The sequence below is a fragment of the Cetorhinus maximus genome, chromosome 9 (assembly GCF_964194155.1).
Source record: "Cetorhinus maximus chromosome 9, sCetMax3.hap1.1, whole genome shotgun sequence".
Lineage (NCBI taxonomy): Eukaryota > Metazoa > Chordata > Chondrichthyes > Lamniformes > Cetorhinidae > Cetorhinus > Cetorhinus maximus.
The window spans coordinates 37,336,224-37,458,119 of NC_135887.1; the positions used below are offsets into that span (position 1 = coordinate 37,336,224).

Here is a 121,896-nt window from a genome sequence, read left to right on the forward strand (position 1 = left end):
AAGATTTGGCAGTAAACTTTCTGAATTGTGACAGTAATTGCAGAGTAATTGTTATTTTAAATCATTGCTTTCTTTTTATCCAATTTTTTCATCACATATTCTGAATTCAATAAGTTGAACTTCTACTGGGCATTCTCCAATATTTGCACCAAATGATATTCTTGAACTTTGAGGGTTGTGAAGAGGTAGTCACAGGCTGTACTATCATGGAGGGCATCACTTGGGTTTTGACACTTGGGCCGGAATTTTCCAGCCCCTCATGTCGGAGAGACCTTCTGGTCCTTCCGATGTAAGTGGAGACTTCAATGTCTCGCTGGCCCCTCCGTGGGGGAGCCCGCTGCGGGGTTGCTGGAGAATTCCGACCTTAATGTTTACATATGTCCATTTTCCAAGAAGAGCCATTGAATACTGATCAGTTGAGAGAATCTGGGGTGATTTTTCCACACAGAAACATTGAGGATAATTCTAGTGTTTCAATTGCCATGCCCAGTAAAAGGCATGTCATATTTACAACTTTAAACGTGACTGTGCTTATGTGGAAGCTTCTGGAACTGCCTTTATTTATTTAAAAACGAACACTGGTGAACTGTTAAAATAGCTGCCCAGGAGGAGTCAGGTGATCTCTACAGCTTCAACACAGATGATCAAGCTTCTAGAAAGCTCTGAATTGAATCAGAATGGGTGGGGGTCTCCCCTTTGAATGGACGTGCATAGACAGCACTCCTTTGGGGAATTCACGCCTGCCAATGTCCAAAGCTTACTCCAAAACACTGGGCTCCTAGGCTCTATGGGCAGAATTTTCCTGTGCCCCATGACGGCTTTAATGGAGGCTGGGGGCAGGCCAGGGGTGGGGGGGATCATGCGGCGGGAGCTCCAAAAATCAGTTTCATGCTGGTGTAAAATGATGGCAAGATCTTCCACTCCCGGCTGCTATGGCTGGCATGAAAGTGATTTGCCTCCCACTAATGGGATGCGGCTGAAGGCCTGACCAGAATCGTGCCCCCAGGCCCAATCGTCTGTGACAGCAGCGGGAATTCACCCCGGTCCAGGACACATTTCGGACCTTTAACCGGCAACTTCTCCCAGGATTCGGACCTTCAACCGGCAACTTCTCCCAGGATTCGGACCTTCAACCGGCAACTTCTCCCAGGATTCGGACCTTCAACCGGCAACTTCTCCCAGGATTCGGACCTTCAACCGGCAACTTCTCCCAGGGTTCGGACCTTCAACCGGCAACTTCTCCCAGGGTTCGGACCTTCAACCGGCAACTTCTCCCAGGGTTCGGACCTTCAACCGGCAACTTCTCCCAGGGTTCGGACCTTCAACCGGCAACTTCTCCCAGGGTTCGGACCTTCAACCGGCAACTTCTCCCAGGGTTCGGACCTTCAACCGGCAACTTCTCCCAGGGTTCGGACCTTCAACCGGCAACTTCTCCCAGGGTTCGGACCTTCAACCGGCAACTTCTCCCAGGGTTCGGACCTTCAACTGGCAACTTCTCCCAGGGTTCGGACCTTCAACCGGCAACTTCTCCCAGGGTTCGGACCTTCCAGAAGCAGATGGAAGTCTGCAGGGAGTACTGTTGGACAGCAAGGGTCCGCATGGACCAGTGGGAGCAAAGATGGGGAGGAGAGGTGAGCGTGTGAACTTTATTTAAAACAGAGAGTGGGTGAGCGTGTGGACTTCATTTGAAACAAAGAACAAGGAGATTTCATTTAAAAAGAGCACAGACAGCAGCTGATTGGTGAGTTGGATTGGTGAGTATTTCTAGTCTTTAGATTAAAATTAAGGTCTAAAGTTAGTGTTTAGATCTCTAGTCTTTATTTTCTCTTTTGTAAAAATAGCTTGTTAAGTATAAGATTGATACTGATGTAAATAATTAATTTCAATAAACTGTAAAGTGCAGGGATATTAGAGTAATTAATTAATTAAATAAAGTAAGATAGCAATGGCAGGACGGGTGATGTGTTGCTGCTGCAGCATGTGGGTGCTGCTGGACACCAAGGTGATCCAGAGCAAACACATCTGTAGTAAGTGTTTGCAGCTCAAGGAATTTTGGATCTGAGTTAAGGAGCTGGAATCTGAGCTGCAGACATTTTCCCTCTCCCTGATGTAGCACAGTTACCTGAACACTTTACTCCAAGAGGCAGTCACACCCCACAGGTTCGATAAATCGAATTTGGCCTGAGTTCAGGGACAGGAAGGTGTGACTGCAGGTTAGACAGATATGGGACCCAGGGGGTAGCGTTCAAGGAGCCTCAGCCCCTGCAATTGTCCAATAGTTATGATGTTCTTGCAAGCTGTGTGGGCAAGAGCAGGGACTGCAGGGAGGATGAGCAAACTGACCACGGCACCGTGCTACAGGGAGCCATTCAAGTGGGGGGAGGAAATAGGACTGTGACAGTGGTAGGGGACTGTATAATTAAGGGGGTAGATACTGTTCTCTGCAGCTGTGAGCATGAGTCCCAAAGGTTGTGTTGCCTGCCTGGTGCCAGGGTTAAGGACATCTCCTCAGGGCTGGAGAGGAACTTGGAGTGGGAGGGGAGGGATCCACTTGTTGTCATCCACGTTGGTACCAACGACATTGATAGGACTAGAAAGGAGGTTCTGCTGAAAGAATTTGAACAGTTAGGAGCTAAATTAAAAAGCAGAACCTCCAAGGTATAGTCTTGGGATTACTACCTGAACCACAGGCAAACTGGCATAGGGTAAATAAAGTTAAGGAGCTAAATGCATGGCTGAAAGATTGGTGTGGGAAGAATGGGTTTCAGTTCATGGGGTACTAGCATCAGTACTGGGGTAGAAGGGAGCTGTTCCAGTGGGATGGGATTGACTTGCGCCATGCTGGGACCAATGCGAATTGAATAACTAGGGCTGTAGAGAGGGCTTTAAAATAAATGGAGGGTGGGGGGTGGGGGGTGGGGGGAGGGGGGGTGGAGGATTCTGGAGAGGGGATAAGTAGGCTTACAAAGCAAAAGGAAATGGCAGCCTTGCAGGGCAGCTACTTAGGTAATGATTCCCAGAGTGTGACAGGATGGGACAGAGTGTACAAACATTAAAAAAACAGCAGCAAATATGGTCAAAGGGGGGGAAAATGGTAAAAAGGCAAAATTGATGGCTCTTTACTTAAATGCACATAGTATTCAGAACAAAATAAATGAATTAACGGCACAAACAGAGGTTACTGGGTATGATCTTATAGCCATTACAGAGACATGGTTGCAAGGAGATCAAAGCTGGGAACTAAATATTCAGGGGTCTGTGACTTTTTGAAAGGACAGGGAGGAAGGAAAGGGTGGTGGGGTAGCTTTATTAGTACGAGATGGAATAAGTACGATAGCAAGAAATGATCTTGGATTAGAAGATGTGGAATCCATATGGGTGGAGGTAAGAAATAACATAGGGAAGAAGACACTGGTGGGAGTAGCCTATAGGCCCCCGAACAGTAGCTATGCTGTAGGACAGAGAATAAATCAGGAGATAATGAGGGCATGTAAAAAAAAGGCAGTATATTAATCATGGGTGACTTTAATCTTCATGTAGATTTGGAAAATGAAATTGGCAGAGGTAGCCATGAGCAAGAATTCATAGAGTGTATTTGGGATTGTTTCCTAGAACAATATATTGTGCGTCCAACAAGGGATCCGGCTATTTTGGATCTGTTATTGTGTAATGAGGCAGGTTTAATAAATGACCTCAGAGTAAAAGATCCCCTGGGAAACAGTGACCATAACATGGTGGAATTTAGCATTCAGCTAGAGAGTTAGAAACTTAGTTCGGAAACAACTGTGCTAAACTTAAATAAGGGTAATTACAAAGGAATGAGGGCAGAGTTGGCTGGAGTGGACTGGGAAAGGAGTTTAGCAGGTAAGACAGTTGATGAACAATGGCAGATGCTTAAGAAAATTATTCATGACTCGCAACAAAGATATATCCCAGTGAGGAAGAAGGATTGTAGGAAAGGGATAGACCAACCATGATTAACCAAGGAAGTTAAGGATAGTATCAAAGTGAAAGAAAAAATATACAATGTGGCAAAGATTAGTGATAACCCAGAGGATTGGAAAAGTTTTGAAAACCAACAGAAGATGGCCAAAAAAAAATAAAGAGGGAGAAAATAAATTTTGAGGGTAAACTAGTAAGTAATATAAAAATGGAAAGTAAGAGCTTCTTTAAATATATAAAAAGGAAGAGAGAGGCCAAAGTCAATATTAATCATGGGTGACTTTAATCTTCATGTAGATTTGGAAAATGAAATTGGCAAAGGTAGTCGTGAGCAAGAATTCATAGAGTTTATTTGGGATTAGAGAATGAGGTTGGGGAAATAATATTGGGGAACCAGGAAATGGAAGAGGAGTTGAATAAATACTTTGCATCAGTCTTCATGGTAGAAGACACTAATAGCATACCAAAAATACTAAATAATCATGGGGCAAAAGCGGTGCAGGAAATAAATACAATAACTATCACTAGAGAAAAAGTACTAGGGAAACTAATAGGGCTAAAGGCCAATAAGTCACCTGGACCTGATGATTTGCATCCTGGGATATTAAAGGAAATAGCTGCAGAGATAGTGGATGCACTGGTAGTAATCTTCCAAGGGCAGGATCTTCTGGTCGGCGAGGGAGACACAAAACAGGTAACTATAGGCCAGTTAGCTTAACATCTGCCATTGGGAAAATGTTGGAGTCTATTATAAAGGATGTAATAGCAGAGCATTTGGAAATGCATAATATAATCAAGCAGAATTAGCTCGGCTTCATGAAGGGGAAATAATGCCTGACAAATTTATTTGCATTCTTTAAGAGGGTAACAAGCAGGATAGATAAAGGGGAACCAGTAGATGTAATATGTTTGAACTTCCAAAAGGCGTTCGATAAGATACCACGCATAAGGCTACTTAATAAGATAAGAGCCCATGGTGTTGGGGGTAGTATATTAGCATGGATAGAGGACTAGCTAACTAATAGAAGACAGAGAGTTGGGATATGGCGGGCATTTTCAGGATGGCAACCTGTAACTTGTGGAGTGCACAGGGGTCAGTGCTGGGGCCACAATTATTTACGATATATATTAATGACTTTGATGAGGGAAACGAATGTACTATCGCTAAGTTTGCGGGTGACACAAAAATAGATGGGTAGGCAAGTGATGAGGATGACACAAAGAGTCTATAGAGGGATATAGACAGGTTAAGTGAGCAGGCAAAAACTTCGCAGACGAAATATGATGTGGGTAAGTGTGAGGTTTTGCAATTTGGCAGGAAGAATAAAGGAGCTGAATATTACTTAAATAAAGAAAGACTGAATAAAGCTGCAACACAGAAAGATTTGGGGGTCCTCATGCATGAATTACAAAAAGCTAGCATACAAGTTCAGCAGGTAATAGGTAAGGCAAATGGAATGTTGGCCTTTATTTCAAAGGGAATGGAGTATAAAAATAGGGAAGTCTTGCTAAAATTATAACGGCACTAGTTAGACCACACCTAGTATACTGTGAACAGTCTTGGTCCCCTTATCTAAGGAAAAATATACTGGCATTGGAGGTAGTCCAGAGAAGGTTCACTAGGTTGATTTCGGGAATGGAGGGATGTTCTTATGAGGAGAGGTTGAGTAGGTTGGGCCTGTACTCATTGGAGTTTAGAAGAATAAGAGGTGACCTTATTGAAACATATAAGATTCCTAAGGGGCTTGGCAGGGTAGATGCTGAGAGGTTGTTTCTCTTTGTGGGAAAACTAGGACCAGAGGGCATAATCTCAGCATAAGGGGACCCCGTTTAAAACAGAGATGAGGAGGAATTTCTCCTCTCGGAGGGTAGTCAATCTATGGAATTCTTTACTGCAGAGGCTGGATAGTTAAGTATATTCAAGGCTGAGATAGTCAGATTTTTAATCAGTAAGGGAATCAAGGGTTATGGGGAAAAGGCAGGAAAACGGAGTTGAGGATTATCAGATCAGCCATGATCTCATTGAATGGCAGAGCAGACTTGATAGGCTGAATGGCCCACTTCTGTTCCTCCATCTTATGATCTTATGGAGAGGAATGAAGAAGTGGGGTGTCTCCCCTTTTTATTCAACCCCCTTGGTCACAACAAAGGTTTGTTTATAATTCTTCCCCTGTGGATACCTTTTCCCAATCCAAATGTATTTACGTTTTATAAGGGGCCAATTTAACCAGGTTTCCTTGAATCAAAGAAAGAGTAAGTTTTTTAGTTACTAAAACCAGAGGAAAAATAAAAAAGTCTCCATACACCCATCCACACATGCACACGTACACACGTGCACACGCGCACACGCGCACACCAGAACTGAGAAAGTTAAGAGTTCAAATAAAAGATTAAAGGAATATACAAATCAGTCCTTGGCTTGTCTATGAGGCATAGGTGGTGGTACTTTGTGGTTATTAAGTTGGGTGATTTTGGTAGAGCTGACTTTGGCAATTTTGCAGTCTGTTGGAGACACTTGCTGGTTTGTTCCCAGCGGGAGAGGTGACGTGGTTGTCTCTGCAGGAGTAACTGAAGAGGCTGTCATGTTTCTTTCTGCTTGCTGCCTGCTAGACAACTTGCACCCAGCAAGAGAGAGGGAGGAAGGTTGCCTGCTTGTCTCTGCAGGGGTGACTAATTGGCGTTGCTTCTTGCTTCCTTGTTCCTCTACTCTCCCACTTGCTGGTCTTCAGCCAATTTTAACCCATTTTCTGTGTGTATTCTGCAAGGGGAAAATAGGCATGTCTTGCATCTACAAGCCGCTTTATTTTCATCTCATAACCTTTTTACGCATTCTCACATATAAATCAACAAGATGGGTTTTTGGATTTCTGATGAGATGTAGGAATTTGTCCATTGTCTAATCCAACATGGAGATTAAAGCCCAGCCTCTTACATTTTTCATACTTCTCTTTCAAGTGTCCCCGTTTGAAGTAGGCCTTGACACCTCTTCAGATGAGACATTCCATGTCCTCAGGCCAAGTCTGTCATTATAATCCACATCGTAATTTTACATGTCAGCCATCTTTTGATCAGTGTCTTTACGTATATTTCTTTAAAAAACAGATCGTCCTTAAAAGGTTCAATGTGCCCGTATATAGTTGGTGAAGCTGTAGCCAATTTTCATGACAGACAGAATCAGAGGGGGTCTTTCAATGGATCAGCTGATATGGAACGGTTGGGTGGGAAGGGCCCTGGTTGCGATGCCGCAGGCGGGTAAGGGGGGCTTGTGCAGGTGTGAAGGGGAACGGGGCGTGTAAAGTGTGAAGGGGCTTGTGGGGGGGATGTAGAGGTGTGAAGGGGTTCACAGGGAGGGGCCATGGAGTCACTGGTGGATTCCAGGGGGGTGGGGGGACAAACTGAATGTAATCATGTTAGAAGGGGGTGGTGAAATTTAAAGGGGGCAGTGGGATTGCGACAACATCGTGTGAAGGCGCATTGAGGACTGTTGGTGGGGATGTGGAAAGTGACTCAAATTCGGAGGGTAAGAAGGATGAGGGCGGGCAAGTCTGTAGCTACAGCTGTTGGATTCTCGGGAAGGAAGGGCACCGCTACATTAAGCTGGACGGATCGGAAGGTGATGGGGGAGGGTTGAAGGGTGACAGTGGGGAGGTCGAATGTCATTCCAGGGGAGTTCATGGTCATGGGGGAGAGGATGTGGGTTACTAGGGGAAGGGAAAAGATGTTAGATCGCAGATGGGAAGTTACTACCATCTTGGCTGGTTGCCACCATGCAGAGCCTCATGGTGGAGATCTCAAGATGCTGCATGGGAGTTGGGTCATCGGGGAGTGGGCGGAGATGCAGGTCATCTCAACTGGATAACTGAAGGAGAACCTCACTCAGCATGTAGTTTTCACAATGCTAGTGCCCTGGGACAGATGAGAGTGTGAAGGGCAAAGCCTCAATGTGCGCGGGAGTCTTCCTGCACATGGCTCACAAGGGCCCTGGCAAATACTTTTGCCTTCCTGCAGATGCCTCATTCCGGGGGACGGGGTATACCCAGGGACATGAGTGGGTGAGGGGTGCACAAAGGCTTAAGGACTATTGCAAACAAACTGCATTAGACATGATTAAAGTGAACAATATGTACAAAAGTTTAATATCTGTGACATTCAATAGTGCACCCATGCAACCGCTTGTGAATTCAGAACTTCTTGACTTTTCTTTCCCTATCACTTCTAAGTGCTGCCCCGACATGCGCAGCAGGGGTGAGGCAGCCTGCTGACCAATTGGCCCTGTCGCCTTGGATGACTTTGGCGGCCAGTCTCTGGGGACCTGTGGTGATAGCGGACGAGATTGAAGGAGTCACAGGCAACTTCAGAGAGTCCTGAACGTCAGTCCCAGAAGTGTCCAGCTGCCGCTCCTCCACCCTTTGGATGCGCAAAGGCCCCTGTCTGACTCCTTGAGGGGAAGGGGTGCCTGGAGGGAGGTCAAGGTGCCCCATTTCCCTTTCATGCTGCTGCTACAGAAGATCCCCCATGGCTACCGCATGGAGTGCAGGTCTGCGCGCATCTCCAGCAGAATCTGCTGGACTGGGCTTTCCATGGAGTCCGCCATCCTCCCCATGGAGACCTCCATGCATGCATTGGTCAGCACCACTTCATCAGCCAGCAGGTGGACAGCCTCCACCGCCTCGCGTGTCACCCTGTTGAGGGCCTCCAACAACTCTGCCTGATGTTCCCCCATGTCTTGCTGCCTCTCCAGCATTGTTTGGATGGCCAATTCCGGAGGCCTGTCAAACTATTTGCAGATGCCTCTTGCCCAGCACTCCTCCAAGTGCCACTGAGCTCAGCTTACCCTGCCTCCTCCTGCTGTGGACACGTATCCCTGCAGTGACCACCAGAATGTGAGATCCTTCCTACACTAGGACTAATACCCACCAAGATGTATGTCTCTGGGCTGGAGGAGGATGCAGGTGTCTGCTGTGATGCCTCCACAGGTGCACTTTGGTCAGCTGTGATGTCCTCACTCCTCTCCTGACTTGTGTTGGAGCTGGGCACGGCTTCCTGAGGCTCAGGCCTTGCCCTCTTCCTGGTGGCACCTGTAATTGAGAGAGGAGAGAGAGCGAATGATTGCATGAGCTGCCTCAGACATGGAGGTGCCCTTGTCCTTGAGGTTTCTATAATATGCATGGATCCTTATCGGATGGAGGCTGAAAGCCAATCTCTCCGTCTCCGATGACCTTGTCCCAGTCCATCCCTGCCAGCTGGGCTGCCCGCTCCTAGAAGTCACTGAATTCCTTCAAATGTGGTCGACCCCCTCCCATCTTCTCCCTCTTTCGGCGATTATGGATTAACTTCTCCAGCCCAATTGTATTTAGCATCTAATCATATACAGCAATTTCACATATCTTTCTAATGCTTCCAGTCCTACAAATAACCCACTGGATTGTGTGGCATGTCATTAGTGCGCTGCAGGTTGTCCAGAAGGGTTCAGGGATAGCACGCTCCCAACAATCAAACCGTGGTTTCCTTCCTTTGGAGATCCTGGAGTGACTTGAAATGCAGCGAGCCCTTGCAGATATAAGGATCAGGCTCAGAAAGGCATGTCATTTGCAGAGCTTGCTGGTGCCATGCACGCCTGAGCCCCTTCCCTCCACTTCCAGACAGAATGTGAGCTCTCTGTGTGGACGGGTGAGGGAGCCACAGAGGCCTCGCCACCTGCAGAGTGGATTACTGCGGTGGGGCTATGAGGCATCACCTTATCATGCTGCCACTGAGGCCCATGTCCCCTGTACCATTCATTGAGGTGAGTGTGAGCAGGGTTCACTTAGCTTGGTGGCACGGATGAGGTCATTCATCCTCTTGCAGCACTGCAGGACAGTCCTCTGCTGGAGGCCTTGGCCACTAACTATCCTGGAGACTTGCTCCCATGCTGGGCTCATCTCCCTGCTCGGACTCCTCCTCCCACCCGCTGGAAAGATGACATCCCTCTTAGCCTCCACATGGTTGAGGAGGACACCCAGAGAGGCATCATTGAACTTGGGCACAGGAGGTCTCTGGCCATCTCAATCTTTTAAATATGGTGCCCGTATATGATGGCAGGGAGCGTGTCATCCAGCCCACCCCGCTGCACAATACATCGAGAAACCTCCGACTGCATAATTAATCAGGTCAGGGTTGCGCGACACAGTGTGAATTCTTGGCAGCCTCTGCGGCGTGAAGTGTCATTAACCAGGGGCATAGATTTAAGGTAAGGGGCAGGAGGTTTAGAGGGGATTTGAGGAAAAATGTTTTCACCCAGAGGGTGGTTGGAATCCAGAACACACTGCCTGAGGGGGTGGTAGAGGCAGGGACCCTCACAACATTTAAGAAGTATTTAGATGAGCACTTGAAACGCCAGAGCATACAGGGCTATGGGGCAAGTGCTGGAAAATGGGATTAGAATAAATAGGTGCTTGGTGGCCGGCACGGACATGATGGGCCGAAGGGCCTGTTTCTGTGCTGTAAAACTCTATGTCTCAATCCTGGAAGGGAAAATTCCATCCTGTGCCTCCAGGTTTGCATTGTAACAAAGGAAAACTGTGAGACTAGTTATCCACAAGTTAAGTGTGAAAAACCACCATCTACCTTCTGTTGTAGATCAGTGGCTGTTAACCATGTGGCTGAAACAGGTTCACTGATACTGAAATCCTCTTACCCCAAAGCTCAGAAGAGGCCAGGGGGGCAATCTGCACTGACCATACAACAGCTACAGAGAAAGACTGTGCTGCCTTTGTCTTTTAAGAATGGAGAGGTTTAAAAGCCAAAGTCTTTGAAAAAGCCTCCCAGCCTGATTCCAAAGTTCCGAGTTCACCTGTAAAGAAATTGGACCTCCTGACACAACATCTGTGGGTACCTGAGTTCATAACCTGCTGAGCATTCTTTTCTTTGAAGCAATCCTGATACCCAACCCCCAGCCATCTGAACTTACCTGAACTGCAATGAAAGGGTGGGAAAATCTTCCTTCTTCACTGGACTCACAAAGACATGTGAACTGTTAACTATTCTTTTATTTTGTAATTGTAGAAGTGCGTTATCTTCTTTAATTATATCTTTGTTGAATGTGTAGCGTGTGACTGATGTAGCTTCCGGGGCAAGTGTGTGATTAAATAATCCTCTTTGTTTAAACACATGAAAGTCTGCTGCTGGTACTTTAGATTGACCACACACGAACAAAGGTTTAGAAACACACATCTACCTTTCCAAAAAAAAACCACACTAATTACGGGTAGAAGGGAAAGGAATTTTGGGTTTCAGTTCATCTCTCTTCCCCTGTCCGTAACATAATGCTTACATAAAAAAGATCAACTAAGCGTGGGCCAAGAGTCAAACTGAGGATTTTTCCTTTCCGTATAGCTCAGTTACTCACTACATAAGCTCTGTGAGCAATCGGCACATTAAAATTAACAGTGATTCATCTAGTCGTGGTTATTCACCCAGTCCTATATTAATGCTGTAATACAACTATTATTTATGAATTCTTATCATATTATTGTAATGTAACAGTGTTCTTACAGTTCTGGTGAAGGGTCCACACTGGAAACATTAACTTATCTGCCCTGTTCACAGATACTGACTGTGTTTCCAGTATTTTCTATATTTGTTTCACATTTCCAGCATCAGCAGTTTATTGATTTTAGTTATATATCCAGCCCTGATCATTTGCCCAAACTTGTAGTATACTGTATTACTCTAATGAAACAGATATTTACCCAGTCCTGTAGAATTACTAGATAGCTATTTATCCGGTCCTATAACATTACTGTAATGTAACAGATGTTTACTCAATCCAGTATTACTGTAAGGAAACAGATATTTATCAAGTCCAATGTATTATTGTGACATAAACAATTATTTAAACAGTCCAGAGTTATAATTGTATTGTGACATATATTTAACCAGTCCAGTACACTACTGTAACAGGTTGTTTTTTTCCAGCCCAGTAGTAGCATAACTGTAGCGTAACAATTATATATCTTGATGGATTAGGAGAACTAGGAGTAACCGGTGTGAAATATAGAAAGCTAGAAGGGGAATTTCCTCAGGGCTTCTTCCATTTCACCACTGAAAATTTGAGGAAAGCCCCACCTGCACACACAAATTAAATTTCCAAGGAGCTTCTGCAGGACTTTTAATTCACTTCCAAAGCTGGGTTAGGAACAAATAACCAAATGCAATAAGCATGGTTTACTGCAGTTCTTCAACACTTTGCTGAATGAGTTTCAAAGAGACAACAATAGATCAAGTTACACAAGGTAGCAAGGGATAGAGGTAATTATTGATATGAGTCACTGTAGCCTCCCAGAACTGGTTTGACCACATTCGGAGGTTAAAAAGGACTTTTGCAGAATTATTTTCCCAAAGTTGTCCAATGATTTTTCACTTGTCCCGGGTGTGACTGAGGGTGTGTAGAGGGGTTGATGGTTTTTGAATGCAGCACTGCATCTGAATGGCACAGGCTTGATGGAGTAATTGGTCTTTTCCTTCTGTTTTTCATACATTTTCACATTCTTTATTGTACAGATATTTATCCAATTCTGCAACCATTGAAGTCCATATATTTCAAGAATATAACAATTATTTGCCTAGTCCTGTATCATTATTATAATGATTTATCCAATTATTTATCCAATTTTATAGTCCTCTTCCTCATTAACAGTGTTGGTGAGTTGAAGGGTGGATCTTTTGTCAGAACACAGTCATCAGAAACACTGTGCAATGATCCTGGGTGCAATATTGGAAAAAGTAGTCCCTCTTTGCCCTCCATCTACACCATCTTACCATAGCTTCCTCTGATATAGTTTCCATGAATACCCCTTTCCAACAACACCTTCTTTAGTAACTTTCTGTAATGTGGCTGCCCCGACTTCTAATTCCATGTGTCTACCTCTGTGATGATTTTTACGCATTCACACAATCTTTCCATGTCCTGTACCTATATACTATTGTTTCTTTCGTCACAGTATCTGAGGATACCAAGCTGAGACATGGGTATTAGTATACATCCTGCTAACAAGTCCAATTACTTAATGCATTCTATTAGTTTTACATAGGAAGACTGTGCAGAACAAGAGGGAGAGAATCCATAGGGTTGCAGCCTCCCCAAGAATGTGTCTTATTTCAGCATTTGAGGAGGTACAATAGGTCTAGAGAAGAAATATTGAGCAGAATTTATTTGAGCCCGCCAGAGCCGGCATGTTGATGAGGAGACCGGGTGAATCAGACGGGAGTACTCAGATCAGCTTCCCTGCATTGGAAAAATTGTACATTGTGGGAAGTGCCCAATGCAGGAATCTCACCAGCTGGCAGGATGTCAATTAGGCTCATTAAATGAGCCATTTGACACCAATTATGCCTGAACCTACTAGAATTTAGTGGTACCTCAGGGGTTTAATGGGAGTCACAGAACTCTCCCGTGCCTGCCAAAGGCTGCAAAACCTGTTGGGTGCAGTCTCAGAGGAGAGGTCCCTCGTTGTCAGGCACGCAGTGCCCAGTCGAGGGACTGGCATCAGGAAGGAATTGATTCTGACAGCGGCGACTCCCTCCCACACGACACCAACCCCCCCCCCCCCCACCCCCTCCACCCCCCCCCCCCCCCCCCCCCCCGCTGCATCGCTTGCTGCCCTACCCCCTCCAGCGGTCACCTTCCCACGACCTCCATCCTGTCCCACTCACCTGTATCTAGGGATCCAGCGATGGTCCCTGGTGAAGGCTTCGGCAGAGCCAACACTACCGGTGGTACTGCTGGCAGTGTAGACTGATCTCTGATTGGCCGACAGCTCTCGGTAGGCAGGATTTCTGCTCTTCGGAGCTAAATCCTCTAGGAGTCCCGACATTGGCCAGCTAAGTGCCTGACAGACATTTAAAATGTCAGGCCACTCCCACAGAACTGATGCAGGGTTACCACCGGTTTTGCAACCGATGGGGGATCTCCTGTCACAGCAACAAATTCCAATCATTGTAGTGGAAGCAAAATTTGGAGAGGTTGGATGCTAATTTATCCTTTGTTTTCTTGATCCTAATCAGTCACTTATTCACTACCACAAAAGCTTTCATTAATGTACAAGTTCATCCCATTCATTTAGCGGAATGCTACATCTCAACAAGTTGTCATGAACTTGGATGTTGAGATGAGGCAACTCAGATCCCTGCTCACAAAATTCGCTAGCCACTTCAGTGACAAAGATCATTCATAACCTGCTACTACTACCACTAGAAGGACAATGGGCGCATATGTGAATATCATAAGGGAATATCATCACATCCATTTTCCCCTTCAAGTCACATAACATCCTGATTTGGACATTTATCACTGTTGTTTCAAAGTCACTAGGTTAAAATCCTGGAACTCCATGCCTAACAGCACTGTTGGAGTACCTTCACCACACAGATTGCAGCAGTTCACCTTTTCAAAGGCAATTAAGGATAGGCAAAAATGCCAGCTTTGCCAGCAATGCCCATATCTCACGAACGTGTAAATAAATTTTTTAAAAACACACAGCAGCCAGACCTGCCTCAGAAACTGGGGAACATATAGAAGCACATAACTCGGTAACAGAGCATATCAATCACACATTTACTGAGGGTAAGCAAAGGTTGTCTTTACATTGGGAAGGTTGAAGCCACCACAACCTCCATTCCCTAGGCAATGATTACATCCACCTTCTTGGCAACTGTGTGAGACTGAAGCAGACCGTTCCCAACCTTGGTGTGCACTTGACTCTCGGATGAACTTCCAAGCACATATCCACAGCATCATTAAGACTGCCTACATCAATATCCGTAATATCCCCTGAATCTGCTCCTATCAACTTGTCTGACTTATCCATTTCTTTGTTTCCTCTAGGCTTAACTATTCTACTAGTTTTCTAACCTGCCTTCTATCTCCCACCAACCATAAACTCGTGTTCATCCAAAACTCTGCTGCCCGTGTCCTAACTTGCACCAAATCCCATTCACTATCATCCCTGTGCTCGCTATTCTGCATTATTGGCTCCCCATCTGGCTGTGCCTCAATTTAAAAATTCTGATCCTTGTTTTCAAATCCACATTGCCATCAAAAACTAGAAGTCACTGGTGGTAATTTTGCCCGTAAGTAATTGTCAGTGTTGCAATTCTGTGAGACGCTTGTTTAACATATCCCACACTTAAAAATAATCTACTGCAAAAATGTAAAACTGCTTCCAGTCTACGTGTTAAGTCTTTTTGAGTCCCAATCTCACTTCTTACATTGCATCAGGTTAAACCTGGTGGATCCTGACACAACCAGACCTTGTGTTGACTCTGCACCACACCTTGTTGTTGGAACACAAATATATTGCCCTCTGCTGATGGATTGAGCATGGCAACTTGTTTTACTGCAGCTCCCCCATTCTTTTTGATGGATTGAACTTGCTTTCTGACAGTGTGAATGCTCATGTGTGAGCTCAGCCAATGCAATTCTTTCAGCCTCGCTCTTTCAAATATAAACCAGGGTGCTGATTGGACAATGTTGAAAGAAGGGTTGTGATGTGGTGACCTTCATTTATCTGGGAGGATGCTAAACCTCCCTTAGAAGGGCAGGGCAGTTTGAACGGACTGGTTTGTTAAGAAAATATATATCAGGCAGATATCTGTGGGAAAACTTGAAGCAAGAGAAACAAAGCATTAACAAGCCAGCTAATGTTGCAGTTTTAGTTTCTTTGCTCTGCAGCCACACAGGTAGCTATGGAAAAAAAAATTGATTTTGCCCATGTGACAGGTTGCTCCACTCCACCACATTACTCAGTATCGGTATTGTGTTTCTCCTGGGTCCTAAAGGTCAAGCATATTTTTTAATGAAGAAACGTTCACTGTGTTCTGAGGAATTAGGATTTGTTTGTCTATTACAATTATTGGGTATCCATCACATACTACACTCCCACACACAAGACTATAGCCTCTATTTTAATTCTCGTGGGATTCGGGGCTGGGGGGCTAGTGTCAAACCAGGCAGTGAATGAACTGCCCAACACCGCGCTGGAGCATGAGGCCTAGGAGATTTTACCTGAGATCGACTCCAGCCCGAAGCCAGAGGGTTGGCTCCATTGGCTGGAGGAGTCAACATTTGTAGGGGTGGTCAGTCAGAATGTCAATGGGCACTCACAGTCATGGCTGGTGCCAATAAGGTAAGTAAGGATTTGGTGGTTGTAAAGTCTGTAATCAGTGGAGGGGGCAAGCCTGGGTAGACGAGGCCTAAGGTATCCTTGTGGGCGCCCCTGCTCTCCTTGGCCCACAAGAAACCTTTAAAAAGAAAAACCTGGCATGGGTCTCCTGTGACCAGGATCTTTGCTGCCTCCTGGTTTCACTGGGCCAGTCTTAGCCTTAGTTGGGACCACAGTTAAAAATGACAAGCACACCCCAGTGATATCATTGAAACACTACTTTAGGCCCCTGCTCTTCTGGGACAGACAAATTTCCAGTTCTGGAATTCAGGTAATTTAAAATATTGGAGGGAGGGGGGAGTGGGGTGTTGGGGGGATATGGGAGTTGGGGCAGAAATGCAAAAATTCATGAAGCGTTTGGTTGAAAGTTGAAGTTGTGCTGGGATGTGACGTATTTGTGACTGTAATGCTTCAGCTCTCCGTGCAGGAACCATAACTTTTTAATGATTTACCTTCAGTAACTCATGGGGAGAAATTTAACTTGCAAAAGAACAAGCAACAAGTGGGCTTAGCAGCTGATAGGCACAAGCCAGATTGCTGCATATGATTCATTTGATTATAATTTGCTCACTGCCAGTGTTACTCATGCTGGGTTTTGGCAACTCGTCACTTGGGGATGCAGAAAATTGAGTGGTTGAGATGCTATTTAATGACAGTCTGTTCTTCCTAAAGGGAACATGCACTTTGGCTTTTTAAAAACTCATATTTGCTGTATAGTGAAGATGACGGATAAGCGAAACACTAGCAGTATTAAATATATACTAGAAATATGAAATACTTGAGCATGCTTCCCAAATCTGTGCCCATCTTTCTGGGAATTGCATGTTTGAATCCTTCCATCATGTTTCCAGTCCTGCCACAATACCAAAATGCTACCTATGGCAGCAAGAAATTGACTTAAAGCCCAAAAGCAGTCTAAAATGACTAACCAGAGACTTACAGCTGAGGATCGCTTCAAATAACATTGGCAGACTTCTTTGTGACTGTTCCAAGTTTGTGGGTAGGTTTTAGAATGAAGGGATACAAAGTTCAATTTGGCTGCACATCCTTAATCAGGAGCAAGATACTAATTTACATTTATTTACTATTCCCCCTGTTGTTTCCAGGCAGGTGTTCTAACATTTGTCCAAGTCAATATGGCTTCCCACATAATCCCATGTAGTTTGAGCACAGCTGATTACAATGCAAAATTTGGAGGCTTTGCACCATTTTACACTGGAAAACCAGGTGTGTTGGATTTTCTCCCCATCAGTGAAAAATGATCAAATTTGCAGATGACACCAAACTAGGAGGGGCAATAGAATCAAGGGAGGCTGCTCAATAATTATAGATGAGTTGGATAAAATATGTTTGCGGGCAGAATAATGGCAACTGAAATTTAATGAAGGCAAGTGTAAATTACTGCAATTGAAGGAAGAATGTGTTACACACCCACCACGACTGGTGTTGAAATAGCTAAGGCTGAAGTGGAAAGGAATGTAGGAGTCTTAATGGACTCAACATTTGGAAGAGGAGCAAAGCCAATGAATGTTAAATTGCATAGCCAAAACATTAAGATATTAATCAGAGAAAGCCCGACTGTATAGTTTAATCAGACCACCTTTTTGTTACTGTGTCCAGTTCCAATCACTCAAACACTGGAGGCAGTGCAGAGAAGGGAAATAATTAAAACTCTTTTGTCAAGGAGCAGAGTTATGAGGAAAGACTGGAGAAAATTGAGTTTCTAAACCTGGAAGACAATGGAAAATGTAAATCTAGTGCAGAACTTAATGTCTCTCCCCCGCTGACCCCTCAGGGTGAGTTCAGAGGCAGGGTGCCATTTGATCACATGGGTTGGCGATCCACTGCCTTCCCAACTCATTCCAATCAAGCTCAGGTGAGAAGAGAGCCCTTCTGTCCAGAAGCCAATTGAGGCCCCTAAGCAGGAATTTAAGGGTCTGATCAGGCCGCCACTTCAACCAGTGGCAGGCAGGGTTCTTGCCATCTGGGGAGGCCACCCAGCAAACCCTGATGGATTTGCCAGCAGCCTTCTGGGAAGGTCAGAAGGAGTGGAGGCGGGTTGTTGGGTGGAATGGTTGGTTGGAGGGATGGTTCAGGATGGGTACCTTGTTCTCAAGCACAGTCCGTTCTCAGGCAATCTGTGCCCAATCGAGAGACCTGCCATCAGGAAAGGCAGAGGGTGGGGGTTTGGGCACAGGTAGCCAGCCCCTGTCTTTCCTGTTGACCCCCTTTACCATCCTTGGCCAGACGCCCCCTCCACGCAACCACCATTCCACTCACACTCACCTCTGTCTGGGGATCCATGGCCGATCTCTCCTGCAGGCTTGAGCGTAATACCAGCAGCAGTGGCCACTGCTCCTGATGGCACTGCCTGTACTGGAGAGCTGCTGGCCTCTGATTGGTCAGCAGCTCTCATGGGTAGGATTTCCGACCCACTGGGGCCTTAATCAAGTGGGGGGCACAACACTTCCCAAGCAAATGCCTGATCATCTGATAATTGCATCAGGCCTCCCGGAGAGAAGGTGGGCAAGACCCCTGTTACACTCATTAAATTCTGTCCACAGAATAATCATTTAAATGAAGAGTAGGACAAGGGGAATAACTATTCAAATTAATAAAATATAATTTTAAGATGGGTGTCAGCTATTCTTTGCACAAAGAGCAACTCGCACCACGAATGGGCTTTCAAATCGAGCAATGAAGTGAAACCCTGGACTCATTTGTAACAATTGAATCACAAAAGCAAAATTCTGCACATGCTCTGCATTTGAAAGAAAAAACAGAAAATGCTGGCAATACCTAGCAGTTCAGGTTGTATCTGTGGAGAGAAAAACAGAGTTAACTTTCCAGGTCCTGGAATTTCATTTCATTTGAGCTGAGAAAAGTTAAAAATGTTTTGAGCAACTTAAAGAGTGGGGGGAGTGGTTCGGGGGGTGGGGTGGTGGGGTGGGGGGTGGGTGGTGGGAGGAAGAACAAAAGGGAAGGATGCTAGGCGGATAGCAGGAGAGATTAAACGACAAAAGGTGCAAGGTCAAAGGGAGTGATATTGGACAAGTAAAGAAATATAAGATGTCTCTGGAGGAGGAGTGAGTGGCAGGATAGCAGTTGTTTGAATCCAAAGTAATTCAGAAAGAAACAAAAGAAAAAAAAACAAAAAAGCTTGAAACAAAATGGGGCCAGAGGTTACACAAAAGATGGATGTTGCACAGAAGAGACCTGTCAGTTCTTTTTGGATGGATGTGTAAGATTATTAGGTTACTAACCAGAATACTAACTGTTAAAATCTAACATCTAACTTTATTAGAAACTTGTCTTGGCAGTATGGTGGAGTGGGAAATCTTAGAAATAGGGCACCGTATAGAATGATGCCAAGGTAGAGGGATTCTGGGAGTTTAAAAACTTGCTGAAGGCTGCTTGTGCAGGCTAACAGCAGAAATGTCCCTCGCTATAAGAGACCACAGGATGTAAAAGCCTTAAGATACAGCGGTAATTACGAAGGGCATTAGGCAATTATGTTACATTATTAACACCCATATGAACTATGCTCCACCACAGGGCTGAAGATGATTGGGGAAAGGGAAGAGTTAATTGGATAAGAGCTGGGATAAAAGATGGCCTCCCAATCAAATTAGCATGGCAGAGAAATCTAGAAACAAGAAAACAAGACAAGAGACAAGGGAGAGGGAGGGAGGGAGAAAGAAGTATAAAGACCAGAGACCAAAAGCTGCATGAAGAGAAGCAACATGCACTCCCCTCCCAGTCATAATACGGGAAGTATTTAGCCCGCATTAGACTGAAAAACACTGCCGGGGTTTATTGCTATAGTTTACCTTCATAAACTTGTTCTGACTTTATCTCATTAAAGCAGTCTCACAACTGAACCTTTTGACAGTCCATTCCCACAACAATTAGAGGCTGAAATCCCTAAAAACCAACAATGAATAATGGTGGGCCAAATGGCTTTGCTCACCTTTATTGTCATGTGCTTACAATGATCAGGTATGTATATATTGCAGTGATAATGATTTTATATATATACAATTAGGAATGTAAATTTTGCAATGACGACTGTCCCACATTGTATTGGGCTTTTAATGCCTTAAGGCAACTCGGGATTGTAGTAAATGCTACCTCACCCATATCCCAAGAACAAATTAAATTAAATATATCTGTCTTTCAGATTAGCTGTTTCTCAGGTGGACATTACCATGACCCTATTCAAATAAGAGCAGGGGAATTATGCCAGTGTCCTGGTTAATATTTATCCATCAATCAACATCACGAAAAAAATACATTAGCTGGTCATTTACCTGATCGCTTCTTGTGGGAAATTGTTGTGTGAGAATTGGCTGCTGCTAATCCTTACACTGCGACAGTGACAACACCTCAGAAAGCTAGTTTATTGGCTACGAAATGCTTTGTAACATCCTATGCTCAATAACTGCAAAGTACTTTCTTCACTCTTCTAGTGCATTAATTAGCTATCCAAGCATTGCAGTTATGTTTCTATCAATTGCAATTATTAGAATATTGATATATCACCAGGTGTAGTTGGTTTCTCTTTGTTTCAAGGATGATTGGATTGTAAGAAGTTTCTCGGCTCTACTTGTATTTGATATGCCGATGTGAGAACTGAAATCTTGTACTGGTCTCAGCGTAGGCTGGGCTGGTGGGAGTCAGTTAAGGGTTGCAGCTGGTGTGTGATTTTGCAATCTTCTCATTTTCTGCTTGATCCGCACAAATCTTTTTGATTAAGAAATTACAGTCTGAGGCACAAGGCCAGTGTGTTGGGCCCATCTAGTTTGGAGTGTGACTCAAAAGAGAGAAAAATGCACAGGCTGAATGACCTCGTCACTACACCCAAGCCAAAAATGCTCAAGAGGGGCTGTACTTCAAAATGGGCAACAAGCAGCTCACAATGAAGTTTAAGGCCCTGACTCATAGCTGGCATACCTGATGTCTGCTTCAGGTGGTACCATCTGTGGGTCAGTTACTCACACAGTGACAGGTTTTGCATGATCTGAGGGTTAATCAGTCATGTCGTAATAGAGCTGGACCATTATAAGGTTAGTTAGTCGTACAGTGAGAAAGCTGCACCCAGATGAGTATTCATCCTGTGTGAGAGTAAACAGAGTGTAAGTATGCTATTCAATGAGGGAAGGCATTCCTGACACTCCTCCACTCCAGACACCTCCATGCACATTTCCACCAGAGGTCAGTGGATAGAGATCAACAACAGCTCCTCAGGTTTAATGAGCTCAAAATCAATTATGGCCGTACTTGGGGGAGCAAATAAGCAGAACTTTTATGTCCTATCCTGAACTTACCATGGGCAGTAAATTGTCATCATGGAGAGCAGCCTATGACAAGCCATGCCTACAGGACATCAGTAACCAGTCAGTACTTTCTTATTCAAAAGCAAAACACTGCAGTTGCTGAAAATCTGAAATAAAAACAGAAAGCGCTGGAAATACTGAACAGGTCTGGCAGCATCTGAGAAACAGAGTTAACCTTTCAGGTCAATGATTCTTCAATATATCTGGGAAAAGTTAGAAATGTAATAGGTTTTAAGGAGGTGCAATGGGGGAGGGTGTAAAAAAAACAAAAGGGAAGGTCTGTGATAGGGCAGAAGACCAGTGTCAAAAGAGTTGGTGGAAATAACCAAAGGGAGTGGTAATGGGACAATTAAGGAAACCAAAGATGGACCAAGAGGAGGTGTAAATGGCGGAATAATGAACAGCTGACGTCCAAAAACAAAAACGAGAAAAAAAGTTGAGACTGAAAGCTGCAAAGAAAATGACACAAAATGGGGTTGGCAGTGATGGGTGCTGGTGGGGCATAAAGATTACAGTCTGAAATCATTGAACTCAATGTTGAATCGAGAAGGCTGTAATGTGCCCGATCGAAAGTTGAGGTGTTGATCCTCGAGCTTGTGTTGAGCTTCACTGCAACACTGCAGTAGGCCGTGGACAGACATGTCAGTGTGAGAGCAAGCTGGGGAATTAAATTGACAAGCCACTGGAAGCTCGGGGTTAGGTTTGCAGAATGAATGGACTTGTTCTACAGAGAAGTCACCCAATCTGTAATTGGAGTCCCCAATGTGGAGGATTTACTGATTGTGCCCCAGTGCCTGCAATCCTCACCCAAGGTAGGCTCATCACTATGGTACCTTCTGCTCTCTTTTACAGGTGATGGAGCAGGAAGCAGTGGTCTGGTTAGGAACCAGAGCAAGTATGCCTGCATGAGCAGCCAGCCTCTTACACTTGTACTAAGCTCCAGATCATCAATTAGCATGCCAGGATTTACAAAGATTTGTCAGTTGGAAGCTTTGTTTGTATCACCGGATAGGCGTGAAGAAGGGGTCAGAGATGCAGAAGGACAGGAGAAGTGGTAGGGGAGAGCCAGCAGGTGAAGCACTTGTGCGATCTATTATCCTGGCTGTCCCTGCTCAGACTTATCTGGCAGGATTGCCTAATCTGCCTGCATTCCAGCATGGAGATCCATAACTCCCTCAGATAATGGGAAGCCTGGAAGGAATAACAACTGACTGTTATGGAGTCTGCTTTAGGTGAGGCGCCAGGTGGCCCCACCTCTACCATTAACACCAACTATCTGCCTAAAATTAAGATGAATTGAAATTTCCTCCAACATAATGTTGGCAAAACCAAGGCATCCTTCTTTGACTTGCACAATCATTTACTTACAGGTGTGGCTCAGTGGTAGCACTCTCAACCGAGCCAGAAGATTGTGTGTTCAAGTTCCACACCAGAGATTTGAACACTTAGTCTAGGCTGACACATCAATGCAGTATTGAGGGTACCAAGTCCCTTTCTGCCCTCTCAGGTAGATGTAAAAGATTTTATGGCATTATTCAAATAAGAGCATGAAAGTTCTCCCCACTGTTATGGCCAATACCTGTCTCTTAACCAACATCACTAAAACAGATGATTACATTGCTGTTTGTGGTAGCTTGCTGCGTGTAAGTTGATTGCTGCAATTTCTACTTTATAATAGTGACTACACTTCAAAAAGTAATTCATTAGTTATAAGGTGCTTTGGGACATGGTCAGTTTGTGAAAGGCACTATATAAATATAAGATTTTATTTTTATTGGCCCTGACTCCATCAACATCCTTGCCTCTCTGTGCACTTGATGTACATGGTACATCTCTCCCACTGCCACCAAAATTTAATTCTTTATCATTCGCTGATGTCCTACCCAGCTTCAAAAATTACAGATCTTTTAGAATCCAACATCTTCACCCAGGCAAGGTCACACATTTGCATTCTCACCACACTCCACCTGTGGCTCAGCAAACTGGCTTCTACCATCTCATTTTTGCCTTCAAATCATTCTCCTCCAGTTCTGAATGTCACCACATGCGTCTTCCAGTTTATATCACCAGCAGGCCTACCTAATCTCCTCACTACTATCAAGTTCCCCTCAAGCCTTGAAAGGGTTTTAACAGCATGATGCAGTCTCATTATCCCATCCTCAAGTTCATATAGACTTCTGCTACCAAGTGTTACTACCATAAGGTTTTTTGGTGATATCACAAGATGACAGGTTATCAGGGTCATTGTGTTTCTAAAAGTGTTATCTTAAAAGTGCATGTGTTAAAACCTAAATAGATGTTTTGCCAACAGGAAAGGAGAACTCATTAAAATACAAGATCACCCTGTGTGCTCTGCAGGGACTTACTTTGGACTGGATGGTAACATGCCGCTATTGTTGAATGGAGGGAGAGGTGAAGGTGTTTATTTTTCATTTTTCATTTGACTCATGCTCTGCATTCTACACTTCCTATATGTTGGCCTTCCAGCTTCAAAGCAAACCTAGATCCCTTGGCACTATGGACAAAAAGCAAAATACGGGTCCTCCTGGAAATTTGAAATAAGTCTTGACAAGGGTTTGCTCACTCAAAATATCAAGCTATCTGTTCTCTTCCCACGTGTTTCGCCTCCTGGATGAACACCCCGCCAGAGTGGCAGTAGAATGGGCACCACCAGATGGAAAAGGAAGACTGGGCCAGTTAAATAAGACCAGGCGAAGTACATTTAAGAAGGACATTCCAGAGCGGGACCATCTGGGCTGCAGCAAAAGAAATTGCGAATGATCGGAGGCGGTAGCGGAGTCATGCTGCCCATTGTCCCTCATGAGACTGGAGGAACTAATTCTAAGTAAGTTCTCTTTCCAGGTGTTGCCTGATGTGCTGAACATTTTCTGTTTTAGCTCCAGGGACACTATGGGTCAAAGTTTGGGCTACTTCCATAGTACACAGTCAGTACATCAGGCACGTAGGCCTGAGAAAATCAATGATTCACAATTCATATCACCCAGTATTAGGGCTTGTCAATACTCAGTCTGTATCTTTGAAACAGACAACACGGACACTAGCGATGATCCTGTTGAAAGTAGTGCCATCTGGTGGCCATATGCATTGAGCATTTCTGTCTCAGGCAAATCAAAACAACAACTTGTAAAAGCAAAAAACTACAGGTGCTGGAAATCCAAAACAAAAACAAAAATACCTGGAAAAACTCAGCAGGTCTGGCAGCATCTGCGGAGAGGAGCACAGTTAACGTTTCGAGTCCGAATGACCCTTCAACAGAACTAAGTAAAAATAGAAAAGAGGTGAAATATCAGCTGGTTTAAGGGGAGGGTGGGACAAGTAGAGCTGGATAGAGGGCCAGTGATAGGTGGAGATAGCCAAAAGATGTCATAGACAAAAGGACAAAGAGGTGTTGAAGGTGGTGATATTATCTAAGGAATGTGCTAATTAAGGGTAGAAAGCAGGACAAGCAAGGTACAGATAGCCCGAGTGGGGGTGTGGTGGGGTGAAGAAATCGAAAAAGACTAAAAGGTAGAGATAAAACAATGGATGGAAATACATTTAAAAATAATGGAAATAGGTGGGAAAAGAAAAATCTATATAAATTATTGGAAAAAAAAGGGGGGGATCGGAAAGGGGGTGGGGATGGAGGAGAGAGTTCATGATCTAAAATTGTTGAACTTAATATTCAGTCTGGAAGGCTGTAAAGTGCCTAGTCGGAAGATGAGGTGCTGTTCCTCCAGTTTGCGTTGAGCTTCACTGGAACAATGCAGCAGGCCAAGGACGGACACGTGGGCATGAGAGCAGGGTGGAGTGTTGAAATGGCCAGTGACAGGGAGGTCTGGGTCATGCTTGCGGACAGACCGAAGGTGTTCTGCAAAGCGGTCACCCAGTCTGCGTTTGGTCTCTTCAATGTAGAGGAAACCGCATTGGGAGCAACGAATGCAGTAGGCTAAATTGAGGGAAGTGCAAGTGAAATGCTGCTTCACTTGAAAGGAGTGTTTGGGCCCTTGGACGGTGAAGAGAGGGGAAGTAAAGGGACAGGTGTTGCACCTTCTACGGTTGCATGGGAAGGTGCCGTGGGAGGGGGTTGAGGTGTAGGGGGTGATGGAGGAGTGGACCAGGGTGTCCCGGAGGGAACGGTCCCTGCGTAACGCCGCCAGCGGGGGTGAAGGGAAGATGTGTTTGGTGGTGGCATCATGCTGGAGTTGGCGGAAATGGCGGAGGATGATCCTTTGAATGCGGAGGCTGGTGGGGTGATAAGTGAGGACAAGGGGGACCCTATCATGTTTCTGGGAGGGAGAAGAAGGTGTGAGAGCGGATGTGCGGGAGATGGGCCGGACACGGTTGAGGGCCCTGTCAACCACCGTGGGTGGAAAACCTCGGTTAAGGAAGAAGGAGGACATGTCAGAGGAACTGTTTTTGAAAGTGGCATCATCAGAACAGATGCGATGGAGGCGAAGGAACTGAGAGAATGGGATGGAGTCCTTACAGGAGGCGGGGTGTGAGGAGCTGTAGTCGAGGTAGCTGTGGGAGTTGGTAGGTTTGTAATGGATATTGGTGGACAGTCTATCACCAGAAATTGAGACAGAGAGGTCAAGGAAGAGAAGGGAAGTGTCAGAGATGGACCATGTGAAAATGATGGAGGGGTGGAAATTGGAAGCAAAATTAATAAATTTTCCAGGTCCAGACGAGAGCATGAAGCAGCACCGAAGTAATCATCGATGTACCGGAGAAAGAGTTGTGGGAGGGGGCTGGAGTAGGCCTGGAACAAGGAATGTTCCACATACCCCATAAAGAGACAGGCATAGCTGGGGCCCATGCGGGTACCCATAGCCACACCTTTTATTTGGAGGAAGTGAGAGGAGTTTAAGGAGAAATTGTTCAGTGTGAGAACGTGTTCAGCCAGATGGAGGAGAGTAGTGGTGGATGGGGATTGTTCGGGCCTCTGTTTGAGGAAGAAGTGGAGAGCCATCAGACCATCCCGATGGGGGCTGGAGGTGTAGAGGGATTGGACGTCCATGGTGAAGAGGAGGCGGTTGGGGCCTGGGAACTGGAAATTGTGGATATGATGTAGGGTGTCAGAGGAATCACGGATGTAGGGGGAAGGGACTGGACAAGGGGAGAGAGAATGGAGTCAAGATAGCAAGAAATGAGTTCCGTGGGGCAGGAACAGCCTGACACGATCGGTCTGCCGGGACAGTCCTGTTTGTGGATTTTGGGTAGGAGGTAGAAGCGGGCCGTCCGAGGTTGGGAGATGAGACTATCAGGTTGAAAGCTGTGGGAGGAAGATCTCCAGAGGAGATGAGGTCAGTGACAGTCCTGGAAACAATGGCTTGATGTTCAGTGGTGGGGTCATGGTCCAGGGGGAGGTAGGAGGAAATATCTGCGAGTTGACGCTCAGCCTCTGCGAGGTAGAGGTCAGTGCGCCAGACAACAACAGTACCACCCTTGTCAGCGGATTTGATGACAATGTCAGGGTTGGACCTGAGAGAACGGAGTGCAGCAAGTTCAGAGAGAGACAGGCTAGAGAGGGTGAGAGGAGCAGAGAAATTGAGACGACTAATGTCACGCCGACAGTTCTCAATGAAAAGATCAAGAGAAGATAAGAATCCAGAGGGAGGGGTCCAGGTGGTGGGAGAATATTGGAGGTGGGTAAAAGGATCCATTGAACGGGGAGAGGACTCCTGCCCAAAGAAGTGAGCACGGAGACAAAGGCGGTGGAAGAAGAGTTCAGCATCGTGCCGAGCCCGAAATTCATTGAGATGAGGGCATTAGGGTATGAAACTAAGTCCTTTGCTGAGCAATGAGCATTCAGCGTTGGGAGGGGAAGGTCCGGGGGTATGGTGAATACACGGCCGGGGCTGGGATTGGAAGACGGGATGGGGACAGAGGGACAGGCAGGGGTGGAGGGTCCTAGATGGGTGTTGGTGTCGATGAGTTGTTGGAGCTTATGTTCCTTTGCACCTGAAAGAAAGAGACAAAGTTTCCTGTTGAGGCGTCGGATGAGACGAAGAATAAAATTAAACTGGGGGCACGTGCAGCTTTGAAAAAGGGTGCAGCGGTGCTGCTGGAGGGAGAGGTCGAGTGTGTTCATATGGCGGCGCATGGCACTGAGTGTGGATCTCAGAATGCGACGAGAACAGCAGTCCGAGAAGCATTGTATGTCCCGGAGATACCTGTAATCCTGGGTGGGTTCGAAACATGAGGGATGGAACTTCAGTTGAAATCGACGTGGGGTAAGTCAGAGATGGAGACAGTCACTGAGGAAGGAAATATGGCTTTGAAAGCGGGTTTTAGTAAACACCTTGTCAAACACCAGGAGAGAAATGGAAAGCAATGAAGGTGAACAACAACTTGTATTTATATGGTGCTGTTAACATTATAAAATGCACCGAGGCACATTACAGGCACTTTAGAAAATAAGACACCAGGCTACATAAGTAAATATTAAGGCAGATGACCAAAAGCTTGGTAATAGAGGTAGGTTTTAAGGAGTGTCTTAAAGGAGAAAAGCTGGGTAGAGAGGCAGACATGTGCAGGGAGGGGTGTCCGGAGCTTAGGGCCTAGGCAACCGAAGGCACAACCACCAATGGTGGGGAGCGATTACAATCGGGAATGCTAAAGACGCCAGAATTAATGGAGCGCAGATATATCTGAGAGTTTTGGGGCTGGAGGAGATTACAGAGATAATGAGGGACAAGACCATGGAAGGATTTGAAAACAAAGGTGAGAATTTTTAAATCGAGGCATTTCTTAATCAGGAGCCAATGTACGCCAGTGAGCACAGTGGCAATGGGTGAAGGGGATTTGATGTGAGTTAAGACATAGAGAGCAGAATTTTGAATGTTTACCGAAAGTAGGATGTGGGAGACTAGCCAGAAGTGCATTGGAATAGTCAAACCTAGAAGCAATGAAGGCATGGATGACAGTTTCAGCAGCAAATGAGCTGAGGCAGCATTAGGTCGGACAATGTTGTGGAGGTGGAAATAGGCGGTCTCAATGGTAACGCTGAAACGTGGTTGGAAAATCATCTTGGGGTCAAATATGGCACCGTAATTGCAAACAATCTGGTTCACCCTCAGTTGCTAGGGAGAAGGATGGAGTTGGTGACTAACAATGGAGTTTGTGGTGGGGACTGAAAGCAATGGTTTTGGTCTTCCCAATATTTAATTGGAGGAAATTTTTGCTCATCCAGTCCTGGATGTCAGATAAGAAGTCCGACAATTTAAAGAGGTTGGGAGAAATCGAGAGGTGGTAGTGAGGTGAATCTGGCCATCCTCAGCATACATGTGAAAACTGACATTGTGTTTTCGCCGAGGGGCAGCATGTCAATGAGAAATAGGAGGGGGCCAAGGATAGATCCTTGCAGAACATCAGAGGTAACTATGTGAGTATAGAAGAGAAAGCATTTCAAGTTATTCTCTGCTATGATTTGATAGATAAGAATGGAACCAAGTGAGTGCAATCCCAACCAGTGGGACGCAGTGGAGAGCGGTTGGAAGAGCATGGTGTGATCAACTTATCAAAAGCTACAGACAGGTCGAGAAGGATGAGGAGCGATAGTTTACCTTTGTCACAGTCACATAGGATGTCATTTGTGAGTTTGATACATTTTAGTATTGTGGCAGGGCAGTAACCTAATTGGACGGATTCAAACATGGAGTTTTGGAAAAGGTAGGCAAGGATTTGGGAAGTGACAATACGTTTGAAGGGCTTTGGAAACACTGCATCCATGTGTATTCTATTGTTTCACTAAAGAAGCACATCATAATTGTATCTAGATTGCATTTTTTTGTTGCAGTTAAACAATCAAAAAATTGGGAATTTGAGTTTGGGTTGGACTTGGTCCTGGAGGTGTCTCCAACGTCCTCTCCCATCATTTATTGTGGTGATTGGCTGATGCAGGCTAATCGGGAAGCAAATAGTTTCTTCCTCAGCCTCTTCCCCTAGACTGAGTCAAACAGCCTTTTTCCTCATGTCCTATATTTATTATAACAAATAAACAGAAGTGTTTAAAGGAATAAAAGCAAAATACTGCGGATGCTGGAAATCTGAAATAAAAACAGAAAATACTGGAAATACTCAGCAGGTCTGGCAGCGTCGACCTGCTGAGTTTTTCCAGCATTTTCTGTGTTCAAATGATTTTTTTTACAAAAAGCACATATTCATGCCTTGGAGATTAATCTGTAACCCCGGGCAATCCTGGAGGAGTTGGTAACCATGGGTGAAAGTGGACATTCTTCATGTCAACCACAGGTGGCGCTGTCTGATGGCAGTGACATCATCAGGATGCGCCGGTTGCCTCTGGTTACGGCCGGTGCGGCGGTTTCACAATGCGCGCTCTGTTGCTGAGAAGTTGCCGCTGGGCCGGGGCGCTGGGGGAGCGTGTCCGGGCTCCGGCCCCGCTCAGAGGAGCCAGCGGGGCATCAGCGGGGAAGTGAGTGAGGCCGGGGCCCAGTCACACAGGTTCAGCCCCTGGGCTAGGCCGCTCTGTTGTGTCTTATTCCCTGAGGCCGCCGCCCGAGTGCGCTCCAGCCTAACCCTGTTTGTTTGGCATCTCATCCGATCTGCAGCCAAATCGGCGCCTAGACCCGACTCTAGCCGGGCCGGCACCTTCAGCACAGCTTCGGGGGCTGGCCTTTAGAGGGGTCTAGTGGCGAAACCAGCGTGTTTTCGAAAGTCAGTTTGCAGGATATTGGTCAGTGGGCTGGATTTGGAGGGTCAGTTTGCAGCGGATTGATCAGTCGTATGGATTTGGAGGGTCAGTTTGTAGGATATTGGTTAGTGGGATGGATTTGAAGGGTCAGTTTCCAGGGGATTGGTCAGTGGTAAAAACAAAAACTACCGCGGATGCTGGAAATGCAAATCAAAAACAGAATTACCTGGAAAAACTCAGCAAGTCTGGCAACATCGGCGGAGAAGAAAAGAGTTGACGTTTCGAGTCCTCATGACCCTTCAACGGAACTGAGTAATATTTGGAGAGGGGTGAAATATAAGGTTGTTTAAGGTGGGGGGGGGGGTGGGGTGGGGGGGGAGAGAAGGTGGGGGGGGTGAGAAGGTGGGGGGGGTGGGGGGAGAGAAGGGGGGGTGAGAAGGTGGGGGGGTGGGGGGGAGAGAAGGTGGGGGGAGGTGGGGGGGGTGGGGGGTAGAGAAGCTGGGGGCGGGTGGTTGTAGGGACAAGCAAGCAGTGATAGGAGCAGATAATCAAAAGATGTCACAGACAAAGGAACAAAGAGGTGTTGAAGGTGGTGATATTATCTAAGAAAATGTGCTAATTAAGAATGGATGGCAGGACACTCAAGGTACAGCTCTAGTGGGGGTGGGGTGGAAAGACTGACAGGGCATTACAGGTATAGATTTAAAAATAATGGAAATAGGTGGGAAAAGAAAAATCTATATAAATTATTGGAAAAAACAAAAGGGAGGGGGAAGAAACGGAAAGGGGGTGGGGATGGACGAGGGAGTTCAAGATCTAAAGTTGTTGAATTCAATATTCAGTCCGGAAGGCTGTAAAGTGCCTAGTCGGAAGATGAGGTGCTGTTCTCCAGTTTGGGTTGGGCTTCACTGGAACAATGCAGCAAGCCAAGGACAGACATGTGGGCAAGAGAGCAGGGTGGAGTGTTAAAATGGCAAGTGACAGGGAGGTTTGGGTCTTTCTTGTGGACAGACCGCAGGTGTTCTGCAAAGCGGCCGCACAGTTTGCGTTTGGTCTCCAATGTAGAGGAGACCGCATTGGGAGCAACAAATGCAGTAGGCTAAGTTAGGGGAAATGCAAGTGAAATGCTGCTTCACTTGAAAGGAGTGTTTGGGCCCTTGGACGGTGAGGAGAGAGGAAGTGAAGGGGCAGGTATTGCATCTTCTGCGTAGGCATGGGGAGGTGCCATAGGTGGGGGTTGAAGAGTAGGGGGTGATGGAGGAGTGGACCAGGGTGTCCCGGAGGGAACGATCCCTACGGAATGCCGCCAGGGGAGGTGAAGGGAAGATGTGTTTGGTGGTGGCATCATACTGGAGTTGGCGGAAATGGCGGAGGACCCTTTGGGCAGGAGTCCTCTCCCCGTTCAACGGATCCTTTTACCCACCTGCAATATTCTCCCTCCACCTGGACCCCTCCCTCTGGATTCTTACCTTCTCTTGATCTTTTCATTGAGTACTGTCGGTGTGACATTAGTCGTCTCAATTTCCCTGCTCCTCTCACCCATTCTAATCTGTATCTCTTTGAACTTACTGCACTCCGTTCTCACAGGTCCAACCCCAACATTGTCATCAAACCCGCTGACAAGGGTGGTGCTGTTGTTGTCTGGCGCACTGATCTCTACCTCGCGGAGGCTGAGCGTCAACTCGCAGACACTTCCTCCTACCTCTCCCTGGACCATGACCCCACCACTGAACATCAAGCCATTGTTTCCAGGACTGTCACTGACCTCATCTCCTCTGGAGATCTTCCTCCCACAGCTTCCAACCTGATAGTCGCTCAACCACGGACGGCCCGCTTCTACCTCCTACCCAAAATCCACAAACAGAACTGTCCCGGCAGACCGATCATGTCAGCCTGTCCCTGCTCCATGGAACTCATTTCTCGTTATCTTGACTCCCTTCTCTCTCCCCTTGTCCAGTCCCTTCCCACCTACATCCGTGATTCCTCTGACACCTTACGTCACATCAACAATTTCCTGTTCCCTGGCCCCAACCGCCTCCTCTTCACCATGGACGTCCAATCCCTCTACACCTCCATGCCCCATCGGGATGGTCTGATGGCTCTCCACTTCTTCCTCAAACAGAGGCCCGAACAATCCCCATCCACCACTACTCGCCTCTATCTGGCTGAATTCGTTCTCACACTGAACAATTTCTCCTTAAACTCCTCTCACTTCCTCCAAATAAAAGGTGTGGCTATGGGTACCGGCATGGGCCCCAGCTATGCCTGTCTCTTTATGGGGTATGTGGAACATTCCTTGTTCCAGCCCTACTCCAGCCCCCTCCCACAACTCTATCTCCGGTACATCGATGATTACTTCGGTGCTGCTTCATGCTCTCGTCTGGACCTGGAAAATTTATTAATTTTGCTTCCAATTTCCACCCCTCCATCATTTTCACATGGTCCATCTCTGACACTTCCCTTCCTTGACCTCTCTGTCTCAATTTCTGGTGATAGACTGTCCACCAATATCCATTACAAACCTACCGACTCCCACAGCTACCTCGACGACAGCTCCTCACACCCCGCTTCCTGTAAGGACTCCATCCCATTCTTTCAGTTCCGTCGCATCTGTTCTGATGATGCTACCTTCAAAAACAGTTCCTCTGACATGTCCTCCTTCTTCCTCAACCGAGGTTTTCCACCCACGGTCGTTGACAGGGCCCTCAACCGTGTCCGGCCCATCTCCCGCGCATCTGCTCTCACACCTTCTTCTCCCTCCCAGAACCATGATAGGGTCCCCTTTGTCCTCACTTATCACCCCACCAGCCACCGCATTCAAAGGATCATCCTCCGCCATTTCCGCCAACTCCAGTATGATGCCACCACCAAACACATCTTCCCTTCACCCCCCCTGACGGCATTCCGTAGGGATCGTTCCCTCCGGGACACCCTGGTTCACTCCTCCATCACCCCCTACTCTTCAACCCCCACCTATGGCACCTCCCCATGCCTACACAGAAGATGCAACACCTGCCCCTTCACTTCCTCTCTCCTCACCGTCCAAGGGCCCAAACACTCCTTTCAAGTGAAGCAGCGTTTCACTTGCATTTCTCCTAACTTAGTCTACTGCATTCGCTGCTCCCAATGCAGTCTCCTCTACATTGGAGAGACCAAACGTAAATTAGGAAACCGCTTTGCAGAACGCCTGCGGTCTGTCCGCAAGAAAGACCCAAACCTCCCTGTCGCTTGCCATTTTAACACTCCACCCTGCTCTCTTGCCCACATGTCTGTCCTTGGCTTGCTGCATTGTTCCAGTGAAGCCCAACGCAAACTGGAGGAACAGCACCTCATCTTCCGACTAGGCACTTTACAGCCTTCCGGACTGAATATTGAATTCAACAACTTTAGATCTTGAACTCCCTCGTCCATCCCCACCCCCTTTCCGTTTCTTCCCCCTCCCTTTTGTTTTTTCCAATAATTTATATAGATTTTTCTTTTCCCACCTATTTCCATTATTTTTAAATCTATACCTGTAATGCCCTGTCAGTCTTTCCACCCCACCCCCACTAGAGCTGTACCTTGAGTGTCCTGCCATCCATTCTTAATTAGCACATTTTCTTAGATAATATCACCACCTTCAACACCTCTTTGTTCCTTTGTCTGTGACATCTTTTGATTATCTGCTCCTATCACTGCTTGCTTGTCCCTACAACCACCCGCCCCCAGCTTCTCTCCCCCCACCTTAAACCAGCTTATGTTTCACCCCTCTCCTAATATTACTCAGTTCTGTTGAAGGGTCATGAGGACTCGAAACGTCAACTCTTTTCTTCTCCGCCGATGCTGCCAGACCTGCTGAGTTTTTCCAGGTAATTCTGTTTTTGGATTGGTCAGTGGGATGGATTTGGAGGGTCAGTTTGCAGGGGATTGGCCAGTGGGATGGATTTGGAGAGTCAGTTTGCAGGATATTGGTCAGTGGGATGGATATGGATGGTCAGTTTGCAGAGGATTGGTCAGTTGTATTGATTTGGAGTGTCCTTTTGTAGGACATTGGTCAGTGGGATGGATTTGATGGGTCAGTTTGCAGGGGATTGGTCTGTGGGAACCACTTGGAAGGTCTGTTTGCAGGGAGTGGCCTGTGAGATGGATTTGGAGGGTCAGTAGGTAGAGTTGCAGTGCACTGGATCTGAGGGTTGGAGAGCCATCTCATTTTATACCGGGCAGTTCAGTTTTTAGCTGGTTTGTCCACTGCCCAGTACCGGACATCTTTAAGCCTGGTATTTTAATTTTGGGGTCACTAACAATGCAAATGGCTGCTGCAGGATCATCCCTGTGCTTCACACTGACTACTCTGCCACAATGAAGCACTGGCAACATCCTGTGTTCTCGTTCCTTTCGTCATTGATTTGCATGCTCATTACTATTTAGTTGTGGGCTACGCACAGGCTTTAGAATGGAAGGCCTGTAATGGTGCTATCTCTGTGCACAGTGTGCCACGATGATGGCTTTCCCCCAGCGCTGCTAGTCTGGTGTCTGGTATTCTTGGCTTGCGCCAGTGACCACCTAAGAGCTGAGTTTATTTTTCTGTAACCTTCTAGTATTAACCATTTGATGTCTGCAATTAAAGTTCCATTCCATAGTTCCCATTGCTGAATGTATGATAAGGTGAATTTTCTGTGAGTTAACTGGCTAGTCATTGTTCTGCTTCCTTAGACCAGTGGAGCTGGCCTATGATGTAATGGATGGCAGAAATACAGAGACTCCCCTGATCTTCCTCCATGGACTATTTGGCAGTAAATCAAATTTTTATTCAATAGCCAAGGCATTGTCTAAACGGACAGGCAGGATGGTGAGTTATGGGAGAACTGTGAAATTCAACTACTTTCTTTCCCACATCTCCATGTTTGAATACCACCCTAACTTTTCACTACTATTACAACCTTTCTTCTGTCGTAAAGGTCTGAATAATGCAGAGTCAGTGAATGTGAGTGCCAGTCCCAGTGGAGTAGTTCAGTGTGCTTTGTGAAAGGTGTAAAGCTTGATATTCTATCTATTTTTAGTCAAATTATGACACTGTTCTCTTGTCTAAGTAGGTGTTGACAGTGGATAACCGTAACCATGGTGATAGCGGACGCAGTCCAGTGATGACCTATGAAGCAATGAGCTTTGATCTTCAGAACCTGCTGGACAAGTTACAGCTCCCAAAGTGTATTCTGATTGGGCACAGCTTGGGTGGCAAGATTGCTATGACGACAGCAATGCTAAGAGTATGTTTGATTGACAGCAGGGAATATGTCAAATGAGCTGATTACTGTTAACTTTGGTTAATTCTAGCAATCCTAGTCTGCCCAATGGCCTGGTGCATGAAGCACTGCCTGGTGCAACACTAAGCCACATAAAAGTTTCCAGGTCTTGATCTCTGATTTGTGCCATGCTTGTTTATCTGAGATGGGTCAGCATTTGGGTGCTCAGATGGGTGCTTTACTAGGGAGGATGATGAAAAAAATCAGCTAAAGTTCCTAATCAGTCGAGGTGTGGATGTCAGATGAAGCTAGAGCAGTGTTTAACGTGTTAACAGGTTATTTGCCTATGGGGCATCACAGTCAAGCATGTTCCTATCCATGCCTGATATCTACACATGCACTTTTATGGCAGAGATTACCGATGAACAATCAGGAGGTGGAATACTGACCAATTTTTCTTTTCCCAACCCAAGAGCGCTGCTGCCAGTTTTACCAGCCCTTTGTTGCTCTGGCTGAGATCAGCAATCTCAGCACAAACTGGACATTCAACCTTTGGACCATTCGGTCTATACAGCTCAGCACCACACCAGGCAGTGCATTAAAGACAAGAATTTTAAACTTGCTTTATGAAATTCAGTCATCTTTATCGTAATGGTTACAGAATGGTAATAATGCTCTGTTGTCTCTGCTTAGCCAGAACTGATAGAAAAGCTCGTTGTGGTGGATGTCACTCCCAGTCAAACCAGTTCACATACACCTTTCCCAAAATTCATCGCCGCTATGAGGGCAGTAACCGTGGATAATGACTTGTCAAGGTCCGCTGCACGAAAGCAAGTTGAGCAACAGCTCCAACCGTACATTGAGGTAAGGGTCTTGATCGTACCTGTGGTAGTTTACACAAGCAATATTTGAATGTGAACAACAGAAGAAGTTGGAATAGCTGAAAGATACTCCGCAAGCAGAACAAGGCAGCAAATGCACTCTCTGAAGAGTTCAGTTCTCTGTTTAACTTTTTGAACATGGAGACTAGCTTTGAGTTCTTCCTTTTTGTGCATGTTGACACTGCTGCTTTCCCTCCTGGGTCTCCGGTAGCTTGTTCACAAGCCGCTGTATCGAAGGTTACTTATACAAAATAAGAGCTCGTGGTGTAGAGGGTAACATATTAGTATAGATAGAGGATTGGTTAGCTAACAGGAAAGAGAGAATAGGCATTAATGGGTCAGAGTACAAAGGGTTCTGGGCATCCTGTTACTTGAATCACGAAAAGTTAGTATGCAGCTACAGCAAGTGATTAGAAAGGCAAATAAAATGTTGTCATTTATTGCAAGGGGAATGGGATATAAAAGCAGGGACATTTTGCCACAGTTGTACAGGGCATTGGTGAGACCACATCTAGAGTGTTGTGTACAGATTTGATCTCCTTATTTAAGAAAGGACATAATTGCATTAGAAGCAGTTCGGAGCAGCTTCATGCGACTGATTCCTGGGATGAGGGGGTCATCTTATGAGGAAAGGTTGGACAGATTGGGTCTGTATCCATTGGAGTTTAGAAGAATGAAAGGTGATCTTATTGAAACATATAAATCCTGAGAGGGCATGAAAGGGTGGATGCTGAAAGGATGTTTCCGTTGTGGGAGAGACTAGAACTAGGGGATATTGTGTTTCGAGTCTCATATGATTCTTTTTCGGAACTTCAGAACAGTTCCGAAGAAGAGTCATATCAAACTTGAAAAGTTAACCCTGTTTCTCTCTGCACAGCTGCTGCCAGACCATACTGAGCTTTTCCTACACTTTCTGCTTTTGTTTCAGATCTCCAGCATCTGCAGTATTTTGTTCTTAATTTAGTCTGGAACTAGGAGACACAGTTCTAAAATAAGGGGGTCTCCCATTTAAGATGGAGATGAGAATTTTTTTCTCGATTGAGAGTCGTAAGCCTGTGGATCTCTTTTCCCCAGAGAGCAGTGGAGGCAGGTCATTTAATATTTTTAAGGCAGAGATAGGTGTATTCTTGACTAAATAGGGAGTCAGAGTAGAGGGGTTGGGCAGGAGAGTAGAGTTGAAGGGTCAACCAGATCAGCCAAATATCTTATTGAATGGCAGTGCAGACTCGAGGGGCTGAATGGCCTACTCTTGCACCTAGCTCATATGTTTATATACTATCCCAGGCTGCCTTTGAGCTCTGCCATCGATTAAGCATTGTGTGGTGGTTACTCTGCCCTTTTAAAAATAAATTTAAATATTGCTTTGTAGTCCTTCAGAGTCACTGGTGCTGGAGTGAATGCTATGTCGCTAGTATGATAACCTCTGTTAACACCATTCCTTTCATTTACAGGATATCCGCATCAGGCAGTTTCTCTTGACTAACCTGGTGGAACGTGACGGTCGATACATTTGGAGGGTTAACCTGGAGGCTGTTGCAAATCATATGGACTATATTATGACCTTTCCAAAATTCAACACTCCTTACACTGCCCCCACAGTCTTTCTGGGTGGAGGCAACTCTCCCTACATCAGGTAAGAATTTGTATAACTTCACATAATTTGCTCATGACCCAGCTATGCTACTTAACCTAATTTTGAGCGCATTCAGCCCTGGATACACACCCTATATCAGTGCTCTTCATTACAAGACCCACAAGCCAGCCGCGGCTCCCATCGACGCAAAGTACGGCTCCCTGACCAGTGGTGTAGTCTGCTCCAGCACCTCCAACCAGGGCGTGGAGAGCAGAGTGTGGCGGAGCGAAGTGCCAGGATCCTGGGGAGGAGAGGCTGGCTGCGAGGTCTGGGGTCCCACGAAGGAGAGGCTGGCTACGAGGTCCAGGAGTGAGCCTCTGCGGAGCAGAACCCCAGGTCATTGGGTGGGGTGAGGAAGAGGCTGACTGCTGAGTACGTGCGTGGGAGTGAGATAGTGAGAGTCTGTGTGTGTGGGAGCGACAGAGCGAGTGCCTGTATGTGCGGGAGCACCAGAGCGAGTGCCTGCGTGAGCGGGAGCACCAGAGAGAGTGCCCATGTGCGCGGGAGCGACGGAGCGAGCGAGCGCCGGAGCGAGCGAGCGTGGGAGTGAGGGCCGGCGTGTGCGGGAGCGCCAGAGCTTCACTGGAACAATGCAGCAGGCCAAGGAAGGATATGTGTGCATGAGAGCAGGGTGGAGTGTTGAAATGGCAAGCGACAGGGAGGTCTGGGTCATGCTTGCGGACAGACAGAAGGTGTTCTGCAAAGCAGTCACCCAGCCTGCGTTTGGTCTCTCCAATGTAGAGGAAACCGCATTGGAAGCAACGAATGCAGTAGACTAAATTGAGGGAAGTGCAAGTGAAATGCTGCTTCACTTGAAAGGAATGTTTGGGCCCTTGGACGGTGAGGAAAGGGAAAGTAAAGGGGCAAGTGTTGCACCTTTTGCGGTTGCATGGGAAGGTGCCGTGGGAGTGGTTTGAGGTGTAGAGGGCGATGGAGAAGTGGACCAGGCTGTCCCGGAGGGAACGATCCCTGTGGAATGCCGCTGTGGGGGTGAAGGGAAGATTAATATAGGACAGCATTCAATAGACTGCACAATGCAGAAAAGAAGGATAGAACGCTCCATATTTTGGGTTTATTTAAAATCACCAGTTGGGGTATCTGAGGAGTATCCAACGAGACCCCTTTGTTCATTGATCATGTGTCACCTTGGACAATGCTACAAATTTTAGGTTTGAATTAGATGTTCTCTCGCGCTTATCATCACCAGCAACTCCCATAAGTGGATCCACATTTCTTACAATCACGAGTCTAATATCTAATTATGTAATAGCAAGACCCAGAGGCTGTAACAGTAAGACCCCCTTGTGTACTGGATACTGTTATCTTACGTGTATGTCCCTCTTAGCTCTTTGGAAACTAGACTGCTGAGTACTTAGTGATGTGAGGCCATTTGTAAACCAACAAACTAGTTTAGTCCACATGAAATACACGAACGAATATGAGCTTAACTTATTTCCTTTACTTCCTCATAATATTAAAAATAATAAATAATGCAAACTTTCTCTTTAATATTGGCCTGCTTTACAAGTTAGCAGCACTAGCTTCCACAAATTTAATTTTCCCCTCCCTAGATCACAGGAACTGAAGCAAGTTGACCTCTGCTAGGCTAACGGTTGGGATGCTAAGTCACCATATAACAGGAATTAAACCAATTACCTTCTAGCCTGTATTTCTTAGTGTTATGCAATAAGAGTGAAGGTTGTGGTGTACTTCAGCTGGTAGTGGAGTGAGTACATTGTCATTACTAACATTTGCTGTTCTGTTAATTCATTGTTTTGTGTTCTTTTCAAAGCTCCAAGGATTATCCTGAGATCAAGCGGCTATTTCCAAATTCCGTTATCCAACATGTTCCTGGAACTGGTCATTGGGTCCATGCTGAGAAACCACATGACTTTATAAATGCCATCTGTGCATTTCTGGGAACCAGTTAGCAATCAATGGTGGACTAAATAGAACCCTGCGGAGAAGTTCACCACTCAGACTCTCCGATTTCTGCTGACTGCTTCTGTGGTGTTTGACAAATTTTGTGGTTCATTTTATTAAGTGTACATTTGAGATCAGTTAACTGAGCACAGATTAGTGATTCAATGACTATACTATACATTAAATACAATTAAAAGTAATGTGTTTGAACTTAAAATAAGTATATTTTAGAAAGTTCCTGAATGCAAGAAGCAGGTAAGGGCTGAGACCAGACATAAGGGATTTGACATTACTACTGTAAACACATGAGAGAAATTCATTCACGGAGTGCCACTTCGAGTTAGATATTGATGAAGAATGCTGCGAGAGCTGTGCAGGTACCAGTTGCCAGGGAATTTTTGAAAGTGTGCAGCAGTGCTACCCGAACAAGTTCCCTACTGAGTTTGAGTCTGGGATGCATAGGACAAAAGTGTCATGCAGAAAGAGTAAAGCCTGGCTTGCTGCAATTTACTGCCTGCCATCTGCTGATGTTTCCATTACCCTGCTTGCTAAAAGATCATTTGCAAAATTCAATCATGGACTGTATTAAAGCCCATGGGCTTTAATCTGCACAAGCTCAGTCATTAATGCACTAACTGTAGGACTCCCTGGAAAGCAACAATTTTTTCCTAATAAATTTGCAGTAGTTACACTAATAACTTGTATTTATATAGTACTTTAAATGTCTCAAGGTGCTTCACAACAGTGTTATAAAACAAAATGACACACAACCAAATGAGATATTAAGACAGATGACCAAAAGCTTGGTCAAAGAGGTGGGTTTTAAGAAACATCAAAAGGAGGAAAGCGAGATGGAGAGTTTTAGGGAGGGAATTCAAGCCTAGGCAGCCGAAGGCACAGCCGCTAATGGTGGAACGATTACATTTGGGAATGCTCAGGAGGCCAGAATTATAGGAGTGAAGACACCTCAGAGGATTGTGCAGCTGGAGAAAATTATAGAGGTAGGGAGGGGCAAGGGCAAGGTGGGATTTAAAAACCAGGAAGAACATTTTAAAATCAAGGTGTTGCTCAGCTGGATGCTAATGTAGCTCAGCAAGAAGAGGTGATGATAGGTGAATGGGACAGTGAAAGTTAGGACGCAGGCAGCAGGGGTTTGGATGACTCTTCATGGAGAGTAGCAAGTGGGAGGCCAGCCAGGAGTGTCAAAATAGTCAAAAAGAATAGTCAAATCTAGAAGTAACAAAGGCATGAATGAGGATTTAGGAAGCAGATGAGCTGAGACAGGGTCAAAGCCGGACAACATTACGGAGGTGTAAGTAGGTAATCTTGGTGATAGTTTAGATATGTGGTCAGAAGCTCATTTCAATGTTAAGTATGACACCAAAGTTTGTCTGTTTCAGCCTCAGACAGTTGCCAGGCAGAGGGATGGAGTCGGCCAGGGAATGGAGTTTGTAGAGGCACTGAAGGCAATGGCTTCAGTCTTCCCAATATGTAATTGAAGGAAATTTCTGCTCATCCATTACTGGATATCAGACAAGCAGTCTGACAATTTAGAGATAGTGGCGTGATCAAGAGAGGTGGTGGTGAGGTAGAGCTGGGTTACACTGGATTACACTGCAGTCATTAATGGATTAGTCTAAACATAACCCCATATCAACAACACAGCATTCTCAACCATTATCCCCATCGCGAGTCTCATTCATTACAACATAATTCCTAAATTAATTAAAACTGTACATGTACTAAACACCAACATGAGGGGTTCAGGGCTGGTGTTGCTCAAACTGTGCTAATGTAGCTTGTGGCATTGCTACACCTCACGATTTTAGGGAAAACACTTTGTTTTGTATTGAGTGTCAACGACAGAATTGCTGCAGTTGGTGCATGTTGTTGGGACAACTGAGTGAAGGAATATATACCCAGCAGTTTATTCATGCATAGCATTGCCACAGTGCAGCACATCAGGTTGATTTGATTCATTCAACATGAGTTTCACTTTTTTTTTGGAAATGTAAGGATTGGGGCAGTGCCTCAGTTCAAGGATTGACTCTAAAATAGTCTTTATTGGTGAGTTCTAGAATGGGAGCCAAACGACTAAGCTTGACCACCATAGGCTATGGTAGCCTAGTGTTCATGGCACTGAACGAGCAACCCAGATATTATGAATTCATGGCATGACACCATGACAATTGAATAAATCTTGTCATTTGTAATGCCACAAAATGACCAAAAAAGCTGCTAGATTGTCATAAGAACTCAATTGATTCATTAACTCCAGTCCCACACTATGGTTGCCTTTTAATGCCTTTGGGGCAAATAAGGATGGCTAATAAATACTTTCTCACCAGCGATGAGCACATCCCAACAACAAATATATTTTGAAAAATTGAAGCTAGGGCTAATATTCTGAATGATAGTGTTTTAGAAATGTGAGCTTTTGGTGAAGGCCTCAGGTTAAGATCTGTACATTTCTCAACCTTAAACTGTGATACAGTACAGGAATTGTGGACTTTAGCATGCATTTCCTGTGCAGTAGTCCTCCCTACGAATGGTGACGATTAACAGAAGTTTAATCCATTATAATTTTCATGGCTAACCAGATGGAATTGTAGAATGCACCTGTCCAAAAGCACCAGTAAAAACCTTGAAATTCCAAGTGATAAAATGTAACTTATTCTGTAAATCAGTGTGAATTAGCAGCACTGATTATAATACACTAAGCTATTACCCAATGTGCAATGACCTTTTATATTGTGTTGCTGTCAATTGCTGGATGGAGCAGGGTGTGTGTTGCGGTAGAAAAGTGCAGTATTCCATATTTTTATCCGTGAAATTCTCTCCTTCCATGCCAATTACATTCCTGCATGAACATCCCCACCTTGAAGAGCATGGTGAAAAATTAAATATTGAGGTCTATATTCTCTTGGTGCTCATGTGCATGGCTGCCAGGAGCAGGGTAAATGGGTTGTTATCTTAATGGCTCTTTGATGCAATGGGTATAAACAGAATTGAATGTATTATCATAAATAATGCATTAATTTACCTAAAATGTTTATTTCCACTTTCTAGGTGGCATTATGTTGGGTATTCTCAACTTAATGCAATTGCACACAGCAAGATTGTGTACTACAGGGTCATTTAACTAGAATCGCAGTCACAGGGAGGAATCAAACACTAATATACAATTCTAACTAGATTACTAGGGTCTACATAAAACAGTTACCTCAATAAACTCTTGAACATGTCAATGTCCCACGCACTAGTTCCTGGTCACAGACACAGCATTAGAGAAATTGAAGGCCCTGCACTTCAAACTGAAACCAGCTGCAGCTGCATCCCATTCCAAACTACACAAGAAGTGTTAACTCCTTCAGATTGTAACAGCCAAGTACAGAATGTTTTTTTCATTCACAGAATTGTGCAGTTAATGTGAAAACATTTTATTCAACAAAGGATGAATATGGGGTCAGGGTTGGAGTTAGGGTAATAAGGAGAATTACAGATAGAGATGATTGAATTCTGCTTTGAGAGAGAAAGTAAGTCTAGTTTACTCCATGTTCCCTCAACTCTGTCATCCTATGAATTAGTCTAGTAAATCTTTGCACATCCTCTAAGGTAAATACATCTTCAGTTAGGATCCTGAGACAGACAGACAAGCTGGGGTGTCAGGTTGCCTGCTGAATTTTGCATGCAGCTGTTGGTGTAAAACCACAAGTAAAAATACAAATAACAAAAGACCCAATGTTTATAAGATCAATAAATCCAATAACATGCAGTAATGCAATCATACCTCCAGAAATGCCTCCAATCAAAGTTGGCAACCTTAATGGAGACCAGTACCCATGTTCTGTATAAATTTAACATTACCTCCTTGCTTTTGTATTCTATTCCTTTAGAATTTTACCCAAGTACTGTGTTTACACTATTTATTGTGTAATCAACTTGTGTTAAGGCCATCAAAATGTGAGGATAAATTATTAAATGGTGACTAGTTAATACTAACTACGTTGGAAGAAAACTGGATTCCCGATGGAAGGAAAGATAGAGGGAAGTCAGGGAGTACTACAGATGTGAGGTCTTAGGAAGAAAGAATCAAGAGTTGGAGCCAGTGTGGCAAAATTTGATTTCAACACACTGAGGAGGATAAATCTGTCAGATGGTGGGTTTGCAGCTTGGGGCGAATGTGAAATGATGAACGTTCCTGTATAATTAAAACAGGACTGGATTTTTTGAGGAGAGGTGCATCTGTGTGAAGGTTGGAGATAGGATTTGAATTTTGGATTGCAAGCTTTTTTCCCAATCAGCACTCACTCAACCACTGCTTACTCCAAGCTCACATTACAGGCATTCCTGCAAGCATAAGTATTGGAGAATAATGGTTGAGAGCTCTTGGAGCCAAGGCTGAGGCTGCAAACTGAATGCTGTGTGTGCGGAGCGGATGGCCTGAAGCACCACAGAGGCTGATCACTATGAGGCAACTTCAACTTGTGAGTAATGTAATCAATTGGGCATCTGACCCTTCACTGATCTCTCTAACCTTAATACTGATGGCAATATAAAGATAGGGTCCCCTTCACAGTGTGCTTTATGCTGGGCCATTTGCTCAGTAACCCAGAAGCTTGAGGTGTTTAGTAAAATGACTGTTGATTGGGAGGAGCCTGACTATAAATTAGTGCTCATGGAACTGATGAATTTCTGGATTTATTAAGGTCAATCTGTGCACAGAATTCCAGGGCAAGGACAGACTTTTCCATAGCATGAATAAGGAAATGCCAGTCAAAGCAGTCCGTGCCCTTTGACCCCTTTGATGGGAAGATTATATTCTCATGAATCGAAAGGATATAGCATTACAGTTCGTCACTTTAAATCCAATCTACTCTTCCTTTTCTCTGCTTTTTAAAATTCATTCATGGGATGTGGGCATTGCTGGCCAAACCAGCATTTATTGCCCATCCCTAATTGCTCTTGTTCAGAGGGCATTTTTAAGAGTCAACTGCATTGCTTTGGGTCTGGAGTCATATGTAGGCCTGACCAGGTAAGGACAGCAGATTTCCTTCGCTAAAGGTTTCCTGAAGAAACTGATTCTTGCTGAAGAAGAAAGCAATCTCTGATACCCAGCGTAAAGGTGACATTGTTGCTGTGAGTCTAGACAAAGTCAGGGCATCATGACAACACTTGATCCTGCTGACCGCCAATGATTATGAGCACACATTTCCAGCTGGAGTCACCGGGGCAAAAGCAGGATCCTGGGTGATTTCTTTCCCACATGGGGGGTACTGAGGCTTATTGTAGCATTGAACTCTGCCCTGACAGCAGCTAAAATAAATCAATTCTGCAACTGTCTTGTCTGTGGCCTAGTGCCATGAACACACGATGCCTTTACCTACTGGGACATAAAGGAACTCTGTATTAGACATAAAAATAGCCTTTCTCCCCTTCACCTCTCCTGATGGTACTTTCTCTTTGCTGAGGTTTAGTCCCTGGATGCTAAATGTCAGTATGTTATTTCACCCTGGTGAATATCATTGAGTCTGTCCAGCCTTGCCTGATGTCCCCACAGGTGCTCTTCAGCACAAGTTCTGGATTGCAATCGAGAATGGGACACCTGACTGAACATCCCTTGTGTAATCTAAGGATGCTGAGGCAAATTAGAGTGCTTAGAAACTGGAAGGGAACATGCTCCAGCTAATAGCAGGTTTATATATATAAGCAACATATAAAGAAAAATTTTTTCCAACACAAATTGCCCTGTATCCAATAATGGCTGACTGCTCATATACAGCGTAGCTGGCTTCTTGACACCCATGTTCCTTAAAGAATGATTATCTATATTTTATTCCTCCTCTTCCACCCTCCACAAACCCACTCTCAGTTTGTGATGTGCTGTACCAACAGTACAGGATGTCAAAATAACAATGTCATTATTCGAGATAATGGTTCTCATTTCAACCATAGGGGGCAACCTTGACACATCCGGTACATGTGGGAGTAAATTTTTGTATGGTTTGTGGATTAACTTGAATTCAGTTCCAGTAGGTGACAAATTTGATCCAAATCTTCTGCATAGATTAGTTTGGAGGCCAGGGGGAGGTGGGAATGAGTTTGAATATTTCCAGCTGAGAAATTGTACTTGTCTGCAGCTCATCTTCATCTGCTACCTGGTAGATGTCATAGAGTAATGTACGGCACATAAGGAGGCCATTCGGCCAATCGTGTCCATGCCTGCTCCCCACAGAGCAATCCAGTCAGTCTCACTCTCCCGCTCGATCCCTGTAGTCTTGCAAGTTTGTTTCCTTCATGTGCCTATCCAATTTCCTTTTGAAGTTATTGATTGTTTGCACATCCATCATTCTTCCTGAGCAGCAGGTTCCAGGTTATTGCCACTCGGTGTAAAAAAGTTCTCCCTCACATTCCTCCTGCACCTCTTGCCCAAAATCTTAAATCTGTGTCCCCTAGTCTTTGTACTATCAGCTAATGGGAACCAAATTTCCTCGTCCACCTTATCCAAACCTCTTATAAGCTTGTACACTTCTATCAAATCGTCCTTCAATCTTCTTTGCTTCATGGAGAACAATCCCAGCATTTCAAACCTAATTTTCTAACAAAAAATCCCCCATCCCTGGAACCATTCTGATAAATTGCCGTTAAAAAGATTTATTTTGAGTCTGTATTTGTGGTAAATGTAGTTTGCTGACCAACATCCTGTTTACATATGACTTCATTTTTTATACAAAAACAGAATTACCTGGAAAAACTCAGCAGGTCTGGCAGCATCAGCGGAGAAGAAAAGAGTTGACGTTTCGAGTCCTCATGACCCTTCAACAGAACTGAGTAATATTAGGAGAAGGGTGAAATATAAGCTGGTTTAAGGTGAAGGGCGGGGGGTGGGGGGGGTGGTGGTGGGTGGAGGGAGAGAAGTAGGGGTGGGGGGAGTGTAGTTGTGTGCTTGTGACTTACTCCATTTGCACACCTTGTTTTTTGCATCTATCTTAAATCATGGAGTGGAAATTACTAATAAAATACTGTAACTAGTGTCCCAAAACATACAATAGATCCCTATCTGTACTAAAGCACTATTCAGGTAAATGTTTAGATAATTTCATCTATCTTGAGTGGACACAATTGCCTCCTTTTAATTTTCTCAAATTTGTTTTTGTAGTCTGCTTGTGTTAAGATCATCTGGAAAAACCCAGTCAGTGAGGAACATCTTTCCAGCAATATCATTTCACCAGACAGTCCCTCTAATTGTGCTTTAATATTGGCATGTTAAATTTGAACTCATTGGACACAATAGTCTCGCCACATCTCCCAGTAGTGCAATTATTGGCAAGGAGGGTAGATTGAGGTTCCAGTGTTTTTCATTTTTTTTATTCTTTCACAGGATGTGAGCATCACTGGCTAGGCCAGCATTTATTGCCCATCCCTAATTGCCCTTGACAAGGTGGTGATGAGTTGCCTTCTTGAAACGCTGCGGTCCTTGTGTAGGTACACCCACAGTGCTGTTAGGAAGGGAGTTCAAGGATTTTGACCCAGGGAAAGAACGGCAATATAGTTCCAAGTTAGGATGGTGTGTGGCTTATAGGGGAACTTGTAGGTGGCGGTGTTCCTATGCACCTGCTGCCCTTGTCCTTCTAGGTGGTAGAGGTCATGGGTTTGGAAGGTGCTGTTGAAGGAGCCTTGGTGAGTTGCTGCAGTGCATCTTGTAGATGGTACACGCTGCTGCTACTGTGCGTCGGTGGTGGAGGGAGTGAATATTTAAGCGGTCTTTGTCCTGGATGGTGTCAGGCTTGTTGAGTGTTGTTGAAGCTGCACTCATCCAGGCAAATGAAGTATATTCCATCACATTCCTCAGTCCAGAAAAAACAGTGATAAAGAATGTATGAGACCACAAACATTTTAGTGCAGGCTAATTGAACTGTTTTAAATGTGGTTAAAGATTGGCTACATATGTAATTAACAGGCAGTTAGTTCACAGATCACATCCAATACAAACAGCTATTGGCCAAATCAGTGTTAACTGTAATCTCACTATATTTAGATTTTAAACCAGGCTCAAAGTAGTTTACTATTGTTTTTAAACTTATAAACTTACAAGTTTCCATCCCTCCAATTCTATTTCCCCGCAATGTTCTACAGATCTGTGCAAACTCAGCTGGATTTATCATTATTATTTAATCACGCAAGGAATTTACATTATTGCAACATGGCGGAAGATTTCAGTACATCAAACTGACAGCTTTTCCACAATTACAAAACTCAAACCAACAAGGGATTAATATAAGCAGAAAATGCTGAAAATACTCAGCAGGCCAGGCAGCATTATAATGGCACCTGCTCCTTGCATGAGTCCAAATTGAATGGACCCCTGTATCACAGGAGCAACCGGGCTCTCCCCTCCCCTGCCAGTGAAAGTAAATGCAAGACTCACCACTGTAAATCATGGCAACCGGGATACTCATCAACATGAAGAAAGGCCAGTATTTGGGAGTGGATAGTTTATCACTAATTGTGCAGGGCTAACACTAAGCATCATTAATTTATATAACACAGGTGGCTTGCCTATTCTTTTCTTCCTTTTCTTTAACCCCCCTTGTGCTTTTTCCCCCTCTCTCTGTCACCCACTAAAGAGATTATTTAGTGGACCCTTGGAAAGTCTCTCTGGATCCTGCAGAGTTCGCAGAACCTAGCTTGAGAACCATTGTCCTACAGTTGTTATGATCCTATGGAGAAAGTCTGTGACTGGTGCCTGGACATGCAGAGGAGACATTGGCTCCAGTGAAGTCAATCCTGATGCAGGAGCATCAGTCCCAGAAATTTCTGAGATGCTGCTGTGTTGTTCAAGGGAACAGATATATAGTGTTCCCAATGAGATTTGTTTTTGGTGTTGGCACAAAGCCTCCTGCCAACATGAGGGCCAACTAGAAAATCCTGTCCAGTGCTGCTGGAGGAATGGATACATTAGATGTACTGGCCTGCTATTAAGCTGAATAATGCACCTGTTTCAGCTTGTGCATCCTCTTCTCCAGCGTGGATTGCAGTGCAATTCCTAAACAAGCCTTTGTGGGTTCGTGCAGCTTATCTCTCAATAGTTACTGAGGGAGTGTGCAAATGAGATGCGACTGTATGACTGAGTCTACTATGGAATGTGTCACAACTTGGATTTATTGTATCACCTATCTCAGGCTAGAGGTATCTTTCGCAATGCTCTTATCAAAGATGTTCGGGATTTGTGACTGACTGTCAGAGAATCCAGACCTTGCTTCACTCCATGACTTACCGAATGAGGAGAATTTATTTTACACAGTGAGTTGTTGTGCTATGAAATGCACTACATTGCACTTGAATTCCTCTCCTACATTGCACGAACATCACAAACATCAAGTTACTCACAAATTTGGATGAAGTAGTTTTTGGAGAAGTAGTTTTCTTAAGTGAAGGAAAGAGGATTATGAGGAAGGTAGAGACATTAAGGAATTTTTCCAAGAAACCCCAATGCTTGTGACCCAACCACGCAGAAACCTCTTATGATGAACTCAAGGACTTTCATTCTGTACAATGCTTATACCCTCAAGTCTTGAAGCTCTTTACAGACAATGAATTATTCTTGAAGTGCTGTTTCCTGTTGTGTAAGTAAAAGCAGCCATTTTGTGCACAGTAAAATTAAATAACTTATAAATGAGCTGAATACCAATTAATCCAACTTTTGGTGGGGTTGTTTGAGCAATGTTTTATATTATGTTATTATCCCAGCTGATGTTATCCCTGGACAAGCCTGATCCCAGGGTGGAGCCCAGCTTGATAGATCCTAACTTTTATTTGTTTGTTTAAATATGTGGAGAGTAGCTACTGAAAAAAGTCACAGGAGTCAGCTAATGAACTTTTAACAAAAGAATAAAACATTTATTCAACAAGAAAAGATGAACTATATTACAATACTCCTTCACCCACAACTATAACTTTACAGATGTATACAGATTTGTAAGGATAACACAAGTTACAAAACTTATACTTTAATGTTCACAGTAAGTAGACAGTCCATGTAAACCAATAGGCACCCTGTGGTCAGACACAGCAAACTCTGAAACCAAGTGACAGATGCCACCTCAACCAGATGCTATGGATCTCTCCTCAACTCCCCCCAGATGCTTATCACACCGTGAGCTAACCAGCCTCACTGAACTCCATCTTTCACATGAAGGTTTCCAACCTCCACTATCTCCACTTGCTTTGGAATCTTCTCTCAAACCAACGCTTTCTCTCAGATGCCTTCGCAAAGGTTCACCTCCAGAGTTTCGAACTCTCTTTCCGATGTTCCTCTTCCCTGGGTCATTACATGCATTCAAGCTGTCTTCCACACACACTCTCTCACACTGACTCAGCTATCAACAATACACCACTGTTTCACATGCCCATAGCAAAAAGTAACAGACCTTCAGCCACCTCTTTGGACTTTCGTGCCTTTTGCAAGCTGTTTTTGCTTTAAATCTGCTTTTGCAGCTTTTGTCCTTTTAAATCTGAAGCTTGGAGCCTTTCTCTCTGCCCCTCACTCTTAACTTCATTTAACAGGACCTTTTCCAGATTCCAGTCCTTCCTTTTGACCAGAAGCTCTGCTTGGGACTTTGCCCTGTTCCACTCCCCTGGATTCTGGGGTCTTTTCTCTAACTTGGGACTTGCTATCTGCCCCCTTTGCTCCAGTCTCTCCTGGCAACTACTTTCAAAACCAACTGAACTCAAACAGCTTCCAAACCCAAACTGCTGTTTCTTCTGTGTTTGTGCCTGTGGGAGAGACCTGCCTCTCTGGACCCCTGTTGCTAGGCAACAGCCCAATTCCTCTACTCTTGTTTGTTTACCTTAGCAGCAACAGAAAACCTCATTAGAAATGCAAGCACCTTTTAAAGTGAAACTAAAACTCAATTTGACCTTCCCTTAACACATTAGGCAGAATTTTTCAGTCAGCGTGCGGGGACGGGCCCGACACGCTGACGCATAAAATAACGTGTGATCACGTCGGGCGTGCGTCCCAAAGTCATCGCGCTGTGTTGCGATGTTACGTCCAGCGGGCGCAAGGCAGAGTCGGCTGCGTGCCTTCCGATATGTAAAAGGCCTATTAAGGACATTAAGGAACTAATTAATGTAATTGGTAACGCGAAACGGCCAAGTGGCCTTCACATTTTTTAGGAAACCTCATCCACAAGCAGGTTGAGATTTTCTAAAGCTTTTATTAATTAAATTAAAAAATTTTCATTAATGTAAAAACATGTCCCATCTCACGTGACACAGTCACATGAGGGGACATGTTTAAATAAATTTTTAAACCTTTTATTCATTATTTACAATAACAATTCAATCTCCCTGAGGCAGCTCCGTGCCTCAGGGAGATTGAAACGTTCTTTCAATCACATGCACGAAAGAGCGCTGGCTCTGAATCTCTCTCCTCCCCCCCACCCACACAGGTAGCGCTGAGCGCTACCGCTCATGTCTTACACTGGACGTTCCTTAATTGGCCCACCCACGTAAAATGGTGGCACGGAGCCAATCGCAGGCAGTGATCGGCTCTGCACCCACCCCCGCTCACTCCCTCCGAGCCCGCCCGCTGCCTGGAAAATTCAGGCTATAGACACAGAGACACAAATCAACCTTAAATATTAAAGCTAAAACTCATTTCTTGGCAGATGGTGCTGTCCCACATGCTGTGCTCATGAAGAGAACTGTAGAATGATATAGCACAGAAAGAGGCCATTTGGCCTATCAAGCCTGTGCCATCTCTTTGAAAGAGCTATCTGATAAATTTCACTCCACATAGCCCTGTAATTTCTTTCCCTTCAAACATTTATCCACTTCCCTTTTGATAGTGAATCTGCTTCCACCATTCTTTCAGGCAGTTCTTTCCAGATCACAACCACTTGCTACGTTTAAAACAAATTAAAAATCCTCACATCGCCTCTCATTCTTTTGCCAATCACTTCAAATCTCTGTCCTCTGGTTATCAACGCTTCCACCAATGGAAACAGTTTCTCCTTATTTGCTCTATCAAAACTGTTCATGATTTAGAACCTCTTATCAAATCTTCTCTTAACCTTCTCTGCTCTAAGAACAACAGCCCCAACTCCTCTAGCCTCTCCAAATAACCAAAGTCTCTCAGTCCTGGTGCTATTCTAGTAAATATTGGTTGCACTCTATCTAAGGCCTTGACATCCTTTTTAAAGTGTGGTGCCCAGAACTGAACACAATACCTCAACTGAGACCTAACCAGTGTTTTATAAAGGTTGAGCATAACTTCCTTGTTTTTGTACTCTGTGTCCCTATTATGAAAGCCAAGGATCCCAGATAATTTTTCAATAGCCTTCTCAACTTGTTCTGCCACCTTCAGAGATTTGTGCACATTAACTCCCTCATCTCCTCAACATCAGCAAGTGCCCCTGTCCTCACTCCTCAGTATCTCTATTCCTGTATCCCCTTTAAGATGAGACAATTTTGTTTATATTGTCTCTCCTCATTCTTTTTATCAAAATCTATCACTTCATACTTTTCTCCATTAATTGTCTATGCCCCTCTGATGTCTACTACTAACCTTTTCATTGTTTGGTGTCTTTCCAAGTCTGTGTCATCTTCAGACTTTAAAATGATACCCTGTGCATCAATGTCACAGGCTTTAATGTATATCAAAAAGAGCAATGGTCCTACTGTGGGAACAGGATTGCACATTTCCCTCCAGTCTGAAAAACAACCACTCACCTCTACTCTCTGCTTCCTATTCCTTAGCCAACTTTATACCCACACTGCCACTGCCCCTTTTGTCCCCAAGCTTTAATTTTGCTTATGATATGGTCTATGATATGGTCCTTCATCAAATACCTTTTTGAAAATCCTTTAACACAAACATGAACTGCACTACTCTCATCAACGCTTTCCATTACTTCATCAAAGAACTCAATGAAATTAGTCAAACACAACTTGCATTTAACAAATCTGTGCTGATTATCATTCATTATTGAATAGATTTTCAACTGTCAATTAATTTGTCCCTGATTATTATCTCCAAAAGTTTCCTCACCACTTTTTAAAAATGTTTAGATGTTTGTTCGTTCATGGGATATGTTTGTCACGGACAAGACCAAAATTCATTGCTCTTGAGAAGATAGTGATGAACCACCTTCTTGAATTGCTAGAGTTTGTAAGGTGAAGATACTATTAGTTAGGGCATTTCAAGATTTTGACCCAACAATAATGAGGGATATTTCCAAGTCAGAATGGTGTTTGTCATGAATGGGAATTTAGAGGTGGTAGTGTTGCCAATTGCCTGAAGGCCAACTTCTTCGAGATGGCAGAGTTTGCAGGTTTGAGATATGCTTTCAAAGAAGCCTTAGTGAGTTTCTGCAGTCTATCTTGTAAAGGGTACACACTGCAGCCATGTTGTGAGGTGGTTAGATTCTTCCTTTTTGGAGATGGTCATACCTGCCTTGTACTTGTGTTACTTGCCAATTATCAGTCCAAGTCTGAATGTTGTTTATTTTGCTGTGTCCATGCATAGACTGCTTCATCCTCTGATGATTAGCCTTCTGATTTCACAACATCTTTCTTTGTGCTAGGTATGACACCAATCATTGGAGTGTTTTCTCCTGATTCCCATTGACTTCAATTTTGCTAAGGCTTCTTGATGCCACAGTTGATACCACATTTGGCCAAATGCTGCTGTGATGTCAACACTCACCTCATCTCTGGAATTCAGTTCTTTTATCCATGTTTTGACCAAGGCTATAATGGGGCCTGAAGGTGCGTGGCCCTGGCGAAACCCAAACCAAGTGTCGGTGAGCAGGTTATTGGTGAGTAAGTGCTGCATGAGCACACTGTCAATGACACTTTCCAACATTTTGCTGATCATTCATTGTAGGCTGACAGTGCAGTAAATTGGTTGGAGTAAATTTTTCATGCTTTTTGTGGACAGGACATAACTGGGAAAATTGGATAGATGCCAGTATTATATCTAGTCCTGGAGCCCAAATCTTCAGCACTACAACCAGGATGTTGACAGGGCTCATAGCCTTTTACTGTATCCAATTCACTCAGTTATTTCTTGTTATCATGTGGAGTGAATTGAATTGACTGAAGATTGGCATCTGTAGTGGTGAGCGTATTCTGTGTCTTTTTGACCATTAGTGATGCTTCCAAGTGGTGTTCAACATTTACTGATTTATCAGCTGAGGGGATGGGGTAGGTGGCAATCAGAAAGATGTTTCCTTGCCCATCAGAAAGATGTTTCCTTGCCCATGTTTGATCTGATGCCATGAGTCAATGTTGAGTATTCCCAAGGCTACTCCCAGCTGTATACGACTGCGAACATACTCTATACAGGGATAGTGATGGAAGAATCTGGGATGTTGTTCGACAGGTATGATTCTATGATTATTGTTATGTCAGGATGTTGCTTGAGTAGCCCATGGGACTACTACCAATTTTGGCACATCCCAAATCTTAGTGTGGAGGACTTTTCAGGGTTGACTGGCTGGGTTGTGACCGATTCCGATACCTAGGTCGATGCCATCTGCTTTAATTCTTACTGTGGTTTTTAAAAGTTCTTTCTTGGGATGTAAGCATACTGATTTAGTACAACCGAGCGGCTTGCTAGACCATTTCAGAGGGCAGTTAAGAATCAACCACATTGCTGTAGGTCTGGAGGCCAGATTGGATAAGGACTTTAGGTTTCCATTCATGAATCAATTGGGTTTTTATGACAATCGAGAGCTTCATGGTCACCATTGCTGATGTTAGCTTCTACATTGATTTATTTAATTAACTTGTCATGAAGCTAAAATATTTTTCATAATATCATTGTGTGTTATTGTAAAGCAGATTTACAGGAGTGAGTATGGATGATTCTCATAGGGCAGGATCTTCTGCCTGTCGGGTGGGCCAGTCAGGTGCGGGTGGGTGCGATCGGCTGCGTGCTGCCATTTTTCGTAGGTGGGCCAATTAAGGCTGGCCCATCGTGACGCATGCCCAATAGCGAGTGCTACCTATGTGGGCGGGGGAAAGAGGGAGAGTCGGGCCTGCGCTCTTTCACGCATGCGCGTGAAAGAGCGCAGAAATCTCCCTGAGGCACGGAGCTGCCTCAGGGAGATTAAGTTCAATCTGAAACTTTAAAATAAAGAAAGATTGAAATTCTTTAGACAAGTCCCCTCATGTGACAGTGTCACATGAGCTGGGACATGTTTATGAAATATGTTAAAAAATATTTATTAATTTAATAAAACCTTCATGAAACCTCATCCCGCCCGTTGATGAGGTTTCATGAAAAATGCTTGTGCTCTTCGTCTGCCCACCAACCTTAAGGTTGGACGGCAGCCCTGTCAATTAGTTCAATTGGTTTGTTAGTGACCTTAACAGGCCTTTGACAGCTTGGCAGGCACGCAGCTGCCTTCAGCGCGAATGACACGTGTCATCAGGACGCACGCCCGATGTCACCGCGCATCACTTTACGCGTCGGCGTGCGGGGCCAATGAGAAAATTCTGCCATAGACTCGTAGATGTTTACAGCACAGAAGGAGGCCATTTGGCCCATCATGTCCACAACTGTCAACAAAGATCTGACTGCACTAACCCTATTTTCAGCAGTTGACCCATAGCCCTGGAGACCATCTAAATACCACCTGAATATCTAAATATTTCTTAAATGTTACAAGAGTTTCTGACGCGACCATTCTTTCAGGCAGTGAATTCCAGACTCCCATCACCCTCGGGGTGAAAGAATTTCTCCTCAACTCCCCTCTTAGCCTTCTATCTTTTACCTTAAATCTATGCCCTTGGTTATTGACCCCCTTACTAATGGAAAAAGTGCCTTCCTATCCACCCTATCTATGTCCTTCATAGTCTTATACACCTCTATCAGGTCCCCTCTCAACCTTTGCTGCTCCAAGGAAAACAACCCCAGCCTATCCAATCTTTCCTCATAGCTCAGGCCTTCCAGCCCAAGCAGCATCCTGGTAAATCTCCTCTGCACATTCTCCAGTGCAATCACATCCTTCCTATAAAGCAGTGACCAGAACTGCACGCAGTACTCCAGTTGTGGCCAAACCAGTGTTTTATACAATTCCAGCATAACCTCCCTGCTCTTGTATTCTATGCATCGGCTAATAAAGGCAAGTATCCCATATGCCTTCTGAACCACCTTATCTACCTGCCCTGCTACCTTCAGGGATCTGTGGATATGCACACCAACGTCCCTCTGATCTTCAGTGCTTTCCAGGGCTCTACCATTCATAGTGTAATCCCTTGCCTTGTTAGCCCTCCCCAAGTGCATTACCTCACACTTTTCTGGGTTGAATTACATTTGCCACTGCTCTGCCCACCTGACCAGTCCATTGATATCCTCCTGCTGTTTATGGCTATCCACCTCACTATTTACCACCCTACAAATTTTCACGCCATCCACAACTTCTTGATCATAGCCCCTACATTTAAATCCAAATCATTTATGTAGACCACAAACAGCAAGGGCCCCAGCACTGAGCCCTGTGGAACACCACTGGAAACAGACTTCCAGTCACAGATCATCCCTCTACCATCACACTCTGCTTCCTGCCTCTCAGCCAATTTTGGATCCAATGTGCCACTTTGCCTTGGATCCCATGGGCTCTTACTTTCTTGACCAGTCTGCCATGAGGGACCTTATCAAAAGCCTTGCTAAAGTCCATGTAGACCACATCAAATGCATTACCCTCATCAACAATTCTGGTTACCTCCTCAAAAAATTCGATCAAATTAGTCTAACATGACCTTCCCTTAACAAATCCATGCTGACTATCCCTGATTAATCCATGCTCTCCAAGTACAGATATATTCTGTCCCTCCAAATTCTTTCTAGTAACTTCCCCACCACTGAGGTGAGACTGACTGACCTGTAATTTCCTGGTCTATCCCTTCCTACCTTTTTTAATAATGGGACAACGTTAGCAGTCCTCCAGTCTTCTGGCACCTCACCTGTGGCCAGAGAGGATTTGAAATTTACTGCCAGGACCCCTAATATCTCTTCCCTTGCCTCCCTCAACAGCCTGGGATACAACTCATCTGGGCCTGTGGATCTATCCTCTCTTAAGGCCACTAAACCCGCTAGTACCTCCTCTCTCTCTGTTAATTTCCTCTAATATTTCACAGTCCTCCACCCTGATGTCTATACCTGCTTTGTTCTTTTCCATTTTGAAGACCAACACAAAGTATACATTGAGACTGCACCCACGTCTTCCAGGTGCACACACAGATTACCTCTATGGTCCCTAATTGGCCCTACTCTTTCCCTAGTAATTCTCTTGCTCTTTATATATTTTTAAAAACTCTTTAGGTTTTCCTTTATTCTACCCACCAATGCTTTCTCATGCACTCACTTAGCTTTCCTAATTTCCTTTTTAAGTTCCCCTCTGCACTTTTTATACTCCTCTAGGGACTCTGCCACATTGAACCCTTGGTATCTGCCATAAACTTCTCTTTTTTTCTTAACCCTAACCTTTGTATGTCCCTTGACATCAAAGGTTCTTCGGACTTGGTCTCGCCCCCACCCCCTTTTGTCTTTATGAGAACATATTTGCCCTGTACTTTCACTATTTTGTCCTTGAATGACTCCCACTGCTCTGACACAGTTTTATCTGCAAGTAGCTGCTCCCTGTCCATTTGGGCCAAATCATATCTCAACTTAGTAAAATTAGCCTTTCCCCAGTTTAGAACTTCTATTCCTGACCCAACCTTATCCCTTTCCATAACTATCCTAAATCTAACTGAGTTATGGTCACTATCTCCAAAATGCTCCCCAACTGATACACCTTCCACCTGCCCGGGCTCATTTCTGAATATTGGGTCCAGAACTGCCCCCTCCAAAAGGAAAGAGATCATATTGGCAACATGAAAGATTTTTATATTATGGAAAAAGTAAATTTGCAAAGACAAATCGAACAATGGAATTTGCAGTTTACAAACAGAGAAATGTATATAAAGAGGAATGAAAGGCTCTGTTGGGGGGCCATGTAAGATCTAACAGGAGTGTGTGAAACAGCCTTGAAGAAGCCTCCAGCCATTCGTGCATAAGTCTGCTGCGTCCAGTAACTAAACTTGGAAAAAAAGCCTTTGGAATTCCACTGTCAAGTGAATGCTATGGTAACTTGCTGGCTTGCTTTTTAAATTTAAAATCTATTTTGGACTGCTGCCTTAAAGTGGGGTGTGTGGTTGGGAGTTAGGTTAATTAAGAATTTTAGGATTTGCTATAGTATTAAGTAACTGTAATCTTATGTATGTACTTGAAATCTTTTGTTAATAAATATTTTAATTTATTTTTTTAAATCTCTAAAGGACTTAGTGAACTAATTACTTCTGAATTCAATGCACACATCTTTTCGTAATAAATACAAATTGCAAAAATATTGTGATAGTGTGGCTAACATTTGGTCTGCCTGGCACACATCACCTGTCACGTCATGACAAACTGAACTCAAGTTCACAAACTGCCATAGTGAGAATTGAGCTCACATTCCCAGATAATTAGACTCAGGATTACTAGTCCTATATTATAAACACTATGCTACCGCACCAATTGCTATTAAGATGACTGGCCTTTAATTATTAGGTTTACCCCTTTCCTTTTTGAATAAGATTGTAACATTTGTAATCCTTCAGTCCTCTGCCACCATCCCTATATCTAAAGATGATTGGAAGATTGCAGTCAGAGCCTCAGCAATTTCCATCCTTTCTTTCCTTTGTAACTTGGGATGCGTCCCACCTATTTTGAGAACTGCCCCCCTTATTCCCCTTTTTGGAAGATCTCTGGATTTTTTTTGTATTCAGCTTGGTACTCTACTGTATTTTGAACCTTACCATTGACATAAGCCTCCTTTTCCAGTTTCATTTTAATTTGCATTTGCTACAACTCACCCCCAGGTGAGGTTCCCAAAGTTGTTGATCCAGGCGAAACCCCTCAATTTGTCACAATCTGGCTGGGACACCTCCAAATTGTTATGCTCTGGGTGAGGAGCGATGAACTGGCTCCCTGTCTTTTTTCAGCCCCCCACCCCACCACCCCTCTGTTGGTCATAAAAGGGATCACTTTTGCTGATACCTTTTTCCTAGACCCAATCATTCTGGTTTTGAAAGAACCAATTTGATCAGACTTTCTTGAGTTAAGGGTAAGTTTATTAACTACTGAAGGCAAGAAAGGATAAAACACACGCATATACAGTCATACAGGTTAAAAGTAAGAATTTAGCTTGAAGTAAGTGAATAGCATATGTGTATATAAAAAAAGGTATACAGAACAGCTTTTGGCTCGTGGGGAGTAAGTGATTGAGTGTTGGGGCTGTTGAAATTTGAGCTTCCAGTAGAATTCACTTTGGTTGGCGAATGGTCGCTTTCAAGGTTCCAGTAGTGTTGACTCCAGTAGACGAATAGTCAGTTTTGAGGCTCCAGTAGTGTTGACTTTGGTAGAGAGGGAGAGAGACCGGGATACCTGCAAAGTGGTGATTTGCAGGGGTACTGTGTGTGGCTGTTACTTCCGAGTCAAACTTCCAGCACTTGCTCTCTCAGAACACCCACCAACAGACAGACCCCGGGGCATGTTTTTCAGTTCACTTTTAACCCCATACTTTGTATATTCCAAGTGAAAACAAATTCACAAATCTGTCTGGGCATTGCTCACAGGATTTCTTGATGAAATGATACTCATCTCCATTTATATCCCATTGTCTCTACTGGAGGGAGCAATTAGTTTCTGGATGTCTTTAGAAGTACCTTGTATGGCAACAGGGTGGGGTTCCATTACCTCTTAGGGAGTCAACCTGCAGCATTCCAGCCAGTGGCTTCTGTTCATTTTTAAAAACACTCAGGTCTTATTTTTAGAGTTCAATAGTTCCGGATGCAATTCAGTGTTTTTTCCTTCATTATCATGACATGCATCTTTAGTCAATCAGGGACCTCCAGCTTTGGATGTCCTTCCTTTTATTTTACCCTTATGAGAATATATCTACTCTGTGCCCCCAACTATTTCCTCTTTGAAGTCTGCCCATTGTTCAACTACTATTTTGCCCAGATTTTTTTTTATTGGCTCAATGATATGAGCCTTCCTCCTGTTAAATATTGTTATGTTTGTTTTTTTCCTTGTTCTTTCCCATAATTATTGTAAACCTAATATTATTATCACTGTTCTGCAAATGCTCCCTCACTGAAACACATGGCCATCTTAATGTCCCAGAATTAGATCCAGCACCGCTTCCTTTCTCATTGGGCTCAAAACACACTTGATCAAGAATGTTCTCTTGTATACATTTCAGGAACTCTTGCAGATAGCTTCTCCCATGCCCCTTACACTGTTACTATCCCAGTCTAAATTCGGTTAATTAAAGTCTTCCATTGTCGCTCCTGTATAGTTTTGCATCTTTCTGTAATTTGCCTGCAAATTTGCTCCTCTATCTCCTTCCCACAATTTGGTGGCCTATAGTATACAGTCAGCAGTGCAATAACCTCTTAATTCTAACCAAACTGATTCTGTACCTGACCTCTCAACTTACAAAATCCCTCTCTAGTATTATTGTAGCTTTTTTGATCAATACTGCCACCTTTTTTCCCTTCCATGTCTTTCATGTAGTCAAGAATATTACGTTCCCAATCTTCCCCTTCTTTGATGTACCATAACATGGCCTAGAAGAAGAAAATACAGGTCTGTAAAATGTTGTGATGGTGAAAAGTAAACAGATGGAGCTGCTTTATATGCATTGGTGAGTCAGGGGTAGCACTTCACATTCAGAGGACAACATGTGCCTTTTCTGCCCTGCTGTGCAAAATCATACATACCCATTCACTCAGAGTTTCAAACATAGAATGTGAATGACAGCAGCATACTGATATAAAGCTGTCTCTCAGAAAGTCACCTGCCTCTATACGGTAATTTATGGCTTCTTCACAAATATGATGGGTTGACATGCCTAATAAGTAGAACGCAGTGGTTTTGTATAACATTTACATGTCAATCTAACTGTTATATCTCAATCTTGCATTACAGCCACTTTACAATATATGATTTCCCAAACCCAATTTATTATTTTATCCTTCCTTTAACTGCTGTTAGAATCTTTTGGTGCCATTCCAAAGGTCATCAAATCTTTTGCAGACTAATCTTGTGTCCAAAGGGTTGGAACAAAAGTTTTGTCCCATCTGCAGCATCTTTCCAGGGACACTGCTGCAGCATTTTCAAGGCACAGTGCAAACCCATATGGCCTTGGAATATGATCAGATCACTTTAATCTTTCTGCAGCCAAAAGGCACCACAGGATATTGTCTATCCTACTGATAATGGAAACACATCACTATTTAAAGAAAGCATTTGTAGTTTGACAGGACCACCTGCTCTATCCCAGATTCAAAAGAAAGTTGGTGTCTCCCCTTTGCAATGGTGATTCCTGCCTCGCAAATACTGCACCCTGACAGAGCTGCATCAGCAGATGGAGTTTACCCTTGGACAGATACTTGATACTTTTTTGAGGAATTGTACTGTCCACCAGTTCTGTTCTGTGAAGTTGCTACTTGACTTAATTAAGTGGTTGTTGAGCTGATGTAGAAGTGAGAGACCGGCAATGGCCAGAAATGGTGAGATTTCCTGTGTTAGCTTTAACTCCTGTGTGGGTAGATTTTGGTCCCAGCAGAAAGTATGAAAAGCTTCAGGAGCAAAACTTTCAGGTTAACCAACTCAGTAAATAAGGATTATTTGTTATGGAAAAAACAAAAGCAGAAACCTAACTATTGTCGGTAGTTAATTTCAGATATGCTTTGCAGATGCTTTTCTTCCCCATTTTCTCCCCTTTTGTCCTCACTGTGCTATATTTCCATAGGTGCTTGAAGCCTACTAGCACCTCACCAAAGAACAATTTTACACATGGGAGACTGGAGAATGAGCTTTGGTTGTTTATGAAAGGCAACACAGCCAATCGTGATTCCTAATGTCTCAAGAGGCACATGTGCCCTTTCCAGAAACAGGCACTAGATGATAATCAGAAGTAGAAACCATGTTGGATCCCACACCCCACCCCCTCGTGTTCTTAGTTCAAGGATCCTGAGGCCCGCCCAATCTAAATTTAAATGAAATAATGAACTAAAGTAACAAATTTAAAGGATAATATCAGGCAGTCACGACAAAGGGACCATGTGATGCCAATCAGTCATCCATTTAGGCAGTAAAGATCAAATGTTGATAGTTCAAAATTGCCCAGGCTTGTACTATGTATTACATGAAGGAATCCTAATTCAATAGGCTGCTAGGACTCCACTGGGATTGAAAAAGTGCCTCCCTTTATAGGGGCAACATCAGTAAAATTCCAAAGAGAGGCAGACACAGAGAGAAAGGCACAGAAATAAAAGCAAAACACTGCGGACACTGGAAATCTGAAACAAAAACAAAAATTGCTGGAAAAGCTCAGCAGGTTTGACAGCACCTTTGGAGAGAAAGACAGAGTTAACATTTCAAGTCTGTAGGACACTGAGTTCTGAAGAAGTCTGTGACCTGTTCTGATGTAAGGACACAACCTTAAACATTAACTGATAACTGTTCCTCTCTCCACAGATGTTGCCTGACCTGTTGAGTATTTCTAACATTTTCTGTTTTCATTTCAGATTTCCAGCACCTGCAGTATTTTGCTTTTGTATGAGTTTTTAAGGACAATTTTAAAGGAGGAAAGGGAGGTATAGGGGCAGAGAGATTCAGGGAAGGACATCCAAAGTTTAGAGCCTTGTTTACAATATTGGAGGCTGCAGATAGAGTCATGGCATCATTGCGGCACAGAAAGAGACCATTCTGTCCAAGTCCTTGCCAGCTCCCTGAAAGCATGCCAGTCAGTTTCATTTCCCCCACTCTATCACCTCATCCCTGAAAGTTAATTTCCTTCAAGCACCCATCCAATTTCCTTTTGAAATCATCGATTGTCACCACTTCCATCACCCTCATAAGTAGTGAGCTCCATGTCATTACCACCCTGTGTAAGAAACAGTTCTTCCTCACATCCCTCCTGTATCCTTTGCCTAAAATCTTACATCTGTGCCTCCTTGAAACATCAACTAATGGGAACAGCTTTCCTTTGTCTACCTTGGCTAAACCTGTTATAGGGCAAAATTTTTACATCGGTGGGCGGGTGCGCGCCTGACCTGCTCGAGTGCAAAATGACGCGCGTTGACATCGGGCGAGTGTCCTGACATCAACGCACAGCCACGCGATATTTCGGTTGGCGGGTGTGTGCCGGAGTCAGCAGCGCGCCCGCCGACAATTAAAAGGCCTGTTAAGGCCATTAACAATATAATTAAAAGAAAGTTTTTGCTGCCGTCCAACCTTACGGTTGGTGGGCAGGTGAAAAGGCCAAGCGGCCTTTGCACTTTTTAGGAAATCTCATCCAAAGGCGGGATGAGGCTTCCTAAAGCAAATAAAAATAAGATAAAAATTTCAAAACTTAATTAATAACATGAACCTGCTCATGTGATAGAGTCACATGAGGGGACATGTTTTATAACATTTTTAATTTCTTTATTTTTTTCCAAAAACCCTTCATCTGCCTGGGGCAGCTCTGTGCCTCAGGGAGATTATCAAGCGTGCATGCGCAAAGTTCGCGCTCACCCCATTCTGCCTCCTCTCCCCATCCGCACAGGCAGCTCTGAGCGCTGCCGCTCGCGTTTCACGCTGGGCAGGCCTTAATTGGCCCCCGCCAACGTGAAATCACCTCCCGGCCTCGATCGCGGGCGGTGACTGGCTTCCCGACCACCCCTGCCAACCCCTGCCGAGCTGCCCGATGAGGGCAAAGTTCTGCCCATAACCTCCTACACTTTGAACAGATCTGCCCTCAATCTCCTTAGCTCCAAGGAGAGCAACCCCAGCTTCTCCAATCTAACCTTGGAGCTAAAATTCCTCATCCCTGGAACCATTCTGGTAAATCTCCTCTGCACCCGCTCAAGGGGATCCTCAGGTGTCAGATGTATGGGTTTCAGAAGTGGATAGACAGGAGGTGGGAAATGTTCGAGAGGTGGAAGTTGGTGTGGAGAGGGCTTTGATAGCGAGTGGTCTAATTCATTCCTTATCCATGCCGGTCGATGTCTTGTGGAGTTGTGTTTTTTGTCTGATTTGAACCCGGATAAGACTCAGTCACTGCAGTTGGACTCGGTCACTTTATTTTGGACGCTATCTGGGCGTGTCTGGACTTCAGATTCATTTCAAAGGTTTAATGCGCTTGTGTTGCCCCAGGTGACTGACAGCTCCCCGGAGTCCCCGATGTGATTCGTTTCTTTCAGTTACTCCCACTAACGCGGAACTCCCATTGAAAGGTGCGGGGATTTGATGCTGGATGCAGCCGCTGGATTGACCTCATCCTCTGATACTCCCTCCATCTCTCACTTCACCATCTGTCTCCTCTGGGGAAGACGCCGATTCGGCGACGCTCATTTCCATCGTGTGCTGCTCTATAAAAACCAAAGCCCAAACATCCCAGAGCCTGGGACAGCCGGGACCGAACAGCCCTGGTCTCTCCGCAAACTTTGAGGGAACTTGGAACGGTTCCTGGAGCACCAGTTTCCGGCTTCGCTGGGAGGCTCAGGAGAGTGGCCGCTTGCTCTTGTATGAGCACTGGGACTGGGGGTTTGGAGATGAAATCCCCTCTGGAGGAGGATTTATTCCCGTTCACTCGGGACCATGTTGGGGACGTCTCCGCTTTCGTGGAGCCCGCTGAGCTGCTGTCTCTCCTCAGGCAGCGGGAGAAAGAGGTGCATGTGGCGGCAGAGCTGGGAAAGGCTCTCCTCTCAGAGAACCAGGACCTGAAGAGGGAAAACGATAAACTACAGGAGGAATTCACTCAGAAATTGGAGGTGAGTGCCCAGGAAAGGGACATATCAGTGGGAAGGTTATTACCTATATTTCTATATATATATATATACATCACTCAATCTGGCTCGAATAATTCTTCCTATTCTCTACACATTTCTAATAAATCATTACTTCCTTGGCAGGTGAAAGTCTATATACCTGCGGTATAGAAGCACTGTGTGAATATATATAAATATCTCCCAGACTCTCATCCTGTGGTCAGGTAGTATTCTTAGCGACCCCTCTATATTTTGTACAATCAGCAATGCGATTCATTATGAAAGTTACGCAGCATTTGGAGGTAATCGCTTTGGTACCAACTTGATGATTTTTAGGGGCTTTAACTGATCAAACCTCTCTAACTCCCTCGCCTCGCCAAAGGCGGTAGGTCTCTCAGTCACCTTTTTTTTTTGCCTCCAAGGGGATGAAGTGAGTGCAGATTTCAGCGATCGGGCGAGCCGATGTAGCAGTGAAAGGGGCTTGAGGTTAGCAGGTTAATTGAGTTGAGTTATTACAGAAATCAAAAGCAGCTGCCTGAATCTGCTGCCCAGCGAGTCTCCAAGAGAAACACGACAACTTCAATCGAGCGGGTTACTGACAAAAGGAACTGATGGTGAAAAGCTTCTGAGGAGGCATGGATGGATCCAGTGGCCAAGTGCATCCTTCTCTCTGAGGATGGTGCAAAGTCCACGACGGACCGAATGGCTCCTTCTGCGCTGCCCTTCATCTCACAAGGATTAACACCCAGATACCATCGACCTGCTCTGTATCCTCAATATTTACCATTTTAGTTTCAGATTTCCAACCTTCAGTTTTTCACCATCTTTTCTTGGTTAGACTTGTAAAAAAAACTTGATAAAAATGTCTTTGGAGAATAGGAAGAAATATATTTTCTCTGCCCCAGTGAAAGGCATGGAGGTGATCATGAAATCCAACGGGAGAACTGGGAGCATTGGGCACTCAGCATTTTGATTTGACAATAGGTGATGTGTAGAGTGGAAGCATTAGCAAAAGGCTAGTTGTTTAGTTTATGTGCACTTTTAAAAAAAACATTTTTTTCCTTACTGAATTTAGAATAGTTAACAATCAAAATAACTAATATTTTTAGTCAGCTACAAAATTCTGTTTTTATGGTTAAATCCTGTTTAAAACAAGCACTCTGTGCTGATATTTTTGGGATATTTTGTGAGACAGTGCTCCTCACGTGGTCATTGGATTAATGGCCTGATGTCCCACATCTGTCTTGGAACAGCTATCAACAAAATACCACCAGTATTCTGAACAACACAACATGGGGATGGACACTGTAACATTAGTTGTATTTGATGTGTGGAGTAAAACAAGAGCAGCCACAAATTAAAATACAGTGCCATCTTCCATACAATATAATGCATATCAGTCCTCTAGTGGCTATCCTCTGTGTTCTGTCAATATTTCCTTGTTTGTTGAAACAATATGAGAAACAACTACAATGAAAAGAGGCATAGCAAACTCTAGTTTAGATGAAACTGGGTAAAACTGCTCAGGTCTTGGAAGAGAAATGATTTACCGCCCCCCCCCCCCCCCATCCCCCCATCCCCCCCATCCCCCCCCAAAAAAAACGGGAGCAAGGGCAAGCTATTCTGCTGCTTGAACCTATTCTGCCAGAAGTTACTGCAATCCACTTCCAAGGCCTTTGCAGCTTTCCCAGCTATATTTAAATCAGGGGAAATGATGTTAATGGTGAGTATTAGGCTAATTGGAAGTGATACCCAGGTTTCCATTGCTACCAGCATGCACATTTCATGGGAAATGAATAGGGTTAACTTTCATGTGGCTTATTTTACTTCATCTTCCTCTGAATGAGAGCTAGGAAGAGGAAGTGGGCAAATGCAATAGTTGCAGTTTCAAATTGCTGCACCGGCTGTCAAATATAATGAAGTTGATTCGTAGCTGGCCTCTGCAGTATATTCCTCTTCCTGGGAGATGGGAATGTCTTAAAATGGGAACGCTCTGATTATATCACCATACCTGAGGCATAGTTTTTGCTGGTTGGCCTGAGGGGCCACGGGGAAGTCGAAGTCTGTCTGATGAAGTCTGCAAGCAGCCTCAATAAAGAAATAGTGAACAACTTAGTTATCTAACTTTCGGACATTCAAACATAAGAATTGTTTGAAGTAAAAGGGCCATTAGATCCCACAAGCCCACCCATTTTTCCTAGATTTCCTACTTCTTATCATACTCCTCTATCCCTTATCTCCAGAAAAAAGATCAATTATTAATATATTTGTATCTTATTGTCTTTTTCACATTTCAGGATTTTTGACTAACTTTTCACAGAAAGGAACTGGAGAAAATGAATTACTTTTAAGTGATTTTTTAAAAAGTAAGCATATTCACACAAGATTAAAGAAATGACACAAATATGTGACTTAAATTGGCAATGAGTGAAGCATTGTTGTTGTTTCCCCATGGGGGAAACAATTTGTTATCCCATGATGAAAATCGATAAATACATCACACACATTGTTTGGGGAAGTCTCTGGTACATTCTGGTAGTGAAGAGAAAAAGGAAAAAAAAAAGATGGAGATGCAACCTATCAGTGAGATCCAGCAGAAGCTGTAATGTTAGCTAGATTTTAAACACAAAGCTGTGAGGTCAGAATTTGGCCAGGTTCAGAAGGGAAATGTGGAATGTAGTTAAGAGTCCTTTTGTTTAAGTGAAGTTAGGTGACTTATTGATGTGGGGTGGGGTAGCATGTTTATTATTTTTGTATTATTATGCAATGACAAGTTGCACTATTTGAACTAAAAGAATCTGATCATTACTGTTGATCCATATGTTCACTCACTGTAAAATAAATCACCTTAAACTTTGTACTTGGCATCTTCTAATCAAGTGTTTCCGTGGTCCATCCTCAATGAGATTGGAGAGACACAAGTTGGAAGACATAAATATAAAGTTCAGACTACAAAGTGATATTATTGTTTCATCCTTTGAACACGCTATAATATAGTCAGATATTGGAAAGGATGGGCACACCCCTAAATGTAAGATGCTCAGACGGGTTATAGGAGTGAATATTACGACTGTACCCAAGAGAATAGCTAAGAAAAGACCCTAATCTTGTAAGGATGCATCTCTGGTAACATCTTGCATAACTCTTACCCTTTATGTAATTTATCTTCTTACTCCTAACTTGCTTATTTTGAACTGGTGTCCCTGGGATAGGAACTGTTCCTCACAATGAGAAAGCAATGCCTGAATTAGTTTCATCAGCCCCCTTTATAACCTGGAGAATGTCAATTAGTTCAACAAAGAAATAAATCCTGACTTCCTTAGCTTTTTCTGGGAATCCCCACAGTTTGAACCTAACCAGGAGCTTTTTATGAAATTTCAACTGGAAGTTTAAGAAAACCAATATACTACCAGGGCTGCAAGGATTAAATTATGAAGAGAGAATACATAAAATACATTTGCATTCCCTGGAATATAGAAGGCTAAGAGATGATTTGATTTTTAGGTTAGATGAAGAAAAACCTTTTCTGCTGGAAAATTGTGAAGAGGACATAACCTTAAAATTAGAGCCAGGTCATTCAGAAGAGAACTGAGGAAACACATCTTTTCACAAATGGTGGGAGAAGTGTGATTCGCTCCTGCTAAAAGCAGTAGATGCTAGCTGAACTAATAATTTAAAATCTGAAATTGATAAATTTTTGCTAGCCAAAGGTATTAAAGGTTATGGAGCCAAGGTAGACAGATGGAGTTAAGATACAAATCAGCCATGATTTCACTGAATTGTGGAACAGACTAGAAGCTCAATGGTTTACCCCTGTTCCTATTCTCCTAAACCAGATTATAGGTTTCCAATAGTTCATTTAGGTCGCAGCTTCCTCAAAAAAGAAGTCTAGGAGGTTTGTCATGCACAATCTTCCCATCCCAAAGCCATATTGGCTATTATTTACTAATTTATTATTACACAAATAATCTTCAAGTATCATCCTCATAACTGATCCATCACTAGAATTGAAGTAAGTCCAATGGTAATAATCTAGTAAATACAGCTGTGTTAATAATACAAGCTATATTGCCTGAGCTTTGGGTGAATGAATGGATTGTTACATTCACTTCAGGTGAAAACGTGCCTTACTAGATGAACACAGTAAAAGGCCAGGGTGTTTAAAAGACAATGATTCATTCCCAGCTGTAGTTCTGCGTGTGGTTAGGCACAACATGCAGTGCAGTGCAAACCCTCTTAGCTGATCCTGAGTGCCAAAGGTTGAGTGATGATGAAAGACAGGTGCAATTTGTTTTTTGGAATCTGGATAGGAGGCATCTGAGAGATAATCTTACAGGTATATAACATGATTAAGCAATGTAAAAGGTAAATCCAGACTTAAATTGCAAGAATAGGACAAGGTTCATATTAATAAAAGAGATTTCAATGACTGATATAAGGAAACTCTTCACACAAAGAACAATCACTACCTGGAGCTGGCATCCAGATACAATAGTTGGCCCTGAAATGATTTTTAAAAATGGATACTGAAAAGGTAGGACAATATGGCCTTTCTGGATAGATGAGTTATGATGGGCCAAATTGCTTTCTTTGTCGGTAATTATCTCATAATTAATAATGAGCAGTAAGAATAGAAATTCATGTTCACAGTTTGTTCACATGATCACTTATTGTTCTTGGGAAAGTAATTCTTAGTAACTAATATGGATATGATAAAATGCATTCTTTCAGTACCAATTCTTGTTTCTAATATGTGATGTCAGTAATAATGTAATGTTATGCCATTTGCTTAAACCTCCACATTGTGAAAATATTTCCTTCAGGAACTGAAACAGGAGAAATATGCATCACATCTGAAGCATGAAGGGAAGAAGAGTGAGTGGGAGGCTCAAGTAGCAGAACTGGAAAGTGATGTGCAACGGTTACAGCTAGAGCTCCAGAAGCAGCATCAATACCTGCGAGAAGTTGAGAAGGTCAAAATGGACATGGAATGCAATCTAAGTGAACAAAATCAGAGACTAGTGGAGCAACTGAAGAAAGTAAGACTTGGAGGCATTTATCAGGAGTCTTTTTATCTACAAGTTAACTATAATGATTTTGAGCAACCAATTTTCCAGTGACTTAAGTTGGGTGCTGGGCTGGGCTGGGCTAGATGGGATGTTTTGGGGAAACATATACCTCATCTTTGTGTCTCTTTGTTTTTATGATCCTTCCTAAAACTGAGCATGTCTCCATCACAGTGGATATGCTGTGGCTCTGAGGCAGGCATGCCTAAGGCCTTCTGGTCAACCCTTAGGCATGGAGTAACAATGCAGGTCTATAACTTGCTGCCAGCAACAGTAAATGGAATGACATGGCCAGAATGGACTGGAAAAGTCACCACAAACAGAGGACATTTATCAGCAGTGTAGATAGCAGCACATGGTTACAAATAATCTTCAAGTTTGATCCTCATAACTGATCCATCACTTTTACCTAGAGTTGAAGTAAGTCCAATGGTAATAGTCTAGTAAGTACTGCTGCATTACTAATACATGCTATATTGCCTGGGCTTTGGGTGAATGAATGGGTGGTTACTTTCACTTCAGGTGAAAACGTGCATTACCAGATGAACAGAGTAAAAGGCTAGGGTGTTTTAAAAGGCATTGATTCATTCCCAGCTGTAGTTCTGCGTGCGGTTTGGCATAACATGCAGTGCAGAGCAAAACCTCAAAGCTGATCCTTCGTGTTTGTGGTGACCTTTCCAGTCCATCCTGACCATGTCATTTCATTTACTGTTGCTGGCAGCAAGCCATAGACCTGCATTATTGCTCCATGCCTAAGGGTTGACCAGAAGGCATAGGGTCTTTCCATGCATTCCTTACAGCCATCTTAGGGCAGAGTCAAGACTGAGGTCCATTGTCAGATTTCTATGAAATAAACATCTAAGGTAAACAGAAAAGGCACAGGTAGGGGAGGATAAGCTACAAGATTCAATCTTGTGATAATGAGATTTGTTAGCCAGTGAGTGAAAGAGTCTTGGCATTTTTTCAAGGGTTAGGAGTGGAATAGTCGATTTTATTCATTTTTCTGTGAACTATACTTTTAATAAATTCTTTTATCCAAGGGCTGAGTGAAGCTCACCAAATAATCTTGCTGCACATGGGTCCAAAGCAGAGGGACTACTTGATAACCAGCCCGCAAACAAGTATTCAGGTTTAAATAAGCCTTCAAAGAGTGTTATTCTAATGAGTAGTTCAAGGAATGATTCAAACATAGGAATAGGCGTAGGCCATTCAGCCCTTCAAGCCTGTTTCACTACTCAAGTCTGACCTGTATCTTAAAGCAATTTACCAACTCTTAAAACAAATCCCCTGACACCTTTACCTTCCAAAAATCTACCCACCTCTGTACTGAAAATTTCAATTGACCCAGCAGCCATTATTTTTTGTGGGACATTTCAACTAGCCTTTATGTGAAAAAGTGTTTTCTGATAGTGGTTGCATTTAACTCCAGCAATCTAACCTGGTTATTATTTGTATCCAGATTAAAGCTTATCTAAGTATTACGTTTACTAACAAAATATTTCATGCCATTATTGGGGCTAGCTGAAACAAATCTCTTCTGGTTGCAAAGACCATTAAATGACCAACTGCAATTTTCTTTCTTTTGAATTTTTTATTTGATCTTCAAGAGCTTAAAATAACTGAATTAACAGTGCAACCTGTTCATATTTCAGAACTTCAATGCATTTGCCTTCTCTCAAGTGTTTCAGCTAACTCAAGTTTTATCCACGTCTTTGTAATCTATAGATTCACTATGCCAATGTTCCCCTGTCCAGCTTCCCATCTTCATTCTCTGTAAACTTCAGCTCATCCAAAACTGTACTGCCCGTACCCTATCTTACACCAACTCCTGCTCATCTATCAGCCCTGTCCTACATTGGCTTCTGGTCCTTCAGCCTTTACATCTAAAATTCTCATCTTTGTATTTAAGTCCCTTCGTGGCCTGACCTTCCATTTCTCCTTTAGCAACCCAACACCCCTCAGGGCCCTCTGTTCCACCAAACCTCTCTGCCCCTTCACCCTATCATTAGTGTCCAAGCTTTCGTCATCTGAGGCCAAGCTCGGTCTCTCGCTAAACCCATTTGCATTTGCCTCCCCTTTAAGACGCTCCCTGAATCCACCTCCTTGACCAAGTTTGTGGTCACCTCTCCTAATGTTGCCCTCTTTAGTTTGGCATCCTTTTTTTCTGAAGCCTCTGTGAAACACCTTGGGACATTTGACTATGTTAAAAGCATTATGTAATTGCAAATTTTTGTTTTTGCCCTAATATATTGTACTTCAAGTAACTTGACTAGAACATTATCAGCTGTATTGCCCCACTTTGAGACTTATCGATGAGCAGCGTGTAGGTCAGTGTCATTTGCTTTTCGGTGCCAGTGAAAATAACCTGTCTCTTTTCAATTTAATCAGCCCCACTTGTCCTCAAGTGTTGTCATTTATGCAGACATGGAAAAAATATCTTAATCAATGTGTTTGATCTTATGTTCTAACTGTCCACAGCAAGAGGGAGTGGTCTTGTTCTAATGACAGACTGTAACTAATTGTTCTGTGCTGGCTCCAGGACACTCTGTGCATATTTTAAGGGACAGATAGAGGTTTACCTTGTAAGCTAAAGGAGAAGACATATGGGCTGCACATGCAGAAAAGGGTAACTGCTTCCTGTTGCTTTCATGTCCAGCTTGATCCTAAACTGTCTAAATGGGTGCAATCGTGCATGCTGGAGTAACAGGAACATAAGGAAATGAGTTTTAATTAAGTGCATTCCAGTGGAGATTCCATCATTAACTCCCATTAGGGAATGGACACTTTGAAGTGAATCATTTTGCTCTCATGCTGGCATTTTCCTGGCAGCCCTGCCTGGCCAACCAGTCTCTCACGAGTTTCTGTGTTGGCTTCACTCATGAGTTATTATTGACGTCAAGTTTACTGTGCGTGAGTTGCACAATATGTTATTGTGTTGGAAAAATCTTCAGTAACGTCATGGTGTTAAATGCTTTTTGGCCTTGATTAATTCTGTGAACGTCATCACACAAAGCTGCTAACATTGCATTCCCCCACCCGATGCTGTAATGTAAACTGCCCCCAGGCAAGACTCTGACCTTTTTTTATTATGTAAGTTTAAAATAGTGCAGGTGTGGCTGCTGGGGGAGTTTTGTGTGTTCCATTTCCAATCTTGCATTTGAACAATGAAGGACAGGTACCCAGCGGTGATAGTAGGTGTAGCGGATTGCCTAATTCTCACACAAACTGCTGTATAATCCAGAATATTTTATTTAAATTTAGTTTACAATTTAGGGGAAATGTACCATTTCTTGTACTCTCTTCCACTACCTTCATTTATGCCTGAATTTAAACTTCAATTAATCCCCTTCTGTAGAATATGAGCAGGTGGGCTCAGCAAAAGGCACAGATAGCTGAGTGATTCAAAACACAACGTATTTAGAAGCAGTGTGTTGGAACAATGGCATAGTAGGGTGCAGGGATATAAATGAGGTTGCACCACCATATAGTGCCAGAGTTACCACAGCCCATCTGTATATGGCCCCAGAGTTATCAGAGCCCAATGAATGAGGGTCCACAATCATATAATTACCCTCTTGCACTCACACTCACCTCTTTAACTTGCTGTGGTAATCTGATGTGTAATATAACTTTAAGAAGAATGTTGTAATGGAAGATCATATGATCTTAGTATCCAGTAGCAGAGTTAGCGCGGGCTACCTCCGTAGTCAGTAGTCTATGGTTGGCGTCTGTAATGTAGAGACAGGGTTTGAGTTGAAAGCACACAAGTGTAGCTGTTGAGTTCCTTTGTAAATAAATAGAATGTGTTCTACCTAAGAACTGCCTGTTGATCTACTCTGTCTATGATACCAACTTGGCCATCCCAAAATAAGCATGCAACCAGGATCCGTAAGTCCAACCAAACTAGTGACTAGGATCCAACAAACTGGTAACTAGCAAAAAGCAAGAAAAAGCTAAGAAGGACAAGAAAAAAAACAATAAAAAGTGAGGAAAAAGGGAAGATACAGTAAGCTGGCTTCAAGAATAAAACAAATTAACAAAGGAAATCAAGAGAAACAAAATCAGACCATACCTCGCACGGTAATTGTAAGTAGCATTTCCGTCCTAATCGTTGAAGCAATCCCCTCAAAGCATGCCACAATTTTGAAGAATTAATCCTTTCAGTCCAGCCACAGTCTCATTATATTGAACGCTTTGTGTTCTTTTTCCATGCAAATGACACTGGGCAGGGGGGAGAAGAGGTGATCTCTTATTCATATGTGGGAGTGTCTTACTATGGATTGATTCGAAGTTTGATGGCACCCAGTGCCCTGATTTGAAAAGTTTTGATGACTTAGTGAATCTTGTGAAGAGTCATTACCAGCCAAAGCCTTCGGTAACGATGCAACGGTTCAAATTTAACTTAAGAAACAGAGCTCCGGGGGACACAGTTGCTTGTTCTGTGCCAAATCTGAAACAGTTAATAGAACATTGTGAGTTTGGTACATCTATAAATGATATGCTTAGAAATTGTTTGGTGTGCAGTGTAAATGAGGATACGATTCAGAAGAGATTACTGTCCGAAACAAATTTCGATTTTAAGAAAGCGCTAGAGATAGTACTGGCAATGGAAAGCACAGTAAGAGATTCGAAAACCACACAGGGAGTGCAAAATGGCATTACCCTCTACATTGGGCAGGAAGCCCCAGCCAAAAAGGGCATGAAAATGCAAGGCTCTGCTGAGAAGCAGGAAGCAGCCACCGCTAGCAAACTAATAAAAAGAAATGACTTAGCAGCGAAAACATGGAATAATGGTAACACATGTGGAAGCAGACAACCTTGTAATGAATGGAAGTTTAAAAAATCTAATGTTTTTACTGTCATCAAAACGAACACCTAATGGGACAGTGCAAGGGTAAAATCAGGCAGACTTTCAAACATAAGAAAATATCCCATGAGATCCACAACATTGAAGAGCCTGAAGTAACAGGTTCTGATATTTGTCCGTTGTATAATTTGAAGGTGGGAAGAACAGAACCAATCTACATAACAGTGAGAGTGAACGATAGACCTATTAGAATGGAGGTGGACACAGGAGCTTCCACTACGTTAATTGGTGAACATACTTTCAAATATTTTCATTATGGGGAACGTAAATTAAATTTGGAAGAAACAAATGCCAAATTGAAAACTTACAAGGGAGAAGACATCAAAGTCAAAGGCATAAGCAAGGTTACTGTACAGGTTAGAAGTCAATCGGTAAAACTACCCTTGATGGTGGTAGCAGGTGAGGGGCCAAGCTTCCTTGGACGAAACTGGCTAAAGGAGATTAAGTTAGAATGGGTTGAAATCTTCCAGCTGAGATCCAGCGGGCCACCAGAGCTACTACAAAAATATGCCTCAGTCTTCAAGGACGAACTTGGGAAGATCCAGGGGCTGCAAGCGCCCCCCCGATTCACATGGATCCAGAGGCAACCCGCCCCCCGATTCATGAAGGCAAGACCAGTACCTAATGCACTGCGGGAAAAAGTCGACACTGAACTGGACAGATTAGAGAAACTGGGCGTTATACAACCTGTGCAGTTCTCAGAATCAGCAATGCCAATAGACCCTGCCCTTAAACCCGAACAAAGCATTCGAGTTTGTGGAGACTACAAATTGACAGTTAATGAAGTGGCTAAGCTGGACAGACACCCTATACCAAAAATCAAAGACCTGTATGCTAAGCTGGCAGGTGGAATCACCTATACGAAGCTTGATATGAGTTATGCTTATCAACAATTAGAGTTGGAGAAGGCACCCTGGAAATTTGTCACAATTGATACACACAAACGGTTGTACCAATATACCCGTTTGCCTTTTGGTGTCTCCTCAGCTCGTGCCATATTCCAGAGAACAATGGAAAGTTTACTGCAGGGATGCCCCACGTCGTAATTTATTTAGGTGATGTTCTGGTGACAGGGCTCGTTGAAAAGGAGCATTTGGCAAACTTAGAAGAAGTTTTAAAATGTTTCATGCAAGCTGGAATGCATTTAAAAGAAGAAAAGTGCATGTTCCAAGTGAGGGGAGTGATCTATTTTGGTCACCGGGTAGATTCACAGGGCCTGCACCTGGTTGAGGAAAAAGTGAGATCCATTAGAGAGGCTCCAGCGGCAAAGAACATCTCAGAACTCAAATCATTCTGGGGATGATCAATTATCAAGGGCGCCTCTTACCTAATTTGTTGGCAGAACTGGAACCCCTGTATTACCTACTCAAGAAAAACCAACATTGATCTTGGTAAACACCGCAGAAAGAAGCTTTCATAAAGGTGAAACAATTGTTGCAATCATCCACCCTATTAGCACATTTTGACCAGAGAAAAGAGTTGGTGTTGACATGTGACGCATCTCCTTATGGAGTGGAGCAGTGCTCTCCTATCGAATGGACAATGGGTCGGAACGGCCTATAGGATATGTATCAAGAATGCTCAACATAGCAGAAAAGGGATACACACAGAGAGAAAAAGAAGACCTGTCAATCATCTTTGGTGTCAAGAAATTTCACCAGTACATATACGGCCGTCATTTTACTACTGTTTTGGACCACAAGCCATTGCTAGGATTATTCAGCGTGTACAAGGCTATACCACCCATAGCCTCAGCAAGAATACAAAGATGGGCATTGATCCCGGCAGCGTATGAGTATACTTTCATCCATAGGCCTGGAAATCAAATTGCAAACATTGATGCACTTAGTCGTTTGCCCTTACAAGAAAATGATGAGGATATTCCAGTCCCTCAAGAACTTGTTTTATTATTGAACTTCTTAGATTCATCACCGGTATGTACTAGACAGATCAGAGACTGGACAAGTCAAGACCCAGTCCAAAGTATGTGAACAAGTTCTTCATGGTTGGTCACAAAAGCAGGAATCCGATGAAATGAAACCGTATTTTCAAAGAAGATATGAAATAACCAGCCAGGCTGGCATATTGTGGGGAGCACGAGCAATTGTTCCTCCAAAAGGACGAAAACCATTGTTGATTGAACTACATAGTGCACGACCAGGAATATCCCGAATGAAGACCATAGCATGCAGCTACCTATGGTGGCCTGGGATGGATGGAGAAATAATGAGCTTAGTGAAGAGTGTATGCAGTGTCAGCGAGTGCAAAAGTTACCATCAACAGCTCCATTGCACCCTTGGGAGTGGCCAGGAAGGCCATGGGTGCGATTACACATTGACTATGTGGGACCTTTTATGGGAACAATGTTTTTACCTATTGTTGATGCCCACTCAAAGTGGAGTGGCATATATGAAGTGAAGTCACCAACATCTTCTGCTACAACTGACAAGCTACGTCAAAGTTTCACCATCAACAGACTACCAGAAGTGGTTGTATTAGATAATGGTACAGCATTTACGAATGCTGAGTTTCAACGGTTCATCAGCCTCAATAGTGTCACTCATGTAAAAATTTCACCATACCACCCTTCCTTATATGGACTGGCTGAAAGAGCAGTTCAAATATTCAAGGCTGGAATGAAGAAATTAACTGGAGATTCCATAGCAACCAAGCTAGTACGCTTTCTTTTTCATTATAGAACTACCCCACACGACAAGAGGTGTCACACCTGCGGAATTGTCAATGAAACACCTTCTCAGGACGAGATCAAGCTTAATAATGCCAAATTTAGGGGGGATGGTGGAAAGCAGTCAGGGAAGTCAGAAAACTAGACATGACTGGCATAGTTGTGACAGGAAGTCTACTGTAGGCGAGACGGCATACGTGAAGAATTCTGCAGGACCAAAGTGGTTATCGGGCGAAATAAATGCAATGAATGGACCTCTTACTACGTGAAAGTGGAAGACCGAGTTTTACAGAGACATGTGGATCATATCAGGAGGAGAGAAACAAAGTACCTAACTATTCTAATCCCATTTTCCAGCACTAGGCCCATAACCTTGTATGCCATGGCATCGCAAGTGCACATCCAAATACTTCTTAAATGTTTTGAGGGTTTCTGCCTCTACCACCCTTTCAGGCAGTGAGTTCCAGATTCCCACCACCCTCTGGGTGAAAAACTTCCCCACATCCACTCTAATGTGAGGGGACATGTTTTATAACACTTCTAATTTCTTTTTTTTAAAACTCTTCATCTCCCTGAGGCAGATCTGTGCCTCAGGGAGATTCTGAAGCGCGCACGCATGCGCGAAGCTTGGACTCACCCTCCAGCCCCTGCCCGCACAGGCAGTGCTGAGCGCTGCTGCTCGCGATTCACACTGGGCGGACCTTAATTGGTTCTCCGGTGTGAAATCACCTCCCGGCCTCGATCGCAGATGGCAAGCGACTTCCCAACCGCCCCCACTGAACCCACCCGACAAGGGCAAGATTCTGCCCATGATCTCAGTGTCCAATAACAGAGTTAGCGTGGGCTACCTCAGCAGTCAGTAGGCTATGGTAGGAGTCTGTAATATAGAGTCAGGGTTTGAGTTGAAAGCACAGAAGTATAGCTGCTGAGTTCCTTTGTAAATAAATAGAATGTGTTCTACCTAAGAACTGTCTGCTGATCTACTCTGTCTGTGGTACCAACTCGGCCATCCCGAAATAAGCGTGTAACCAGGACCTGTAAATCCAACCAAACTGGTGACTAGGATCCAACACTTTCTTGTGGTGCATATACCATGGCTTCAAGTATCCTTCTTGAAAGTAACCCAGAAGCTGAATCCAAAATAGCAGCCAAAGCTGCATCCATTTTGCCAATGTCAAGTTACACCTCAGTGTCCTTCCAATCTTATTTGAATATACTCAGACTTAAAATGGCTATGAATGGGCATAAATCAGCATAAACAATTGGGGCTTAAGGAAACACTGAACACATTCCAGTATATTTTTTCCTTGAGGTTTATGATTAAATTTTTCAACTCACTTCACAACCTACAGTACCCAATATGTGCTGTACCCTGTATGTGAAGTAATATCAGAAATGGGCCCAGAGTGTGTTTGACAGGAACTACTGGAAATAAGGCATCTTGAAACTTATAAATGCTTATTAACTATTTACAACTATGTACAGGGACAGATAAGCATGAGACTCCTTCCAGAGGCATCTCCGTCTGGGTTCCACAGGCAAGTGACCTGACGTCAATGATGATATATATTAGCTATTAGCATAATAGCTATTAACCCATTATACTACATCTCCTCATTTCCTCCCAAGTCTTTCATTCTACTCATGAACATTAACTATTTACACATCCTGCTTCCCACACCCCACCATAGTGTCTCGCGCCTGTGGCATCAATCTTCAACTGTTCTCAGCCCTCAGTGTAGGGTGTATGTTCTCCATATTCTTCCTGGAATACATTTGAATCAGTAGACAGAGATTCCTGTTTCTAGTGTACAATACAAAGGTGATGAACAGGCGTTCTCTGTTTCTTCTTCTTTGCGGTCATGCTGCTGGCTGCCCTCTTTTGAAGGAATGAGACTTCGTTAGCTTTTGCTGAGGTATGTACAGCTGTAGTGGGTCCGCAATCTCCTGATCCAGCAATTTTGTTGTTTGCCAAAAGTAGTTGTTGCTTAAGTTCATTTAATGATTCATGCACTCTGAATGAAGTTACCTTTGAGAATTACACCGATAGGCAAATATAAGAATGAAGCAAAGTGGAGTCACTGATCCTTCTGTCAATACTGTGGGGTTTTGTCTTTCAGCTTGTGGTTGTTTGGCCTGTGTACACTCTGCATTCACATCAGTGTGGGTTTACTGTTCATTAGAGATTGGCATTTCAAGAGCTCCAGCAGTGCAGACAACATCTGGGATAGAGCTAGGTGGCACCTCGGGTTCTCTAATTATACCGTATCTTACTGGGTCAGGTTGTTGTTCTACTAGATTCAGGGAAGTTACACTTCCTTGTACTTTAGGCGTGTGTGAGATCTGTAACTAGTATTTCGGCAGTTTCAATCACTTCCTCTTCAGCCTTGACATCAGTGTTTGGGGAGTCAGCTTTTTGTTCTGTTCTTCTCTCAACTGGCCATTATCGGAGCCTCTGTTCCTGGTTTCTCTTGATGAAAGTCAATGCCTGCGCTAGGTTGTTCTATGTCATCAGTGTCTTTACCAAAATAGTCAGGTGGATTGGCATCCTGGTCACATTCATTAGTCGTGTTCTGGTCACACTCATTAGTGGTATCTTGGTTATCATCCTCATCCACTCGCTCTTCAAAAATTAGTGCAAGGTCCAGAATTTCTTCCTCTGGCTGGTAGCTGTGGTCAATGGTGGTCTGGTCGTCTTCTTCATCTACCTGCTCCTCAAAGAGTAACACAAGTTCCAGAATGTCTTCCTGTAGCTGCAGATGTGGTGCTTTTCCTATGGAGACTAGTTTGAACTGTTCTGAGTCGACTTTGGTTTCTACTGCATCTGATGCATAAAGAAGTTGCAAAGCCACACAAGTTTCTCTGCTTAATAAAAAGCAATCTTAGTTATGAATAATGTAGAGTGTCGTTAAGTTCTCTTTCATTACATTGAAGTGTGGCAGTCATCTGCCCTTGCACCTCGAGTGGAGTGCCTCCTGGACCATGCAGTCGGGTCATAGAAAGTTGGAGAAACACAAGATTCAGCCACTATACCAGATCAGAAAGAATGGACACTCCTGCATCTGTGTCCAACTTAAAGTTGATTTTGCAGCCATTGACTATGATGTTTGCACTCCAAAAGGTTCCCTTAGATTTTGCTACTTCACCCAAGAAAGGTGCTTCATGTTCCTCTGTTTCTTCTATCTCCTGGATACTGCTTGATCTAATTGGCCTACTTTTTGAGTAGGAGGCTTTTGGTTGCGGCATGCTGCTTTAATGGCCCTGCCTCTGGCAGGATTGGCACTCTGCATATATGGCGGAATAATCTTCACGCCTATGGGGTTTTTTTGGCACCACAATGGGAGCACTGGATAATGATGGTGACCGCCCTCTCTTTGTTCTGGGTCTGCTTTTTTGTTTGTATGCTGGTACCTCTATTACTCACAAACTGGACTGAGTCGGTATTCTGACTCCACAAAGGTTCCCCATCATCCCAGATTAAAACTTGGTTTCGCTTTTGAAGTTCAACCATTGAACTGCCTTGGATAATACTAGCTTTTCCCCGCATGCAGAAAATTGAACAAGGCTCAGTCTATGATAATGTTCTTCCGAGGACTGAAAGGCAAATCGAAGGCCTTAGTAACCTCTTCATAGGTTGCTGTGTCCTCATGAACACCCTGTCTTACCAGGATATCATCTGTGCTTCTGCCAATAGAATAGGGAAGTGCGCTGACCTGCTCTTTATCAGGCTCTGTGCTAACCCTGAAGTGGTCCTATTCCTATTGAATCTGTGATGCCAATTTTTCCAGTGTGATGCTTGGTCGGGGCCTTCCACGTAGTCAAAGAAGTCAGGTAGAGGTAGGATTTTTTCTACTATTGTCTGTTACTTTAATTTACCGTCTTGGAAGTCCAATGGTAATTTTCTTTTTGATTCCTTGCCACAATCATTCCCTCACTGCTTCATGCTCGATGGCTTTTCTTTTCCCGCCACTGACAGTTTCGTCGGAGATCCTCGGAGATAGTGTGTGCTGTACCCACAATGTGCTATACCTACTGTATCCAGTATGCGCTGTACCTACTATACCCAATGTGTGCTGTACTCAGTGTGTGCTGTATCTACTGTACCCATTATGTGCTGTACCTACTGTGCCCAGTGTGTGCTGTACCTACTGTACCCAGTATGTGCTGTACCTGTTGTACTGTACCCAGTGTGTGCTGTACCTGTTGTACTGTACCCAGTGTGTGCTGTACCTGTTGTACTGTACCCAGTGTGAGCTGTACCTGCTGTATTGTACTCAGTGTGTACTGTATCTGCTTACCCAGCATGCTGCACCTGCTCTATATGGATAATCAGCTTCTGCTTACTTTGCTGTTTCATTTCAGTACCTTTGAACCCCTCTCCAGCTGCGTGTCTGCAATCCTCTGGTCCCACAATTTGAATATTTGATGGTGTAGTTGAGGTTTCCTGTGCTGCACACCCTTGTATGACATAAGAGAGTGTGACAGTGATGGTGAGCGAACACTGCCAAACTTTGTTAATTAACTTGACTGAACAAATGCCTCATCGTCAGGCCGCTCCTGAGTGCTTTGTTTTCCTGAGAATTGACTCTGAGCTTTCAAAGCTTTCACAGTTGATTGCTTTAGGCTCAAGTGGTTGAATCAGGCAGTGGTAATAGTCCTGTTGACAGGTCACAATGCCGCTGATGTCTCTGAATATCAAGTCAGTCTGTTTAATATAAGGACCGGACATGTTCCTTTCTGTTTGGTGCATTCCTGTTGATTTTTTAGGGAGCTTGAACCATCTTGCAGTAAAAATAACAAGTGTATTTTGTAAAAACAAAAAGCTAAAAGCTACTGTGGATGCTGGAAATCCAAAACAAAAACAGAATTACCTGGAAAAACTCAGCAGGTCTGGCAGCATCGGTTTTCAAACAGAACTGTCCTGGCAGACCGATCGTGTCAGCCTGTTCCTGCCCCATGGATCTCATTTCTCGTTATCTTGACTCCCTTCTCTCTCCGCTTGTCCAGTCCCTTCCCACCTACATCCGTGATTCCTCTGACACCTTACATCACATCAACAATTTCCAGTTCCCTGGCCCCAACCGCTTCCTCTTCACCATGGATGTCCAATCCCTCTACACCTCCATCCCCCACCAGGATGGTCTGAGGGCCCTTAGCTTCTTCCTTGAACAGAGGCCCGAACAATCCTCATCCACCACTACTCTCCTCCGTCTGGCTGAACTTGTTCTCACACTGAACAATTTCTCCTTTAACTCCTCTCACTTCCTCCAAATAAAAGGTGTGGCTATGGGTACCCGCATGGGCCCCAGCTATGCCTGTCTCTTTATGGGGTATGTGGAACATTCCTTGTTCCAGTCCTACTCCGGCCCCCTCCCACAACTCTTTCTCCGGTACATCGATGATTACTTCGGTGCTGCTTCATGCTCTCGTCGGGACCTGGAAAAATTTATTAATTTTGCTTCCAATCTCCACCCCTCCATCATTTTCACATGGTCCATCTCTGACACTTCTCTTCCCTTCCTTGACCTCTCTGTCTCAATTTCTGATGGTAGACTATCCACCAATATCCATTACAAGCCAACCGACTCCCACAGCTACCTCGACTACAGCTCCTCACACCCCGCTTCCTGTAAGGATTCCATCCCATTCTCTCAGTTCCTTCGCCTCCGTCGCATCTGTTCTGATGACGCTACCTTCAAAAACAGCTCCTCTGACATGTCCTCCTTCTTCCTTAACCGAGGTTTTCCACCCACGGTCGTTGACAGGGCCCTCAACCGTGTCCGGCCCATATCCCGCGCATCCGCCCTCATGCCTTCTCCTCCCTCCCAGAAACATGATAGGGTCCCCCTTGTCCTCACTTATCACCCCACCAGCCTCCGCATTCAAAGGATCATCCTCCGCCATTTCCGCCAACTCCAGCATGATGCCACCACCAAACACATCTTCCCTTCACCCCCCCCGGCAGCATTCCGTAGGGATCGTTCCTTCCGGGACATCCTGGTCCACTCCTCCATCACCCCCTACTCCTCAACCCCCACCTATGGCACCTCCCCATGCCCACGCAGAAGATGCAACACCTGCCCCTTCACTTCCTCTCTCCTCACCGTCCAAGGGCCCAAACACTCCTTTCAAGTGAAGCAGCATTTCACTTGCATTTCCCCTAACTTAGTCTACTGCATTCGTTGCTCCCAATGCGGTCTCCTCTACATTAGAGAGACCAAACGCAAACTGGGCGACCGCTTTGCAGAACACCTGCGGTCTGTCCGCAAGAAAGACCCAAACCTCCCTGTCACTTGCCATTTTAACACTCCACCCTGTTCTCTTGCCAACATGTCTGTCCTTGGCTTGCTGCATTGTTCCAGTGAAGCCCAACGCAAACTGGAGGAACAGCACCTCATCTTCCGACTAGGCACTTTACAGCCTTCCGGGCTGAATATTGAATTCAACAACTTTAGATCTTAAACTCCCCCTCCCCCCATCCCCACCCCGTTTCTTCCCCCTCCCCCTTTTTTTTTCAATAATTTATATAGATTCTTCTTTTCCCACCTATTTCCATTATTTTTAAATCTAAAACTAAAACTTTGTTAGTCTTTACACCCCACCCCCACTAGAGCTGTACCTTGAGTATCCTGCCATCCATTCTTAATTAGCACTTTTCTTAGATAATACCACCTTCAACACCTCTTTGATCCTTTTGTCTGTGACATCTTTTGATTATCTGCTCCTATCACTGCTTGCTTATCCCTACAGCCACCCCACCCTCAACTTCTCTCTCCCCCCGCCCCCCCACCTTAGACCAGCTTATATTTCACCTCTCTCCTAACTATACTTCAGTTCTACCGAAGGGTCATGAGGACTCGAAATGTCAACTGTTTTCTTCTCCACCGATGCTGCCAGACCTGCTGAGTTTTTCCAGGTAATTCTGTTGAAGTGTATTTTGTACACCACAAATCCCTCTAAGGAGGAGAGAGACTTGTATTGATATAGTGTTTTAGTACATCTCAGATGATTGTTATTTACAGTGCGATTAGTGCTGTTATTTAGGGAAGCAGAACAATGTATTGTGAGGGCCTCCCATCCCCAAATAGGAAATTAGATTAATTCCAGTTAATCTATTGTTTCTGGTGATGGTTAAGGATAACAAGCGAATTTGCTGCTTTTCAACAGTGCATGGGATTTCTTTTACAGGCATCTGAACAAGTAGGTAGGACTTTGATCTTATGCCTTGTCCAAAAAAAGATATAAACACCAAGAGTGTATAATTTCAAGTTTGTGACACACAAAATACCCCAGAGCAACATTAATAGGCATTTATTGACAATCTCACTTGCAGGAGACACAGGATGGCTGATACAGGAAATGGGGAAAATGCCACACTGGTCCAACAGGATGTTGAAATTTAGTCAAAGGACAGGGAATTTATTCTGTATTCAAGCATGCTACATCTGGTCTGAGAGTGTTCAGTACCAAAACAGGCTGACAGAAAGATTGGTTAGTTCCCCTGCAAAACATCCTTCAGCTTAGTAAGTACAAAATTCACAATAGGAGCGGGTAACTGTAGAGGTGTAGTGTAGAGGCAGGTACCTACAGAGATTAGTGTAGGGATAGGTACCTCGTAGAGGTGTGTTGTAGGGGCAGGTACCTGTAGAGGTGTAATATAGAGGCAGATACCTGTAGAGGTGTGAAAAAGTGCGAGTACCTTGTAGAGGTGTGGTAGGGGCAATTACCTGTTGAGGTGTGATGTACAAGCAAGTATCTGTAGAGGTGTGGTGTAGGGGCAGGTACCGACAGAGGTGTGGTATGGGGCAGGTACTTGTAGAGGTGTGAAATGGGGCCAGGTACCTGTAGAGGTGTGATACAGGGCCAGGTACCTTGTTGGGGTGTTGTGTAGGGATAGGTACCTGTAGGGGTGTGGTGTAGGAGCAGATCCCTGTCGAGGTGTGGTGTGGGTGTAGAGGTGTGATGTTGGGATACGTATGCAAAAGTGTAGTGTAGGGGCAGGCACTTGTAGAGGTGTGATTTTGGGGCAGATACATGAGTGACATGGTGTTGAGGTAGGTATTTATAAAGTGTGGTGTAGGGGCAGGTACCTGTAGGTGAATACTATGTAAATATAAGCACAGCTGATGACCCTTTGAATGCATATACTGGCTGCAGATATAAAAGTGCTGGTTGGGTCTCAATTTCAGAAAAGCCACATGATGAAGGAATATTACAGAACAGGTTAGACTGGAAACTACTGAAGAAATTGGAAGTTACTTCTTTTCTTGGTATCGATCTTCCTGGGTAGGTTTAGGCTCAGCCAGCTTTAAGTACACTCAGCTCATCTCTCCATCAGAGGCCAATCGCACAAAAACACACAGGTTTTTCCTTCCTGCTCTTCTGAAACCTCCCCCTTTGTTCTGCTCAATTCAGGACACACTGTCCTGGTGATAAGATAGAGTATGTTTGACCTAGGAAGCTGGTTATGTTGGGTGCTGTTGTTTTCTGTAATGGGATACACGCAGAGAGACAACAATAACATGAGCCCAACAGAAATCTTTGTGGTGAGTCATGAAATGGAGATACTGCCTGGGGAGATAAAAGTACAGGGCTGGGACTTTGTACAGATGCTGAGAAAACATTACACAGCAGGATAGGAACCAAATACATTCATAGCTATGGTGTTGTTTCCTTTTTGGCCACTGTATCATTCCCTGTTTGATCACTGTGTCTTCCCCTGTTTGATCACTGTGTCTGTTCCCTGTTTGATCACTGTGTCTGTTCCCTGTTTGGTCACTGTGTCTGTTCCCTGTTTGGTCACTGTGTCTGTTCCCTGTTTGGTCACTGTGTCTGTTCCCTGTTTGGTCACTGTGTCTGTTCCCTGTTTGGTCACTGTATCTGTTCCCTGTTTGATCACTCTGTCTATTCCCTGTTTGATCACTCTGTCTATTCCCTGCTTGATCACTGTTTCCATTCCCTATTTTGTTACTGTTTCTTTTTGTTTTCCAAAAATCTCTTTCTACTGAATGTGCTGATTCATGCTGAGTTATGGTTCCGCTTATGCTAAGAACACCTCTAAGGATTCATCCATCAGGAGTGCCTTAACATTAAGTATAGGCAGGCCAGGGTGCACAGCTGACACTGGCCTAGTCCTTATCTGACACAACCAAAACTACTCGTCTTGGTCAAAGCCATTTACTTATGATTCAGCATTCTGGGTGATTTTTAAAACGTGCTAGCCCAGGAGTACTGAGGTTAGTTGAAGCGCTTCAATTGTTACCCCAACCGAAATCAGTTAACTCAGCACAGGTCAGGAATTGGACCTATGATCTTCACCCTGCATGACTTAATGTTAAACAAGACAGTGCGTTTACACACCAGTCATCGGACAACTCTACTCTATTATCTTTAGTAGATTTTAACATTGTTTATTGATAAATGCAGACATAAAAGAGTGTACAGTGGGGAATGTGAGCTAAGAGCACATACCCAAGGCTATGGATGTAATGAACAACAGGCATAATATATTTGAATCTCTTTTAAAGAAATTTTGCGTGCAAATGAAACTGTGCTGGTTTTGAGAATTGTATAGGAAGGAATGGATGTGATAGATAGACACACCTCAGTAACTAATTTACTTCTTTATTCAGGCAGCGAACGTGGAGCAGACCCTTAACCACCAGATCCACACATTGAGGGACAGGTTTATGGGAAAGGAATTCCTGTTGAATGAGAATGCAACACAGGCACAGAGCCTCCATACTGAGGTGGGTATGAAACTAGAGTCTGAGCCTGTACCACAGGTGGGCACAGAGCCTGTAACCCTGGTGAGTACAGAGCCTGTAGTCCAGGTAGTTACAGAGCCTATGGGGTGAGGTTGAAACAGTTCTTGCAGATACTTGAGGTTATAGATTGCTCACTTGTTTGAGCAACCTGAGAGGCTGCAATGTCATGCCCCACAGTGCTTAAGTACTTAATCTGTTGAAAACTAAGCATTCTTGAGTATTTCTGATGTACTCTACTAATTCATGTTTCATGGCACAGAACACTTTCCCTGTGGGCACTTTAATGTTCTTCCTGCTAGTAGATTAACTTGCTAATTCATTTACAGCTTCTACCCTCAGTCTCTTTTTGATCTTGCACCCCGTCCCCACTGCCTTAACATCCAGAAGCACAGGTGGATGCTGAGATAAATAGGTGCCAACATCCCACTATGTTCTTATGTAAACCTATGTAATGAGTGCCAGGCTATTCCTTAGAAGGAGACATTGCAACTGAGCTCAATCCTTTCTTCACCCGACATCCATTGTCTCAGAGCAGGAGCCATTGGAGCACAATAAAGAGCAAGAGAAGCAAACTTGGCTGATTTGTCCCTATCCTAACACAGGGGCATTGAGGCCAACCTTTACTGCTGTCTCCATGGAGATCAGCTAATTCAACACAGACCAGGAACTGAGCCTAGCACCTTCCTGGTCTGTTCATGAGTTTCATGAGGATATAGACAGGCTGGTCAGATGGGCTGATCAGTGGCAAATGGAATTTAATTTGGATAAGAGGGAGGGGATACACTTGGGCAGGACAAACAAGGCACAGGAATACACGATGAGTGGTAGGACCCTGGGAAGTACCAAGGACTTGGTGTGCATGTCCACCGGTCCCTTAAGGTAGCGGGACAGGTAGATAAGGTGGTTAAGAAGGCATATGGGATACTTGCCTTTATTAGCTGAGGCTTAGAAAATAAGAGCAAGGAAGTTATGCTGGAACTGTATAAAACGCTGGTTAGGCCATAGCTAGAGTATTGTGTGCAGTTCTGGAATCCGCATTATAGGAAGGATGTGATTGCACTAGAGAGAGTGCAGAGATTTACGAGGATGTTGCCTGGACTGGAGAGTTTTAGTTATGAGGGGAGATTGTATAAACTGGGGTTATTTTCCTTGGAGCAGAGGTGATTGAGGGGGTACATGATTGAGGTGTATAAAATTTTGAGGGGCATAGGTAGGGTAGACAGGAAGGAACTTTTCCCCTTGGTGGAGGGATCAATAACCAGGGGGCATAGATTTAAGGTGAGGGGCAGGAGGTTTAGAGGAGATGTGGGGAAGAATTTTTTCACCCAGAGGGTTATGGGAATCTGGAACTCACTGCCTGAAAGGGTGTTAGATGCAGAAACCCTCATAACATTTAAGAAGTATTTGGATATGCACTTGCGATGCCATGGAATACAAGGCTGTAGGCCTCGTGCTGGAAAATGGGATTAGACTAGTTAGGTACTTGTTTGACCAATGCAGACTTGATGGGCCGAAGGACCGTTTTCTGTGCTGTAGACCTCTATATGACTCTATTACTCTATTAAGGGGTAATTTGATAGAAGAGTTTAGAATTATGCAAGGATGGGACAGAATAGAGAGAAACAAATGGGGCTGAGTTTTACCCTGAGGAACATGTGTGTTTGGAGCAGGAGGAAGGTTAAATGCTGGAAAATGTACAGCGCATCAGGAAGCCGACCCCAACCTGCTGACTTTCACATTTAGCTGCAGTATGTTAGGCTGCTAGTGAACAAACCCCTCAGGAGGGGCATGTTGTCAATTTCAATGTGTTAATTCCTCAATTATGATGATATTAACAAGATTTTTGCAATTTAAGTGTAAATCCATGGGTTTCCTGGAACTCACCAGTGAAAGCAACATGAGAACACAGCAGCCATTGATGGGCTGAGACATGACAGAAAAATATTCTATTAAATACTGACACCTCATAGCTGCTTTCTTGCCTACTTGTTTGAAAGGGTTTGTTCACGGTGCTTTTGCTGAGAGGTACCTTCCACAACTTTGGAAGTTTGTACATTGGATCTCCACTTTGGGTCTCTGATCTATCAGATCAGCATGGCTGCCACTTTTGCTATTTCGCTTTGGGGCTCAGATGTGGACAGAGGTGGCCAACACCATCAACAGGAGCAGGAGCAGCAGGAAGAGCACCCAAAGGATCACCAGCAGGAACAGCAACAGCCCGCAGCTTCACAGCAGAGAGGGATGAGCAAAAGGGTGCAGCTCTCAGGAAGTTTTATCCACAACACAGACAGTTGGTCAGCTTCTTCAGCCTATCAGTATCTCAGGACACTCAGTGCCTTCTGTCAGGTGCTGGAAGACATTTGCAGCCTGCTGTACCAAAATCTGCTGCCTAGTGAATCCATATGGCTGTGCTTCACCAGTGGCTGTCAAAGTCACCACAACCCTCAAGTTTTTTGACTCAGGTTCCTACCAGGGCTCCGGTGGAGACATTGGGACCTCGCAATCAGCCACCCATAAATGCACAAGACAACTGATTGATGCCTTGTTTGCCAGGGCAGGTAATTAAGTCAACTTTTCTACCAAAGAAGCCATTCAGAGTGAGTGTTTGCTCGAACTGCAGCTCCAGCTGTCTTGCCGCAGGGGCAGAGTGTCACTGATGCATGCATGTGACAATGACGGCACCCACAGATCACGCAGAGCGCACCTCAACCAGAAAGACCTCCAGTCCATCAACACACAGCTGGTGTCCAACCACAAAAAGATCATTTGTGTAGGTATGCACAAGATTCCCAGGCAACTCCCATGATGCTTTCATTTTGCACCATTCCACTCTTCTTAACCTCTTCACACCTTGAAGCATACTTACTGGCTGGCTGTTTGGAGACAAGGGATACCCACTCACAAAATTGCTGATGACACTCCTGAGGAGCCAAACTGCTGAAGCACAGGAGCAGTACAATGATACGTATAGCCAGATGTGTCATTGAGCAAGCAGTTGGCATGCTGAAGATGCTGCTCTGGTGCCTGGACAGATCTGGAGGCGTGCTTCAATATGCAGCAGCCAGGATCTCAAGAATGGTCATGGTGTGCTGCCCTCTGCCCAACATTGCAGAGCAGCAAAGTTTGGACCTGAAGCAGAAACAAGAAGCAGAGCACAGAACCTCTGTAGATGATTCTGTGGAAGAGGAAGCTGAATGTGATGTAGCCAAAGTATTAGCAGCAGCGCACATTGCTGCCCAGGATACCCTCGTTATTGTGAACTTCACTTAGATCCCTCCAGTCCACCCATCTGACAGCCGCATGCAAAAGCCACTTTATCCCATGTCCCCAACACACAGAATCCTGCAAACAGCCAAGCCTCACTTTCAGACTCGCTAATTGCTCAACATCAGTTCAAGTCTTACCATTCATCACAGGTGAAAAGGCCACTTACAGCTACCAGAAAGGGGCAAGATGAGAAAGTGTTGAAAGAATTCATATTTATATGGCTCAAAAATAAAACAGAAACTTAACAATCTAACGTTATGCAGCACACCCATTTGCACATCCATGTACAAACCTTTACTCTTCCACCTCCCAGCACTTTTACATGGTGGGACCCCTTTGGCTTCAGCAGACAAGCTGTTCAAATCCCCTACTCTAGCTGGCACTGACTCTGGATGGCAGGCACACACCAGTGACATCTGTGGCAGGAGAAACCATGCGTGCACTGAAGGAAGCAGCGCGAGCCAGGTGTGCGTGTGCAACTGCTCCTGCACCTGATCGATCAGCATTAGGAGTTATAGTGTTTAAGAATAGGTTACACAAAATGGTTGGATGGAAGGGTAAGAAAGAAATATGGGAACAGGGCGAGCTCATGAGATTAGTGCACCAAAATGTACTGGTTGTACTGATTGGCCTGTTTCTGTGTTGTTGTTCCTATGGAATTCCATGCTCTGCACCGATGGTGTGGTCCATTTACTTACCAAGCCTTGCAGAAAGTGAGGGACTCAGGTTTTTTAACTCTATAAAATATTCACATCAACACTTCCTGTTGCACTTTATGATTCTCTCTCTGGCACCAAAAACTTCATCTGTTGAACTTTAATAATCTACATGCTGAAGTGTTAAAAGTTTCTGATACACCAAAGAAAGAACTTGCATTTGCATAGCACATTTCATATGCTCAGGATGTCCCATCCAATTAAACACTTTTTGAAGCATGCTCACTTGTTTTGCAAACAAACGTGAATTTGCACCCAGAAAGATCATACAGGCAGCAATGAGATGAATATATAGTAATATAAGTTAAGGGATGAATGTTGGCCTAGCCACTGGGAGAACCTCCTGCTCTTCTTTGGATAAGTACTGCCAGATCTTTAAAATCCACCTGAACAAGAAGACAGACACTCAGTTTGAAGACTTATCCAAAAGATGCCTCCTCTGACAATGTAGCAGTCTCTGAATACTTCTCAGCATTGTCAGCCTAGAAACACTTACCCTATTACTTAAGCTTTCCCTGATAATATTTTAATACTCTTGTATATTTAATAGACTATCTGTTCCAAGAGATTACTCCGTAATACTGAGAAACCCAGCTACCCAAAGACTCAAGGTATAGGAATGATGATGTACTCACAAGAATTAGCATTCTTAGCATAATGCTGATTACAAATTGAGAATCCTTTTTTTAAAATTTGTAATCCAGAATTTTTTAAGTTATGAAGAAGTTCAGAAGGTTTATCTGTGGTGCTAGCTGTGACTCAGTGGGTAGCACTCTTGCCCCTGGGTTAGAAGGTTTTGGGCTTCACCCCTGCTCCAGTAATTATCTCCACAAAATCTATGCTAACACTTCAGTGCAGCACTAAGTGGGTGCTGCACTGTTGGAGGGGCTGTCGTTGTGATGAGGTGTTTAACTGAGGTCCTGTTTGCCCTCTCATGTGGATGTAAAAGATCCCACAGCACTGTTTTGAGCAAGGGAATTCTCTCTGGTGTCCTGGCCAATATTTATCACTCCACCAACATCATATTGCTGTTTGTAGATTTTTTTCTGTTTGCAATTGGCTGCTGTCTTTTCTACAAAAGTACTTCATTACCTATAAAACACTTTGCGACTTCCTGAGGCAGTAAAAGGTGCTATCTAAATGCAAGTCTTTTTTTATGTAGAGTAATAGGATTGAGTTATGGCGAACTGTTGGCAATATGAAATTGTAGAACACGAAGAGCTCAGGGAGCAATAAAAACTCGGCAGTCAGCAGTTCCTTGGTCACTAGCTTTACTGAGGAGGTCTGTGGTGCAGTGGGTAGTGCCCCTGCCTCTGAGCCCGAAGGTCTAGGTTCAAGTCCCACTCCAGGACTTGATAACCACAGGAGGTACATTTGTAATGTGGCTAAGCAGGTTGATCATCAGCCTGTAAATCCTTCAAATACATTTATGGCGGGTGGAGTGGGAATCTCCTGGCCAGCCATGCTTGAAGCAGAATGGTGCCCCTCAACCTATAGCCTCTGGTGACAGGCTAGTGACCCATTCCAGGAAAAACTAGCTATGACAACAAATGTAAGCACATGCTTTGTCTGTCCCATGCATCACTAGGTGTGGGAAGAGAAAAAAAATAATTTTTACTGAAAGTGCTGGAAATGCAAGCCAGAGGAAATTTTCATTAAGACATTTATAATTTTGCTGCGCACACTGACCAGGATTTATTGAGCATTATCTTAAGGAGGCTCTTTTAAGGTAGCACATTTGGAGTGTTGATGAATTTCTTCACTGTCTCTTGACAGATAGCTCTGTTGTCTGAGCAGAAACATAATCTGGAACAACAAACAGCCACAGTGCAGAAGGAGAACTTGGCACTGAAGAGCAGCATCGACGCAATGCAAGAAAAGTTCTCTCAGCTGCAGCGAAAGAACACTGAGCAACTACTGCAGGTGAGATCCATGAGATAGACTTATGGAGTCGGTACAGGATTACAGTAGAATAGTGACTGGACTAGCAATAATGATCCAGGGACAAAAGTTCAAACCCCAATACAGCAGCTGGGAAATTTAAATTCAATTAATTAAACAAAATCTGATGAAAAAGCTAGTATCAATAATGATGACCATGAGCCTAATGGACTGTCATAAAAACACATCTGGTGCATTAATATCTGTCCTACAATATGACGTCAGACCCACAGAAATGTTGATGATTCTTAATTGCCCTCAGAAAAATGGCCTGGCAAGCCATCCAGTTGTGTTCAAGGAAGTGGCTCACCACCACCCCCTCAAGGGCAGTTAGGGATTGGCAATAAAAATGTTGGCCTTGCCAGTAATGCCCACATCCCATGAATGAATAAAAGCAAAGTATACAGAACTGCAAGAAAGTGTTTGGAGTAAGTATATAGATTAAAGGACAGGTTCAATCAATAACAACAACTTATAATTATACAGCGCCTATAATGTAATGAAATGTCCCAAGGTGCTTCACAGGAGCATTATAAAGCAATATATGAAACCAAACCACGTAAGGAGATGTCAAGATTGATGAGAAAAAATTTAAGAGGTAGGTTTTAAGAAGTGTTTTAAAGAAGGACAGTGAGGTAGAGAGGCAGAGAGGTGTAAGGAGGGAATTTAAGAGCTTGGAGTCTAGGCAACTGAAGGCACAGTCACCAATGGTGAAGCAATTAAAATTAGGGATGCACAAGAGGCCAGAATTAGAGGAGCACAGATATCTCAGAGGGTTGTGGGGCTAGAGGAGATTACAGAGATAGGGAGGGGCCAGCCTTTGGTGGGATTTGAAAACAAGGATGAGAATTTTAAATTAATATTAAAAAAAAATTGGCATGAGTAGTCCATGAATCATATCTAAGGATGAAACAGAGAGAGACTTGGGGGTTTGAATACATTTTACCGTCAATGAGCATCAAACACGCCCTGGACGATACTGAATTTACAGCTTGTTTTACATGCCGCATGATTTTCTTTTCCAATTTCCTATCGTATGTTTCATGCTACTGCCAAGATTAACTTTACCTCCAACATATCCAACCAATGGAGAGTAGCAATCAATGCAGCAATAGAATATTGAACCATTTGGACAACACAGTAATGTACAAATGAGAGGAAGTCATCTTCAAACTGTACAAACTCTACCAACCTGCTCATATTGCTACTTGACTATTGTTATCTAGTTTGATCCCTAAGACACTAAAAAGATATCCAAGCATTAGAGACAGTTCAGAGAAGAGCCATGAGACTGATTCCAAGCACCATGGACTGAACTAGGAAGATTGACTGAAGAAACCTGAAGAGCAATTTTAATCAGTCCACCAGGAGCGGACAGGATGGTGGTGGCCCTAAAATTGGAATGGTGCACTTAACGTCCATTCCTGATCTGATTCCAGCTGCTGCAATGTACTCAGGGCTTTGATAAAGGCAAACTTGGCACAAGTCAGAATCAGGCAGGAGCTCCATTAAAAAGTGCCAATTGGAGCCCTAAAAAGCACATTGGATCCCAATTCAATTTTGAGGAACAAAAGGGCTCCATGCATCCTATACGCAGTTGCATAGGGGGCAGCGAGCGGCCTAAGCAGTGGCAATTAAAGTAGCCAATGTTGTCATTCCTCCTGGCTAAAACAATGCTCGTAGCTCCCCACCCATTGTATTAACTTACCACCTCCTCCTGTTACCCCCTCCCATCCCCAACAAATTAGCTGTTGGCTGACTCCATGTGTCTGTCCAGAGTCTGCCCATGAATTGCAGCAAGGCGTATGTTCAGGGCATGGAGCTCAGCAGCCAATTGGAAATGAAACCCAGGCTGCTAATAGTTTGGACTTCTTGCCAGCAGGAACAGGCCGATGGCGGACGTGCTGTGCCAACTACCTGCCTGTACTCTGACAGCACTTAAAATCGTTCAATTTGTAGGCTTTACAGCCCTGATGAGAATTAACTGGGAGGTGACTATCCAGAGGTATCAGATGGTAAATGGTATGAAAGAAAGGCAAATCCAGACAATTCCTTCAACTTAAACATAAGTTTAAGATAAAGGTCCCTTGTCCTACATTTACCATTTAGTTCTGAGTAATTTTCTGGATCTACCTTTGCCATATAATTTACTGTCTTGTAAGTCTCTGTGCCAGTTTTGATACAAGTTCAAACTAATAAAAGGCATATTTTGGACTGATGTTGGGAAGTTCCTCACAAAGAGTGAACGGTCAATACAAAAATAAAGCAGGAAAATAACAAGAAACAACTGGATGCAGTGATGGGAGACTGTTGGAGCTTTCTGACTGGATGAATTAAGATCAACTGTGCCTATCTCGTAATGTACACACAAAAGTACTCATATCTACAAAAGCAGGTGAAAGCCTCCCACATGGTGGCACCCAAACCACAACCTCCACACATGTATACACACGTACACACAGACACACACGTACACACATACATACATAAAATTATACATACATAAATGCACACGCACACAACTTTCCGCTGGTGTTGCCAATTAGTTAGATCTAGCTAATCCTCTAGAGAGGAAGTGGGACTTTTGGAAGTTCCCGCATTTGGGATGGTCGGCTGTACTGAGTGCTTTTATTCACGTTCTAGGCAGCCCTTCATAGTGCTTCTGTGAGAAAGGACAATATCAGCCATGTAGAACTCAAAGGTGAGGCCAGCAGACTTCTCAGTTACTTGTGTGACAATGTGGAGTTACTGTTTAACCAGTAGATTAACGGTTAATTTCAACATGGCTGCACATGAACTGGCTTTCTATTTCTTTTAGCAGTAGCTGGCAATAATGTGTGTGTGTGTCTGTGCTGATTAATGCAATCAAAACAGGAGCTGGATAACTTTCGAGTTAAGGGCTGGACTGGAAGCTGTACGGATAAACAGACTGTGATGTTAAAATGCTCCACAGATACAACAATTCCTGTGCTGCTGTGGTCAGGGAATTGCTTGGTCACCTTTGGGGATGGGGGAATATGTGTACAGAAATTCCTTTTAGGAGATTAGATAGGTGGGGTAGAATCCACAATAGGTTAAGTTCACCTGATGGATCCTTGTGAGCAAACACACTGCCTGATGTAGCATTAAAGCCCCTGGTTTGACAATTCGACTGTGCTGCCAGCTAACCTGTGTGCTGCAATTTATCTTGGTTCCCCTGGGCTTGGAAAAGAGAGTATGAGTTCCAGACTGATCCTAGTAATTATCCAGTAATTCCTACTGGAATGTGAGTGTCGCATGAGAAAAGCTTTGGGCCTTATGTGATGCTATTCATAGTTGAACAGCCTGGTGATATTAGCCTTGAACTTCAGGAATGGCCATTTGGCTCAGATACCATCCATAGAATGTCCCCCAGAAAGAGACAGCAGCTTCAGGAGGAAGGTGGTTGGGTTGGAGGAAGTTGGGGAAAAAGAGAACATTTTGGTTGCTGTGCAGAAGGGGTGGTCTTGACAGGCTAGAAGGCCTCCACTTGTCCAACCTGTCTTAGCTTCTGTAATTCTATGCAATATGTGGATATCTCTACAGTATTGCCACATATTGCTGAGAGTGTGGTTTTCTTTCTGAATGTGGCTGATGCGTTCACTGTTCTTTTCAACCTGTAGCTCACCCTGTCACAGGAGAATGTCAATGAAGTCCAGGCTCTGAATCAACAGTTGCGGAGCCGAATGCAGGATCTGAGCCAGCAGCTGATGATGCAGGAATTTACAAGTCACAATGATTCCCTTCACTCAGAAATTGAGCACAGTCTGGAAACCGAGGCTGAGACCTGGGAGGCCGAGAAAGATCAGGTATAGTTAGCTGCGGAGCCAATGAGTCAACCTATTTGCATGTTACAGTACTTTATACCCTTTCGTCACGTAGGGGATTTGTGAACTTACTGTTTCTAAACAATCTATCTGATGTACTTTTCTGTAACTTGTCCCAGGTAAAGAATGATATTGTGAAGATCCATCAGCAATTACTCACCTTGAAAGGTGAGAAGTGCTCTGACAGTTTGATTGGATGTCAGATGCACAGTCTGCAGGAAGCCCTTTCATACCTGAAGAATCTGGTACACAGCCTAGTACATGGCCCAGCTACACAGGTAAGAAAGTTCTTAGATCCGTCAACGAGCTAATTTCAGTGGGGGAACTAAATGGACCAATGGGAGGGCTGGACAGGGGTCACAGTGAGCGAGGCTTTAGGATCACTTCTGGGATGTGATTTCAAATCGAACCTGGGTTGGGAGAATGAAAGTCTTCAGCTGGCTTTAAGAGAATTTCAACTATCCCGTAAATTGGAGAGGAAACTATCAAAATCGCTTCACTATAGCAGAATGACATCCATTGGTATAGCCCCTTTCAACACCTCAAGACATCCCAAAGCACTTTACAGCCAATTAAATAATTTTGAAATGTAGTTACTGTTGTAACATAGGAACCGCAGCAGCCAATTTGCACACTGCAAGTTCCCAGTTTAAAAAAAAAATTCATTCATGAGATATGGGCATTGCTGGCAAGACCAGCATTTTTTGCCCATCCCTAATTGCCCTTGAGAAGGTGGTGATGAGCTGCCTCCTTGAATTACTGCAGTCCATGTGGTATAGGTACACCCACAGTGCTGTTAGGGAGGGAGTTTCAGGATTTTGACCCAGTGACAGTAAAGGGACAGTGATATAGTTCCAAGTTAAGATGGTGTGTGATTTGGAGGGGGACTTGCAGGTGGTGATATACCCGTGCATCTGCTGCCCTCGTTCTTCTAGGCGGTAGAGGCCGTAGGTTTGGAAGGTGCTGTCAAAGGATCCATGGGAGCCTTGGTGAGTTGCTGCGGTGCATCTTAGAATTGATCATTAAAGAGGTTATAGCTGGGCACTTAGAGAAACTCAAAGTAATCAGGAAAAGTCAGCATGGTTTTGTGAAAGGCAAATCATGTTTAGCCAGTTTATTGGAGTTCTTTGAAGGAGTAACATACACTGTGAATAAAGGGGAGCCTGTAGATGTGCTGTAGTTGGATTTCCAGAAGGCTTTTGATAAGATGCCACATCAAAGATTATTACGGAAAATAAAAGCCCATGGTGTAGGCGGTAAGATATTAGCATGGATAGAAAATTGGCTGGCTGACAGAAAAACAGAGAGTAAGCATAAATGGGTCTATTTCTGATTGGCAGGATGTGACAAGTGGAGTCCCGCAGGGGTCTGTGCTGGGCCTCAACTTTTTACAATTTATTTAATGACTTAGATGAGGGGAGTGAAGGCATGGTAGCTAAATTGTGATGACACAAAGATGGGCAGGAAATATGTTTTGAAGAGGACATAGATAGGTTGACTGAGTGAGCAAAAATCTGGCAGATGGAGTATAATGTGGGAAAATGTGAAGTTGTTCACTTTGGCAGGCAGATTAAAAAACAGAGTATCACTTAAATGGAGCACAGCTGCAAAATTCTGAGGTGCAGAGAGATCTAGATGTTTTAATGCATGAGTCACAAAAAGTTAGTATGTAAGTACAGCAAGTAATTAAGAAGGCTAATGGAATGCTATCCTTTAATACAAAAGGAATTGAACATAAAAGTAAGGATGTTATGCTTCAGTTATACAGGGCATTGATGAGACCACATCTCGAATACTGTGTGCAGTTTTGTTTTCCTTTTTTAAAGAAGGATGTAAATGCATTGGAGGTGGTACCATAAGACCATAAGACATAGGAGCAGAAATTAGGCCATTCGGCCCATCGAGTCTGCTCCGCCATTCAATCATGGCTGATAGGTTTCTCAACCCCATTCTCCCGCCTTCTCCCCGTAACCTTTGATCCCCTTATCAATCAAGAACCTATCTATCTCGGTACAGAGGAAGTTTACTAGATTGATACTTGGAATGAACGAGTTGCCTTATGAGGAAAGGTTAGACAGACTGGGCTTGTTTCCACTGGAGTTTAGGAGAGTGAGGGATGACTTGATTGAAGTATATAAGATCCTGAACAGTCTCGACGAGGTGGATGTGGAAAGGATGTTTCCTCTTGCGGTTGAGACCAGAACTAGGGGGTACTGTTTTAAAATTGGAGGTCATCCTTTTAGGACAGAGATGAGGAGAATTTTTTTCTCTCAGAGGGTTGTGTGACTTTGGAACTCTCTGCCTCACAAGGTGGTGGAGGCAGGGTCATTGAAAAGCTTTAAGGCAGAGGTGCTTGATAGCCAAGAGAATCGAAGGTTATCGGAGGTAGATGGGAATGTGGAATCTAAAACACAAACACATCAGCCATGATATTATTGAATGGCGGAGCAGGCTTGAGGGGCCAAATGGCCTATTTCTGCTCCTATTTCGTATGTTCGTGTCTTGTAGGTGGTACACACTGGTGGTGGAACAAGTGAATGTTTATTCTGGTGGATGGGGTGCCAATCAAGCAGGCTGCTTTGTCCTGGATGGTGTTGAGTTTCTTGAGTATTGTTGGAGCTGCACTCATCCAGGCATTGCATCCAGATAACATTAGATCTAAAAGACAACATCTCCTGCAGTGTAGCACTCACTTGGTGCTGCACTGAAGTGCCAGCCAATTTTATGCTCAACCAGAACCTTCTGATTCAGGGGCAAGAGTGCTACTAACAGCCAACATCATAAGGCCAACCTTCTGAGGAACTGAGGCATATTGTGGAGAGATGGAAGAAGAACTTTACTTCTGCATCTTATTGTTCCATATGTGATCTTGGATTGCCTCATGCTGACATTGGATATCTGCAATGGAAGCTCTTCCAACAAACCTCCCTCTCCTCCGCCTATCTACAGTAGACTTGTTCATCTAAAAATGGCGTCCAATTATCCCAGCCACAGCTCTGCCAGATAGTATCATAAGTTTCTCACTCATTTTGCCTTTCTGATCTGTCAGCAGGGGGAGTGAGGTGACAGCTTGCCTCTATCAGTGGGAGAGCTAAATACTGGTTTCTGTGATGTCCCATTAGAGAGGAAGGGAACACATGCTGTAGCAAGATTGTCAGATGATCCCCATGGACCTCTCCCCCTCACATTATCCTTTCCCCAGTTAGAATACTTTCCATCCACCCTACCCCCCAACCCCCCGACCCCCCCGAGGAAAGGTTCTTCCATGTCCATGCCTAGCTAACAACAACTGAGCTTGCTAATTGCTACAAAGTTCTACCTCAGCCTGGGCAACTGGATGGTCGTTTGGACTTGTGTCTTGTTAACAAACAGGGAAAGGAAGAAAGGATCCAAACCAGCAGCAGGATATGGGCAGATTACAAACATAGCCATCACCTGCTCCAAAGATCAGGAGCCCATTTGGCAAAGTCTGAGGTCAAAGCATCCTTAAAATTAGCATGCAGCTAGCAGCATCCTTGAGGTGAATTAAGGTGTGTGGGGAACTATGGGCTAAAAAAAAAAGAGCTGGTTGAACAGATGACTAGCAGAAACTAATCTGCCGATAGGATTGGCAAGTGTAAGCTTTACCAGCCTCCTTTGTAGTCGAGGGTCCAACAGTTAGTATTGGAGATCCTACGCTGAACGCTCCCAAAAATGTAGTCCTACTGAATAAGATTGATGTCATTGAACATGCTCGCTGATACTCTTGGACAGCTATCCTTTTACACATGTTGGGATATGTCAGATAACAGTTTTCAATGGTTGTTTACCATTTTCCGACATTTCCATAAGGTTCTTGTGGAAGGCGGCCAGGAGGGATTACAGGAAGAGCTGAAGAGGGAATGGCAACAATTCCAGTGGGAACAGGCAGTGAATGAAGAGAAGCAGCAGATGATTGAGGAGCTTCAAAGACAGGTAATGCTTCATGTTGCCCTTGAGGTGGCTACATATCGCAGACAGGCTCCCTGGCATCCAAAGAGTAAATGAACCACCTGGTATAGTATAGAGATTGGCAAAGTCCCAGAGTCAATGCCTAGGCAGTATAGATGTGAAATTGACTCTGGGAATGGGAAGAGAAAAATCATCCAGGGTTCCTCTTCTCACTTACTATTCTGCTGAAAAGCTAGAATCTACTGGTAAGACACTGTTTGGGATATCTCCAGCTGCTATGTGGTTTCTAGTGAAATTCTAACTGTTGTAAAAGAATGGATTTATGGCCATGATTTTACAGCCCTGCTGTGGTGTGTCTCCCCCTGGCGGAAGTGGCGAGCCATTTAAATCTCCAATCAGTTCGGCAGAACTGTAATATCCCACTGGGCAGGAGGGGCTGTAAAATCCTGGCCTCTGTTCTGCTTGAAATATCAAAATTTTCACTAAATTACACATAGATTAAAGTTCCAATTGCATTGCTTATCATGCTTTAATGTCAGGAGAGAACCTTCTTTTGGACCAGTGTGACAATTTTCCATCTCTGATACTAACCTATCTGAATGAAATTGTTGACTTAATTCTTTTGTTAGTTTTGTGTTTTTCACTGGATTGAAAGCACACAAAGCCATTTAACACAGGACTCTTCAAGGTAATATCCAATCAGTCTGAAACTGAGGAGATAAAAGTCCTCATCTAAAATGTCCTTCTAACTAGGTGATTATTACCATTTAAAACTTAATAGCAGCCTCAATTTCTGTTCCGATGAAGATGTGTTGAGGTTGTAGAGAGTGTTTGGCACAGTGTACAGTTCAGGTCATGGCTCAAATGATCTAGTTTGGGATGGATGTGGTGAGATAGTATTCGATGAAAATAAGATTCCAGGTTGTGTTTTCACTCAACAATATGATATGATTTAATCCTCTAGTTGCAGCTGCAAAGCACTGAACTGGTGAATCTCAGGAAGGAAAATGATGGATTGAGATGTAGCCTGGAGAATGATTCTGGTGATAGGCACCTCCAGCAAGCAATCCGTGAACGGGACATTGCAATCACAAAGTGAGTGACAGAGCTAGTTTTGTTTCACTTACCCCTTCCAGTCAGATCCTCTAGCTGTTATATGATCCTTTTCCCTTGTTATTGGCGGAGATATTGGTCTTGTACTTAACCCCAAGATGTGCTTCTGACCACATATCCATGCCACCACTAAGACCACCTATTTCCACCTTCATAACACTTCCCACCTCATCCATGCTTTTGTTACCTGTGGACTTGACTATTCCAAACACTCCTGGCTAGCCTCCCATCTTCCACCCTTCATTAACTTGAGGCCATACAAAACTGCTGTCTGATTCCTAACTTCGTCAAGCCCCATTGACCCATCACTCCTTTGCTTACTGACCTATATTGACTTCCAATTAAGCAACACCTCAATTTTAAAATTCTCATCCTTGTTTTCAAATGCCTCCCTAGCTCTGTGACCTTCTCTAGCCCTACTTGTCCCTGAGATATCTGCACCTCTTACTCCTCCCTAATTTTAATTGCTTTAAGATGGCTGCACCTAAAGCTGATAAGACCATATGATCTGGAATTCTCTCCACCTCGCTACCCCTCTTTCCTCCTTTAAGATGCTGTTTGCAACCTCTTTGATCAAACTTTTGGTCATATGTCCTAATACCTCCTTATGTGGCTCGATGTTAAATTTTGTTTGATAATGCTCCTGTGAAGTGTCTCGGGACAATTTACCACTTTAAAGGCACTTTATAAATACAAGATTTTGGTTTTGTTAACTGATATTATCTCAGTCATTGACGATCCCTGCTCTGGAGCTAAATTTTATTGGGTTTTAGATGTATGGTGGTACTATTTTTAAGTCATAATCTTGATACTTATGTGACCAATGGGATTAGGTAAAAGAAGAAAGACTTTATATTTATATAGCATTTCTCATGACCACCAGATGTCTCAAAAGCATTTTACAGCTAATGAACTAATTTTGAAATGTAGTCCTTGTTGTAATATAGATAACTTGCACACAGCAAGCTCCCACAAACAGCAATGTAATAATGACTAGATAATCTGTTTTAGTGATATTGATTGAGGGATAAATATTGGCCAGGACACTGGGGATAACTCCCCTGCTCTTCTTTGAGATAGTGCCATGCGATCTTTTATGTCCACCTGAGAGGGCAGACCTCGGTTTAACATTTCATCTCAAAGACTCCTTCAGTACTGCGTTGGAATGTCAGCCTTGACTTTTGTGGGACTTGAATGCAGAACTTATGACTCAGAGATAGAAGTGCTACCAACTGAGCCACAGCTGACATGGGAAGGTTAAGAAAGGAGTGGCCTATGTTATTGAACACCGGAATGAATGAGAAACTTAAGCTTGTAATAGTCAAACCAGAATAAGCTCTTGCTTTTACAGGAAGAATGCTGTGGAAGTGGAGCTGCTCAAGTGTCAAATGGATATGAAGTCATTGAACTCCCAGCTTCTGGAGACCATTCAACAGAAAGTGTGCCTATCACAAGAGCTAGAAGCTTGGCAGGTATGTCTTCAGCTCATGCAAGGCCTAATTGAGGTCTTCAAGATCATGAAGGGTTGTGATAAGGTAACTAGTGATTTAAAGTTTCTACTAGTTGTTAGAGTAATATAAAGAGGGTATTAGTTAGAATAATCATAAAGGAATTCAAAACAGAGGTTAGGAAACAGTTTTTTTACACAGAGGATGGTTAGAATGTGGAATTCTTGGCCACAAACCTTTGGTGAATGATCGTCCGTACATTCTTTTTAAAGGGAATTGCTTGAAAAAGAGAAATAGTAATAGGTGTGAAAAATAAGCAGGAGAGTGAGATTAGAGTCGGTGCCTCACAGAGAAAAATGCCTACCCGGTCTGGGTGACATGATAGACCAAATTCTCATCAACTCACCCATTACCAAAATCTATCTCAGTGGTTGTTCACTCAATTTTCTACTTTACATGACTTGTATAATAGTCCTGTGATATACTGAACACATGGTTACAGAATCATAACATGTTACAACAAGAAACAGGTCAAAGGATGAGACCACGTTTCACTGCATTGAGTTGGAGAGGGTAGGAGGATGTAAGGACAGCAATGTGGTTGGTGGGAATGGAAAAAAACACCGATTAGGAATGTAAGATGTTGTGAAAGGAGAGCAGGCAAGGTTACAAGGGCAACACAGTGTAGGACAGTAGCAGGAAGCAGAAGGAAACCACTGTTCAGTACAGTGATAGTGAGACAAGTGAGAGAGAGAATCTAGGATTCAGCAGTGGAATCCTTGGGAAATGCCAGTAAAACGCTTCTATCTTTATTTTCCCTCACAACTGCACTGTAACTTCACTCTCCAAGGTTTAGTTTCAAACTGACAATCAGCCCTTGAAGGAAAGAACATAATGTGACTTTGTCTCAATCACCCTGGATTAAGGACAGTAAACAGAAGAAAGTAAGATGAAATAATGAATAAGATGGCTATTATCTACAACATGTCTTATATAAACAGAGTATACATCAAGAATCAGTGGTTTACCATTAATAAGAGCTATTCAGGCCATGGAGAAACAGAAGATAATCTGTGGTTCTAGTCCTCATGTTACATAACCAACATCACTTGTTATATGACCAGTACTATTTTTGATGTAAGTGGAACCACTTGTGCTCTACAGCTAGTACTAGCGTTATATAACCAGTACCACTTATGTTAAATAGCCTCTACCACTCATGACATGACTTGTACCATTTAGTGGTTTATTTTCTAAAAACAAGAGGTGCAAAGAGGACATCTTCCATAGCCATCAGGCTACCACCTCTGCCTCTATTTGCAGCTGCAGCAGTAACTTTCTAGTCACTCTTGTTCCAGACTCAATTTTAAAAGGAAAGATATTGATAGTCAGTGTGGCACAAACAATTATTATTGAGAAGATTTTTTGTGATCACAGATGTCATACATTTGTATATTCGATGGGGTTAGATGCATGAATCGAGGGATGGCTAGAGAGCTAAGTGGATTGATGTATTTAATGCATGAATTGTGCAATGGAATAAGTAATGATAAATAAAATAATGGATGGGAAGCTAGATTCGTGGATTGAATGACTGATTTGGTAGCTAAGTAAACAGGTTGATAATTGATTGATAAACCAATGTAAACATAGACTGACAATTGAGGAAATAGAATGAAAAGAAATTGCTTGATTGATTCAAAGAAGCAACAAGCTGGCATTTGTATAGCACTGTTTATGACTTCAGTATGTTCCAGTGCACTTCATAGCTGATGACGCCCTTTTGAAATGCAATTTGCTTTTGCTTTAGGCAAACATAGCAGCCGGTTTGTACATAGCAAACCCCCATGAACAGTAAAAAGATAAATGACCAGTGAACCTGTTTTGATGTCATTGGTTCAGAGGTGAACTACCCCCTGCATTTACAAAAAGTCCTATAGGGTCTTTCATGCTCACCTGGCAGGGACCTTTGGTTTAATATCTCATCTGAAATGCTTAGAGGATGAATTCATGCCTAGAGATGGATTGGGGGATAGTTGACTGGATAGATTGATAGATGGCTTGATAAATGAATAGGTAGATGGGCTGATAAAAAATGGATTCACAGACCTTATGAACTGATAGATACATGGCTGGATTGTTAGATTCCTAATTGGCAAAAAGATTTACTGTTGCCATTTCTGTTGTATTATTGAAAGGATGACATGCAATTTGTGATAAGTCAGCAACTGAAAACTCAGCAGCAGACTGAGCAGGCCTGGAATACTTCTTCTCAAAACCACAGCGAGTACAGGGATTCCAAACATCGCCATTCCTTTCTCTACAGGACCAGGAGTCAGATTCCCGAAGGAAAAGGCTTCCTCTCATTGTTTAAGAGGTGAGCAATGGTTGCCTCAGACATCTTTCCTTACTATAATATTTATCAGCCTTTCCTGAACAATTAAAAGACATGTGGCTGATGCATTGGGAGATTGTTCTACGGAGTGTAACAAAATTCCAGAGACTGTGACTGTCTCCAAGATTGGTATCTAGAACATGTAATTAAATTTCTCGTCACAGGTTATTGATCAAGCGAAAACATGAAGCCAGGGATGTAGGCTGCTGGTTACAGAATTATTTTGAAAAGAGGAAATGGAAAAAAAATCAACAAAAATGTAGAAAGACTAAAGCTGAATAAAAGTGAAACTTCGACGTTGCAGAAATTCTGCAGACTGGAATCTACAGAAGTGGCAAAACAAACTATCAAGGAATGTTCTTAAATAACAGGAGGTGGAGGGGCTGGCAAGACAGCAATGGATATGAATAGCTTTTATTTTACACAATGTAACACTAGGTCTACCCAGCTTCAAGGCTGGAAGAAGCTGATGAGGTGCTCAATAATCGGAGATGAATGAAGGTTTCCTTAAAAAACAGGGAAATGTGTAGTAAGATACAAACTCCTGGCAATGGTGAGAATCTGTAAAGAGAAATCAGCATCAGCATCTGTAAAGAGAAAAGACTGGTTCAGATTTCAGGTGAAGAGCCTTTATCAGAACCCTAATGTTATCCAGAAAGGTTAGTACCCAAAACACTAACCTGTCTTGCTTTTTACTGTTGTGACAAATTTGTTCTGTATTTTTAGCCTTTCCTGTTTTTATTCCCAGCATATGAAGTTTTCTTTTTATTTAAACTGTAATATATATATATACTTGATAAGAGTTGAGAATACATTTACAAGTTCTCTAATGACTGGATGGTGCCGTATAATGTTTGTTGAATAAAATGTTATTTATTACTTCATGATAAAGCGTGATTATTGACTTCTTAAGCGATGGGAAAAAACACAAACACATTCATTGTTTCTGGTATGCATACATATCCACTGTCAATAATGGATGGACAGCTATATGCACATGTAATGTAGAAACACTCATCTACATGCTCTAAATTTGAAAGACAGTCATATGGACTGTAATAAATATTGGGGTAGAAGGAAACAACTTAACATTAATATCCAAACTAAAAGGCACTGCTTGCAAGTGTCTGTTAGCGTAATACACTGACTATAATTGAAAACCCATTTATACTGCCTATTAAAAAAATCTGTAACATGCATGGTGTCTAAAATGGTCACGTGTACTGTATATAACAGGTAGTCACGTAAATTGCTTTTTCAAGAAATTTCAGACAATGACGAGTATGAGGAAATAAACAAGTAAAACTCTGGAGTAGATCCAAGTTCCCATGACAAGGCTTTGACGTGTACACCCAGGTTGAGATTCGGCTCTGTCCAACTTTGGTTAGCCATCAGATCACAACAAACACAAAAAACACAACAATGTATTGCAAAAGCTACTAACATTGAAGCCAGATGCTTACGCTATTCAGGAATGTTAGTCTTTCTTTTACTTGTTCATGGGATGTGGGCATCGCTGGCAGGGCCAGAATTTATTGCCCATCTCTAATTGTCCTTGAGAAGGTGGTGATGAGTTGCCTTCTTGAACCACTGAAATCCATGTGGTGTAGAAACACCCAGAGAGTTGTTAGGTAGGGAGTTCCAGGAATTTGACCCAGCGATGTTAAAGGAAGGATGATACATTTCCAAGTCATGATGGTGTGCAAATTGGAGGAGAACCTGCAACTGGTGGTGTTCCCGTGTGTCTGCTGTCCTAGTTCTTCTAGGCGGTCGCGGGTTTGAGGGGTGCTGCTTGAAGAAGCCTTGGCAAGTTGCTGCAGTGCATCTTGAGGATTGTATACACTGCTGCCACAGGGGATGAATGTTTCAGATGGTGGATGGGGTGCCAACTGAGTGAGCTGCTTTGTCTTAGGTGGTGTCAAGCTCACCCCGCCACCACTGTTTGTTCCATTTCTACCAGTCTGTTTATGCCTGTTGCCACCCTCTATCCTAGAGCATCTGCCCTATGTCTCTATCATGGATCTGTCCCATTTATGGACCAACTGTCCTGCTTCTTAGAATTGCAATCTCCATATCTGATGCACTTTGCCAAATATTGGTGCATTCTTCAGGCAATAACAGTAAATATAAGAAGTTTTTGTTTCATATGATAAACTAATGTGATTACAAACATGTTGCTAGGGAGCATTGTTTGGCTTTCTTAGTGTGCTGGAAAGAATGGAACTTTAAAAAGAGAGAATATACCTGGAGGTAACAGAGCAATATATCAACATTGAAGACAGTTAATGTGAAGACAGCAAATTCTATTTAATTAGAATGTAAAGAACATTCAAGATGCTTCATAAATATCACAACTACATTAATTCATTTTCCCTCCAAACCCAAGGCACTGTGGCCAATTGTAGGATTTCAATTGGCGGAGATCAGTTAACTCAGCAAAGACCAGAGATTGAGCTAGTGGCCTTTTGATCTGCATGGTTCTAAACTAATTTCCACTCCTGTTCCTTCACAATGTGTTCACAGTGTGAACATGGTAGCAGTTTCTGCTGTGAAATTGGTATTTGTTTTGTCAATTGAAGCTTTTATTGTAGGCTTTGCTGAGTATAGATGTAAGATGGAAATACAGCAGAGCTTTGTGTATAAGATTGGGAATGACAGTCGTTAAGCAGCAACATCATCAACTCTTCACTTCATGTTTCACTGTGAAGTGAATGAGTGTATTCCAGACTTTGAAGATGCAACAGTCTGAAAGTTGTATCACTGTGATCAGTACACAAACCAACCTAACTTTGTTCAGATGTGAAGGAAGAGAGGTGAAGCTCCAGGAGCTGTTGTAAAACAATTGAGTTCTTATAAAAGGTCATTGCTTGAAACATTAACTTTGTTTCTCTCTTCACAAATGCTGCCTGACATTTTCCAGCATTTTCTGTTTTCTTATATTTCCAGCAGCTTTGGTATTTTGCTTTTTGTTTTGTTAAACAATTTGGATTTCAGTAACATTTCTGGACAAGAAATGTTGTTATGATGAGATTCTGGTGCATTTGGGTGACTTTAGGACCATTAACACTGAGAAGCTCAGGGAAAGGTACAGGACATACGCAGATGAAGATAATAAGGGGAAGAGAAGACTGATGGAATTTTGAGGCTCTGGATAAAGATGTATTAAAGTATGAGGTTTTGTGAAGACATATGAATATACAAATTAGGAGCAGGAGTAGGTCACTCAGCCCCTCGAGCCTGCACCACCATTCAATAAGATCATGGCTGATCTGATTTTAACCTCAACTTCACATTCCTGCCTACCCCCGATAACCTTTCACCCCCTTGCTTATCAAGAATCTATTTACCTCTGCCTTAAAGATTCAGGGGCTCTGCATCAATCATCTTTTGAGGGAGAGAATTCCAAAGTCTCACAGAGACTTCTGGGACACTAAACATTTCCACATCTCTGTCCTAAGTGGGCAACCCTTTATTTTTAAACAGTGCCCTGAGTTCTAATTTCTCCGACAAGAGGAAACATCCTTTCCACATCCACCCTGTTAAGCCCCTCAGGATCTTACATGTTTCAATCAAGTCGCCTCTTCCTCTTCTAAACTCTATTCCAGCAAAGTATACATGGATTAAAAGACACCCAGATAGGGCCAACCAGCGGGGTTGCTTTGGGGTCAGTGAAGTATTATCAGAACAACTGCTTCTGGTAGGAATAATACTAGAGGAGCAGCCATGTGACCTCATGCAGTAAATCACCCTTTTAACCATCAACCAATGTTTTGCCCTCATTACTATGGCTAGTTTGAGAGGATGATCTCAGGGATGGCTCAAAGTGTAATCTGCCTACGTAGCCACTAATGAATTCCTGCTGAGTTTAAACAGCGAGTAAAGCATGAGATCACTACTGGAGCACACAGGGCAGGAGTGGCAGCAAAATCCAGGTTTAGTGAACTTTGTTCTGACTTATTTCTGTACTGTGTCTGGTCATAGTTTTACTGCATTGTCACATTGTTCTGCAACGAAAGTAAAGCTGCTGCTGATCCCCTGACACTCTAGTGATTGTCCATTTCAGGTTGAGATTTGAGGCTTTGATGCTGTTTCTGTATTTCCTGACATCTTTGAATAATGTGAACACAGGATGGGCGACTCCAGCCAGGCATTTATTGTTGTACCTATTCACAGTTTCATAGCTGTCACCACTGTGATTTCCTGAATAACTTGATTTTGAGAAGGTACGGTCTAAGGAGATACAATCAATGGAAGCGCCTTCCTCCCGTGTTTTCTTAAAATCCTTTGAAAAAATGCTTGAACGGACCATTTTGAGTAGTTCAAAAGTTTAAAGACATGTTAATAATATATGAACAATAATTAAAGGACATAGTCAATAAGCTGTGAGGGTGAATATAGAATGAAGCTCTCTGTCTTTGTCTGGTTATACCTCTGTATATCTCTATGTATCTTTCTCTATTGCTGACGTCCTCTCAAAGACTTCTGGAGATCCCCATCGTCATAGATGGCAATCTTCAGACAATACCATTCTCTGCAGATGATATCAGAAACAGCTGAAAGCACTGGATATGGGAAAGGCTATGGGGCCTGACAACCTCCTGGCTGTAGTACTGAAGACTTGCTGCATCTAGCCGCACCCTTAGCCAAGCTGTTCCAGTACAGTTACAACGCAGGCATCTAGGCAACAATGTGGCTAACTGCCCAGGTATGTACAGCCCACAAAAAGCAGGACAAATCCAATCCGGCCAATTATCCCCCATTAGTCTACTCTCAATCATCAGCAAAGTGATGGAAGATGTCGTCAACAGTACTATGAAGCTGTTCTCAGTAACAACTTGCTCACTGATGCTCAGTTTGGATTCCGCCAGGCGCACTCAGTTCCTGACCTCATTACAACCTTGGTCCAAATATGGTCAAAAGTGTTGAATTCCAGAGATGTGACATCAAGGAGACCTAACAAAATTGAAGTCATTGGGAAAAAAGGGGAAAGCTCTCCATTGGTTGGAGTCATACCTAGCACAAAGAAAGATGGTTGTGGTTGTTGGAGACCAATAATCTCAGCTCCAGGTCATTGTTGCAGGAGTTCCTCAGGGTAGTGAACTAGGCCCAAATATCTTCAGCTGCTTCATTAATGATGTTCCCTTCAACATAAGAGTATGTTTGCTAATGATTGCACAGTGTTCATTGCTACTCACAACTCCTTGCATACTGAAGCAGTCTGTCCCCACATGCAGCAAGATCTGGACAAGATTCAAGCTTCGGCTGATAAGTGGCAAGTAATATTCACACCACATGTGTGCCAGCCTATGACCATGTTCAACAAGAGAGAATCTAACCATTTCCCACTGACATTCAATGGCATTACCATCCTTGAATTCTCCACCATCAACATCCTAGGGATTGCTAATGATCAGAAGCTTAACTGGGTCAGCCATATAAATACTGTGGCTACAAGAGCAGGAATTCTGCAATAAATAACTCACCTCCTGACTCCCCAAAGCCTGTCCACCATCTGCAAGGCACAAGTCAGGAGGGTGATAGAATACCCTTCAATTGCCTGGGTGAGTATATGTACCATATACAATATTCCCTGCAGCAACTCGCCAAGGCTCCTTCGAGAGCACCTTCCAACCCTGCTACCTCTACCAGCTAGAAAGCCAAGCAGATGAGTAGGAACACCATCAACTGCATGTTCCCCTCCAAATTATGCACCATCCTGACTTAGCACTATAATGCTGTTCCTTCATCGCCACTGCGTCAAAATCCTGGAGCACCACCACAACAGTGCTGTGGGTGTGCCTACATGGACTGCAGCAATTCAAGAAGGCGGCTTATCAAGGGCAATTAGGGATGGGCAATAAATGCTGGCTTTGCGAGTATAGTTCACATCCTAAGAACAAAAAATAAGAACTACATTATTAAAGTGCTAGGTACCAGCTGTGGATCACTGTTGCCTCTGGGCTCAAAGTTTGTGAGCTCAAGTGCCACTCCATGTAACTTGAGCACAAAATCCAGACTGACATCCCAGGGCAATACGGAGGGAGTGCAGCATTGGTGGAGATGCCATCTTTTGGAAGAGATGCTAAATCCTGTTTCCCTCTTGGAAAAACATAAAAAAATCCTTGGCACTGTTTGAAGAAAAGCAAGGGAGTTCCACTAGTGTCTTTGTCAGCATTTATCCCCGAGCCAGCATTTAAAATATAAGTTAACTGGTCATTATGTCTGTGTGGAACCTTGTTGAGTACAAAATTAGCAGCTGTGTTTCCTACATGACAACAGTCATTACACTCAAAAAGTGCTTCATTAGCTGTAAAGTGCTTTGGGGTCTCCTAAGGTCTCCTGATAGATCCTTTATAAATGTAATTTACAGTTGTATCTTTCCTGAGTGCACGGCACTTGGTGTTGATTGAATACAGGCCAAGAGTTTCCAATGAATGGAGTTGGTTTACGGTTATAAACTTGACTTTTAAAAGCCTCCAGGCTGTGTGAGAATGGAATGATTGATGGAAGTAAGGAATTTCATAGTCTGAAAGTGTTAGCAAAGAACGGATTATGCTAAATTATTCAATTTGGTGTGTTGCATTCCTACTCAAAATGTTCATCATGACATTCACTGCCTCCACAAGATGCTGAATATTCAAGACACAGTGCCAGATTTGAAGTGCGTCCCAATGCAGAGCAGGCATCAATGATTTGAATGTTTGTCTCTTCCACCAGTTCCCTTCTCCACCCCTTTCACCTCCTCATTGTGCTGACTGACGTTGGGCTATAGCCTGGCAGGTGCCAAGGGCCCTGTGACGCCTTACCCAAGCACCCACTTGATAGTATCTCTGATCTAATGCCCTCAGGATGTTTTACTATGTTAAAGGTGCTATATAAATGCAAGTTTATTGTTGTTATGGAGGTGATAACATCAAAATCTAATTGGGTTCCAATCATGTACTTCCAGCTGGGTAATCTATGGGCAGGATCTCTGGTTGATTTTGCCCACTCCCAGGTCATTGATGAAGCAGTCGAAGATGGTTGGGCTTTGAACACTACCATGAGCAACTCCTGCAGCGTTGTTCTAGGGCTGAGATGATTGGCCTCCAAAAACCACAGCCATCTTCCTTTGTGCTAGATATGACTCCAATCAGTGAGAGCTCCATCCTAAATCCCATTAACCTCAATTTCGCTAGGGCTCCTTGGTGCCATACTTGGAGAAAGGCGACTTTGATGTCAAGAACAGCCACTCTCACTCACCTCTGAAATTCAACACTTCAAAAAGTCTCTAAGTAACCACAAATGTAATACCTTCACCCTAGGAAGGAAGGACACAGAAAGCAGGAAACTAGAGGCCAGTTAGCCTAACATCTGTCATTGGGTGGAATTTTCGCAGAATTGCACTAAGTGAGGTAGTGGCGGGTAAAATGGAGTCCTACCCGCCGATGAAAATGGTGGGTTTTCACGCCATATCATCATTATTTATTCACTCCCGCAAAATACACTGTTTCCATGGTGAGCAGGATGTCAATCACCTGCCCGCCATCATCCCGCTGTTCCATCATGCTGGCTGCCATCTTTAAAAGGCAGCCACCAGGAAAGTGGTCATCGCCAGCAGCTCACCACCGCTGTCCAGAAGACATGGCCAGCAAAGGGAAAAAGACTGCAGTCCCCCGCTTCAATGACAGGCCCTCAAGTGACTGCTCAATGCTGTGGAGGCCCACCAGGATGTGCTCTACCCCTGCTCTGGCCACATGATGGGCAACAAAGTCACCAACCTGGTTTGGGAGGCGGTGGCAGCGGTGGTTAGTGCAAACGCCCTGTAGAGGAGGACAGCCACCCAGTGCCACAAAAGGATGAATGATCTCTTTTTTTCCGCCAGAGTAAGTCACTCTTTTCATCACTCCCAACTCTCACACTCACAAACCCATCACACACCCACAGGGCCTTCATTCTGCCAGTTCAAGGGACATCACCATTCACTCTTTCACACACACCGTCATTGTCCTCATCCCATCCATGGGACCACTCACCACCCACACAGGCCAGGCACACATATCATCTGGCCCAGTAGGCATCCTGATACACTCTCCCCATCTCTATCCATGCAGGACAAATTGGCTCACAACAGGAGGGAAAGGTTGCAGACAGATGGAGGGATGCCGGAAATCAAAGTTCTGCCAGAATTCGAAAACAGAGCCATCCAGCTGGCCGGCGATGACCGGGACCAATCCTGTGCTGATGGTGAGGTCGGCGCTGCTCTACCAAGTGAGGATCCAGCAGTGCAATGTCCATCAGACAACCATGCCGTGAGAGATGTGTCCTCTTTCACAGACCACTGCAATGCACTAATTATCTCCTCTTGCTTTTGCAAGCATATCTGCCAAACAGCTGACAGAATCCATGACCCAGAGCCTCCATTCAAGCTCCGAAGAAACCTCTGAAGAGGAATCTGAAGGCACCCTCCATGAAGTTCCGTCACAGCGCTCACCCACACCCTCCACCAGCATAGAGACACACATCTCGATGGGACCTAGAATTAGAGTAGCCACAGGATCACAATCTGGTGAGCACATCGCACTGTCTGATCCACAGCAGGTGGAGGCAGGGACTTCGTAGGTCCTGGCACTCGGAGGACTGCTGGAGGCCAGAACGTTGCTGAGTCCGAGTCAGATGACGAGCCTCTGGACTCAGTCATGTCACAGTTGCTGGAGCTACAAAGGCAAGCTCGGGAATAACAGGAAGGGATGTCCACTGCACTTGCAAGGCACGATGGAGGAGTCCATCCGTCTTCAGGCTGAGGGGATAGCGCCGGCATTGCAATGCACCGAGGTCAACACTGGCAGGATGGCGGCTGCCATGGAGACCTTGGTCCAGGACATCATTCATGCACTGCTACGTGAGCTTAACTCCATTGCTGATGCCATAGTTGGCCCCCAACAGTGTGTACACGAGAGGGGTGCTGGGCAGCTCGATCTCACTCCAGCTACCCCTTCCACTCACGGAGTCAGCCAGGGGCGCTCGGGCACCCATGGGGAGGAGGATCAGCAGGTGCACACTGTGGGGCCATCCACCCGGGTGACCCTGGGAGTGGCCAGCCCATCTGACTCCCATCTTCCTGTGAGCCCAGCAGCTCCAGCTTCACAGGCCGAGGAGGTTTCCACTGCCACACAGCAGTGCTCTGAAATCAGGCCAGTGCCCAGCAAGTCTCCGACCTCCAGAGGTCGCCCGTTAAAGTCATCGCAGACAGGGCGTCACAGTCAGCAGGCTGCCTCCACCTCTGCTGTGGATGTCCGAGGAGCACCAAGACATAGAGGCAGGGTTGCACAGCCTGGCCAGGGGTGTTGATCACTTGTACATACTGTTCACTATCGTCAATAAACTCCTGAGAATATCTCCCTGCCTGTGGCTCCTTGTTCTGATGAGCAGTGTTCATGTCACTCAGATGTGAAACCTTTCCACACAAAATAAAAGGCAGGTGTCTCAGTCCAGGGCCTCTTCCCTGTGCTCTGTGCAGCCTTCAGACCATAGTGATGGTCCAGCCTCACACTCCCTGGAAACATTACTGATGCCTGCACCTTGGCGGTGCTGGTCATTGCTGCCAGGATGTAGTGGATAGGTGTCACAGGGTTCTCTCATTCTCTCTGTGTGCTCTCAGCACCTTTAAGGTGGTGCCGGCCCATATCACATTAGCATCTGTGACCAGTGATGCTGTGCACCAACTCCTGAGGGGCAGAGGTGTTGAAGGCGGACACAGCATCAGGTGTGCCTAAAGTTTCATGGCTGCGTCTCTGAGATGGTCCTGATCGTTGATCGTAAGCGAGCTATCCTTGGCCAGGCAGGAGTCAAACATTCTCAGCGACTATGTGACACTATGGAGTGTCCTCACTGCATGTTGTCATTATCCTCCTGCAATCGAGTGACTATTAGGCCTCCACTGCGTCTCCATGACAGGAACATTCTCACAGAGGGTATTGGCGTTGCCATAAGCCAGACTGAAAGTGCTGGCAAAGACCAGATTATGCTAAATGGGGACACCTCACTGCATGTCATCATCATCCTCCACAAATCTGGCAGCTATGAAGGCCTCCTGAGAACGCCTGCTTCATCTAGCCAGTGTGAGAGCCTCATCCCCATCATTGTCACCGCCGAGGACCCCCTCACCCTCATCCCCATCAGCGTCCTCCTCATCGGAGGAGGCGTGCAGCTCCTCCATCTCCTCCTTAGCCAGCTCCTCTCCCCATTACAGCGCCAGGTTGCAAAGGATGCAGCAGATGGCGATGGTGTGTAATGCCCTCTGTGAATTGTATTGCAGGGCTCCACCAGACCAGTCCAGGCACCGGACGCATCTTCAGCATCCCAATGATCTGCTCCACCAATTTGCAAGCTGCTACGTGAGCCTCATTATACCATCGCTCCTCTGCAGTCTGAGGCTGCTGCAGGGGTGTCATCAGCCACGGCCTCTGTGGGTAGCCCTTGGTCCCCAAGGAGCCAACCCTGCAGCCTCTGTGAACCCTAGAAGGCTGCATGGATCTGCAAGCGACTCAGACGTAGGCGTCATGCACACTCCCTGGAAACAGTGCGCATACCTGCAGGATGCGTTTCTGGTGGTCACATACCAGCTGCTGCTCAGTCACCTCAGTTCCCCAAAAGTGAAGGCCACCAAGTGCACGGCACCTATGTGCTGGTGTGAAACATGTCGGCGTGCTTTCCCGCCAATGTGGACGGGCGATATGGTGGGGTTCCAAGGGCCTGGCGGGATGGCCTTTTAATTATATGCCAATGTATTACAATTAGCTCCCCACCAACCGATGCCGGGAAACGCGGCCCGTCATTGGTGGGCTGAGCAGACGATCACAACCTGCCTCCACGCTGTTGTGAAGCAGGTTGCACCATATTTTCCATGCACGCCACCTATCACGCCCGCTGCCAGTGAGCTTGGAAAATTCTGCCCATCAGGGAGATACTGCAATCCATTATTAACAAAGGAGCAGCAGGATATTTAGAAAATCAAAATTCCCTTTTATGAAAGGGAAATCATGTTAGACATAAGAACATGAGAAATAGGAGCAGGAGTAGACCATATGGCCCATCGAGCCTGATCCGTCATTCAATTTGATCATGGCCGATCTGCCTCAACTCCACTTTCCCGCCCGTTACCAATATCCGTTGATTCCCTGAGACACCAAAAATCTGTCCATCTCAGCCTTAAATATATTCAATGATTGAGCATCCACAACCATCTGGAGTAGAGAATTCTAAAGGTTCACAACCCTTTGGGTGAAGAAATTTCTCCTCATTATAGTCCTAAATTTGTTGTTTTAAATTCATTTACGGGATGTGGGCATCGCTGGCTGGGCCAGCATTTATTGCCCACCCTTAGCTACCCTTGAGAAGGTGGTGATGAGCTGCCTTCTTGAACCTCTGCAGTCCATGTGGTGTAGGTACACCCACAGTGCTGTTAGGAAGGGAGTTCCAGGATTTCACCCCAGCAACAGTGAAGAACGGCGATATATTTCCAAGTCAGGATGGCGAGTGACTTGGAGGGGAACTTCCAGGTGGTGGAGTTCCCACCTATCTGCTGCCCTTGTCCTTCTACATGGTAGTGATCGTGGGTTTGGATGGTGCTGTCAAAGGAGCCTTGGTGAATTCTATAGTGCATCTTGTAGATGGTACACACTGCTGCTACTGTGCATTGGTGGTGGAAGGAGTGAATGTTTGTGGATGTGGTGCCAATCAAGTGGGCTGCTTTGTCCTGGATGGTGTCAAGCTTCTTGAGTGTAGTGGGAGCTGCCCTCATCCAGGCAAGTGGGGAGTATCCCATCACACTCCTGACTTGTGCCTTGTGGACAGGCTTTGGGGAGTCAGGAGGTGAGTTACTCATCACAGGATTCCTAGCCTCTGACCTGCTCTTGAAGCCACAGTATTTATATGGCTAGTCCAATTCAGTTTCTGGTAAATGGTAAGCCCCAGGATGTTGATAGTGGGGGATTCAGTGATCATTGAACATCAAGGGACGATGGTTGGATTCCCTCTTGTTGGAGATGGTCATTGCCTGACACGTGTGGTGCCAATGTTGCTTGACACTTTTCACCCCAACCTGCATATTGTCCAGGTCTTGCTGCATTTGGACATGGACTGCATCAGTATCTGAGGAGTCACGAATGGTGCTGAACATTGTGCAATCATCAGCGAACATCCCCACTTCTGACCTTATAATGGAAGGAAGATCATTGATGAAGCAGCTGAAGATGGTTGGGCCGAGGACACTACCCTGAGGAACTCCTGCAGTGATGTCCTGGAGCTGAGATGACTGACTTCCAGCAAACACAACCATCTTCCTTTGTGCTAAGTATGACTCCAACTAATGGTGAGTTTTCTCCCTGATTCCGATTGACTCCAGTTTTGCTAGGGCTCCTTGATGCTACACTCAGTCAAAAGCTGCCTTGATGTCAAGGGCAGTCATTCTCACCTCACCTCAGGAGTTCAGCTCTTCTGTCCATGTGTGAATCAAGGCTGTAATGAGGTCAGGTGTTGAGTGGCCCTGGCGGAACCCAAACTGGGCATCAGTGAACAGGCTATTGTTAAGCAAGTGCCACTTGATAGCACTGATGATGACCTCTTCCATTACTTTATTGATGATCAAGAGTAAGCTGATGGGACGCTAATTGGCCAGGTTGGATTTGTCCTGCTTTTTGTGTACAGGACATACCTAGGCAATTTTCCTCATAGCTGGGTAGATGCCAGTGTTGTAGCTGTACTGGGACAGCTTGTCTAGGGGCGTAGCAAGCTCTTGAGCACAAGTGTTCAGTACTATTCCCGGAATATTCAAAGAATCACAGAATCACACAGTGCAGAAGAGGCCCTTCGGCCCATCGAGTCTGCACTGACATATGAGAAACACCTGACCTACCTACCTAATCCCATTTACCAGCACTTGGCCCATAGCCTTGAATGTTATGACGTGCCAAGTGCTCATCCAGGTACTTTTAAAGGATGTGAGGCAACCCGCCTCCACCATCCTCCCAGGCAGTGCATTCCAGACCATCACCAACCTCTGGGTAAAAAAGTTTTTCCTCACATCCCCTCTAAACCTCCTGCCCCTCACCTTGAACTTGTGTCCCGTCGTGACTGGCCCTTCAACTAAGGGGAACAGCTGTTCCCTATCCACCCTGTCTATGCCTCTCATAATCTTGTACACATCGATCAGGTCGCCCCCTCAGTCTTCTCTGCCCCAACGAAAACAACCCAAGTCTATCCAACCTCCCTTCATAACTTAAATGTTTCACCCCAGGCAACATCCTGGTGAATCTCCTCTGCACTCCCTCCAGTGCAATCACATCCTTCCTATAATGTGGCGACCAGAACTGCACATAGTACTCCAGCTGTGGCGTCACCAAGGTTCTATACAACTCCAACATGACCTCTCTACTTTTGTAATCTATGCCTTGATTGATAAAGGCAAGTGTCCCAAATGCCTTTTTCACCACCCCACTAACATGCCCACCTGCCTTCAGAGATCTATGTACACAAACACCAAGGTCCCTTTGTTCCTCAGAACATCCTGGTGTCATGCCATTCATTGAATACTTCCTTGTCAAATTACTCCTTCCAAAGTGTATCACCTCACACTTTTCAGGGTTAAATTCCATCTGCCACTTATCTGCCCATTTGACCATCCCGTCTATACCTTCCTGTAGCCCAAGACACTCAGCCTCACTGTTAGTCACCCGGTCAATCTTTATGTCATCCGCAAACTTACTAATCCTATCCCCCACATAGTCATCTATGTTGTTTATATAAATGACGAATAATAGGGGACCCAGCACAGATCCCTGTGGTACTCCACTGGACACTGGCTTCCAGACACTAAAGCATCCTTCTGTCATCACCCTCTGTCTCCTACTACTAAGCAAGTTTTGAATCCACCTTATCAAATTACCCTGTATCCCATGTGCATATTGTCAGGGCCCATAGCCTATCCAGTGCCTTCAGCCGTTTCTTGGTATTACGTGGAGTGAATCAAATTGGCTGAAAACTGGCATCTGTGATGCTGGGGACCTCTGGAGGAGGCTGAGATGGATCATCCACTCACACTTCTGGCTGAAGTTTGTTGTGAATGCTTCAGCCTTATCTTTTGCACTGACGTACTGGGCCCGCCCATCATTGAGAATGGGGATATTTGTGGAGTCTCTTCTTCCAGAGAGTTGTTTAATTGTCGACCAGCATTCACGACTGGATGTGGCAGGACTGCAAAGCTTCGATCTGATCTGTTGGTTGTGGGATTGCTTAGCTCTGTCTAACACTTGCTGCTTATGTTGTTTGGCACACAAGCAGTCCTGTGTTACAGCTTCACCAGGTTGACACCACATTTTTAGATTTGCCTGGTGCTGCTCCTGGCATGCCCTTCTGCACTCTTCATTCAACCAGGGTTGATCCCCTGGCTTGATGGTACTGGTAGAGTGGGGGATATGCCGGGCCATGAGGTTACAGATTGAGTACAATTCTGCTGTTGCTGATGGCCCACAGCACCTCATGGATGCCCAGTCTTGAGTTGCTAGACCTGTTTGAAATCTATCCCATTTAGCACAGTGATAGTGCCACACAACGCGATGGAGGGTATCCTCAATGTGATGGGTGGGGTGGAAGAGGGGTGGTGGAGGCGGCGGGGTGGCGGGGTGGGGGAGGGGGGGTGGGGGTGGAGTGGCGATACATGCGAATCAGCAGGAGGTTTCCTTGCCCATGTTTGACCTGATGCCGTGAGACTTCACAGGGTCCGGTGTCAATGTTGAGGACTCCCAGGGCAACTCCCTCCTGACTGTATACAACTGTTTCCCACCACCTCTGCTGGGTCTGTCTTGCTGGTTGGACAGGACATATTCAGGGATGGTGATGGTGGTGTCTGGGACATCTGTAAGGTATGATTCCGTGAGGATGACTATGTCAGGCTGTTGCTTGACTAGCCTGTGAGATGTCTCTCCCAATTTTAGCACTAACTCCTAGATGTTAGTAAGGAGGACTTTGCAAGATCGACAGGACTGAGTTTGCCGTTGTCATTGCCGGTGCCTAGGTTGATGCCGGGTGATCCGTCCTGTCTCATTCCTTTTTTGTGACTTTGTATTGGTTCGTTACAACTGTGTGGCTTGCTAGGCCATTTCAGAGGGCATCGAAGAGTCAACCATATTGCAGTGGATCTGGAGTCACATGTAGGCCAGACCAGGTAAGGACCACAGATTTCCTTCCCTAAAGGACATTAGTGAACCAGATGGGTTTTTACAAAAAGTGACAATGGTTCCAAGGTCATCATTAGGCTTTTAATTCCAGATTTTTATTGAGTTCAAATTTCACTATCTGCCGTGGCAGGATTTGAACCTGGATCCCCAAATCATTACCCTAGGTCTCTGGATTACTAGTCTAGCAACAATAACACTACACCATTGGCTGAGCCCCCACCACCTAACAAAATGTCCAGCAACTTGCTCTGGGGCTCTGTTCCCATTTTCCGGAAGGGAAACAACCTTTCAATGTCTACCCTGACAAGCCCCTTCAGAATCTCATTTCAATGAGATCACCTCTCATTCTTCTAAACTCCGGAGAATTTAAGCCCAATTTACTCAGCCTCTTATCATAGACAACCTCTCATCCCAGGGACTGGTCTAGTGATTCTTCGCTGTACTGCCTCCAATGCAAGTATATCCCTCCTTAAATATGGAGGCTGAAACTGCACATATTATCCCAGGTATGGTCTCACTAAAGTCCTGTACAATTCTAGCAAGATTTATTTACTCTTGTACTCTAGTCCCCTTGCAATATAGGCCAACATGCCATTTTCCTTCCTAATTGTTTGCTGTGCCTGCATGCTAACTTTGTGCTCCTTGTATGAGTACACCCATGTCCCTCTGACCATCAAATTTACACGTTTTATACCTTTAAAAAAATATTCTACTTTTCTGTTCTTACCACCATCATGAATCACCTCACACTTCCATCTGCCACCTTGTTGCTCACTCACTCAACCTGTTTAAATATCCTTGCAGTCTGTGTCCTCCTCACAGCTTGCATTCTGACCTAGCTTTGTACCATCAACAAACTTAGATATATTTCCCCCGTCGCTTCATCTAAATCATTAATATAAATTGTAAATAGCTGAGGCCCCAGCACTGATCCTTGTGGCGCTCCACTAATCACATTCTGCCAACTTGAAAATGCCCCATTTAGC

General features: G+C 44.1%; 2 protein-coding genes across 3 annotated transcripts; both read left to right on the forward strand.

The window, feature by feature from the left end:
* The first annotated feature begins 29,760 nt into the window (after window positions 1-29,760).
* Window positions 29,761-40,491, forward strand: abhd11 (abhydrolase domain containing 11). The gene is made up of 6 exons (XM_078548521.1): window positions 29,761-29,915; window positions 34,827-34,962; window positions 35,207-35,380; window positions 36,050-36,220; window positions 37,689-37,870; window positions 39,663-40,491. The coding sequence occupies exons 1-6, from the start codon at window positions 29,812-29,814 to the stop codon at window positions 39,799-39,801; spliced, it is 906 nt and encodes a 301-aa protein (XP_078404647.1). The 5' UTR covers window positions 29,761-29,811; the 3' UTR covers window positions 39,802-40,491.
* A 23,164-nt stretch (window positions 40,492-63,655) lies between these two features.
* Window positions 63,656-106,572, forward strand: LOC144684572 (BICD family-like cargo adapter 1). Of its 2 annotated transcripts, XM_078548522.1 has the most exons (11): window positions 63,660-64,657; window positions 69,478-69,693; window positions 86,906-87,022; window positions 92,800-92,946; window positions 96,606-96,791; window positions 96,929-97,087; window positions 100,641-100,763; window positions 101,704-101,834; window positions 103,204-103,324; window positions 105,499-105,677; window positions 105,860-106,572. In XM_078548522.1, the coding sequence occupies exons 1-11, from the start codon at window positions 64,412-64,414 to the stop codon at window positions 105,975-105,977; spliced, it is 1,743 nt and encodes a 580-aa protein (XP_078404648.1). In that variant the 5' UTR covers window positions 63,660-64,411; the 3' UTR covers window positions 105,978-106,572. The 2 variants fall into 2 exon arrangements, with proteins under 2 accessions (XP_078404649.1, XP_078404648.1); XM_078548523.1 differs by lacking the exon at window positions 100,641-100,763 and having other exon boundaries at window positions 63,656-64,657.
* The last annotated feature ends 15,324 nt before the right edge of the window (window positions 106,573-121,896 follow it).

Excerpts from the sequence above, each read along its gene's own strand:
- abhd11 (XM_078548521.1), top strand. The coding sequence starts at position 29,812 with ATGCGCGCTCTGTTGCTGAGAAGTTGCCGCTGGGCCGGGGCGCTGGGG. Across the intron at positions 34,963-35,206 it reads CTAAACGGACAGGCAGGATG|GTGTTGACAGTGGATAACCG; the intron begins GTGAGTTATGGG and ends TTGTCTAAGTAG. Across the intron at positions 36,221-37,688 it reads AGCTCCAACCGTACATTGAG|GATATCCGCATCAGGCAGTT; the intron begins GTAAGGGTCTTG and ends TTTCATTTACAG.
- LOC144684572 (XM_078548522.1), top strand. The coding sequence starts at position 64,412 with ATGAGCACTGGGACTGGGGGTTTGGAGATGAAATCCCCTCTGGAGGAG. Across the intron at positions 100,764-101,703 it reads TTGAGGAGCTTCAAAGACAG|TTGCAGCTGCAAAGCACTGA; the intron begins GTAATGCTTCAT and ends TTAATCCTCTAG. Across the intron at positions 103,325-105,498 it reads AAGAGCTAGAAGCTTGGCAG|GATGACATGCAATTTGTGAT; the intron begins GTATGTCTTCAG and ends TATTATTGAAAG.